Source organism: Nelumbo nucifera, chromosome 6 (genome assembly GCF_055504915.1).
Source record: "Nelumbo nucifera cultivar China Antique chromosome 6, China Antique-T2T, whole genome shotgun sequence".
Taxonomy (NCBI): domain Eukaryota; kingdom Viridiplantae; phylum Streptophyta; class Magnoliopsida; order Proteales; family Nelumbonaceae; genus Nelumbo; species Nelumbo nucifera.
The window spans coordinates 34001842-34117570 of record NC_142654.1 but is presented as its reverse complement, the minus strand read 5'-3'; the positions used below and the strand labels follow the sequence as shown (position 1 = coordinate 34117570).

Sequence of the window (115729 nt, the reverse complement as noted above, 5' to 3'; positions counted from 1 at the left end):
GTATTAACAAACAATGAAGAAAAAACGCGAGGAGGGACGGCAGTTGGGAGGTAACGAGATTTTTTGAACAAATACGACCGACCTTTATCAATAACACGTGGGCGATAACAATATATTTGGCGGAAAAATTAACAATATAGTCCGAATCACCTGTCAACAAAATACATTTCAACGTCTGCCAACATTATCTCACACCACGCATCGGTGAGATGTGTGGTGTTAAATCAAATTGGTAGAGGGTTAAAACAGAACTCTCCACATCCACCTGTCATTCAAAAGACAACTACAACAATAGTTATTAGTTTTAATGTCAGGCGTGAAGCAGGCAATTTGATGGAAGGCTTTGTTTGTTTCCTCTGCAAATCTAAATCAAAAACAAATTTTGTACTTATTTATTCAGCTGTCTGGGCGGTGCAAAGTTTGTATCTACAAATTAGATATCTAGGAAAAACTGATCCAAATTATATATCACTTTCTTCCTATATCAATTCTTTACCATGTCAAGTGGGGACCATATTATCTTCTTTCCAACCTCGCTCCAAAACAAATGATTCGTCTTATCTCCATCATCTTTCATGCAAAGTAAGGACAATGTGTTTTATTTGATTGCTTTTCGTTTTATTTCTCGTGATCAAATAAGACAAGTGTCAAATCTAAAACAAAAGTGAATTAGAATTTATATCCTCCTATCTACATTCTATTTCTTCAAGGCTTAAAAGCATATTTCACTCATTCAAGAAATTAATACAAATACAGAATTGTCAACAAGGCCAATCACAACCTAGATACAATTTCTGAAGAAGAACAAAATATATAAAGGGATGAAAGAGAACATAACGAACTTCAAAGGTAAATTAAATCACCAACAGAAGTAGATAAGTACAACTCCAATCCATTACAAACAGCAAAAGAAATGACAAGAGAGGTTCCCAAAAGATACTACAAAGAGCCGATAATAGGATGGTTGGGGTAGATCCACAACAGGCGGCAAAGCCAAAACATTGCAACCGTTACCAGAGATTGTAACTGCCTTCCATAACTACATCCGCCGAAGAATTGCGAACGGAACTGACCATGAAGTGCATCTACCGAAGAACCGCGAACAGATGTTACCATGGACGAAAAAACGTAAACCAACATTCGAATGTATTTACATTGTTGTAAGTGAAATTTGTGCAAAGGTATATCCTCGAAAAAATGTGCAAAGGTACAAAAAGTGATTTTGATTGAGCAATTTAGCTTACCACATCACAGTTTGCATTAATTGTCCTTCATAGCAGATTTTTTTATATCAACATCAACTTCAATTATAAGAAGAGGGAGAGCAAACTAGGGGTGTCAATCAACCGGTTTGGGTTAGATCCAATCCGATCCAAACCTTATCAAATCGGATTTGGACGGTCCATTGTAATTATTGGATTGGGTCAATCCAAAATAAATTCGTCCATATTCTTTTTACTTTGAATTGAACCTAAACCAAATTTCCAATAATCTCATCATGAGGCCAAACCTTTATCCAATTTGAAACCGGTCAAAACTGAAGCCGGCATAAAATCACTTTTATGAAAACACTTTTACAAAAGTACTTTTATAAAAATAATTTTATGAAGCGTACTTTTACGAAAGCACTTTTATAGAAATACTGTTACAAAAGCAATTGTAGAAAAGTACATTTACGAAAGCACTTTTATGAAATCACTTTTACAAAAGAATTTTTATGGAAGTACTTTTATAAAAGCACTTTTATGGAAGTACTTTTATAAAAGCACTTTTACGGAAGTACTTTTACGAAAGCACTTTTATGGAAGTACTTTTATAAAAGCACTTTTATGAAAAAACTTATACAAAAGCACTTTTATGAAAAAACTTTTACAAAAGCACTTATACGAAATTACTTTTATAAAAGTACTTTTATCAAAGCACTTTTACAAAAAGTGCTTTTTTAATACCAAAATGGTATTTTTTTGTAATTTTCAGATTTTCTTCATTTTAATATATTTTTATAATTTTTTATATGTTCTGTTTTTTATATAATTTTTGATATTTCATTCGATTTGGATTGGACCTAATCCAGTCCATTTACATTTTAATGGATTGGATTGCATTTGGTTTGTATTGGATTTGGACTGGATTGGGTCCAGTCTACTTATAAGTGAACTCACATTGGATTGGATTGGGTTGGACCAAATCCAATCCAATTGACACCTCTAGAGCAAACAAAGTTAAAAAGGGGGGGGGAGATAACCATAGTACCTCCAACACAAAAGATGAGCAAGAGTATTTAGGGTCGGTTTAGGTTGTCATTGAAATCGAAATCCTTCGGAACTAGAATCGGAATGGTCCATTCCCATAATTTGTTTGGTTTAGATAGGAATCAGAATGATTATTAAAATCAGTCAGAATGGGATTTCATTCCCAATGAAGGGGAGGGAATGGCCATACCCTCAAATAGGGGAATGCCATTCCACCAAGAATGGGAATGGGATTCCAATTCCGCCAAACCAAACAACTAGAATCAGAATGGCCTACTTTGATTCCAAACCCTTATTCCCACAAACCAAACGAGATCTTAGATTTCTATGTACATGACTAAAAGAAACAAAACTAAGCTAAGAAGAGAAAAAAGAAATAGTATCCAAAAGAGGAGAGGTAAATCCAAGGGACGGAAGAAGAAAGTCCATTTAAAGCCAATATGGCCTGTAAGAATCAAACTAGATAACTACAAAGGATAAGTTCATATTCACAACATTCTACAAGGCACAAACAATAGCACAAAGTTTGTTCTCCTATAATAAACTAGGGGAAATCTCCTAAACTACCCTAGGTTTTAGGAAATGGACTTATACCACCCATACTATTTGAAAAATCCCTTAAAGTACCCTTAAGTTTTCTGACAATTTACTAACTCTGCCCTACTGTTATAATGTTGTCATATTCTATTCGCAAGTGATTGCACGCGATTATTGTAATTTTTTAAAACCCAATTTTGTCCTTTGATTGTTCACATGCGATTGTATGTTGCCGAAATCTTGGTTATGGCCTCCTTGAGTTGGGACAAACTCAATTGATGGAACTTATAAATTGCATCCTATCAATAAGCACCTCAATTCCTTTTTTTTTCTCCATTCAAACTAGCAAAAGCATAGTAGTATTACTAATAACTACCAAAGGTGCTAATACTTCAACTTTCACCAATTTCAATCCTATAATAGTCGTAACAAGCAAATAGGGTAGTACTATGACAGGAACATTTCCATCATCAAAGGCAACACCATTGTCATCTATTTCACTTTTGCTTTTAGTTGTTTCCTGAAATCTACCTTCCCTTCTCTTTTTTCTTTCCTTGTCCTCCCACTTCTCTACATCCATGCCTTTTCATTCCTATCCTACCCCAATTACAAACTCCATCTTGACAAGGTAAGTTGGATTCTCAAATCAAATAGACATTTTATATAACCAAAAGCATATTAGTTTTCACAATTAGATAGAGTTTTCCTACCTTTCTTTTCTTGTTGTTGTAGGTCTTGCAGACTTACAATTTACCTTTAACGTCACAGAATTCTCAATGGGAAAGAAAATGACTAATCATTGTTAAAGGAGACATGGCCGGCTACTCTTTGTGACTTTTTTGTCTAAAAAATATCAAGTCTTATTAATAGAGTAGGGCACAACCATGGAGCTAAAATGGGTGGAGAATTGTTAAAAGAATGAGAAGCCAAACAACATTAAAATTCATAATAGAAACATTGGTTTGATGATTAATGATCAAGTTAAGGATAGGATGTGGATGTACAAGAAAAATAATTAGGCCCAAGCTAAGTTTCAAAGAATAGACAAAACTCGAGAGTTCAAGAAAGAATCCACAAGGGCTAGACTCATTAATAGAGGCCATGCAATCATTGAACCTATAGGGAAATTTCCAAACAAATTAAAATGAAATGGATGCCAAAGGTGGGTTCAAAAGAATGCAAGGCTATGGATAAAAAACTTAAAGCTATGAGTAAATATGTATTATTAGCAATAGATGGAATGGATGACAAGGAGGGAACTTCAGAAAGAAACAACAAGGTTTAGAGAAGAAGGATAAATTTCTTTAATAGCTTTGAGGATGAAACCGGGGAAGAGAATGACAACATAGTTGGGGATAAGGAGATGATGAGATGGAGGGTAAGTCAAATGATCAAAATCTCCAAGACCTGAAAGCAAACAATATGGATGCAAATGAAGAAATATAGACTATCCTGAACAAAGAACATGGCCAAGGAAAAATTAATGAGAAGGACAACATGGGTCCAAACTACTCAACCATTACAAAAGATGATACTTAGTTGGAATGTGAGGGGGTGGGTATACCCCTTCTCCAGAGGCATGTTTTGGATCTTATTAAAAGTCATAAACCTGCTATATGCTTTCTTATGGAGACTCATGTCAACCCTGACCGATCTAAGAAAATTACTAAGTCTTTTACTTTTGAATTTTGATGACTTTATGATTATTAATTCTATTGGATTTTCAAGAGGGCTTTAGATTTTATGGGACAAAAATGTTTGAAACCTCCAAGTTATTTTGTTTAATGATAGAATAGTTCATGTTTGCATTTATGAAATTGCTTCAAAAAAAATCATGGTTTTGTACTTTTGTTTATGTGCCTCCCAACAAGATTGAACAATGCCTTGATTGGTCTTGGATTAGTGACATTGCAGAAAATACAAGTAGCGCATGGTGTGTAATGGGAGATTTTAACTCTTATAGATGTTTAGAAAATAAAAAAGGAGGAAGAGAAGTTAAACCAAGCCAAACTCGTAATTTTAATAACCTTATTGCAAACTGCACCCTCATTGAAATGGAAATGAATGGCCCTTAACTCACATGGAAAAACAAGACTACTTGGGAGAGCCTAGATTGGGCTTTATTTAATGAAGAGTGGATGGGCATGTTTCCTAATGCTAGTTTATATAATATACCCTTCCTCTCTTTTGATCATTCCTCATTAATTCTTTATATTGACTTCACCACTATTGGGGGTCAGAAACCTTTTAGGTTTGAGGCAATTTGGTGCATTCACATAATAGATGTCTTCTATTCTAACTTTCACTTAAGAGAGATTATAGAGGGAAAAAAAAACCTCTTCGATCAACCCTTTTAGAGTTTTAGTCTTAAGCTCTCAACTCTCACAACATACAGATGGTGGTTGATGGTCTTAAACTCTTAGCTCTCACCTCTCACAACCAACGCTCGATAGATTTTCTTTCTACTAATGGTTTGTATCAATTTCTTTGCAACTAGTCTAACGATTTCTTCTTCTTCTTCTAATATTTCTGATTTGGGGTTCTTGTTTGTCCTTTCTACAATTGGGACTAGGAAGTTGGAAAGACTGATTTGTATTTGGCACCCGTCAACTCCTCTGTAACGACAATGACCATCATTCCCATTAAGGGTGGAAAATCAAAGCCTCACATTCAAATGTAACACCCAAAATGGCCAGCATTTTTTTTTTCAATTTTAATGGTGGACAAAAGAGATGGTGTGTCACATGCAATTTTGATCAATGGCTACACAGAGTTAGGTTTAAATTTCTATAGATTTAGCTCATTCTATCTTTGATTAGATGCTTATTAAAGATCTAGTTTCATGATAACATGCAATTTGTGTATTTGGATGAATCTAGGAGTTACAGAAAACTTGAACGCAATTGGGAATCAAAGAGACAAAAGAACCCAATGATGAAGGACTATTTAAAGAAATGACATGAACAGTTTTTTTTTTTATCCCTACAAATAAAAGAAACTTTAGGTTTTGATCTTGAAGCCACACTCAAGCATCTTTAACCTAAAAATAAATATCTGCGGGCACCTCTACCTTTGGACCAAGAAAGGCAATAATCAAATTCATGCAATCACTTTCAGCATGTTTTACATTTAAGTGTGTTTGGTTCGATGGTGTCTTGGGTTTAAAAAGAAAAGAAAAAAAATCAAACAAAACCATATGTAGGATCCCCTACTATGTCATCTTCCTAAGCCCACCCCATCACAAAATGACACAATTGAATTATTTACTATGCTACCATTACTTGTAAAGCTCATAGAACCAAAAGAATTGGGAAAAACATACTCGTTCATTTCCCTCACAGACGAACACTCATGAAAAGCATCTCTTACATGAAAAACACAGTCATTAACGCCTATGTTTCTTCCTCTAAAAATAAAGTTATTCCTCTCTTTCCGAACAAAATGGCTACCTAACATAAAAAGTTCATTCTATCAACACTAGAATTCAAACTCTAAAGAAGAGAAGACATCAAATCCTAAACAATATTATAAGTAGTATTATTACAAATCCTAAGCCCTTAAGTTGTACTAAACCATATAGATCAAGCAACTGGACGAGAGAAAAACAAATGACAACCATCTTCCTGACCAACATTACAAAAACACACTTAGAATCTAACATAAAACCTGTAGCATTCATACCCAAGAAAAAAGAGACAAAATTCCCAAGAGCCCTCCAAAGAAATTGGATAGGAAGCTTCCAAACCTTATACCATAGGTGGCACTCAGATTGGATCTCAGAGTCTTATTGAAGTTAAGGGAGATGATCCAATGTTGAAGTCAAAGAGACAAAACTTCAAATGTGTGATTGGAATTCAAAGAGGTTAAAATTGCTTATGGAACAAAAAAGGCACATTGTGTCCAATGCTACAAGTCATATATGGGTTGGTATTTAAAAAACATGCATACTAAGAAAATTGGCTCTTAAAGCTAAGAAACAACGTAAACAACAACAATAAATGACCTTGAATTTCCAATCGGTAGATTCCAATGTTAATGCAATAATTGTAGGCCATCCTCTCTTAGATCCTACTATTGCTGCAAAGTATGATCATTCTAAAATGAGAGAAGCAATTGTTCATTGGGTTCTTATGCATGAGCATCCATTTACTGTAATGGAAGATGAGGCTTTATTTTCATGATGAAGATGTGTAATCATGCTTTTGAAAAGATTTATCGGAAGACAATATAGAATAAATGTGTAGTTATGTATAAGGTTCAAAACAAGAGGTTGAAAAATCTTTTAAAGGGTATTTCGAATATAAAATAATCATAGACCTTTGGAAGTCACAAAACCAAAGGATTGAATAATGAGGTGCGTTATAAATTGAATCTTATATTTGGTTTAGTTATATTTTGAGAATTGAATTAAATGTGAAGTTTATTTACATGAATGGAACTAACTCATCATTGCATTTTATACAAAATAACACATGCCTTAAGGAAAGAAAATGGAACTAACTCAGCATTGCACTTTATACAAAATAGTTCTTCCCATAATATGTTTGTTATCTGATCTTGATATCTAATAGTAGTGGATATTTTCAAACATATGACACGGGTTTTCAGTCCTATGTCCACCCTTAATCTCTTATAAAGGAAAAACAAATAGACTATATTTTGAATTTTGATTCTTGGGTTTTGAATGTCATAGTGAATCCATGTCATCTTGAAACTAGGTGTCTATTTGGTGTCTATTAATTTGTTGGTTGTATTTGTCAGTATTCTAAAGCTTTGCCTTGCCTTGTATCTAGATCACACTCTTCTTAATTCAGCCAAGGTACATTAAAATTGATGGTTTGAGTTATTTCTCAAATCCAATAGAGGTTGCCTAAGGAGAAAAATTTGAATCTATTTATTTTGGCATTCACTTTGGTTTATGAGCTGCATCTTTATACAATGGGCAACAAGCTATATGCAATAGAGATGGAAAAAGTGCTTGATTCAATTGGAGTTTTGTTTGTTGGGCAAGTTATTTCATGGGGTGATGATCATGATCCTTTTAATGGTGATGAGAGGCAGCCTAAGAGTAAAGATTTAGATGGGGTTATGGGTATGGAATCAGCTATGGTAATCATAGATGATTTTGTAAGGGTCTAGCCTCATAACAAGCTGAACTTGATAGTTGTCCAGAGGTATAGAAAAGTTATTCTACACATATCTCTTCTTATTGTTTTATTATTGTAAATCTATGTATTTGGATTCTAGTGCACAAAAATATTACTTAACATCAATAAATTATTGTATGAATACCTATTATTTGCCTTTGAAATAGGTGATTGAAAGAATACCTCATAACTTCTTAGGGCTGTCAGTAGGTTGGGTCTACCTGACAGACCTGAATTGTATATAGCAGTTCTGGTTTTGTGATTCATTTTGATTGCTCAGTTTTGGTTTTAGTTTTTGTGTCTCGATTAATATTGATTTGGGACCGGTTTTGGCTATCTTGAACCAATTGTATATGCTATATGTTTTAGAGTTATATATATAGGTACATGTCTAAAATTGTAATTTTACTTTAAAACCTAAAACCCTCAGGCTCAAACCCTTTATCCTTTGGCAATTCTACCTTCTACTCGTCAGTACTCAGTCTTCACTTTCTCTTTCTCTGAGAAAGTTTCTCAGGAAGATAGGAATCACCATCCAGCATCACCGATTCTCAGACCTCACTTGGTCACTCCTTAGTTCCTATTCCTCTTACCCTTTGGCTGTTCTAGCTTCTACTCATCAGTACTAGGGGTGAGCAAAAAACAACCGAAAAATTGAACTGATCGAAACCGAACCAAAAAATCTGTTAGTCGAACCGGTCAGTTCGGTTTCGGTTTGGTATTCTTAAAAAACTGATAGTTTTGGTTCGGTTTCGATTAACCATTTAAAAAAACTGGCGGTTAACCAAACCGATTGATATATACAGTAATATATATTTATATAAATAATATAATATTATATATTATATTTTTTAGTTTTTTTGAAAATCAGTAGTCTTAGCATGCATCATTGCGAATTGTGCTATTCCGCTTTTCAAAAAAAAGGGTGCCTATTGATTTATTCGGTTAAATGCTATTCCACTTTCCAAAAAAAAGTCAATAAGTCTATTCTTAAATCTTAAGTTAAGAATGCTACCGACACAATAAATAATATAATATTGTGTTGTTTGCTTTTCGAGGTAGGGAGTGCAGGACAGAGGACGCAATGACACATACAAAATAGGCCAATAGGGGTGCTCACGGCTTTTCGACCGCCAATCTCCTCTCTTTTGTCTCAGTTTTCTTTTTGTCTCTATTACTCTTTCAGTTCTCTTAGTCTCTAACTTTTCTTCTTCTTCTATTCAGGATTTTAACTCTTCTTATTCCTCATTCCAGACGGCCACGCAGCCCGCACCAACCACCAGCACGACAACACCAAACGGCAATTCCGATTGCCACCTCGCCAGCAAGCAAGCACCAATGGTCCAGTGCCATCTCTTCTCTCTCTCTCACCTCTCCTCTCTACGTCTCTGCTAGGTGCCAGTCATGCCACCTCTCAAGCTCTCACTTTAGGCAACGCTCGACAACAACCACTAGCACCAACCAATCTGGCACCAACAACCACCAACAGTTTCAGATTTTTTTTTTTTGTAAGTGCATAAAAAAACTGAAAAACTGAACCGTGGTTAACCGGTTGCAACAGTTCAGTTTCGGTTTGGATATTTAAAAAACCGATCAAATCAATTCGGTTTAAAAAAATACACCACGATTCGGTTAACCGAACCGTGAGCACCCCTAATCAGTACTCAATCATCACTTTCTCTTTCTTTGAGAAAGTTTCTCATGAAGACGGGAATCACTATATGGTGTCACCATTCTCAAAACTCACTTGGTCACTCTTTAGTTTTTGTTCCACTTATTCTCTATTCGCACTTCGCTACTTTAGACCGGCACGCCGACACTTGAACTTCACCTTGGGCCTTCGGTTGTTCCTCAAATCTTGAAGATTGAACGAAAACGAGAGAGCAAGCAGCATTGATCTCAGCTCGTCACTTTCTCTATTCAAAAAAAGGTGAAGTTTTGGCCCTTGGCTTCTGATTTTTGTTTCATTTTCTCTCATATATATATATATATATATATTTTAAAACTTTTGGTAAAGAATAGATGGATGTATTTCTTATGTTTTTTTTTTCTTGCTTCTGTGCACTTTCAAAATTAACACAAATATAGAGTATCTTATGAAAAAAATATAGGTCTTACCATCTTAAGTATGGGTTTTTATTTAATCGGGTTAGACCCGATTACCCATCAATTTGGTACTGGTTGTGAAATAATAGAACCAATCGGGTTTGGTTTGGTTCCAATACTATCGGTTTTAGCAGTCGATTCAGAATGGTTCTACCCTGTCCTGAACTAGACCCAGACCATTCACAACCCTACTTCTCACACTAGAACTTGAATGATGCAGATGTTAGAAACATCCTTCCTGTAGATCAACAAAAGATATTGTCTGGTTGTCCTATAGTATTCAGCATGGTGTTTCTAGTTGGTGAAGCCAGCTCCCATCTCCTCCCACTTGGGCAAACAACCGAACAGTTTGGTGTTGCACCATTTAGATAGATGAAACAGGTCACTCAAGTGGTTGCCATTTCTCCTGGAGTTGACTAGGTATTATTCTTGTTGCGAAATATAGAGGGAGAAAAGAAGAAGATTTTCTTTATTGACAATGAAAACATATTGAGCATACACCTTAAATAAGAAAATATAGGAAAGACAAACCCCTAGAATTTCTCTCAAAAAGGGATTGACTAAATCTTTCCCTTAATCCTAGGATCTGCTTTCCTAAATTTATTCAAATATAATCTTTCCTAAATTTATTCAAATCTCTTAATCAATCAAATCATATTTTTCTTAATTTTTTGCAAATCCTGCCTTTCTTAATTTGCCGACACTCCCCCTCAAGTTGGTGCAAAGATATCTATCATGCCCAACTTGCTAACTTGAAGTTCAAATGGCTGTCTCAACAAGCCCTTAGTTAAAATATCTGCAACTTGTTGTGTGGTTGGTACAAATGGAGTGTAGATTATTCCTTCTTCAAGCTTCTCCTTTATAAAGTGTCTATCAATCTCAACATGTTTAGTCCTGTCACATAGAACCAGATTATGAGCAATGCTGATAGTTGTCTTGTTATCACAATACAGTTTCATAGGAAAGCTCACTGGTATCTTGAGATCTTCTAGCACCCTCTTTAGCCAAAGAACCTCACACACTCCTTGAGCCATATCTGAATTCAGCCTCAGCACTACTTCTAGCAACTACACTTTGCTTCTTGCTTCTCCAAGTAATTAAATTGCCCCAAAGAAATGTGCAGTACCCCAAAGTTGACCTTCTATCAGTGATCGAACCTGCCCAGTCTGCATCTGTATACACTTCAGCCCCTCTCTTCTCATTTTTCTTGAAGAAGAGTCCTTTTCCTGGTGTGCCTTTTAGGTACTTAAGAATTCGATACACAGCTTCAAGATGTTCTTCGTATGGGGAGTGCATAAATTGACTCACCATGCTCACAACGAAGGCAATATCAGGACGTGTATGTGACAAGTAAATCAATCTTCCTACCAGCCTTTGGTATCTTCCTGTATCTACTGGAACCACATCTTTAACTTCTCCAAGTTTAGTATTAACTTCTATCGGAGTGTCTGAAGGTTTGCATCCACTCATTTCAGTTTCTTTCAAGAGATCTAAAATATATTTTCGTTGCGAAACCACAATGCCCTTCTTTGATCTTGCCACTTTCATTCCAAGAAAGTACCTTAGCTGGCCTAAGTCTTTAATCTTAAATTCCTTGGCTAGGCTCTGCTTTAGTCTGCACATCTCTTCAATATCATCTCCAGTCAAGATTATGTCATCAACATGGACAATCAAAACTGAAACCTTGTCTTTGGTGGATCTTTTTGTGAAAAGAGTATGATCAGATTATCCTTGACTATATCCTTGACTTTTAACGAACCTTGTGAATCTTTCAAACCAGGCTCTGGGAGATTGTTTAAGTCCATATAGAGATTTTTTTAGCTTGCATACCTTAGTTTCAAAGTTCTCAGTGAAACCAGGTGGAGGCTCCATATATACTTCTTCTTCCAAGTCTCCATTCAAAAAGGCATTCTTCACATCCAGTTGATTTAGTGGCCAATCAAGATTAGCTGCAACAGATAAGAGTACTCGAACTGTATTTAGCTTCGCCATTGGAGAAAAGGTCTCAGTGTAGTCTACTCCATATGTCTGAGTAAAGCCTTTAGCTACTAGGCGAGCCTTGTATCTCTCCAAGGATCCATATGAGTTGTACTTCAGAGTGAACACCCATTTACAACCAATAATTGTCTTTCCATCTGACATGTCCACTTTCTCCCAAGTAGCATTCTTATCCAAAACTCTCATCTCCTCAAAAACAGTTTTTTTCCACTCAAGAACATTTAGAGCCTCCTGGACACTGTTAGGAATGGATACACTAGACACTTGTGAAATAAAGACACAATATGAATGTGAAATATTTTTGTAAGATACAAAATTTGACAGGGGATGTTTTGTACAAGACCTAACACCTTTCCTAAGAGCAATGGGAAGATAAAGCTGACTGGAAGAATTAGAATTACTTGGAGGAATATTTTCAGGGATTTTTTGAGAATTATCATGAATTTCATGATCCAACCTTAGATCAGATTCTTGTTGATGCTACAGAATAGTGCCTCTTGTGCTAGATATTCCCTTGAATATGCAAGGCCTTTATACTGTTTCGCACGCATCTCTGTTGTTTTAGCTTTTTCATTTTGATATGGCATCACCAAAGGTTGTTCATTTTCAATATTTAATTCATTTGTTTCCACTAATTTTGTATTTTCTGCCTCACTTTCTTTCGATGACTGGTTGTGAGGAACATCATTATGGATAAATTCAAACATTAAATCAGAACCATATAAAAAACCATCTTCACTAGTGTTGCTCTCCCCTTGAAGATGGGAGTTGTTGTAGTACGAGGTTCCTTCGAAGAATGTGACATCCATAATCACAAACATCCTTTTCAAAACTAGATCAAAGCATTTGTACCCTCTCTGATTAGTGGGATAGCCTACAAAAATACATTTGTGCTTTTGGATCAAGTTTTAAATGTTTAGGATCATGGTTATGAACAAAGGCCACACTTCCAAAAATTTCTAAGGGAATGTTTGTCACTAGCCGAGAATTTGAAAAGCAGTCAATGAAAACCTGTATGGGTGTTTTAAAATCCAAAATTCGTGTAGGCAGAGTTAATCAAATAAGTGGTTGTTAAAATGGCTTCTCCCCAAAGATACTTAGGAACCTTAGTTTGAAAACTTAGGGCTCTAACAACTTTAAGGAGATGTTTGTTTTTCCTTTCAGCCACCCCATTTTGTTGAGGTGTATTATTACACGAACTTTGGTGTACAATTCCTTTCTCAGCAAAAAAATTCCCTAACACATTGTTAAAAAATTCCTTTCCATTATCACTTTGAAAAATTTTAATCTAAGTCTGAAATTGTGTTTGAACCATGTTATAGAAATTTTTCAATACAGTTTCAGCATCAGATTTCTCTTTTAAAAGGAAAACCCAAGTTACCCTAGTATGATCATCAATAAAAGTAATGAACCAACGTTTTCCAGAAAGAGTTGTTACACTAGAAGGGCCCCAAACATCACTGTGAATCATGGTAAATGGTTTTTATTTTTTATATGGTTGAGACTGAAAAACAACACGATGATGTTTGCTAATTCACAAGATTCACACTTGAAAAGTGAATGATTTTTATTCATGAATAAATTGGGAAATAGATGCTTTAAATATTGAAACCTTGGATGTCGTAATCGATAATGCCATAACAAAACTTCACTGTCACTAGAAACAGAGATAGAGCTAAAACAAGTCTGTCGGTCTTGCTTTCTAAAGGTAGATCCTTTATTAAAGAGGTAGAGACCACCATTCTGTTTAGCACCCCCAATCATCTTCCCCGAGGTTAAATCTTGAAATTCACAACAAGAAGACCAAAAATTAACTAGACAAATATGATCAAGGGTAAGTTTTCTGACTGATAAGAGATTGTATGATAGGTTAGGAACATGCAAAACATCTTTGAGGTTTAGAGAAGGAGAAATAGATACAATTCCTTTCCCAGCAACAGTAGCAAAGGAACCATCTGTTAACCTTTTGATTCCCTACATAGGGTATATATGAAGAAAAGAATTGCGAAGTGCCGGTCATATGATTAGTGGCACCTGAATCTAGTATCCAAGAGCCATTAGATTTTGTACAAGCAATGGTTGCAGTGAAGAAACTACCTGACTGAGCTAAAGAACAAGATGGGTTAGAATTTCTTAACGATTGAGATTGAAACATTTTATATAAGTGCTCTATTTGTTCATTTGTGAAGGAAGAGACTTTGAGGATGACTGCTACCCTGGATCCGAGTTGCTTACTTGAAGTGCGCGGACATCTCCCATTGACTTGTTGTCACTGCCTGATTTTTTCTTCCAACCCGTCGGTTTCCCGTGCAGCTTTCAACAGGTTTCCCGAGTATGCCATGGCTTTCTACAATTATCACACCAAGGCCTTTGCTTTCCTCATCGTTTATCAACGTCTAAGTCTGCACCTTGGGCCACAAGAGCGAACCCTTCATTCTCTGTTTTTGTTTCACTAACATTCTTCAACATCACTTGACGCCGTGCTTCTTCGCTACGCACTTCTGAAAAAAACCTCTCTTATAGTAGGCAAGGGCTTTCGTCCTAAGATACGTCCTCGAACCTCATCGAGTTCTTTGTTCAAACCAGCCAAGAAGACAAAAACCTGGCCTCTTTCTATCTTCTTTTTGTACCGAGCACTGTCACTGGGACTTTTCCATTCTTCTTCTTCAAATAAATCCAACTCCTGCCAACCAACCATCATCTCATTATAATAGGTTGTTACTTCACGTTCACCTTATTGTATCTTCCACATCCGGGTATTCAGTTCGAATAGTTGTGAAAGATTGCCCAAATCTGAATAGGTTTCCCTAACAGCTTCCCACACATCGCGAGCCGGTGGCAGAAACATGAATGGTTTTCCAACCACCGGATCCATAGAGTTGATCAACCAGGCGGTAACCATAGAATTTTCAGAACGCCATTGCTTGTACTTTGGATCATCAGTGGCTGGTGGTTTCACTTTGCCATTTAAGAAGCCGAGTTTCCCTTTTCTGTCAATCACCAACCGCACGGACTGAGACCACTCAAGATAATTTTTTCCATTCAATTTGTGAATGGTAATTTGAAGGGAATTCTCAGAAAGAGAAATAGTCGCAGGCTAAATACCTCCCTCTGAAGACATCACACCACTGGTAGCATCCGAAGATGCTAAACCTGAGCCAACCATGGCGGCCTTAAAATTCACGGTCGAACCCTAAGGCTCTGATACCATGTTGTGAAATATAGAGGGAGAAAAGAAGATTTTCTTTATTGACAATGAAAACATATTGAGCATACACCTTAAATAAGAAAAGATAGGAAAGACAAATCCCTAGAATTTCTTTCAATCAGGGATTGACTAAATCTTTCCCTTAATCCTAAGATCTGACTTTCCTAAATTTATTCAAATATAATCTTTCTTAAATTTATTCAAATCTCTTAATCAATCAATTCATATATTTCTTAATTTTCCGCAAATCCTATCTTTCTTAATTTGCCGACATTCTTTCTTAATTTGCCGACAATTCTTTCTTTATTTTTTTTCCTGGAAAATCAAAATTAGGGAAACTTGAGCATGCCTTGATCAAAGCCTTTGAATTTAATGTGTTGTGGTTCATTTATCAAACATTTGTTTTCTAAATTTTAGATTATATGTAGTGATTGACTGATGGATGAAAAAAATTAAGATTCGGGATCTCCATGCTATTTTAGTATGATAACCTGAATTGCTTTGTTCTAGTTCAACCTCATGTCTTTTGTTTTTTTAAATGGTATTTTGTAATTTATTTATTTATTTATTTTTTACCCTTAAAAAATAAACTATTCCCATTCATATGTCGAAAGACCTATAGTAGCATATTTGTGTACCTTATATATAATGGGGGTTCGACTATGATATGGAAAAGATATGATATCGGACAAACAATTGACCAATAAACTGGAATCATAAACGTGGTAATGAATCAAGTGTTATTTATCAAAATTCATGGGTGGGTTTTGAAACTCTTTCCATATCATATCTTTCCCGTATCATAGATTTCTCATTTTCTCATTCTTTTCTATTTTTCTCCACCATCATCTTCAAACTCTCAGCCGAAAAGAGAAATCAGAGATTTTTTTTCCAATTACTCTTTCAAAATTGATGCCAAATTAGGGATTATTTTTTTCTGTGAAGGAAAAATCAGAGAAAATGGAAGAATGAAAGTCATGTTTGGAGGGATTTTGCAAAATGTTTTTAATTGTAGACGCTTCATATTAAATTTCACATGCCTGTTCCTAAAATGAATAATAAATAAAACGGTAACCCTGTTTCATTTAATTTGTTTGGAATTCATGGGTATTGGCGGATTCTGAAGTTATTGATTCATTTGAGACAAAGGAAAGGAAAACATTTTAGGGATGGATGCTGTAGGAAAAACTGAAATTTCATATACAACATTTCTGCTTAGTTTATTGTGTTTGGATTTGGATTTTTTCCCGCTCCTGTTTGAATTATGTCATACCATATTTAGATTTATCCCGTTCAATCTGTTAGCATATAAATCACTTTATTTTGACCTTGTTAATGTAGATTGTACATATGAAGCTTCTCATCAATGTATTGACACTTGTGGTTCGGTCCGGTTTATGCTTTATAAAACAATCGTTTTCTTGGAGTTCAATCTGTTAAAGCGATGCTGCTTTATGTAAGAGTTGCTGTAGGTATATGATATACGTATTCATGCATAGGAAAAAGTTTTTTTATTGGATCAAGAAGGGAGCTTCCCTACATGACTTGCACCATTTCTGCTATGTTGAGAGTTGATAAGGAATATCTGATTATCTGAACCATCCACTAATTAGGGGACATGCTGGAGTGGCTACCTGTTCAATCCTCCAGTCTATGCCGACCCTATACTCCATAGTGGGCTTAGTTGTTCACAACAGTGTTGGTCAGAGTCAGACCAGAAACAAAACCCTTTTAGAACACCCGGTTCAACCATTTGAGTAGTTAAAATAAAAATGAAAAAAAAAAAAGAAAATTTGAAAAAGGAAAAATTCCGGAATGTTTTTAAACCTGTTTTATATCAAATTAAGTTTTAAAACATGGGATATGAGAGGCATTTATACTTGTATTTGTGCTAAGCTTAACCAAGCCAGCATTTTTGGAAACTATGCAACCTAATCACTGTTTTGGCTTCCAATTCCTGGTTCGGATGGTTGGACCTTCCGGTCCATGTTTGACAACATTGGTTCACAAGGAGGGAACATTGCATGATCGGTACATACCCCTAAAATAATAGGGAAAGTTCAAAGTGGATATGATACAAACCATGATTCAAGGATTGGAATGTTGGAAGATGAAAAAGAAACATGCCCATAAACAAATTGTGGCAGGGATGATGATATTGAGTTGAACAAGTGGTAAAACTAGGAAGTGTAAAAGATTTCAAATAAGTGTACTAAAGGGAACCTGGGGTAGGACCGTAGGAACAATTGTGCACAAGATAATAGATTGTTACGGTTTGTTCATGTGAAACAAAGACCACAGGTGCATAAACTAGAAGTGATTTGGTCCAACATGAAGGTTCTGACAAGACCGAGGCTAGATCAAGGAGCACTCAGGTTCAAGTAGTGATGATCTTTGCTCATTTTGTTTTTCTTTTTTTAATTATATTTATAAACTAATTTCATAAGATTTTATGGTGTCCTTGTTTTATGCAGATAAAAGAACATTAATCAATGCAGCAGTTAGATGAGTGAAGGACTATCTTTACAATATAACAGCAATTAGCAATGAAAAAGAGCCTATCTAAATACAGAATGGCAGAGCTTGATTTGTGCAGCCAACCTATTAGTAAGTGCTGAATGAGAAACAGAAACAAAAGGACCTTAGCATTCAATTTTTGGTATTGAAAAACATAATACACATGAATGTACTGCATTGCAAGGCAGTCGGTTCTGTTTTGTATTCAGACTAAAATCTTGTTTGTTCTTCATTTTATCTGGATGCCTGAGAATTCCAGTTTGGTGTCTCAACATTTGATCTCTCTATTGGAATGTTCTCAAAAGTTCCATGGTTCCAAGTATGTCATGGCATTGTATTTTGTACATTCGCTAAGCTGTTGAAACTTTGTGATCTCAAAGAATACTCTTTTATAAGCTTTGAGAAAAATGAATCCTCTCTTTCAAGTAGCTTTGCTGGGGTGTCATACTCCACAACCCTTCCTGTTAACACAATAATAATTTCATCTGTAGCAATAAAACTGTTAAGGACACAATTCTATCTAGTTCTTTCTTATTTCCCCTTTTCTTTATTTTTCTCTGTTTCTTTATACTAAAATTTAAACATAACTTATAGCTTACCTTCACTGAGGACCAGAACAAGATCACTATCTATAACTGTGTGAATTCTGTGAGCTATGGTAACAATTGTGCAGTCTTTAAATTCCTGACTTATGATCTTCTGTATCACACCGTCAGTTGCAGAATCAACAGAGGCTGTGGCTTCATCTAGAACAAGAATGCTGCTTTTCTTTAATAAGGCTCTTCCAAGACAGAATAGCTGTCTCTGACCTACGCTCCAGTTTTCTCCATTCTCAACCACTGTAAGAGCCACATATATCAGGATTTCAAACTTCTCAAGTTAGAAAACTTGACTATGAAGTAGAATTCATATGATCAATCTTACCTGTTGAATCCAATTTATCTTCCTTTCTACGCACTAAATCACCAAGTTGACATTTATCCAGAGCCTGAAAAATGTCAGAATTGCTTCAAATATTTCATTTTTAAATGAAAAAAGTGGATGCTTGCATTTCACAATTCATTCGGGGTAGGTTGTGATTATCTATGACTGGAGAACAATAGTGATATCTGGATGGGAGGAATGCATGTGCCTTGTGTACATTTGCACACATCCAAGGGGAATAGGATTGAGTATTAGGTAAGCTCTGCTCTCCATGGAGATTTCTTTTGCTGAAGTTTGATCCGGTCAGATGATCCAGGGAAACCAATCAGGTTATTACATTCATCTTGATGGCCAACCAATACATAGAAGCTCAGGAAAAGAGTTTACAGATTAGAAGAATATGGTCATCTAATTGGGTCAATTTGGACCTAACTGACAACCAGTGAGTTCCAACACTTGGATGTTGCAACATGTACAGGAAGAGGCATGCAAAATTTCTTGCATCGTCCATCCTAGTTTTATCACTCCTTCAAGATAAATTAAAATGTGTCCTGTAAGGGAATTGACATGGATCCTGCACCCTGTTTTATCTAAAATAAATTGCTCAATTAATGCCTTATTATCAGACAGAAGTATCCACCTCCCATATTTCATTGTCAGAATATTGCTCTAATGGGTCGAGGTTTCCTCTGACTGTTCCTTCAAACATTGTTGGGTCCTGTGGAATGATGCTAAGCCTGGATCTCAAGTCATGAAGTCCTATATTGCAAATGTCCACACCATCAATTTCAATAGTTCCTTCTTTGGGTTCCACAATTCGGAATATGGCTTGAATGAGAGTAGATTTCCCACTGCCTGTTCGTCCCACAACACCAACCTTCTTCTTTCCCGGAAATGTGCAGGTAATATTTTTTAACACAGACGGAAGGTGCTCAGCATATCTGATCTGTAACATTGAGAAATATACTTATAACTATATAAGTAAATAAATTATTAATTCTCTAAAGATGAAAACTTATTTTATGAGTAAGTTAGTACTTGGTCATTAGTATTGCTGGAAACTTGAATGGTTTCTTAGAAATGAACATATACAATAATTGACATTGGGAAATTATCCTAGTTCCATCCTGAATCCCAAGTGGGATTCATCATACTGTGACTGACCACCTTTGTCTAGACATTACATACAGAAACTGTCAGCCTGGGTATGCATATTTGAACTTTTTATTTTCTGGACTAGGTATTCTACATAGGCTAACCAGATAAAAGAGCATTATTGCCCTTCAGAAATAACTTTAGTGGTGAATGGGGGATTAGTGGTTAATGACATATAGTAAAATGATGATTGCAGAAATCATCAATGACTAACATATATCTAGCATTTACCTGATTTACTTTTTCCTTGGTTGACTATACAAGAGGTAAGAAATATAGAAGTCACTAAATAAAATATCATGAACACTAGTCAGCTACAATTTCTTCCACAAGTCAGACATTCAAAACAAATACCTATTTTACATCTTTCCTCATTTTTAATACATATGTCCTATATTATGCTTTCCAGAATGATGAATCAATTATTATCATTCATACTAAAATATTACATTATAAGCTTTACCTGCAAGTTTTTGAAGCAAATTGCTCCAGTTTCTGGCCAGTTGTTTGGTGGCCTACATTCTTCAATTACCAAGGAGGCTTCACTGGTAATTTTTGAATATTGCAGAATTCTCTCTACTGAAATCATTTTATTTTCTGCATTGCACATGTTCCATATAACAGAGGCTTGCAGCACGTTCAGATTCAACCCATATGTCACTGCCAACCCTGCAATACCTGTTAAGATATCCAATTGGGAATAAGCTCTATTTGGTACTTTTGATATGAAAATCAGGAAATGTCTATATTTGTTTTGAGAATGAAAAATCAGATGCGCACTTTGGCTAGACCATAAGGTCATAAAAGACTGATATAAATGGAAAACATGCAGGGTAGTAGGACCCTCCATTTGACAAATCCTACATGGGAAATATCCTGTGGTAATATTTGTATAAAACAATGGTTATGATCATGCAATCATTTTGACTTTTTATGTAGGATATTTCATTAATGGGACAATATTGAGTGGTTGGTCCAAATGACCTACATGTTTGTGGTGTCTACTAGCTTGCGATTTATAGGACCTTATTCCTGGTCTACCTATTTAAGAATTGCCTTAGAACAATGTATGTTCATGATTCTTACTTGGGTTAATAATTCCTTCGGGGAGGCTCACGAGCAAAACCAATGAGAATGCAAAAACAAAATTGGATAGTATATTCAATCTGAAGGAAAGCCATTCCATTGCTGATACATTATGAAACCATGGCCTTGAGTGGTTGTCAATAAGGCTGAGATTTGCCTCAATAAAGCGGTCTTCTTGGTCAAAAGCACGGATTGTTGCAGCTCCTGCAAGTGATTCTGCAAAGTGGTGGAGAATTGGAGCTCTTTGAATCCCATCTAAGCGGGCTAGTTCTCTCGCAGTTGGTGTATAGTATCGCTGCAGTGATCATCTCAACTATTAGATTCAGATTGTAGATGTGCTGACAGCCACAAACTTCAATGTATAAATGCCCTTACCCCAAACACAACAGAGCATGAAATACTTTCTATGACTATCATTCAAGTGAATAATCATTGCAGTTGAAAGAAGCATTTTACCTGGTACCATATGCAGATTGCAGTCACTGGAATAAAGAGGGCAAATACTTGCCATGCCACCTGTGACATGACTGCAATAGTTCCTAGAATTTGTATTATTGAGAAAGCACACCATCCTAATCTTCCTGCCATTTCCAGGTCTAGCACACTTTGGTCTGTAGATGCCTGCAGTCAAGATATTTGTCAGTTAGTACTAAGGGCTTCCAGTTCCTCATGCACGTATGTGGTTCACAATTAAATGTATAAAATAAGTGACCATCAGATGTGCATAATAAGATCCTTGACAGTATCAAACTATCAATTCAAAAGTCCTGAGCTGCATTGATTGAAGTAAAACTGAGATGCCTTGAGAGAGAGAGAGAGAGAGAGAAAGAGGGCCTGCTAATAGCAGTGATTTAAAAGGCACGTCTAGGCGCTCAGGCGAGGCGCATTTTAGGGTAGGCACCTCGCCTAGGTCCTAGGCACAGCCCACTCAAAAGGCGCACGCTTGGTGTGCCTTGCGCCTTAGCCCCGGCGTGCGCCTTTTGAAAATTTGCCGCTTTTTCCCTTTTTTTGAGTCTGGCCGCTGGGCTGGGGGCTCCGCACCCGGACCCCCGTGCCACTCCCCTCGAGGACAGCCCAAACAAGTCCATGTTAGGGTCTTAAATTCTTAGATTTCACACAAAAAATAATAATTTTATAGTTTAATTGCTTTTAAGAAGATATTTTATTAAGATGAATGAATGGACAACATTACCAAATAGGGGGTTCTTGAAGTTTTGGTTATAAAATTATTATTTTTTGTGTGAAATCTAAGAATTTAAGACCCTAACATGGACTTGTTTGGGCTTGCCTCGAGGGGCGTGGCACAAAGGCGGCTCGTAGAATTAGGAATGTAATATATCACATTAGCTACTTGATGCAATTGAGAAAAAAAAAGAGATTGTGGGTTTTATATGCTTGAAAATGTTTTATATGTTTGATTTCATTTTTAAATTCTCATATGAATATGCTTTACATATTATATTTATGTATTTTAATTTTAGATAATAGGTTTTTTAAAACATTTATTTTAAACTTAAGTTAATATTTTTATTAATATTATGTTTTATAATTTTTTGCATTTTTTTCGAATTTTTTGCTTTTTTTTTTAATTGTTCGTCTTGCCTAAAAAAGGCACGCGCCTCACCTTGCGCCTTGCGCCTTGCGCCTGCCTTTTTTGTGCCTTGCGCTTTTAAAACACTGGCTGATAGCCAAATATTACACAGGTTTTTCTAAGTTCCAATGGAAGCATCAGATGCAGAAAATGCGTATATGTATCCATGCATGTATGAATTTGTGTACTGTCTGCATGTATATGTATACTAATGGTTTCCTTTTGTCCTTCTGGTCTTCCTGTTTTGCTTGTATAAACATACTGCTTGATTTGTGGATCTTTGATATAGACATTGATTGATTGGGAGTAGTTAGATTTTTACAATATATTTATTCATTTCCTATATATTAGCAAATCAATTCTGCAAGTAATATCTGAAGTTGTAAGTATAATGTATAATATAACCTTGTCACTTTTTTCCCTATAAAATTTTCTTAGTACCTAATATTTTCCATATAAAAGCACACTGTTTTACTTTTGTGTAAAAAAGATTACAAGACAACCTGCATTAGATACCAAGCTGCGTGTTTTTGGACATCAGGAAAACCTACTTAAGTGATTATATGATACTGACCCGGTTTAAGATCCTTCCGGTTGGTGTTGAATCAAAGAATGACATTGGAGCCCGAAGTACGGCATGGAGCATGTTCTTGAAAAAATTTTCTGATGTTAGAAGGCCAGCAGTTGCTACTAACAAGGCTCGGACCAAAACACAAAGTGAACTTCCAACAGATAGAAGTATATAAACCAGGAACAAAATACTCATCTCTACAACTGGTTTAGTCCCAGCTGTTGGAGGAGAAGCCCATGCCATCCAGTAGTTACTGGCTATCTGCAGTACTTGGAAGGTTGACTGTGCCAATAGTATGATTGGTATCAGGGCCCCACCCCAAACAGCAGTAATGTATGACCAGTAAACTTCTTTCCCAATGCTTCCTTTCTCTCTCTCTTCATCTTGCAGCAATCTTCCTCCTTTATCTGTTATCTCTGGAGAGAGGTTATGGTCAGATTCCTGCCTAGCAATCCCTGCACTTGTGGTGTGTAGGTCTGCCTCGCATTCACTGTCAGATTGCAATGTTCTGCTTGAATTTTCAACAGTGAGGACTGATTCTAAAGCTTGGCTATGTGCACCAACTAACAATTCAAATCCTGTATTCTGTTTTAGAAGTTCTTCAAACCTTCCAGCCTGTGTAATTCTTCCATTTTGCATCACCTGTTGAAGATTCTTTTCAGTTTTGATCTCATACTGTTTGTACAGAGATTGTCAAAAATGGTTGGAAAATTATGCTACATTTTGTATACCAGGATGAGATCTGCTGCTGGAAGAAACTCGACTTGATGGGTGACATAAAGTATTGTCTTATCTTTGAGGATCCCCATCAGGCAGTCCTGCACAGAATAGGCAAAAGAAAGCTTCCAAATCCATCTTACAATTCTGAACCATGAAGAGAATTGATGGCATACTTCAACAATCGTTTAAAATTTAGATGTCATTTGGGAATAACCTGATTAGCTCTAAAGTTTAGTGGAAATGGTTATGATCCAGTTGAATTGAATCTATCTTGCCCATATTAACCATATATCAGGCATGGGTCATGAATGTGGGTTTTATATGTCGGACTTGTATGGGCCTGGAATAGATGCTACTGTTTGCATTTCCATTAACATATCATGTTGGATTAACATAATTATTTTGGATTTTGAATGATTCATATTTAATAGAATCACTGCTGACTGGAGTTTGATCCAATTCTGTTAATTTTTTTATCAACTGAAACCTAGTTGTGATACCTTAAAAGCTTGATTCTAAGACGGTCTAACTAAGACAAACCTGAAAGAGTTTGGTGCCAGTATGAGCATCCACAGCACTGAAAGGATCGTCGAGAAGATATATATCGGCATCCTGGTAGACTGCCCGTGCAATTTGTATTCTTTGCTTTTGTCCTCCACTCATATTAATACCTCTTTCTCCAATCTCTGTAAGGTCACCACAGGAGAAAAGCTCAAAATCCTTCATCAAAGCACATGCTTCAATCGTTCTGTTATACATGGCACTTTCATATGGATTCCCAAAAAGAATATTCTCTCTTACGTTTCCTGTTAATATCCATGGGGATTGAGGGACGTAAGCCTTAGTTCCACTGATCTTCACTGTCCCTGACAGCTTTGGTATTTCTCCAAGTATGCATGAGAGCAAACTAGACTTCCCAGATCCTACAGTCCCACAAATAGCTACTTTCATCCCTCTCTTCACTTTCAGATTTATTCCTTCAAGCGTTGGGCTTTTTGACTCTGGATTCCAACTGAACTTTCCAGTTTTGATTTCTATCTCAAGCCCTGATTCATCTTTTGGAGAAAACACTACCGCATCTGTTTGGATCTCATCTTCCTGGAGGTATGATGCAACTCGATCAACTGAAACTTTGGCTTGTGCAATCACTGACAATAAGTCTGGTAGGTTGAATATAGGGTCCTGTAATATTCGGAAGGTTGCCAATGCAGATAACACTCTCCCTGCTGTGAGTGGAATTCCCAGTAGAATACATGCTCCAAAGGTTGTAACTGAGATGAAAGTGGGGGATCCCCAGAAGATAAAAGCTGTGATTGCTGACAACCTAAGTGACTTCCATAGCCAGTTATACTCGATCTTCCTCAAGCTTTCTAGCTTGTGGAGGTACCGAGTGTCCCAGGCTTGAAGTTTCAAAGTTTTCATATTTCTGAGAACCTCTGACGTGGCTTTCATGCGGTCATCCTTGGAGTCCATTATCTTGGATTGGAACCTTTTCTGGATCCTTGTAATGGGTATGTTGCATGACATCACTATTGCCGTTGCAGCTAGAGCAGCTAGGGATCCAGTACCCAGGTTCATATTTAAAATGTACATTGCAAGGGAAATTTGTATTGGTAACATCCAAATTGTGTTTACATACCAGATGAAGTCAGTTATGCGTTGTATATCCACACTTATATAGTTAATAATCTCTCCACTGGTATGGCTTTGGCGGGATTGGCTTGACAGGTGCAGGCCCTTCTTATATATTTGAGATATCAGTGCAGTTCTCAGGCGAAGACCTAGTTGGCGGGCCCCGAAGATCCACTGTCTCTGGGAAACTGTCTCAACCATTTTGGCACCTAGAAATGCCAATGCTAGAAGGTACCCGTGCCATGGGCTGTGTTGTCCCTTCTCACTTAGAAACTTCACAAAGTCATCAATCAAGTATGGGCCAACATATGATGCTCCAGCACAGATCACTGCAAACATTGCATTGATTGCTGCTTTCTTCCTGATGAAGAGAAAGATTGCTTTGTAGATGGATGGGTTTGTGGTGCTATCCCTTTGCTTAACACAATTTAGACTGTCATCAAAAGAATGTGAGAGGAATCCAGCAGAGTCTTTGGTATCAACATCGGGGATTTCATCTTTTTCGAGGGGTTTCTTGATTCCTACTGCAAACAGTGGGTTTAGCCAAGAGAATGTAATTAGTTGGAAAAGAGTAGCTCTGCCATATGGAGATTTCCTATTTTCTTCTGCATGCTTTTCAGTTTTTCCATCCAGAAGTGGGTCTGTGATGTCATTTTCAAAGAGGTGGATTCCTGTGGTCCCTTTGATTGAAATACCAAAAAGATAGGTGGAGGCAAAGAGACCAACCAAGTCACCATAGTCTCCTATTGTAGGTGACCCTTGATCTGTAAGGATGTAATAAGTATCAAGGGCAATGCAGATAATGGATTGCAAGAAGCTGTACACCCACCAGGCTCGTAGAATGAATGGAAGCTTTAAGGATCTTGCCCTCCATATATTGAACAGTGCAGATAATGTAATCAACCATGATATTATTTGCATGGTTTCTGCCAACAGAGCTGTCATTGTAAATTTGCAATGGATCCCATTCCCTTTCAACAACATTATAAGTATGAGCAAATGACTTCCGAATAGCAAAGTGGAGCAACATATATTGGCCTTGTAAGAGAGGCCAAATCTTATTCCAGAGGAGTATGTTTTTGCCCCTTTCTCTGTGGTTTTTGATCTCCGCGTGCATGATTCCCTCAATATTTTCTGTAGAAGGTAGATTAATAAACTTCCAAGGAACCCAAGTTGAAGAACTATGCTGACATCCTCCCAGAAACAAGGTGAGCTTAACTGTAGCCATGCTCTATAATATTGAAGAAGTTGATAATCTTCTGCACATTGAGTGATGAAGTTAGTCAATGGATAACAAAAGAACGAAAAGTGATTTAATTTCATGTGCCTTTGTTGTCATTGGAAGTTATTATTTTCCATGGTTTATCTGTTTGTCATCCTATCCTAGGTCTTTGAAGATAAACCTCTTCATCTTTTTCATGTCCACAACTGGATTATTAGCTTGCCTAAATAGCTAATATCAATTGAAGTTATTGATTAGGCTCTTGTTGTTTCCTCTGGTAGAACTGTATTTTGCACCAAGTGCCATGTTCTGTAGATTCATACGAATTGACTTGATTTTGATGATAGGGTTTTTGTAATAAGAATACTAGGCCGAGCCAAGTTGGCAATGTTTTACAATGAACTAATAAGCTTTTCCTGTTACACATCTGATACCTCAGCTTGGATCTTGTAACTCCATTTAAAATCTATCTGACAAAAGGATCTATCTGGAAACAGATGACGAAACCTGATAGTTTTATCTTTTTTACTTGTTTAGAACCTTAATCTGCATATTGTTCTTGTTAAAAAGAGTAATAATCAGTCAGAGTCCTTGCAACAATGCCTTGATCTACATATTGTCGCTTAAGTTAGAATTTTGCATTACCGTCCCTATAAGCATAGATTATGCTGTTAAATACTAATTGTGCATATTCATGTTATTGATGAGGTTAAAATTGTGGAAGGATTTGGAAGCGTCTTGGACAAAAACTTGGAAGCACATTTGTGGTACTCTTGTCAGTGGCCTGTATTGGATACTGAGTATTTATATCTGTAGAATCTTTCTTAAGTAATTAAAAAAGAAAGATATTTCCATATGGATTTACCATTTACTTTACAAACTTATCTCTTTCAAGGTTAATTCTTTCCTGCCCATCTAGAACCCAGTCCTTAGAAGCTTAATAAGAATTGAAGTTTTGAGGAATTTACCTATTTTAAAACCCTAAATCTCGGGTCCCATTTTGTGGGAAAGAAACCCTAAATCTCTAGGAGCTCTCCTTTCCTCCCTTTCTCTCAGTCTTCAACCTCCTCTGCCGGAAACCCAGAACCAGTGAACTATGGTGGCCTGGTCCCTCGTTGGAGGGTACATAGACAGCCCTTTGGTGTCCTGAAAATCCCTTCTTTCCCCTTTATCCTCCCCTGCTTTCTTGCTTCAGATCAAAGCCATTTCCTAGATCTTCAGAGATCTGACCATCACCGCCTTACCACACTTCGTGGGCTTACACAATGAAACCATCCCACCATTACATAGAAGGAGCATCAAAAGGGTTTTGTTTAGTGACTTCCCACATTCTACCATTACTTTTCAATGTTCAGTGTCTTTCTATATAAAAGCAAGTTGTAGTTCAAGTCAATAATATAAAAGCAGTTCTGCTCTACAATTCTGAGCACTAAGAAGCAATAGGAGTTTGAAATGTTCAATCACTGATACATATTCCATGAAGAAGCTTAACCATGTTCAATCACTATTTCTTCATCTTCATATGGCAGATTTATTCAGAAACCACTCATGGACTAATTGTAGTTTTACGTCTGTTTTTCTGTTACAGTTTGTTCTTGTAGGTAAATGTGTTGAAAATGTCTACAATACCCATTGGAATATAAGAGGTGGGACAATTCTACGTACTGCCATGATACCCATGCACAGAGACAATTCTACGTAGAGTCCATCATTACATGAACCAACCTAGGATGGTCAGATCCTGTTTGATTTGCATCCCACTCCTTTTGGGTCAATAATGTAGAATGTGGCTATATGGATGGTAAATATCAAAAAATTTGTCATTTTGTAGCTAAGGCTCAGTTTGGAAAGAGTACAAATACAAATATGTACAGTACAAATACATACAAAATACAGGGTTTTGCACCCTGCATATTTGTATTTGTACTCCTTCCAAACTGAGACAATTTTATCTGCATTCCACTCCTTAGTCCTTAAACGTTGAACTGCGTTAAACCATCGTGTTTCTGATCAATTATATGGCAGTTCCTGATTAATACCTTAAATTTCCTCTTTGCTCTTTGCTTCTTTTTTTTTTTTTGATATAATCTTTGCTCTTTGGTTTAAATTGCCATCAAGAGATGATAGAACCTATGAAACTCTGTATGGAAACAATAGTTTGCATATATAGATGCAGTGCAGCTACTAAATTGGTTTTATAGGGCAAGAGAATCACGGAGGTGACAGATATAAGCCTGAAACAGAAGTACATAGCATTTATTCAACTATAGAAATAATATTGATTGAGAGACACATCTATCAGAACTACAAAAGACATCTTAATGCTAGCTCATATTTTTGTCAGCATTTAAAAAACAATCTCATATTTGTTTTCTATCCCCCATCCCAACCATGGATGCCATGGAGACCAGAGGCTTGGACCAAGACTATATGCAAAGCAACAATCTTGGTACTACACAGGTTTGTGAATTGTACTGAAAGTAATCACCCTGCAGCTTGCATATGGTAAAAGAAGCAAAGACATCTTTCTATTAATCTCATTTGTAATCTTTTCATTTGCTTTATGTGTTTCAAACATCATAGCTACAACTTCAAAAAACCAATCAACTTTATTGTAACAAACTAAACAAGTACAAGCAAGTTAAATTCAATGAAGCCAGAACAGATGGCTTGAGAAAAACCAAAAAGATAAAAAAAAGGGGTGCAGTTATACTGTATTTTGATTTCTCATAACAGAGTCACTTTTAAACGGGCAATTCTAACCATTTACATCTATATTTACACTTTTAAACTACATCAACTTCTGCAGGAAACCTACAAGTGAAAGAACTTACTTGACATCCACTATAAGCACCAATCAATTACTAAAAGAACCAAGAATGCAAAACATGAAAGGTATGCATTAGTTTTCAGTTTTAAGCAGCTTTGAGCTCCTAGGACGTATATTATCGTTTTCATAACCATTATTATCAGATAGTCATTCTAAGACCAGCCAGAGCTTACTTGGAGCACTATTTGAGTCGAGCATCTCTGCATAGAATACGCCCCACGACTCCACCTTATTCGAAACACCCCCCTACTTCGACCAGCAAGAAGGAAAAACCTTTCCTGTGAAGCCTAAGAAAAATATTCTGCCAAAAGAGTGAGAGCTCGTGGAGTTTTCGGTATGGAGAGAAGACTAAAAAGTGGGAGGAGAGAGAGAGAGAGAGAGAGGAGCCCAACCCAAGCACAAGAATATTTGAATATAAACAGAGTTTGTATGTTAGTGGCATCTGTCGTGTAGGAAGTTGGGTTTGAGAAGGATGTCACGTGGTGCTTTTGTGAGGGCGGTCTTTTGGCTGGTTGTTTCAACTCACGTTGGCGTTTTGTAGTGTTATGTTTTTGAGGGTGCATGTGAAGCAGGTAGTGCCAAGTGATGGGGGGGTCTAATAAAGTTGAAAAGGTTTAGCAGAGGGAGAGAGACCTAATTCCTGGTTACTATAACTTAACCCTACAAACGTGCGTTGTATTGGAAAAAGTGTAACGCAGTGGTTTGGAAGCTTTTGGTTTCAGAATTTTTGGGATCTCTCGCCTTAGAAATTGAAATAGATTATGCCGCTGAGATAAAACATCGGAGAGTAAGTTATAAGTATTAGTCTTACACCTATCAGAATTAGCCATCTGGGTTTAATCTCGTTTATCAGCCCTGGACCATGTTTATCTCTCTTCAGAATCAAAAAGGTTGAGTATTTTGTAAGACGGAGATGCTACCCACACAAGTTATGCCTCGATACTCATAAATAACCATCATGTATTAGAAATATTCCCCATGAATGACAAAAGAGATATTCTCAATGGACAGTCATAGATAGAGATGTGGGAACATCTCGTGGGTAACAGATTCAAGCTCGTAGAATCTTTGGATTCTAAAAATCCAACCAAGCCACTGTGGGTTTTGAAAAGGATATGAGATGAGAGGCCTAAGAAAACAGGTAGGGTCTAGATTTACACAACTCTCTTCGAACCCATACGTAATGGAGTTCAATTTCGATTTAGCTCTAAACAAAAAGAAATGCAGTAGGTACAAGGGATTCCGATTCAATTACAGGATATTTTGATTCCCATTCCAATTAGGAACCAAAAGACCCTGAATGGCATGGATTTTTAAAATCCAAACATTCTACCTCCTCACATTGGAGGATGGGGTGGATTGGATTGACAGGTTAGGTTTAGAACTTGCATTTAGGCTGTATATAGTTTTCCTTTCCTTTTCCTATTTTTTCCTTCAAACCAAACATAGCCTTAATTTCCGTTATTTTATGTTATATATAAATAATAAACAAGTAAAATAACATAAATAAACATAAAAAAATCAATTATTTGATTAAAACATGCAAAAAAGCACAAACTGTTAATTTTTCTTCATATAAAATTCAAAATATTATTAAATATAACACTTAATACATAAGTTTACATGCCATTCAAGTTCCAACAATATGCAGGTTGGAAAGGGTCGGGGATCGGGTTTAATCTAATATTGTACCCTATCTGTATCTGCACGAGCTGTAAAATCCCAAAACCCGTTTTTGTTCCAAAATCCAATTTTCAAGCAAAAATCTCAATTGATGGAATGGGTAGGGGCGGGTATCTACTAGGTAATCATGTAGGGTAGAAATTGCCATCTCTAGATTCCATAAGATATGGACGACTCCTAAGGAGGGTTGGTGTGAGATAAAGAGAAAGAGTGTTGGCGGTTTAAGTCATTTGTCTTTTCTATTTTGGTTGGTTGGAAGGAGACTTTCATTCCAGGGGAAGGCCGGAATGGACATTCTCTCGCATTCCACCCAACCAATTTTTTTTTTTTTTCCGGAGAAGTACGGACAGGGCCAATGCGAATTTCTGATTTTCATTGCAGAGCTATAAACATTTAAAATGTTAAAAACCCCCACTCTACACACCAATGCCGCCTGTGAATTGGCATCAATTCCAAGCTGGCACCCACTCCAACTGTACTTTGGGCCTAAAAATTCTGACCCTGGGCTGAACCATCAATCTCCCTTTTTTTTGATAAACATTTCACCCAATCAATCTGATTCCAGATCCCTATTCCTACCAACCAGACGACCCTTGGTTCACCATTAAGAAAAGGAAAGAGGAAAGTCTGGTAACTGACATATAGGATGAGATATAGGATCTAGATGTGTACCGTGGGTACCATTCTCATCAACCTCACCATCCAAATGATAGGACTTCTCACATACAAGTTAACAACAATGGAAAAAAAGATGAAAACCCAGAACTCTGTTCTGAGAAGATAATCCAAGCTGTTCTACGGCCAATCAACAATGTGTCCCCACCATTTTTGCCATTCTTAACTTCTTATCATTGATTTGGCCCATAGGCCATATATAGGTTTGACCAATGATTCTACTGATATGATCTTCATCCTTGTTTGTTGCTTTGGGAGCTTTTTTTACAGAATTACAGCCACCATGGAATACAGGGCACAGCGCATCAAGAGGTTTGATATGTGCAGAAGAGTAACTGGTGACCGGATTTACAAGAATTTTCTTGGTTAACCCATTACACTGTTACAGAAAAGGTCCTGATATCCTGATAGTATGAGACAACGTACTTCAAAATGTTGGTATAATATTATCTGCTCTATTCTGACTGTTGATGTACTATGCCTTTGTTTTCTTGGTATGAATGACTGACATGAAGTAAGATAATGGCCTAAACCCAATAGGACTCTGACTCTTAGATGTCAGAAAAACCATTCAATTGATAGACCATTCAGCTTTCTTGGTTGCAGAATTTTTCCTGCTCCAGCCTGTTGCACAGAAGGATGATCGTGTAGATTGATAGTGCTGCAACAAATTAGAGAAGAGTAAATGGAAAACAAACAAATATACAAGAAACACAAGATTGTACATGGTTGAAAAAGAAGTTCTCTTCCCAAAAGCAACGTTCCTCTCCAGTTGCTTTGTTTTTTCTTCTCCAGCCCTTGTCAAATTCCAACGAAAGTTGAAATTAAACAAGAAAAGTTGTACCATTACAAGTCCTAAGAAAACTCAAAAAGATTAAGACTGCATTTGTTGGCGGTGTAAATACCGGACCAGAGGAGTTTCCCACTTTGGCCCGGTTTTGTAGCCGTTTGGATGAAATGTAAATTACCACCGAAAATCGATGTAAAACTCCTCACTGGTCGAGTTTTACATCGATAATCGAGGGAAATTTCATTCTCATAAAAATGATGTAAATATTTACACCGATAAGTGCCACTTTTTTAAACCAATGAGTGCAAAACTCCTCCGGTCTGGTATTTACACTGCATTCAAATGCAGCCTAAGGAACCGCTTTTAAAAGTGCAAATGAAAATGAAATGCCAACAGTCTGTTGTTTCACTCATAATAGAAGGATACCACCACATTATTATAGCAAGAGTTGTAGAAAAGTTATGTAAACCCAGTTCAGTAGGGGTTTGAGTAGTGGTGGTCCTTGAAATCTACTCCAAATAGAAGGACTAAACCCATGACTTATGGTTGCAAAAGCAAGCTAAGAGCCTAAGATTGATTCTCCTTTGGAATAAAATGGTTTTCTATACTGAAAAGGGCTATAGTTCAAAAGTCCTTTTTGTCTAAATATCATAAATAATAATTTTATGACTTAATTTCCAAAGCAAAACTGTACTGCATATAAACAAAAAAATAATAATATTGTTCATATAATAAAAGTGGAGGACACGTCCAATGCACATGGATGATAACATCAACTTGTAACTTGCCTCTGTACTCTGATGATATGATACAGACTCCCAAATCCCAACTTATAGTAGATTGTCTTCTCTTAGAACTATTTTTTTTTTTAACTCTTCTGTTTAGAATCTCTTGGATCTTAATGCTTCTCTCTAACACTAAGGACAAAGTATGGAAGTATATTTGAAAACTCACATCCTTACAAGATTGTACATACGTATCTTTGACATGGCACCACGTAGGGCTATTTTAAAAACAGGTAAATCCATACATACAAATGTCCAACCATTTATTCTATGCACTTATAACACAGTTGTCCACATCAGCTCATTCTCTCTCCTCCTATATTGCTTCCCAACCCCTTAGAATTTTGTGCTTTTTTTGAATTTTACAAAATAAAAAATTCAAACATGGGTATATTTAAGTTCACCCACAACCAATTAGAACATGGGCATCTTTTAACATATCTCTTGTAATACAAAAAATATATATAATATGTGTTGTATCTCTACATATGAATGGTAAGGTTAAGGTGATTTAGATTATAATTTGGACCTTGGAGAATTCATTATAGGGATGAGTTCAAATGCATGTGGAACATCTATCACCCACTTGAGAAAGACTTCCATTTCTCCTAACAAAGGAGAAGTGATGACACTGTTTCACAAGCCAAAGGAATGTCAGAGATGAGATAGTGGTTTAATAAAGTGAAATAATTTGAATAGAATAACTGCATAAGATAACATTGTTCTTCTCACTCTTTCCAAAGAACACGGTGCCTTAGTATTATGCATTGTCCCTACCTAGTGTAGTGGGGGACAAGGGGTGGATTCATCTAAAGACATCCTATTCATAATCCTTGGCATATTCTTTCAAAGAAAGAGTGGGGGAAATGCTTCCAATCAACTTTATCTCCAAGTTTAAGTAGATGCTGGAATGCATGAGAGAAAAGTTCATGTCATGTGGAGCTTTTGAACTGTAAACTTGGTCTATAATCATCAAATTAATGCACCTTACTTAGGTGATCAAGGAAGAACTTCCACCCAGTTATCAACTTATCATCTTAGGTTGATTCCATTTCTAGCTAAGATCTTCTAGATTATCACACAATTTAGATCAATCCCAGCTAGAATTTAGTCTAACTATTTTGGTTGCTTTTCTACATTGGTCATCAGATTGTTTAGTTATTGTTGTTTCACTGTAATGGATACAATTCAGAGTACTGTAGAGGCGGCGATCATAGAACAATACAATAATGTTGTAGATGAGATATATAAAGGGCACCTCCTATTGGCCTTCTGGGTTCTGAGTAATCTTGGTGGGAAATTAGTCAATCTCAGACTTTTCTTTTGCATGTTTGCAGAAAGTTATTTCCTTAGTGCTTTACAGTGAAGGAAAAGACCTCCTGTTTTCTAAAGAAGCATTTGCTTTATTTCTTGGGGACCAAAGCAATTTATCTTATTCTTCATCACCTTCCTCGTAATGGTGACGTTGATAATGACAGCAACAAAAATAATATAACTGTGTTAGTGATGGTAGTATCAGCAATTTTAATAGTAATAAATGAAGAAGATGGTGACAATGATGATGATTTCTTAGGATAAATGGGTTATGCTTTTGTCAGATTGTTGAAACTTGAAGTGGTAGTGATTTCCTACTTAATTAGACATGAGTTCAAAATTAGTCTTTCCCAATGATTTCAAGGATCTTATTTGCCCCGGACTTGAACAACCTTTGACGCTATTGGATTCATTGGTCATTCTTGTTGAAGAACAGTAAAAAATACTGAAAGCAAGATATATTGGTGGAAAATTCATTCTGATGCTTCAATCCCAAGAAGTAAAAAATTTACAGAAAATCATTTTTTTTAATGTTCAACAATATGCATGATTAGTACTGTTTTTTACCTGATTTTCATTTGTTTTGCTGAAAAAGAGGGTAGACAAATGCCAACCATGGCCCTTTTATCTGGTTGAATTGCCTGATCTAAATTACTTATATGGTTTTCCTTTTAGTGTATAATCAATTAAGTAGGATTCATTTCCTGGAGATCAAGACAATACATTTTGTTCTTCATACCTACATCCTAGAAGCTTCCACAACAACAGAAGAAAGAATATACAATAACAACAACAAATAGTAGAATTTGTGATAATAATGATCATGATAATTACTTCCCACCAACTCTTCTGGGAAGTTCCTATCTGGGTATGAGTTGTAAACTAGACCTGTGACCTAAGAAGTATGCTTCAATTCAGTAAACCATGAGCATTTGTCATTCATTAACTTGAACAGAAGTACAGAACAGACAGCTAAAAAGTTGCAATCTTTTTTCTGTTCTCAGTGGATTATCGTTATTATGAAACTAGTCTTCACCAGTGAAATGAAGTGTCTCAGTTTGAACCACCACCTGCAATGATGTTAAATTAATTGGCCCACTCCTGTTTGTGCAGATGAGATGGGATTAATGACTCTCCTGGATCAGTTCACTTCCCCAATCAATGGACTTGATCTTTCACAGATAAAGAACTGAAAAAGAAGTCAAATACATGTGGTTTTGTCCAGAAATGGAGCAAGAAAAGGCTAGAGAGAATAATATTTTAAGAGACCCTGAAAAGATGGGCCACTTGGCACCAGCAAGTAACGGCAACAGAGGCCATTGAACAAGTAAAACTGAATGGGGATTGGCTGAATTGAAATTGCAAACAATGAAACAAAATCTGACTCTGAAATGGTTAACCTAATTATAATTCATGGACGACAATCATTCTTCCATCAGATAAATTTGCAAAGCCACTTTGGGTCTCTGTCATGCCTACATTATTAAGCATGCGAGACCCAGAAGAGCCCACCATGACTTTACCAAAATGAGATTGAGATTACTCAGATTAGCATTTCGAGATTGACTGTGATTTCTGCTGCTTTGGTGTGAAGGTCATGTCGAATCGAGACATTTCTGTTGCTTTGCTTGTTGGGCTGATTGCTACTTGTACTAGAGAACGTGCCCAGTTGTATGTGCAACACTGAGAACTCCATTATGCTCTCTCAACTTTTCTAGCTCTAGTGCTAGCTGACGTGCTATTCCATGTTCCGTCCTCTTGTTCTTCAATGCTATGTCCTTTTGTGGTCCTACTCATCTATCAACCAAAGCCAATTGACTAAGTGAGTGCACTTAGTATTCTCACTCTAGCTCCAAAGAATCTCTCTGTGTCTGTGTGTTGACAGTTTTGGTTTGAGCCAAGATTTCATTTTGCCAGTACAAACCCCTCATGATCTGAATTCTGAATTGTAGTGCAAATTTGTAAAGAGGAAAGCAAGTTCAGCTCTTACTGGGTATTGTCTTTTTGTGCCTCTTTTTTTTTCTTTTTGGGTGGGGTGGAAAGGGGCTTTCACTCATTCTAATTAGTGATGGCAATTTGTGGAAATTTTTGGGTATAACCCTAATAGGACCCATTTATCAAAATCTTATAGGGTTTGGAATGGGTTTGGGTTTTTGACTTTAGGGTATCTAGTATCCGATACCCAGGATGCATAAATATGAACTTATTATATTATATATCATGTACAAATTTATAAATTTTAAGTAGCAAGGTATTCTATTATTTATATTTTATTTGTATAAATTTCTTGGAATTAAAATCATCATTTTATATAAATTTGGATTTGATAGATTGTTTATTTCATTTAGTTATAAAATGCTAATTTTAAATGTTATTTCTTTTAATTTTAGTTGGAATTATTAATCATATATATATATATATATATTGATCAAAGGTTATAAAATGCTAATTTAAGTAGTATTAAGTGATTTGGTGTTATTATTAATTTATTTGGGTTCAAGTCACATTATAAGCATTAAACAATTTTTTTAGCAGAAAACCTTTGATCAAAGGATTTAACATGTGGGACGGGTTTAACGGATTTAAGAAATTGAGAGAAAAAGTTAGACGAACCTGAAATCAGGGATATATAGGTGGGTTCAGACACCCTACCCATTGCTATTCCTAATTCTAATCTAAAACTTCCAAGACCAATTCCCCTTTTGGAGTAGCTATGGAGATTTAATATGAAGGGTACTAGTATTACTATTATCTAGTGCTGTCAAAAGGGTCGGTCTATTCAATGGACCCGAACTGACCCTACCCATTGTATGTCTTGAACCGGTTTAGACTTGAAATCGATTATTTTAGCAAATATATAATATTTTCTTAATTTTTTTATAATTTTTATCATGGTGAATTTGATAAATAATAAATAAAATAATATTAATTTAAAATATTTAATTTATTAACATATAAATAATTTAATATTTTTTTATCAAAACTTAAATTTTAAGTTATTATTTAGTTTGGGAAAATTTATGATGCGGAAATTTGACAAAATCAGTCGTATTCAAAATAATAACAAACAGTGAACGAAAAAAAAATTAATTTTCTAGGACAAAATTGCCCAAGAATAGTCCGAACACTATTCACCTTCTTCTACCTTTCGAAACCGATGAAATCGGCTATTCACTTATGGATTTTGATTATACAGTACAAAAACCTCTTCCCCTTCTTCATTTTTCTTCCATTATCTCTCATAATCCCTCTATTTTCTCCATCCCACCGTTACCCCTCTTTTTCCATTGAGCCAGAACCGAAATCGGAAGAAATCGACTATTCATAATCTGCTTCCTCTCAACAGAGACGGTGGAACAGCGGCACACCCTTCTCCTCTCCAATCTCTCTCTCTTTCTCTCTATCCTAATCATTCTATCTCTCCACCCAATCGCCGAAGACACGGTTCATCTTCTCCATTCGACACAGCGGCGGCAGAGAATAGTTTTCCTCCATTGAGCCCTCCCTCGATCAGATCCCTTCTTCTTTCCCGCTACTGGGCCACTGTTCACGTCTTCTTCCACAAGAACAGGGGAGTGGCAACGGCAACCCTCCCCCTGGTTTTCATCAACTTCAATGTTTTTCTTCGGTGGAAATTGAATCAGCAAGGGGAAAGCAAGTGTTGGTGGGGCGGACGAGCGAGGTAGTGGCCCCCGATTGAGCACCCTACAAAACTGTGATCTGATGATCTGATCGCAGTGCTGGAAAAAGGGAAGGTGGTGGAGAAGGGGACCCACGGGGTGCTAAATACTCTCTCGTGGGTCTGCGAATTCTCACTGTTCCTGTGTTGAGCAAAGGATCCATTTGAATGAACAGTGGCGTTTGAAGGAGGAAGACCATGAACTGTGGCGTTGTGGAATTTTAAGAAATGGCAATTTGGCCCAAAAATAAAGTTAAAATTTTTGTCATTTTCACTCGTTTTGCAATTCTTCTGAAAACATATTTGATTTTGTCAATTCATCAAATTTTATTATTTTTTATAAAAATCCATTTTTAAATAAATAAATATAATTTTCAGTATAATTAGGTATGGATCTGATAAACCCGACTATTAACCAAAACGTAATTCTAGGTCTATGTCCCAATTAATAATCAGTCTGCGAATGATTTTACCTAAACCCCACAAGTTGACAAACCCTACATGAGTTTCAAACAAAGATCCATCACTTTATTGCAAGGGTGTTCACGGTTCGGTTAATTGAATCATTGCATTTTTTGTAAATCAAATTGGTGGTATCGGTTTTTTCAATTCTTTAAATCGAAACTGAATCGATATCACCGATTAACCGGTCCATCGGTTTTGGTTTTTGATCAGTTTAGTTCTTCGGTTTTCGGTTTTTTATATTTATAATATATATTATACAAATATATGTATAACATTATATTATAAATAATAAATGATATATAATATATTATAAATATTTGAAAAATATATAATATATTTATAAATAGATCATTATAAATATAATATAAATATATATTTTTATATATAATGAATATATATATATATATATAATACATAGAAAATATGTGACATATATTAAAAATATATATAAAATATACATAAAAATATATATACCAGTCGATTCGGTTAACCAAAAACCAAACTAGTCCTTCGGTTTTTCAAAAATCCCGAACCGATCAGTTTGGTTAACTGCATTTTGTGATTTGGTTTTCTCGATTCGATTTGGTTTTTCGGTTTTTCATGGACACCCCTACTTTATTGGTAGTAGAAATTCAATAATGAAAATAAAACTAAATAGACAAATACAGGTTGCCCGGGTACTCACTGATCTCAGAAAATAAGGGGCTAATCCATGATCCATCTGAACATAAGGAATTGTTTAACTTTTGAATCTAGATCTCCTACCCACAAAACATTATAGCTGTACATTGGGAACATCTCTCCATGAATGGTAACATGTAATTACAACTGTAGTATCTAGTGGGTAGATGTGTAAATTGAACTGTGCTTAGTATCTAGTGGGTAGATGTGTAAATTGAGCTGTACTGCCTGTGGCATAGCATGATTTTGAGCCACATGCCGGACTGCAGCAGGCATGCCGGACTGCAGCAGGCATGCCATGATCGTATGGGCCATGTTGGGCATGGGGTTTCAAGTTCATGGGCCAGAACAACATGGCATGACTAAGCAGGTCGTGTCACTCGTAGCCCGCATGTTAGCATGGCTCGACCCGGCCCAACACGACCCATATATATAAATAATTTTATTTCAATTTTATTATTGCATATATAAACAATTGTATATATCAAAATTCATATAAAATAAAATTTTAAGATATTTTTTAATTTATGTTAATTTTTTCATTATTTTTTTTTAATTTTTAAAAGACATGGCTTAGCCTGGTTTGCGACGACCCCACTTGGCCTGTGAACCAGCTTGGCCCACAACACAGTATGGGCCCATGTGGACTTGGGCCGTGGGCCATGTCGGGTTGACCCCCCAAAGTTTCCCAAGGGAGAAAGGGACACCCGACTCGGTTTGCGGGCCAGCCTAACACGGCCGTTTTACACCTATACCAATGGGTAGGATTCTTGTGATAGGGTCGTTGTCGGTAGGAGATATGAGCTCTTAACTTTTCAATGTTGGGTTCCATTGGCTTCCGGTATCATATCCAAGGGTGGAGCCAGGAGGGACCCAAGGGAGCCATGGCCCCTTTATGGTTCAGAAAATCTCCACAGCAGCTTAAATTTTCCTCTTCTCCATTCTCCACTTCAATGGTTGGCCCCCCTATCCATACTTCCCGCCCCTGATCATATCTTTGCCGCATCATTTTTCCCATTTTGGATTCATACGCAAAGTGTAATGGGAATCTCATTGGGCCTTAACGGGCTGAGGCCATTCTGTCTCAAAGCCCATTTTTTAAACTTGAATCTTGGGCTAGCATGGGCCCAAACTCAGAAGATGCTTAGCCCGAACCTGGCCCGAACTAATTCTTTCGGCCTGGGACGGGCCAGGCGAGACGTTCATTACTTCATTGAGGCCTGGACCTTTTAGGGCAGCTGTAAACCCTAACACCCATTCTTGAATCTTGATTTTCTGAAATCCAAAACTGTGGTTTGCCATAATCTAGTCTAGACCTCATACCAGAAAAACCAGTCTAATGGGGCCGGGGCCCCAAGATGAAAGTGGGGAGGGCTGGTACGTGGTGCAATATGATTGGTTGAGACCGTAAACATTGGTTGAAGCGTTTCGGTAGAGCATTCGAACGAAAGCCATGACATGCTTCTTCTGGTTCTGGGTCGATAGTCATTACACTACAGAGGCTGACAAACAGTAGAGCTTGCAAATGATGTACTCTCTATTCCTTATTTTTATTTTTTATTTTTTATGCTCGATGATATCTTCTTGTGCTTCTACCCAGATATCAGAAAATTTATGAATTTATTGTTCTCTTTTTCTTTTCTTACTCTTGAATAGTTGAATTTGGACTAGAAGAAAAGTCAAATGATCAAATAATGTCCTCTTAGAAAGAAAATGGAAATTCAAGGAAGAGCAGAACCCATTAATTTGGAGGGCTTCTAGTAAATGGTTTTGGAGTTGTAGACATTATTATATTATAGATTTACATTGGGTCGTTTTTACAAAATATTACAAGGGCAATTTTCTTCTCTTTGAAATTTGTAGGTATTGATAATCGCTTAAGATGCTTATTGATTTGGGTAGGAAAGAAACTATTTAAAGGATTTGGGTTTGGTATGGAGGCTTAAATTTCGAGCATGGGATTTCCATTTCCATAAAGAAGAGAATGGGACTTCAACCATGGCTTAGAATATCTGTGCTGGATTTTCCATGTTTGCTTAGGATTTTCTTTCCTTTCATGTTTGAGTTCTGTCTGTACTACAATTGTATAACTCAAGTGCGGTAAAGTATAGATTACGTTGATAGAATCTTCCTTTTATGGTTATGAAATTTTGGCCCTTTCTGATTTATGCGGGGATAAGGTATTATCTTTATGAATTTCCTATCTGTATGAGAGATTTTTAGAATTTAAACTGTTTCTATTAAACTGTTCTTGTTCCATTCAACTAAATGGAACACAGGAGATAGTAGCTTCATATCTCTATTAGCCATACTTAATAAGTTCTGTTAATCATGAACTATAAGGATCATACAGGAGTGCCTGTTATTATATTGATCAGTTACATTATTATTATTATTTTTGAAAATGATCAGCCACATCATTCATTGTTGTTTTTTATAAATTAGTAGAGCATCATAATGATTTTTTGATGGTTTAAGATGATCTTTTTCTTTGTTGCTTTGTTCATTTCTATGAACTTATTGTATATTGATGATAATTCTATAGAATATTTGCTTTGGGGCCATGGATCAGAATGGTGAGAAATAATCTAAAAGACTGCTAACAATGGATATGTTCTGGATAAATGAAGCGACAGAATTATAAGTGATCAAGCAGAAATAGAAAAAACACAATAACCTATTGCTCTCTTTTTGTCTGGAAGAGGATAAAACAGATAGATATATTACTCCATCCCAGGGCACTCAGTGCTGTTCCCTAATCAGTTTGAGGAATCATTTATTCTTCATTTGTTCTGGATTGTTGCAGCTCTTGAATTATTTTGTAGCATGTAATCTTGATTTTGGAATAACATAAAAAGCTTTATGCTTCACAGATACTATAAAATGCAACGTGCATTCTTTAAGTTTGTTAATCTGTTGAAGTCTTGTGATCTCAAAGAGTATTCCTTAATAAGCTTTGAGAAGAATGAATCCTCTCTTTCCAGTAGCTTAGCTGGGGTGTTGTACTCCACAATTCTTCCTGTTCACAACACAACAATTTTCGTTCCTTGTACTAAACCAGTAAGAAAAAGTAATTGCATGCTTAACTCCTTTATCTTTATCTTTATCTTTTTCTTCTCCTTTTCCTTTTTTAAAATTTAGAAGTAAACAATAGAAAAGAACTTTTCCTTCACTGAGAACCAGAACTAGATCACTATCTATAACTGTGTGAATTCTGTGAGCTATGGTAACAACTAACAACAGTACAATTTTTGAACTCCTGACATATGATCTTCTGTATTACACCATCAGTTGCAGAATCAACAGAGGCTGTGGCTTCATCTAGAATAAGAATTCTGGTTCTCTTTAATAAGGCTCTTCCAAGACAGAATAGTTGCCTCTGGCCCAGACTCCAGTTTTCTCCATTCTCAACCACTGTATTTGCCATGCCTGCAATTCAAATATGAGAATCCAAAACGCTTCACTGTGGGTTTCAGTTCATATTGATTAATCTCACCTGTTGAATCCAACTTTTCTTCCCTTGCACGCACTAAGTCACCAAGTTGACATTTATCCATAGCCTGAAAATAATCAAATATGATAACTTCTTCAGTTGAAATTCTAAATGAAGATCATAAGAGCTTTTTGCGCTTTGGATTCTATCCAGTGTAAGTTTAATGTTATTTTATAATGACAGGAAGTGAATATGTAAGAGCAATACTAATGTCTGACGGTTTAGGATGGAAGAAACACATTTTCATTGCATGTGTGGCTTACATCCAAAGGGGCCTGGAACTAGCATTAGCAAGTTTGACCATGGATTTTTTTTTTCTCTGAGGCTCAACCCAATTGTTGATCCTGAGCTTCAGTTGTTCAATTCTTTTTGAAAGTCAAACAATGAGATGAAGCTTCTAGAAAAAAAGTTATAATGTAGATAGCTAACTGAGTCAATTTTCGACCCAAAGGACATGCTTGATGGGACAAATGAATAATGGGTTCCATTTGGATATGTGCAACACATACAGGAAGGTAGAGAAACAAAGATTCTCTGTACCTTCCATCCTACCTGAGGTATTCCATGAAGAGAAGCTAAAATGTGTCCTATAAGGTGATGGATAAAAAACAAGGATGATTTGTCAAGTGGCAGCACATATTTCAACTTTTCAACCTGACAAGCAATGAGCAAACTAACATGCATTTACCCATAAATAACTCCGCTACCTAACAAGTCTGTAAAGAGTCATGTAAATCGTATCCTTAGCAACTCATGCCAGGGCCAACATGATGATGGAAATCATATACACCCCAACCCCAAACCCACATAATGGAATTGAGCTGTATTTTGCATCTTTTATTCTAGAACTTGTTAGACAGAAGTCACAGAAGTAACCACCTCCCATATTTCACTGTCAGAATATTGCTCTAGTGGGTCCATGTTTCCTCTTACTGTCCCCTCAAACATTGTTGGGTCCTGCGGAATGATGCTAAGTCTGGATCTCAGGTCATGAAGGCCTATCTTGCAGATGTTTATATCATCAATTTCAATACTTCCCTCTCTGGGTTCCACAATACGGAATATTGCCTGTATTAGAGTTGATTTCCCGCTGCCTGTTCGTCCCACAACACCAACCTTTTTCCCTCCTGGAATTGTGCAGCTAATATTTTTTAAGACAGATGGAAGATGCTCAGCGTATCGGATCTATGACAACAAGAAATATATTGTAAGTAAATCTGAGATGTTTGCTTATATAAAGATCATAAATTATGTGCCACTAACATGAAATTAGGCTGTCATATACACCTCATTCTCAAGAGTTGCTGGAACTTGGACAATTATTGAGGAATTCTGTACCGATATCAAGGGGAGAATTTGTCAAGATGGCAATAAACCAATGATTGATATGGGAATACATCCTACTTCCATCTTGATGTACCCAATGAATCATGATCCACTGTTTAATCATGTTTCTTTTAGTCTGTTGTTGGAGCACCCCCTGTTTCTGATCAAAGGAGCACTCCTAACTAAAGATAGTGGAAGATAATAACACCCCTGTAAGGTTATCATGCTTTATTTGACCAAGGTGTTTTGCAGTTATTTTTTCTGTTAATTAAAAGGGAGTGCCCTATTTATAAAAAAAATTGTGTTGTAATCGGTGGTCAACCTCACCTTTACAACTTATCCATGGATGAATTTTCTGTGGCCTCGTATTCATCTCCTTGCGGAACTTGGAGTTCAATAGCATTCTTGTTAAGGACGAAATTGATTGTCATAGAACACCTAATATATATAAATATATAATATATTTATTTATTTTATTTCTCTCTTTGAGTTGGATTACAGGGTATGGACCTGTGATCCTAGTCTCTCATTTTCGTCCAGGTGTTTCTTTTGGTACTTAGCTTCCTGCCTTCCATATACTTCCTCTCTCCCTCCCTACTGGAAATGATTATTTCCCTACTGGCTCTCTGAGGGTAAGAATCTTTGTCTGGGAGGCAAGTAGGCAACTAATGATAAGATTAACACGTGTTATAGCTTTCAAAGAAGGTGGCATGAGAACAAGTGCTTATTTGCACATGCTTGCCTACTGTGTCTACAAAATGAGGAATCCACGTACCACCTTTTTCTGCAATGTGCTTTTGCTGAGCATGTTATGGAACTGTGTTAACAATAAGCTAGATTTGAACTGGGGTCCTCCAAACTTCATCCTTGATCTCCTCAATCAAGGAAAGCCCTTTGGATTAGGTGCAGGTGAAAAGGTTTTCTCAAAAGGGGTAAAGCATACTGTCATGTGGGGATTATGCAATGAAAGGATCAGTAGAACTTTTAGAATAAATTTGCCATTCATGATTCACCTAGCCATTAGTAAGTGAATGTTATTAATGTCTGCATCCTGGAATTTGTGCAATAAGCTTCAGATTTTAGAGCAATAAGCTGTGGTGAGAAATCTCCACTACCCCGTTTTGAGTTGGGATTACCCTTATTAGGAGTGTGCTATCAATCCTACGCACATATTACTTGTCTCTATTGAAGGTTCCGATGGAAGTGGCAAACATGTTAGAGAAGATTCAAAAGGATTTCTTGTGGGAAGGGGCTGGGGAAGCGAAGAAGTTCCATCTCTTTTGCTGGGATAAAGTGTGTAGACCTAAGGAAAGGGGAGGTTTGGGGATATGAAGAGTTAGGACATTTAAAAAGACTTTATTAGGAAAATGGCTGTGGAGGTTTGGGCAGGAAAGGGAGAAGGAAGCACTGTGGAGGAGGGTGGTGGTTGGGAAATATGGGGTCGTGAGGTTTGGGTGGGAGCCTAGAGAAGTTTCAAGGAGCTACGGGGTAAATGTGTGGAAGGATATTATGAGATTCAACCAGGACTTCAGGGTTCTGACCAAATTTAAAGTGGGTAAAGGTTCAAGCATAATATTCTGGGAAGACGAATGGTCTGGAGTGGGGAAACTTTGTGAAATCTGCCCAAGGTTATATAGACTGTCTGAGCATCAGATCACTATTGATCAGTGCTATGAATTGAGGGGGGAGCAACTAGTATGGAGTCCAAGGCTTAGAAGACCCCTGCATGAGCAAGAAGTGGATGAGTGCATCCAGTTGCTGAACAAACTAGAACAGTCCAATGTCTCTCCTACTTTGGAGGATGGTCTCTGGTGGAAAAAGTGTAAGGATGGCAGGTTTTCTGTGAAGTCCTTTTACTTGGCATTGGTCAGAGATAATCAGGTATCTGCTAGCATGAAAGGAGTGTGGGTGAATCCAGTGCCACCAAGAGTGGAGGCATTTGCTTGGCTGGTTGCCCTTGACAGTGTCCTGACCACGGACCACTTGAAGAGAAGAGATTTTTTCCTTCCAAGTTTCTGCTATTTGTGCAAAATTGACGAAGAGCCAGTGCTTCACCTGTTCTATTCATGTAAAGTGGCAAATTTCACCTGAAATTTCTACTATTTTCTTTTTGGCAAGTCAATCTTCCAGCCTCCATCTCCTGCTGAGATTTTCTCTAGATGGCTGAAAATTAGTGGCAGCAAGAAAGCCAGAATTATGTAGAGCTGTATTCCTTTTGCAGTTTTCTGGTCACTGTGGACTGAAAGGAATAGAAGAGTATTTGAAAACAAATGAAAAAAACATTGAGTTAATAGTTTCTTCTGTGGGTAAATTGGTATCAGATTGGGTGCTGGTTCTGCCAGAGTTTGACCAAGTTAGAAGGGAGGATCAGATAGAGAACTTTTGGGGCATTCTGGAATTACAGCCTTGTAATGAAGAATCTTTTCAGATTGTCTAGTTGTCATTCAATCTCGGTTGTCTCCTTGACATCCAATGCTTTGTAACCTTTTTCTTTTTAATAATTTTTTCTTCTATCCTTCAAAGAAAAAAAAGAAAATTTCTGCGATCCTTGAGTTCTTTCATTTTTCACCAGAACCAGCATAGGAGCAACTATCTTAATTGAAGAATCATTAACAGAAGAAGTCCAATTTAGACTTGACCAAATCTCTTCTGGAAACCCAAAGACTGAGAGTATTCATAGTATACCTGATATAGGAGTCAACTTAACCTAGGCTTGTAGTGGCTCATAGGTGAGATGTGGCTAAGGCTATGGTGGACTAAAATAGCTAGACAGTTCTCTCTCACTTTTGATTGAAGGAGACTCCTTTAAAGATATCAGATGGGTAGAAACCTTGGGAAAGGTACTTGAAGTCTCTCCCTCCCTCACCCTCATGTGTTGAGATGGATTCCCAGGGACATTAACAGGACAGCTGATGGCCTTTCTGTCTAGGGTTAGTCAGGAAAATATATATAGAGATTTTGTTGAGATGTTGGGCTGAGAATAGCTCCTTTTTTTTTTTTTTTTTCTTTATGGGTGTTGAGCAAGAGAAGAGAGGAGGAAGAGAGGAAGAGAGAAGAGAAGAGAGGATAGGCGAGAGGACTGAATGCCTCAAAAAAAAAGCTTCAGGCGAGTGAAGCAGTTGTTATTTATACTATACTGGTCGTACAACATGAAGTATGGAAAAAATTACAGAAATACCCCTGCGGTACTAAACCTGTGTACAACAACATCTGTCAACAATGGGATTTGGTTGTGATGGGCCTAAGGCCCCTTTTTATTATTTATTCTTGCAGCTGCCGCATTAGGGGTATTCTTGTAATTCTCTCTTTAATTGTGATTAGATCTAATAAAATTCAATTAGGGGGCTGGGAGACAGCTATGAGTCTTTCCTCTAAACCCTTCTCTTCTTCTTCTTCTTCTTCTTCTTCTTTCTTCTTTCTTCTCTCTTCTTCCTTCCTACTGTTCTAGGCCAGTTTCTCTTAATTTCTTTCATTAAACAGACAGATTTGTGGTTTTGATCAACAACTGATTTATCTTTGCCTTAGGTGGTTATATTGCTGTGAGCTTGTATGGTATGTGATGGTCCCTTTATTTTTATGTTGAAATTCATCCTAGCATCATATCTTTATTAATCACCTTTTTTTCTGTGCCCCACTTTAAATGAAATTTGATAGCAATTTTTTTTTTGATAAGTCTTCCAAACTGTAATTTACTACATGAATCCTTATATATATGTGGGTGCTATGTTTTGATAATTCATTCTATAAAAAACCTGTGAATGCTAGAAGTTTCATTAGATTTGGTTTATACAAACACTAAAAAGGATATTTAGCTTAAGGAAACTAATAGTAGAAACACATGGTGTTAGCATATTTGTAAGATCTCATATTCCATCGTTGTATCCTGATTTTGATGACAAGTAGTCATAACCCTATTTCCTGCATTGACGTTCATATTGGTGTTTGGGCATTTTATCTGGGTTATTACAATATCGTTCACATAATTAAGATAAAAAACACAGGTGTCTGTTATATCTTCCTTGATTTTTATTATATGTCCAATAACATGCCTCATGAATGCTCAGCCAATTATGTTTGGTTTGGTTATTACAGAATATTACATGTTAGAGGTCTTACCTGCAAGTTAATGAAGCAAATTTTTCCAAGATGTGGCCAGTTATTTGGTGGCTTGTGATCTTCAACTACCAATGGGGCTTCACTAGCAATGTTTGAATATTGTAGAATTCTTTCTACTGAGATCATTTTATTTCCTGCATTGCATATTGTGGACACCATATTGGCTAGCTGTGAGTTAAGATTCAATCCATATGTTACTGCCAATCCTGCAATTCCTGTAAAGATATAGAATTCCAAATAAACTCCTTGTAGATCTTCTCATGTAGAAAGAACTGTTCTTAATTATATGCAGAATAGAAAATTAAATATCTTTGCTAGGGAGACCATAAGGATGTAGGTTGTTAATACAAATGGCACACCTGCAAGAAAAGTTTAAAATATCTATACACCCCAATACACCGGCAGGGGTGTATTGATACTTTTTACCCCACGGTTTTTTATTTATTTTAGTTTTTTTTTTCAAAATCTCAGTTTTTTTTTTGTATTGTTTAATCAATAAAAACACTGGTTTCCTAAAAACACCTTTAAATAGGTGTATCAGAAAACTAAAGATATAATACAATATGCCTGATATGGGGTGTATTGTATTGATACTTTGAACCTGCCTGCAAGTGAGTGAGTGTCTAGCACCAACCATATGTTGGATCCAACCTAGGAAATATACTGTGACAATATCTTTATATTATTTGATTACACAAATCTAATTGTTTATTCTTTATGCAGGAGTTTTTTTTTTTTTTTTTTTTGGGGGGGGGACAATTGATGGATGAAATGTGAAAGCCCTACATATTTTCGATGTTCACTGGTGTGCCATTTGTGGACCATCTTTACGGTCTACCTGCTGATAAGCATCTTGTGAAAATGCATGCTCATGATTCTCACTTGGGTTAATAATTCCATGAGGGAGGCTCACGAGCAAAACCACTGAGAATGCAAACACAAAATTGGACAGTATGTGCAATCTAAAAGAAATCCACTCCGTTGCCGACATGTTATGAAACCATGGCCTTGAGTACTTGTCAATGAGGATGAGATTTGTCTCAATAAAGCGGTTTTCTTGGTTGAAGGCACGGATTGTTGCAGATCCACAAAATGGTGGAGAATTGGAGCTGTTTGAATCCCAGTTAACCGGGCCAATTCTTTTGCAGTTGATGTATAGTATTGCTGCAGTGATCACATATTATTAGATTCATATTGTGTATTGTTGTTGACCCAAAAACCTAAATCGTAAAGATTCTCTTCTAAATAAAACTATAGGGGTAAAACTGTCACAGTTGAAGTGTCTTACTTGGTACCATATGCAGATTGCAGTCACTGGAATGAAGATTACAAATACTTGCCATGCTACCTGTGACATGACGATAATAGTCCCTAGAACCTGTATACATGTGAAAACACACCAACCTAATCTGCCTGCCATTTCCTTGTCAAGCACAATTTGGTCTTCAGATGCCTGTAATTTATATATACAAAATTATTTAGTACCTGGAACTTCTAGATTCTCATGTTATCCATCTTCTAGGTCTCTGAACCATATGCCACACCACACATTCATTATGCATCATTGTGGTTGCTACCCCATTTTCCTCATAGGCAGACTTGCTATCTGTTCCAACTGTTAGAGTTCAGGGACAAGTTTAGGGATGGTCTTTCTATTATAGAGGGAGGAGTTGGTGGAAGTGGTGTCTAAGGATGCCAATACCAGCATAATATCCTGTTAGTGTAGGCCTGGTTGGGAGAATTTTGTTGATCAAGTGTGACATGGGTGGGTTACGGTAACATGTTAGAAACTTTCAAAAAAAAAAATCTGATGAAAAGAGGGTGTTTGGGGGGACGTGCTTATGAGGTATAGCTGTTAAGAAATAAGTGTTTAGGAGTTTGGGAGGAATTGGGATCTGCTCCTCACAGAGCGCACACCTCACATGGACCTCACAGCCCCATCCTACTGTGTATTGGAAACATCTCCCCATCAATAACAACACAAAGGACGGATACACGGTGGGATGAGGCTGTGAGGTCTGTGTGAGGTGCACTTTGTGAGGATCAAATCCGGTCTCATTTGGGAGGTGGGGATGTGGTTTTGGTTGTGTTTTTGGGGCTTTGTATGGGGAAGCTACTTTTGTAGATGATGTTGTTGTTGGTCGTTAATTGTGTATGTTTTTTTTTTTTTTTTTCTGAATTCCTGTCTCCCTGGTTGTTTGTTGGATGTTTTTCTCTATGGTCTTTTGGGTTGCTGGGAACTTAAGTTTGTCTTTTTTCTTTTTCTTTTTTTTTTGTATTTTTCTTTCTTTAAATCTTTTGTATTTCTTTCTGTTGCCTCTGGTAGTTTATGAATTTAGCAATAATAATAACAATAAACAAAAAATAACAATAGCAATGAAGAAAAGAAAATTTGACACAGGTTTGCATCATTCAATCAAAGCAGTAGAGAGTTGAAAATGTGATTCGGAGTCTATTCCATATTCTGGTTTTAGTAATGAATTGAGAGCTGAAGTCAAGACCAATTTTTGGCATTCTTCCATTCCATGATTATTTTGGTATATATCTAATGATCTTCTTGTTATTAGCTGCATTTTTTTTTGTTTATTGGTTATCCTTTTTCAATCCCACAAAACTTAATGAGTTTGGATGATCTGCTTGATTTAAGGATTTCAACATAGAACTTGATTCTTTGGTGTGATAAGCTGTACTTGATTTTCTTGTTTGCTTTTTATGGGAGTTCTGCTTTTTCCCAATTTTCACCTGAATACTGTTACCTGATTCTCCAATTATTTGGTGTTGCTTTTATATTTTCTTTAAATAAAGAAAGAAAAGGAATCTCTCAGACAAACTGTTCTCATTTTGTTAAGCTTGCTTCATCGAAATCTCTCAGACTTATATAATTGCTGAAACAAAGGCATATATATACTTTTCATTTGGAGTCTTCAAATGCATCCATCCTGATACCCTGATACCTGTACATGGGTGCTCTATCATGTTGGATACTTGTATGTTTTATCATAAAAAATATGATACCTGTACATGGAGTCTTCAAATGCATCCATCCCGAGCTTTTGGCTTTTATAATTCTTAATTTTTTAAATATCAAATAAAAAATATTTTTATATATAATTTTTTTTATAAAACATTTTGTCTCAAAATTGATCTCGAGCCGAGACGAGCTCAAGCTTATGAATTTTTGACTCGAGCCGAACTTGAGCTCAAGGTTCTAGCTCGAACCGAGCTCGAGCTCGAGCTTGAGCCTTGTAGAATAGTCTTGAGCTGAGCTCAAGCCTCGTACTATTCAGCTCGGCTTGGCTCGAATCCACCTCTAATGGCGCTGAGGTGTAAAAAAATCGTACAAAACGTTTATAGCAGATTTTATCTTGTTTTTCAAGACAAAATCATACAAAACGTTTATCTTATAAACGCCATCGATACCAAACAACCATTTGGTTTATTTACCATTGGAGGAAGTTTCATTTTAATGATTCCCCCCCCCCCCCCCCACCAACAGAAGAGTCTAGATCTCCTCCCCACACAAACTCTTCCCACGTCTACCCATATAACATCGCAACTATACATGGGGAATGTCTCATCCTCCTAAATGGTATTATACAGGGGGAGATAATCCCAATTCACGGGGGTAGTGTGTTGTGTGTAGACGTAGGCAGAGTTCTTGTGGGTAGGTGATCCAGAGTCCCAACACAAAGGTGTTTATTTATTGTTCCACTTATGTGATGCCTAATGGCGTCTAGTGGCATCTAGCTGTCAACAAATATCAAAAAAACATTTATCAACCACTTTTTCTCGGTTTTGAGGACAAATCAAGTACAAACGTTTATTTAATAAACAAAAGCCATAATCTAATACATGTTTGGCATGGTTTTCGTTTATTAAATAACCGTTCGTACTTGATTTGTCTTCAAAACCAAGAAAAAGTGGTTGGTAAATGTTTTTTTTTTGGGATTTGTTAACAACTAGATACCATTGAGCATCACATCAACAAAACAGTAAATAAACGCTTCCCACAATGATTGGCACACACATAAATCAAGACCAACTTTTATCCATATCTATATGTAAGAATCGGCATGGTGGGACAAATGCTGATTTGGTGATGACATGGCATCGTTTATGAAATAAACGAAAGCCATACCAAACACCACCCTAATCAAAGACCTCATACCATAAAAACCAGTCTAATGGGGCCGGGGCCCCAAGATTAAAGTGGGGAGGGCCGGTTGATCTACTACCCGGCTTTGTATTGAAAAACTTTGAATGGAAACGTGGTGCAATACGATTGATTGAGACCGTAAAAATTGGTTGAAACGTTTCTGCAGAGGGTAGAGCATTCGAATGAAAGCCAGGAAAGAAATGCTTCTTCTGGGTCAATACACTACAGAGGCTGACAAACAGTAGAGCTTGCAAATGAGGTACTCTCTTTTCGTTTTTTTTTTTTTTTTTTTCTTTTTCTTTTTGTACTCGATGATATCTTCTTGTGCTTCTATCTTACCCAGATATTAGAAATTTATGAATTTATTGTTTTTTCTTGTCTTTCTCTTGAATAGTTGAATTTGGACTAGAAGAAAAGTCAAATGATCAAATAATGACCTGTTAGAAGGAAAATGGAAATTCAATGAAGAGTAGAACCCAATAATTTGGAGGGCTTCTAGGAAATAGTTTTGGAGTCTGTACCTTATTATATTTTAGTTTTACAAAATAATACAAGGGCAATTTTCTTCTCATTGAAATTCGTGGGTATTAATAATCGCTTAGGATGCTTATTGATTTGGGTAGGAAAGAAACTATTTAAAGGATTTGGGTTTGGTATGGAGGCTTAAATTTCGAACATGGGATTTCCATTTCCAAAAAAAAGAGAATGGGACTTCAACCATGGCTTAGAATATCTGTGCTGGATTTTCCATGTTTGCTTAGGATTTTTTTTTTTCTTTTCATGTTTGAGTTCTGTTTCTACTACAATTGTATAACTAAAGTGCGGTAAAGTATAGATTACATTGATGGAATCTTCCATTTATGGCTACGAAAATTTGGCCCTTTCCGATTTATGCGGGGATAAGGTATTATCTTTATGAATTTCCTATTTGTATGAAAGCTTTTTAGAATTTAAACTGTTCTTGTTCCATTCAACTAGATGGAACAGAATACAGGAGAGTAGCAGCTCCGTATCTCTATTTGCCATACTGAATAAGTTCTGTTAATTATGAAACTATAAGGATCATACAAGAGTGTCAGTTATTATCGTGATCAGTTGCATTAGTATTGTTATTTTTGAAAATGATCAATCACATTATTCATTGTTGTTTTTTATAAATAAGTAGAACATCAAATGGTTTTTTGATGGTTTAAAATGATCTTTTTCTTTGTTGTTCTTGTTGTTTTTCTATGAACTTGTTGTATATTGATGAAACTTCTATTGAATCTTGTATAAGATCATTGCAAAAGTGTTGTCTTTGAGGCTGAAGAAGGTTTTGCCAGATATCATTGCACACTACCAAGGAGCTTTTGTAAATGGAAGACAAATTACTGATCAGATTTTAATTGCTAATGAGAGTTTGGAGAACTTTAAGAGGGATAAGAAGAAGGGAGTGGTCTGTAAGTTGGATTTGGAAAAGGCTTATGACTTAGTGGACTGGGAATTTTTGAGGAAAGTTTTGACTAAATTTGGGTTCGGGGATAGGTGGTGTAAGTGGATTATGGGTTGTGTCCGGAATTGTCATTACTCAGTGCTAGTGAATGGGACAGTGGTAGATTTCTTTCCAGCCAATAGGAATATAAGACAAGGAGACCCCCTTTCTCCTTTCTTGTTCATTCTAATTGCGGAGGTTTTGGGGAAACTGATTCACAGAGCAGATTCTACGGGGCTTATTAGAGGTTGGAGAGTTGGGAGGGTAGAAACCCCCCTTACTCACTTGCAGTTTGCTGATGACACGATTCTGTTTTGTGAAGGCGGTAATGTGAGCTTTATCAGGAATTTGAAGTCAGTGATACAATTGTTTGAACAAATATCCAACTTGAAGGTTAACATTGGGAAAAACTGTGTTGTGGGGGTGAATTTGGAGGAGGGAGAGATCAGGGAGAGTGCTGAAGTGCTGGGGTGTGAAGTCTCAGGGTGGCCTTTGAACTACTTAGGGTTGCCTTTAGGTGATAATCCTATGAGAGAGAGCTTTTGGAACCTGGTGGTGGAAAGGTTTGAAAAAATACCGGTGTCATGGAAAAAGAACTATCTCTCTCTTGGTGGGAGAATTACTCTTATTAAGGCCACGCTTGCTAATTTACCTATCTTTTTCCTGTCGGTGTTTAAAATCCCAGTGAAGGTTGCTAATAGATTGGAGAAGTAAATGAGAGATTTCTTGTGGGAACCGGGAGAGGAAAAGAGGGATCGTAGAGTTAGCTGGGAGATAGTTTGTAGGAGTAAGACATGTGGTGGTTTGGGGCTTGGGAATATTAGGAGAAGGAATATAACTCTGTTGGGAAAGTGGTTGTGGAGATTCCCCTTGGAGAAGGAGAAGCTATGGGCTAGAATAGTGGCAAGTATTCATGGGTTGGAGCATAATGGATGGGACGCTGGAATCAGAGCTAGGACCACAAGCAATTCTCCTTGGAAAGCCATTCATGACCTGCTACAAATTTTCTCCCCTAATATCAGGTATGATTTGAATTCCAGTAATTCCATAAAATTCTAGGAACAAACCTGGGTGGGGAGTGCCCCTCTAAAGGATCAATTTCCTTCTTTGTTTGCTCTTTCTGATCTGAAAAATGAACCAATCTCGTCTTTTACCACCCCGTCCTCTTCCACTTCTTTCATCAAAGTCTTAAGTCAGTCCACCAGTCACACCTTCCCTCCTTTTCCTGTCGATGAGGTTTGGTGCAGAGCAATACCTCCTAGGGTTGGTAGTTTTTGTTGGGAAGCCTATCTGTAAAGAATTAACATTGGTGATCTACTCCAAAAGAAGAGACCCAATACTTGTTTGTCACCTCAGTGGTGTGTTCTTTGTAAAGCGGATGGGGAGACTGGTTTTCACCTACTGGTGTCTTGCCATTTTGCGCGGTCAATTTTGGGAATGGGCTTTGTCCCTATTTGGATGTAGTTGGAATACCCCATCAGACTTGCAAGGCCTTTTTTCCCCTTCTCTTTTCAGGTGGCGGATAAAAAGGGGAAGGACAATGTGGAGAGGACTAAGGGCTGCAGTATGTTGGACATTTTGGGAAGAAAGAAACTCCAGGATATTCTTAGAAGCTCAGAGAGGAGCAGCAGATTTGAGGGCTATCATTCATATTAGGGCGGTACAGTGGCTGAAATCTTTGGAGCTTTTCACAGATTACACTGTGGATGACATGGAGGAAGTGGGGTGAAATTACAAATTGCACACAGACTAAGTCAGTAACGAGTGTGGCTTGGACCCCTCCACCTAGTGGATTCGTGAAACTAAACTTTGATGGGTGTAGCAGGGGAAATCCGGGACAATCGGGGATTGGGGGTGTTTTTAAGGATGAAAATGGGGTCATTTTTGCTATGTTCTCAGGCCCAATTGGAGTGGGTGACTCCCTTAGAGCTGAGATATTTGCAGTTATGGAAGGAGTACAGAAAGCTAAGGAGTTGAATATCAGGAAACTCTTAATTGAAGGGGATTCAGAGGTGGTGATAGGGTGACTGATTAAAGATCACAATGGCTTATGGAAGTACAATAATGAGAGGAGGAAATTCAAGTGGCTGGTGCGGGAGATGGAAGTTAAGATACTTTGGGTTAAAAGATCGGCTAATTCCCTAGCTAACGGTTTAGCTAAACAAGGGGCAGAAAGGGATTCACTTTTTTGGGCTAAGCTGTAATTATAGTGTGTTTTCTTTATTTTTTTCTTTTTTTGAGGTTCTTTGTTGCCCTTGGAAGATAAGCGTGTTTGTCTTCCTATTGTAAATCTTCTTTTGATGAGTTAATGAAAGTGTTATTGATAAAAAAAAAGTGCTCAAGCCGAAATAGAAACAAGCACAATAACCTATTGCTCTATTTTTGTCTGGAAGAGGATAAAACAGATAGATATATTTTTCCATCCCAGAGCACTCAGTGCTGTTCCCTAATCAGTATGAGGAATCATTTATTCCTCATTTGTTCTAGGTTGTTGTAGTTCTCAATATTGTTTCGTAGCATGTAATCTTGATTTCGGAATAATATAAAAAGCTCTATGCTTCACAGATATTATAAAATGCAATGTTCATTCTTTAAGTTTGTTAAGCTGTTGAAGTCTTGTGATCTCAAAGAGTATTCCTTAATAAGCTTTGAGAAGAATGAATCCTCTCTTTCCAGTAGCTTAGCTGGGGTGTTGTACTCCACAATCCTTCCTGTTCACAAATCACAACACAACAATTTTAGTTCCTTGTACTAAACCAGTAAGAAAATGTAATTGCATGCTTAGCTCTGTTATCTTTTTTTTTTCCCTTTTCCTTTTTAATATTTAGAAGTAACTTCAATTCTACCTTAAACAATAGAAAAGAACTATACCTTCACTGAGAACCAGAACTAGATCACTGTCTATAACTGTGTGGATTCTGTGAGCTATGGTAACAACAGTACAATTTTTGAACTCCTGACTTATGATCTTCTGTATCACACCATCAGTTGCAGAATCAACAGAGGCTGTGGCTTCATCTAGAATAAGAATTCTGGTTCTCTTTAATAAGGCTCTTCCAAGACAGAATAGTTGCCTCTGGCCCAGACTCCAGTTTTCTCCATTCTCAACCACTGTATTAGCCATGCAAGCAATTCAAATATGAGAATCCAAAACGCTTCACTGTGGATTTCAGTTCATATTGGTTAAGCTCACCTGTTGAATCCAACTTTTCTTCCCTTGCACGCACCAAGTCACCAAGTTGACATTTATCCATAGCCTGAAAATAATCAAATATGATAACTTCTTCAGTTGAAATTCTCAATGAAGATCATAAGAGCTTTTTGCGCTTTGGATTCTAGCCAGTGTAAGTTTAATGTTATTTTATAATGACAGGAAGTGCATATGTAAGAGCAATACTAATGTCTGACGGTTTAGGATGGAAGAAACACATTTTCATTGCATGTGGCTTACATCCAAAGGGGCCTGGAACTAGCATCAGCAAGTTTGACCAAGGAAATTTTTTTTCTCTGAGGCTCAACTCAATTGTTGATCCTGAGCTTCAGTTGTTCAATTCTTTTTGAAAGTCAAACAATGAGATGAAGCTTCTAGCAAAAAAAGTAATAATGTAGATAACTAACTGAGTCAACTTTTGACCTAAAAGACATGCTTGATGGGACAAATGAATAATGGGTTCCATTTGGGTGTGTGCAACACACACAGGAGGGTAGAGCAAGGAAGATTCTATGTACCTTCCATCCTACCTGAGGTATTCCATGAAGAGAAACTAAAATGTGTCCTATAAGGTGATGGATCAAAAATAAGTTCCATATAGGGTGTATATGATGATTTGTCAAGTGGAAGCAGATATTTCAACTTTTCAACCTGACAAGCCATGGGAAAACTAACATGCATTTACCCATAAATACCTCTGCTACCCGACAAGTCTCTAAAGAGTATCTTGTAAATCATATCCTTAGCAACTCATGCCAGGGCCAACATAATTATGGGAATCATATACACCCCAATCCGAAACCCACATAATGGAATTGAGTTGTATTTTGCATCTTTTAATCTAGAACTTGTTAGACAGAAGTAACCACCTCCCATATTTCACTGTCAGAATATTGCTCTAGTGGGTCCATGTTTCCTCTTACTGTCCCCTCAAACATTGTTGGGTCCTGTGGAATGATGCTAAGTCTGGATCTCAGGTCATGAAGGCCAATCTTGCAGATGTTTATATCATCAATTTCAATACTTCCCTCTCTGGGTTCCACAATACGGAATATCGCCTGTATTAGAGTTGATTTCCCGCTGCCTGTTCGTCCCACAACACCGACCTTTTTCCCTCCTGGAATTGTGCAGCTAATATTTTTTAAGACAGATGGAAGATGCTCTGCATATCGGATCTATGACAACAAGAAATAAATTGTAAGTAAATCTGAGATGTTTGCTTATATAAAGATTAGAAATTGTGTACAACTAACATGAAATTAGGCTGTCATATACAACTAACATGAAATTATGTACAAGTAACATGAACTTGGACAATTATTGAGGAATTCTGTACCAACTATCAAGGGGAGCATTTGTCAAGATGGCAATAAACCAATGATTGATATGGGAATACATCCTACTTCCATCTTGATGTACCCAATGAATCATGATCCACTATTTAATCATGTTTCTTTTAGCCTGTTGTTGGAGCACCCCCTATTTCTGATGAAAGGAGCACTCCTAGCTGAAGGTAGTGAAAGATAATAACACCCCTGTAAGGTTATCATGCTTTATTTGACCAAGGTGTTGTTGCACTTATTTTTTCTGTTAATTAAAAGGGAGTGCCCTATTTATGAAAAAAGTTGTGTTGTAATCGGTGGTCAACCTTGCCTTTACAACTTATCCATGAATGAATTTTCTGTGGTCTGGTATTCATCTCCTTGTGGAATTTGGAGTTCAATAACATTCATCTCCTTGAGAGAGGTACTTGAAGTCTCTCCCTCACTCTCCCTCTTGTTGAGTGAGATGAGAGGGTATGCTCTCATGTGTTGAGATGGATTTTTTTCATACATCCAATAAGATGCCTCATGAATGCTCAGCCAATTATGTTTGGTTTGGTTATTACAGAAGATTACATGTTAGAGGTCTTACCTGCAAATTAATGATGCAAATTTTTCCAACATGTGGCCAGTTATTTGGTGGCTTATAATCTTCAACTACCAAGGGGGCTTCGCTAGCAATGTTTGAATATTGTAGAATTCTTTCTACTGAGATCATTTTATTTCCTGCATTGCATATTGTGGACACCATATTGGCTAGCTGTGTGTTAAGATTCAAACCATACGTTACTGCCAATCCTGCAATTCCTGTAAAGATATAGAATTCCAAATAAGCTCCTTGTAGATCTTCTCATGTAAAAAGATCTGCTCTTAGTTATATGCAGAATGGAAAATTAAATATCTTTACTGGGGAGACCATAAGGATGTAGGTTGTTAATACAAATGGCACACCGGCAGGGGTGTATTGATACTTATTTCCGCATGCTTTTTATTGTTTTTTAGATTTTTTTTTCAAAATTTCAGCTTTGTACATATTTTTATATTGTTTAAACAATAAAAAATTTGGTTTCCTAAAAACACGTTTAAATAGGTGTATTGGAAACCTAAAGATACAATACGATACGCCTGATATGGGGTTTATCATATTGATACTTTGAATCTTGCCTGCAAGTGAGTGAGTGACTGGCACCAACCATATGTTGGATCCAACCTAGGAAATATACTGTAACAATATTTTTTATTAGTTGATTACACACATCTAATTGTTTATTCTTTATGCAGGAGATTTTTTTGGGGGACAAGTGATGGATGAATCTGAAAGCCCTACATATTTGTGATGTCCACTGGTGTGCCATTTGTGGTCCATCTTTACGGTCTACCTGCTGATAAGCATCTTATGAAAATGCATGCTCATGATTCTCACTTGGGTTAATAATCCCATGAGGGAGGCTCACAAGAAAAACCACCGAGAATGCAAACACAAAATTGGACAGTATGTTCAATCTGAAAGAAATCCACTCTGTTGCTGACATGTTATGAAACCATGGCCTTGAGTAATTGTCAATGAGGATGAGATTTGTCTCAGTAAAGCGGTTTTCTTGGTTGAAGGCACGGATTGCTGCAGCTCCAGAAAGTGACTCTACAAAATGGTGGAGAATTGGAGCTGTTTGAATCCCTGTTAACCGGGTCAATTCTCTTGCAGTTGATGTATAGTATTGCTGCAGTGATCACATATATTTAGATTCATGTTGTGTACTATTGATGTTGACCTACAAACCTAAATTGTAAAGGTGCCCTTATAAATAAAACTATAGGGGTAAAACTATGACAGTTGAAGTGTCTTACTTGGTACCATATGCAGATTGCAGTCACTGGAATGAAGATTACAAATACTTGCCATGCTACCTGTGACATGACGATAATAGTCCCTAGAACCTGTATACATGTGAAAACACACCAACCTAATCTGCCTGCCATTTCCTTGTCAAGCACAATTTGGTCTTCGGATGCCTGCAATTAATATATACAAAATTATTTAGTACCTGGAACTTCTTGATTCTCATGTTATCTATCTTCTAAGTCTCTGAACCATATGCCACACCACACATTCATATGCATCATTGTGGTTGCTACCTCATTTTCTTCATAGGCAGACTTGCTATCTGTTGATAAGTTTAGGGATGGGCTTTCTGTTATTAGAGGGAAGGGTTGGTGGAATGGAGGAAGTGGTGTCTAAGGATGGTTGGGAGAATTTTGTTGTACAAGTGTGACATGGGTGGGTTACTGTAACATGTAAGAAACTTTCAATGGAAACCTGATGAAAAGAGGGTGTTTGGGTTGGGAAAGTGCACTAGGTTAGGGAAGAGTAATAGATGCTAGTTTAGGTTAGAGGTTTAATGGACTGATTTAGAAGAAAAAATAGGGTCAATTTCTTTGTTATGCAGAAATTTTTAGAGAAAGAAAGTCGAACTTCTAGAACTATAGAAATAGGAGGAATTCTTCAAAGTGACTCAAGATGAGTATTGGGGGTCAAATTTAAGGAAGCTAAAAGGTTCGGTGGGAGTTTACCACCTGAAACTAGGGTTTTTATGAGGTGCAGTTTCTAGGGGAATTTTTTTCTCTCTAAGACAAAGCAACAAGAAACTATGGCTTTGTATGAGAAGAATTAAAATCTTACTATAAATCAATGTACTGGTACTCAATGAGTAAATTGGTTGCTACTTCTAGTCTGTTGATGCCTGATGGCTTTCAAATTTCAAAGGTTGAAATAGAAAATCAAGAGAACAAAAGGAAATGGAGAGAGTCCTGGAATGTTATAGGGTTTCTCAAAAATCACTCTAGAGGTTTAGGAATCACTCCTAGATGTGGGTGCATTTTGGAATTCAAGATTTAATAAGATCTTTGAAACTTCATTCATTTCTTCATTTCAAAAGAGTGAAGAATATTTATAGTTGAACAAGTGAAGGGCAGGCGTGGTAGGTAGAGTTAGCACGGGGAGGGGGAGGTTCTTATGAGGTAGAGCTGTTAAGAAAGAAGTGCATAGGAGTTTGGGAGGTGGGGATGTGGTTTTGGTTATGTGTATTTAGGGCTTTGTGTGGGGGAAGCTCCTTTTTTAGGTGACTTTGTTGTTGGTTGTTAATTGTGTATGTTTTATTTTTTGAATTCCAGGCTCACTGGTTGTTTGTTTGATGTTTTTTATCTTTGGTCTTTTGGGTTGCTGGGAACTTAAAATTTGTCTTTTTCTTTTTTTTTTGTCTATTTCTTTCTTTCAATCTTTCAATCTTTTTGTCTTTTTTTTGTTGCCTCTGGTAGTTTATGAATTTAACAATAACAATAAAGAAATGAAAATTTAACACAGGTTTGCATCATTCAATCAAAGCAGCAGAGTGTTGAAAATGTGATTCGGAGTCTATTCCATATTGTGGTTTTAGTAATGAATTAAAAGCTGAAGTCAAGACCAATTTCTGGCATTCTTCCATTCCCTGTTTATTTTGGAACAAATCTAATGATCTTCTAGTTAGCAGCTGCATATCTTTTTTGTTTTTTGGTTATCCCTTTTCAACCTCACAAAACTTAATGAGTTTAGATAATCTAATTGATTTATGGATTTTCAACATAGAACTTGATTACTTGGTGTGAGAAGTTGTACTTCATTTTCTTGTTTGCTTTTTATAGGAGTTCTGTTTTTGCCCAATTTTTGCCTGAATACTGTTACCTGATTCTCCAATTCTTTGGTGTTGCTTTTATATTTTCTTTAAAAAAAGAAAGAAAAGGAACCTCTCAGACAAACTGTTCTCGTTTTGTTAAGTTTGCTTCATTGAAAGCTCTCAGAGTTATATAATTGCTGAAACAAAGGCATTTATATACTTTTCATTTGGAGTCTTCAAATGCATCCATCCTGATACCCTGATACCTGTACATGGGTGCTCTATCATGTTGGATACTTGTATGTTTTATCATAACTTTTGTATCCAATGCCTTGTATCTGTATCTGGGTATCATAGCATCCAGACATAAGTTATTGTATGTTACCAACCCGATTCAGGATTCTCCCAGTTGAGGTTGAATCAAAGAAAGCCATCGGAGCCCGGAGTACACTATGTAGCATGTTGATGAAAAGTTTCTGTGATGTTAGAAGGCCGGCGGTTGTTACTAGCATGGCTCGAACGAATGCAAAAACTGAACTGCCGACTGAGAGAAGTATATACCCAAATAATAGAAAGGTTATCTCCATAGCTGGCTCAGTCCCAGATGTAAGAGGGGAAGCCCATGTTATCCAATAATTACTTGCTATCTGTAGTACTAGGAAGAGCAACTGTGCCAAGATTATGAGTGGGACAAAGGCCCCTGCCCACACTGTGGTCAAATAAGACCAGTAAACTTCTTTCCGAATGCTTCCTTTCTCTCTCTCTTCATCCTGTGTCAGTCTTCCTCCTTTTCTGGTTATGTCATTTGAAAGGTTATGTCTAGGATCATGCTTACCATTTAGCTGAAGCTCTGGATTTATTGTGGATTCTGTATCAGCTTCACCATCGGATAGAGGTTTTTCAGATGTTCTACTTGACTTTTGGAATGTGAAGATTGATTCCAGAGCTTGGTTGTGTGCACCTACTAATGCATCAAATCCTGTATTCTGTCTTAGAAGTTCATCAAACGTTCCAGCTTGTGTGATCCTTCCATCTTGCAGAACCTGTTAAAGACTCTATTAATTTCTGATTTAACACTTTTTTCATTAAAGCTAGAAAATGGATGGGAAGTTGTGGTGCCTCTTGTATACCAGAATGAGGTCTGCTGTTGGTAGAAACTCGACTTGGTGGGTGACATAAAGTATTGTCTTTTCTTTGAGGATCCTCATCAGGCATTCCTGCATGGGATAGGCAAAGCTCAATGGTAAGCTCTTGTCTGATCTAAATTTGTAAACAAAATCAGGAGAATAGATGGCATCTTTCTAAATCCAAATCAAGATTTGAAGATTCATCTTTGGATTACAGGGAAATCATCTTTGAACCCCATTTATAAGCGTATGATTGGTTAGATATTTATGAACTATATTACCCAGGCTTTAGGCATGGCTACAGATTTACTTATTGAACTTGCATGGCCCCCCAAAATAGGTTTTCCCATGTCATTTCCATGTATTTTTATATGCCCAGGTATTCTTGAAATTTGAAGGATTTGTTACATTTTTTTTTGAGAACTTTGTTGTTTGAGTTGAATGTAATTTTGTTAAGAAATCTCTACCCCAATTGAATCAGAATCTACTGTTCAGCGACTGTAACAGTTCAATTAGGACTTACCTTAAAGAGTTGAGTCCCTGTATGAGCATCCACAGCACTGAAAGGGTCATCAAGAAGATATATGTCAGCATCCTGGTAGGCTGCACGTGCAATTTGTATTCTTTGCTTCTGGCCACCACTCATATTGATACCTCTTTCTCCGATTTCTGTTAAGTCACCACAGGGAAAGAGCTGGAAATCCTTCATCAAAGCACATGCTTTAACTGTTCTGTCATACCTGACACTGTCAAATGGATTTCCAAAAAGGATATTCTCTCTGACCGTTCCTGACAATATCCAGGGAGACTGAGGAACGTAAGCCTTTGTCCCACTGATCTTCACTGTTCCTGACAACTTCATTATATCTCCAAGTATGCTTGAGAGAAGACTAGATTTCCCTGATCCTACAGTTCCACAGATTGCTACTTTCATCCCTCTTTTCACTTTCAACTCTATTCCGTCTAGAGTTGGGATTCTTGACTCTGGATTCCAGCTGAACTTTCCAGCGCTAATCTCGATATCGAATTCTGACTCATCTTTTGGAGCAAACAAGACTGCATCCATTTGAACTTCACCTTGCTGGAGGTATGAAGTGACTCTGTCGATTGAAACTTTGGCTTTTGCAGCTGCTGATAGCAAATCGGATAAATTGAACAATGGGTACTGTAACATCCGGAAGGTTGCCAGCACAGATAAAACCTTCCCAACTGTGAATGGGATCCCCATTGGTATACTTGTCCCAAAGGCCATTATTGAGATGAAGGAAGGGGATCCCCAGAAGAGAAAAGATGAGATTGCTGCCAAACTGCGTGCTTTCCATATCCATATGTACTCGATCTTTCTCAAGCTTTCAAGCTTGTGGAGGAATCGAGTTTCCCAGGCTTGAAGTTTCACAGTCCTCATATTTCGAAGAACCTCAGCTGTGGCTTTCATTCTGCTGTCCTTGGCGCCCATCATCTTTGACTGGAACCTCCTTTGGATCTTTGTATTGGGTATGTTAATGGCTAATATAATCACCATTGCTGCTAATGACACCAGAGAGCCAAGAAGACCCAGGTTGTTGCTTAAAATATAAATTGCCAGGGAAATTTGTATGGGCAACATCCAGATTATGTTCATGAAATACATGATGTCCACAATACGTTGGAGATCAACACTCATATAGTTGATGATTTCTCCACTGGCATGGCTTTGGCGGGATTCACTTGATAGATACAGGCCTTTTTTATAGATTTGGGATATCAGAGCCACTCTCAGGCGAAGGCCTAGCTGGTAGGCCCCAAAGATCCATTGTCTCTGAGCCACTGTCTCGATGACTTTGGAACTCAGAAAGGCTAATGCAAGAAGGTACCCACTCAAGCTGTGTTGCTGCTTCTTTCCACTCAGGAACTTCACAAGGTCGTCAATCAAGTATGGCCCGATACATGATGCTACAGCACCAATCATTGCAAACAATGCATTGGTTGCTGCTTTTTTCCAGATAAATAGAAAGATTGCTTTGTATATAGATGGGTTTGTTGTAGCATCCATATTTTTGACACAATTTAGACTGTCATTGAACAAGCAGGAGAGGAATCCGGCCGAGTCTCTGATATCTATGTCAGGGATCTCTTCTTGTTCAAGGGGTCTCTTGTTCCCGACTTCAAACAGTGGATTGAGCCATGAGAAGGTGATACGTTGGAGAGGTGTAGCTTTTCCATATGGAGATTCCCTATTTTCTTCTGCATGCTTTTCAGTTTTAACATTGAGAAGTGGGTTTGTAATGCCAGTTTCAAAGAATGAGATGCCTGTGGCCCCTCTGATCGATATCCCTAACAGGCAGGTGGAGGCTGGGAGATCAAGGAAGGCAATGTAGTCTCCGATTCCCGGAGACCCATGGTTCCTAAGAATGTAATATATATCAAGAGCAGTGCAGATAATGGAGTGCAAGAAGCTATAAATCCACCAGATTCTTACATTCCAGGGAAGCATCATGGATCTTGCTTTCTGTGTATTGAATAGCACGACTAATGCCATTGACCATGATACCACTTGCATGATTTCTCCCAGAAGGACTAAGTTTGTAAATCTGCAATGGGTTCCATTTCCATTCAGTAGCATCAGAAGCAAGAGGCAATGGCTTACTAATAGCAAACTGGAGCAACCAATGCTTGCTTTGTAGGAGAGGCCAAGTTTTACACCAATCTGAAGTTGACTTGTGAAGTCATCTTCTTTGCTGTTTGATCTCCTTGTGCGTGACAGAGTGAACTTTTTCCATAGGAAATGGACTAATATGCTTCCAATGAACCCCAGTTGGAGAGCTATGCTGATTTCCTCCCAGAAACAAGGTGATCTCATGTGAGGCCATGCTTTTATATATTGAAGAAGCTCGAGATCTGATACACATCAAGAAATGGCACAAGTGGATTAGCAAATGACTTGAGAAATGAAATTCATGTACTGTTTTTGTTATTGACAGTTATAGCAGGTAGGGATTTATGTTTCTTTCCCTATTTTAGGCTTTTGAGTTAAGAATTTCACAACAGGTTAAGACTTAAATGGAGGGAATTGATTGAGAATTTTCCTTTTTTCAGTGAGAATCTTGTTCTATTTGTTATAGGAAATAAGGAATCCCTCATGGGAGATCCCAATGTTGGAGCATGTATGGTTGCGTCTGTAGGCATCTCTTATGAAATAGAGTATCAATATAAATCAGACTCCCGTTAGGCTGTTTGACTAGGGCTCTGTTTGCAGTTTCAAAAAAAATAAAAAGAAACACAAAAGTCTAGAGCTCTGTATAATTGTATGTCAAAAGAGGAAAATGAATGATTTTCTTGGAAAATGATGCTCAATAGGGAAATGGATTAGGGTTAGGGAGAATGACAGTTCAGCCCAGGGTCAGAATTTTTAGGCCTAAAGTACAGTTGGGATAGGTGCCAACTCGGAATTGATGGGCGGGCATTGGTGTATAGAGTGGGGGTATTTGACATTTTGAATGTTTATAGATCTGCAGTGAATCTCAAAAATCTGCATTGGGCCTGTCTGTACTTTTTCATTAAGCTCCCGTTAGGGAGTTTGACTAGGGCTCTGTTTAATTGTACGTCGAATGAGGAAAATGAATGATTTGCTTGGAAAATGATGCTCAATAGGAAAATGAATTATAGTGAAGCTGTGTTTGGTTGAAAAAAAAGGTATGGAATCCCTTCCTTTTCCTACCTTTTCTTTCAAACCAGACACAACCTTATAGTTTTCCAGGTATTTGTTTTAACTTGGAATTAGTTGAGGCTGGACTGTTCATGGGCTGAGCTGGGCTAGCTTTGCGCCACGCTCTGCCTCTTTATTAACAGAACACATTCAAGCCCGAGCCTGAGCTCGGCCTAGAAATTGGGCAAGAAGATTTTTGTTTTTTTTACTCAACAACAAAACTGATTTGTTTGTATTAAAAACAAGCTCAAAACCAAAAAACACTATAAGAACGAACTCAATATGGCTTGAGAAAAGAGAAGAAGAATAAACAAAAAATATTATATATATTATAATATAAAATATTATTGGGTCAGGCTTGGATGTCCAAGCCTATAAGCTGTCGAACTACCCAGCCTATGAACAGGTCTAGTTGAGACATAGACAAGTGTTACAATCTAGAAATTGAGAGGACCAACTTTCCTACAATTAAAACTCCTTTTTTGGAAAATGTTTCTTCCACATCCATTTTATGTTCAACTAAACATTGTAAAGAAGCAACTTTCCGGAACGAGTGAATGAACTTTCTCAAGATCTTCTGCCACTACTGTAATTCCTTCTGAGGTTAAATATCAGTTAGCACATGAATGTTGCAAATAAAATCACACTCTTCAAATTCTTGTACAATTCCAAGAGCTATTAAATAACTGGAAATTGAAATAGTTCACCACTCGTGTATTAATTGTAGTTGTAGGCCTGTCTTAAGCTGTTAAGATTTTTCTACTGGGAACTGCCACTAGAAACGTGATTTTCTAAGAACCCATACATTTCGTAATGATCATATTACCGTTCTTGACGAGTCGGGTTTCTTCTTTACTGTTTAGGTTAAATGTTTCATCAATGGATCTCTAAATGAAATAAAGTTAATAGCTCCCATCTGGGTATCCCTACTACTATATATGAAGTAATCAATTACTTGGCCATATACCAAAGATGTCCATTTGAAAATTTGAATATAGCATGTGCATATAGCTTGCATACAACTAATTTATGTTTGGATTGACAGAAAATAAAAGAGAAATAGAAGGCTGAGGGAAAGTTTCTTAACTAATTTTTTGAAATTTCTCAAGAAATTTCCCTCAACTTTCTGCTCTCTTATTTTCTATCAAACTAAATGTAGCCCTAGAAGATCAGAAATATGAATCCTTAAGAGATGTGTAGAACATTCATCTAACTATTCAATAATAATTATATTGCATAGAACTAGAAAGATCTCTCAATCTGGCAGCTGAAATGTGCAAATTTCTGGTTCATGTTCTTACTCATATTCCTTTATTTTCCAGTTTCCAGAATTACCAGTCTGAAGACTTGGAAGAAGACTACTTCATACAAGCAGCAATACTCTCGGTTTCTACACCACTTTGAGTACTTGCTGAATTATACCCTTGATGAGCAGGATTTTTTCCTTCAGATACATCATATATACAAGAAGAAAATATGTCTTCTTTCTAAAGTGTAGTATCTATTTCTTCTATGAGCTTTAGATGTTTAGCATCAGAAATTGCAACTTTTATCAGTTGTAACATAACAAACTAAACAAATTTAAATTGATCTCCCTGGAATCAAGATAAAAATGTTTTTCATAACAAACTAAACAGATTTAAGTAGTCCGTTCTCTTTATTTCATTTTTATGCAGAAATGATTATCCTAAGACCAGTCAGAGCTTACCTTGCATACTGTTTGAATCAGGGATCTTTACCTAGGGTCCTAGACTACGCTCCTCCACTCCGAATTTGAAGTCCTTTTGGTTTAGATCAGTAATAAGGATGGCGTGCCTCTATCAAAACCCAAGAAGGTTTTCTTAGCAAATGATAGCCCACACAGTTTTAGAGAGAGAGAGAGAGAGAGAGAGAGAGAGAGAGGTGAAGATTGTTTCAGACTTACAGTATTCAGTAAAGATCGAACTTATTATCATTGTGGTGATGAAGTTGGGAGTTGGGTTTGAGAAGGATACCATTTAATTCTTCTTCTTCTGCTGCTGAAGGGTCTTCTGGCTAGTTATTTGAACTCAGCTTGGTGAGCATTTGTATTTTTTTTTTGTTTATAGCAAGTGAGAGAGATGTATCATTACTATGACGAGTGAAAGAGATATTGATGTCTTGATGATTTTGACTGTTCGAATATCTGCTGCGTTTTTTCTTTGCGCTGCACCTGTTCTGTATTTTTTATGTATTACTTGTGTACTTACATTCCGTCTATGACGTGTAATAGGACACTGTTACTTATATTAAGGTGTAGAGTATCCAATGCAAATTCATCAAAATTCATGGGGTGATTTTGATAGGCCAAACTCTCAAATGAAATGTGAGATCTTCTCTTGTAAGTGTGTTTGAAGTAGTCAATGGATGGTGGGAGGTGTGTCAACAATTATATTATCAAATTATTGTTGTATCAAAAGAAAGAACTCAACTAACAGATATTTGTTTTATTAGAATACATGATAGACCAAATTTGCTTCAGTCTAATATTCTATAAGCACTATATTGGGGCACGGAACTTGGAATTCAAAGAATGGAACCCTCTTCAATTCCTGTGCTTTATTTTTGTTGTTAATTGCATATAATAATGTGTGGCTGGCTGGCTGTTTTTATTTGTTTCCTCATTTGTATTACGACTGGTGGTTATTTGCTTGCGATATCTAAGCTAGGCCCCAGTAGTTTCAGTGGAAATTTCGTCACTCCTGTGCTTTAACTTTTCCATATCAATGCCACATTAATTAATTTACAAGCAGAAGGTTGAGCTTTCTCTTCTTTAGATTATTATATAGTTAATTTGCTTTCTTGGGGATGAAGATAACACCCAACCCAATAGGCCACTATATACTTCTCAGTCGCCACTAGCTTCATCTTAATTAACATTAATTAACCACAACACAACAGAAGCAATAACTGTGATAATCTTTATCTGTTTGGGTTTTTCAGTGGTGAGTTCGTAGGCAGCCCATCCATTTTTTATTATGAAAGAAAATGAGAAACAATATAGGTATCTTATGGTTTGTAATTCAAACCAACCTTTAACCCTTATACACATTCTCCCTTTACTCTTTTAACCCAAATAACAAAAATAAGAGAAAAACCCCACTCTTACGCCAAGAAAATACTCTTTCTATCTCTCTTTTTTCATTTGTCTAAATTCTACATACAAAAGACCTTTTATATGTAAAACCCTCCTTAACTGAAAGATGGACCACACCAATTGTTAAGCTAAAAACACATAATCCAAAGGTGAAAAATAAGGCACAACCCTAATAATCTCCATCTTAAGCTTATTTTTCAACAACTCGGAGATCTACTGTTTGTGCCTCCACTTGTTCGTAAATACCATAAATATTTATTGGCCTTGATAAAACACTATTAGCTACACATAGCCTGAATCGCTTAGTCCTAACTCCAATTGATTCAAACAAACAGTCAATGTACCTCTGTAATTACACCCGAGCTAACAATCCTAATTAACTTTAGAGAGGGACCTCGATCTTTTCTCTCTCCCAATAAGAATATTCCACTCACCAACAGTTGTACCCTAGAAAGTTGTAGCATTTGCCTCCGTTCTATCTATGAAATAGACTTTGTGTGGCCATATTACCTTGTGCACTTTGTTTCCAACATCCCATCAAGGTTGTGGGAACCACTGTACTCCCATTCAAATGATACAAGCTCCTTCATTTCTCTCTTCATTAGAACCATATCACCACATATGGTTTTCATGACTCTATTTGCAGCAAAGATCTTGCAACCCTTAGAATCCAATGGGCTAAGTGATATTAAATTTCTATACATTTTTGGAACATAAGCCACACCATCCAAAGTGAGAACTACTCCATCAAACATTTTGATTTTCATTGTACCAATACCCATGATGTCACACATAGATTTAACACCCAAGGAGACAATACCTTTCTTCTCTTGGAACATGTCAAAATATTCTCTCATTGAATAAATATGTATAGAACAACCAGAATCTAAAATCCACTCATTTGGAGAAAATTTGCATATATTGGATACTGTGAAAACATCTTCATTATCATCCGATGCAATTGCTATGCTTCCAAATTCATCACCACCATTTTCTTTTTCTGTAGTAATATATGGATATTTGAATGGTGAAATGATGCCTAGTATTACTATTATCTAGGGCTGTCAAATGGGTTGGGCCTACTCATAGATCTGAACTGACCCAACCAATTATAATGGTTCTGGTTCAATGATTTTGTCCTGGTTAATAATTGGGTTGATTCTGGTTCTTGCATGTCTCAGACCAATTCAGACCCATAATTCTCTTATAATTTTTATCATATATTTTATGTTTGAAATGGTAAATTTGATAAATAATAAATAAGATAATATTAATTAAAAATGTTTAATTTATTAACATATAAATTGTATAGCATTTTTATAATTTTTATTAAGATTATATTATCAAAATTTGAATAATAAGTTATTGTCTAAATAAACAAATATAGTATTATGTATAATTGGGTCTGAACCCAATAGACCCGATTATTAACCAAAACCTGGTTTTGTCTCAATTAATAATCAGTTTGAGAGTAATTCTACCTAGACTCGATCTATTGACAACCCTTCTATTATCAGATGAGAATAAGCCCTAAATGAATCAACCTACATGAGTTTCAAAGAAAAGCACTTTATTGTCATAAAAAAACGAAAGCACTTTATTCCCAGTAGAAATTCAACAATGCAAATAAAACAAAATAGACAGATACAGGTTGCCCTAGGTACTCACTGAACTCAAATGACAGGGGAATCATCCACCTGAACATAGGAATCGTTTAACTTTTCAATCCTGGGTCTCAATTCATTGCCTTCCGGTATCATATCTTTCCGGCATCACTTTTCCCATTTTAGATACATACGCAACGTGCCAACGTGTAATGGAAATCTCATTGGGCCTAACGAGCTGAGGTCATTCTGTCTCAGAGCCCATTTTTAACTTCAATTCTTGGGGTAGTCTGGGCCCAAACTTAGAAGATGCTTAGCCTGAGCCTAGTCCGAAATATCACTTTGGGCCTCGGGCGGGCCAGTTGAGAAGTTCATTGAGGTATGGACCTTTTAGGGCTTCTATAAACCTTAACACGCATTCTTAAATCTTGATTTTCAGAAATTTGAGACTCAATCACATTTGCAGAGTGTTTGGTATGGTCTCCATTTATTTAATAAACGGTGCCAGGTCATCTCCTTGTAAGTATTTGTTCTGTCATGCTATTTCGTACGTCTATTTTATGTTATAAATATTTGTCTTGAATGGTGTTTGGTATCGATTGATGTAGCTTTTGGAAGAAACGGTGCCAACTCAGCATTGGAGATGTATTTAATAGAAAAATGCCTAAAAAGTTATTTGGTTGAGCCGTTTATCTGATAAATGGCTCTCTTGAAAATCATGTGAACTGTTTATTAAAAAACACCAATTTTGACATTTTTCATTTTCAAGACCGATTTTTCACCATTTGGCTTTTATGGTGCCTGGGGGTGGCAATGAGCCGAGCTTTTCACGAGCTGCTCAAGCTCGACACATGAAAAGCTCATCTCGGCTTGGTTTCTATCGAGCTCGAGCCTACTAGAGCTCAGCTCATGAGGCTCGCGAGCCAGCTCGAATATATATATAATAAAATTATAGAAAATAATATATGATAAAAATATTATAATTATTAATTATTATAATTCTTAATTTTTTAAATATCAAATAAAACATATTTTTAAACTACTTCACAACATACCACTGCCACACTTGCCCAATCAGGTATTGCTTGCTTGTCATCTAAAACTCCTTCCTGGATTATTGACTCTGGAGCCTCAGATCATATGACCGGGACTCCAGGTGTGTTCTCTTCTCTTTCTAAAACCTCCACATCACAAACTGTTACACTTGCCAATGGATCCTCATCTCCCATCTGTGGTGTTGGTAATGTTGACATGGCTTCTGTCCCCTTATCATCTGTTTTATATGTACCTAAGTTTCCATTCAATCTTATGTCTGTTAGTAAAATAACCAAAGATCTTAACTGTTTTGTTACCTTCTTTCCTTTTACTTGTGTTTTTCAGGATCTCAAGACGGGGAAGAAGATTGGTGGGGGGCATGAAGCTGGTGGATTGTATTACCTTGACGGTGGTGGATCTTCAATTGCACTTCAGACTTCCCTTACTCCTCTACAATGGCATTACCAATTGGGACATCCATCTCTCAAGGTTCTCAAGATGTTGGTTCCGTCATTGAGTCAGTTGTCAGTTTTACAATGTGAGTCATGTCAGTTTGGTAAACACTGTCGTGTGTCATTCAGTCCAAGAGTTGAGAGTTGTATGTTGAGTCATTTTTCTTTGGTTCATTCAGATGTTTGGGGTCCAATCAAAATTGAGTCTTATAATGGGTACAAGTATTTTGTCTCCTTTATTGATGATTGTTCAAGAATGACATGGATTTACTTAATGAAAGAAAAAAGTGAATTATTTTCCATTTTTCAAAAATTCCATACTGAAATACGCACACAATTTGGTGTTCCAATCAAAGTTCTCCGTTCAGATAATGGTCGTGAATACTTTCTTACTTCATTTCAACAGTATTTAGAACAGCATGGCATTATTCATCAGATCTCGTGTGCTTTCACCCCTCAACAAAATGGGGTGGCTGAACGGAAGAATCGTCAGCTTCTTGAAATTGCTCGGTCTATGCTTCACAACATGAATGTTCCTAAACGGTTTTGGAGTGATGCTGTACTCACTACATGTTTTCTCATTAATCGGATGCCCTCTTTTATTCTTCATGGTCAGTCCCCCTTCTCCATCTTGTTTCCCACTTTATCTCCGTTTCCATTAACTCCTCGTGTCTTTGGTTATGTGTGCTTTGTTCATAAGCTGAGTCCTGGAATAGACAAGCTAGATGCACGCTCAATTAAATGTGTCTTCCTTGGCTACTCTCAAACTCAAAAAGGGTACAAGTGTTATAATCCCATTGCCCGAAAGTGCTATGTCTGCCCTGATGTCACCTTTTTTGAGTCTGTACCCTTCTTCTCCAGTCATGAAGCACCCTTGTCCTCACCCTTACCTCCTCTTCCTCTTCCTGTCAGTGATTCAGTTCCAGAGGCTGTTGTTGGAGTAGACTCATCACCTCATCTAGTGCAGGTCACCACTGAACGACCACCGATCCAACAAGTGTATACACGTTGAACGACACCGGCCCCTCCTCCTGCTTCTACCTCATCTACGGATCCTCTCATGGCCCCTATTGCTGAACCTTCGGACCTTGACCTTCCCATTGCCTTATGGAAAGGTAAACGCAGTTCTACACTCCATCCCATTTCCAATTTTGTTTCATTATCTCGTCTTTCTACCTCACATCGCCAGTTTGTTTCACTTTTATCTTCTATTTCCATACCTAACAATGTTCGAGAAGCTCTTAGTTCACCTGGATGGCGGTGGGCAATGGAGGAGGAATTTTCTGCTCTTCAACATACTCAAACGTGGGAACTTACTACTCTTCCACCTGGTAAGCATGCTGTGGGCTGTAAATGGGTGTATACTGTGAAATACTTGCTAGATGATAGTGTGGAGCGTCTGAAGGCCAGACTTGTTGCTAAAGGTTACTCACAGTTGTATGGTGTGGACTACATGGAGACATTCTCTCCGGTGGCTAAAATTGGTTCCGTTCGTGTCCTAATTTCCTTGGCAGTTATGTATGATTGGCCTCTCTTTCAACTTGACATAAAGAATGCCTTCCTCCATGGTGATCTAGTGGAGGAGGTATATATGGAGCAACCACCTAGGTTTGTTGCTCAGGGGGAGGTTGGTAAGGTGTGCAAGCTGAAGAAAGCAATTTATGGGTTGAAGCAATCTCCACGTGCTTGGTTTGGGAAGTTCAGCGAAGTGGTGAAGAGTTTTGGAATGAAGCAATGCCAGGTTGATCACTCAGTGTTCAGCTATGACTCAGAAGCTGGGAAGATATTGTCATCACTGGTAGTGATAAATTGGGGATTGGCAAACTAAAGGTATTTCTGCAAAATCATTTTCAAACAAAAGACCTTGGAACATTAAAGTATTTCTTGGGAATAGAGGTTGCCAGATCAAAACAAGGTGTGAATCTGTGCCAAAGGAAATATGTCCTTGATCTATTGGAAGAAACAGGACTGTTAGGTGCAAAACCGGCTGAGACCCCTATGGAACCAAATGTTAAGTTGAGCAGTGATACAGGAGAAGTATTTGAAGATCCTGGAAGGTATAGACGACTAGTGGGAAAGCTGAACTATCTGACTATCACGAGACCCCACATCTCCTTTGCAGTCGGTGTGGTGAGCCAATTCATGCAGAACCCTCGTATACCTCACTGGGATGCAGTTCTTAGAATTGTGAGGTATCTGAAAGGAGCTCCAGGCCGTGGGCTATTGTATAAACCAGGAGGAAAACTTGAAGTAGTTGGGTATACAGATGCAGACTGGACAGGCTCAGTGAATGACAGAAGATCTACTACAGGCTATTGCACATTTCTTGGAGGAAATCTTGTGACATGGAAGAGTAAAAAGCAGACGGTTGTGGCCAGAAGCAGTGCTGAAGCCGAATATAGGGCCATGGCTCACACTACCTATGAATTAGTGTGGCTGAGGAATCTCCTACAAGAAATTGGGTTTCACATGGATAAATCTATGAGATTGTACTGTGACAACCAAGCTGCACTCCATATCTCATCCAATCCTGTCTTTCATGAGAGAACAAAGCACATAGAGGTTGATTGCCACTTTGTGAGAGAGAAGGTTCTTGCTGGAGAGATAAATACAGAACATGTGGGCTCGAATGACTAGTGGGCAGATTTGTTTACAAAATCTCTAAGCTCAGGGAAAGTGAACTATCTATGTAACAAGCTGGGATTATATGACATATATTCTCCAGCTTGAGGGGGAGTGTTAAGATGTGCCGAATAGGGGTAGTTTAGTCTTCTTCTGTTTGTTAAGTAACTTGCTTATGTGGCAGTGTTATTAGAGTTACTCTGCCCCACACTTAAGTAAGGGCATTTCTGTCCTTGTAAACATTATTAGAATCTAATATAGATTAAGGGGGTCGACGGGATGGGTTAACCATCAGATTTTCGACAGACCCTTCTTCTTCTTCTCTTCTTCTTCTTCTTCTTCTTCTTCTTCTTCTTCTTCTTCCTGTTCGGACTACTGTAGCAGCAGTCGAAACAGTACGAAAGCATTTTAGAATTTAAACTGTTCTTGTTCCATTCAACTAGATGGAACAGAAGGAGAGTAGCAGCTCCGTATCTCTATTGGCCATACTGAATAAGTTTTGTTAATTATGAAACTATAAGGATCATACAAGAGTGTCTGTTATTATCGTGATCAGTTACATTAGTATTGTTATTTTTGAAAATGATCAATCACATTATTCATTGTTGTTTTTTATAAATAAGTAGAACATCAAATGATATTTTGATGGTTTAAAATGATCTTTTTCTTTGTTGTTCTTGTTGTTTTCTATGAACTTGTTGTATATTGATGAAACTTCTATAGAATCTTTGCTTTGGGGGCATGGATCAGAGTGGTGAGAAATAATCTAATAGACTACTAACAATGGATATGTTCTGGATAAATGAAATGACGGAATTATAAGTGCTCAAGCCGAAATAGAAACAAGCATAATAACCTATTGCTCTATTTTTGTCTGGAAAAGGATAAAACGGATAGATATATTTCTCCATCCCAGGGCACTCAGTTCTGTTCCCTAATCAGTATGAGGAATAATTTATTCTTCATTTGTTCTAGGTTGTTGTAGTTCTCAATATTGTTTTGTAGCATATAATCTTGATTTTGGAATAATATAAAAAGCTATATGCTTCACAGATACTATAAAATGCAATGTTCATTCTTTAATTTTGTTATGCTGTTGAAGTCTTGTGATCTCAAAGAGTATTCCTTAATAAGCTTTGAGAAGAATGAATCCTCTCTTTCCAGTAGCTTAGCTGGGGTGTTGTACTCCACAATCCTTCCTGTTCAAAATCACAACACAACAATTTTAGTTCCTTGTACTAAACCAGTAAGAAAATGTAATTGCATGCTTAGCTCTGTTATCTTTTTTTTTTCCCTTTTCCTTTTTAATATTTAGAAGTAACTTCAATTCTACCTTAAACAATAGAAAAGAACTTTACCTTCACTGAGAACCAGAACTAGATCACTGTCTATAACTGTGTGGATTCTGTGAGCTATGGTAACAACAGTACAATTTTTGAACTCCTGACTTATGATCTTCTGTATCACACCATCAGTTGCAGAATCAACAGAGGCTGTGGCTTCATCTAGAATAAGAATTCTGGTTGTCTTTAATAAGGCTCTTCCAAGACAGAATAGTTGCCTCTGGCCCAGACTCCAGTTTTCTCCATTCTCAACCACTGTATTAGCCATGCAAGCAATTCAAATATGAGAATCCAAAACGCTTCACTGTGGATTTCAGTTCATATTGGTTAAGCTCACCTGTTGAATCCAACTTTTCTTCCCTTGCACGCACCAAGTCACCAAGTTGACATTTATCCATAGCCTGAAAATAATCAAATATGATAACTTCTTCAGTTGAAATTCTCAATGAAGATCATAAGAGCTTTTTGCGCTTTGGATTCTAGCCAGTGTAAGTTTAATGTTATTTTATAATGACAGGAAGTGCACATGTAAGAGCAATACTAATGTCTGACGGTTTAGGATGGAAGAAACACATTTTCATTGCATGTGTGGCTTACATCCAAAGGGGCCTGGAACTAGCATCAGCAAGTTTGACCAAGGAAATTTTTTTTCTCTGAGGCTCAACTCAATTGTTGATCCTGAGCTTCAGTTGTTCAATTCTTTTTGAAAGTCAAACAATGAGATGAGGCTTCTAGCAAAAAAAGTAATAATGTAGATAACTAACTGAGTCAACTTTCGACTTAAAAGACATGCTTGATGGGACAAATGAATAATGGGTTCCATTTGGGTGTGTGCAACACACACAGGAGGGTAGAGCAAGGAAGATTCTATGTACCTTCCATCCTACCTGAGGTATTCCATGAAGAGAAACTAAAATGTGTCCTATAAGGTGATGGATCAAAAATAAGTTCCACATAGGGTGTATATGATGATTTGTCAAGTGGAAGCAGATATTTCAACTTTTCAACCTGACAAGCCATGGGAAAACTAACATGCATTTACCCATAAATACCTCTGCTACCCGACAAGTCTCTAAAGAGTATCTTGTAAATCATATCCTTAGCAACTCATGCCAGGGCCAACATAATTATGGGAATCATATACACCCCAATCCGAAACCCACATAATGGAATTGAGTTGTATTTTGCATCTTTTAATCTAGAACTTGTTAGACAGAAGTAACCACCTCCCATATTTCACTGTCAGAATATTGCTCTAGTGGGTCCATGTTTCCTCTTACTGTCCCCTCAAACATTGTTGGGTCCTGTGGAATGATGCTAAGTCTGGATCTCAGGTCATGAAGGCCAATCTTGCAGATGTTTATATCATCAATTTCAATACTTCCCTCTCTGGGTTCCACAATACGGAATATCGCCTGTATTAGAGTTGATTTCCCGCTGCCTGTTCGTCCCACAACACCGACCTTTTTCCCTCCTGGAATTGTGCAGCTAATATTTTTTAAGACAGATGGAAGATGCTCTGCATATCGGATCTATGACAAGAAATAAATTGTAAGTAAATCTGAGATGTTTGCTTATATAAAGATTAGAAATTGTGTACAACTAACATGAAATTAGGCTGTCATATACAACTAACATGAAATTATGTACAAGTAACATGAACTTGGACAATTATTGAGGAATTCTGTACCAACTATCAAGGGGAGCATTTGTCAAGATGGCAATAAACCAATGATTGATATGGGAATACATCCTACTTCCATCTTGATGTACCCAATGAATCATGATCCACTATTTAATCATGTTTCTTTTAGCCTGTTGTTGGAGCACCCCCTATTTCTGATGAAAGGAGCACTCCTAGCTGAAGGTAGTGAAAGATAATAACACCCCTGTAAGGTTATCATGCTTTATTTGACCAAGGTGTTGTTGCACTTATTTTTTCTGTTAATTAAAAGGGAGTGCCCTATTTATGAAAAAAGTTGTGTTGTAATCGGTGGTCAACCTTGCCTTTACAACTTATCCATGAATGAATTTTCTGTGGTCTGGTATTCATCTCCTTGTGGAATTTGGAGTTCAATAACATTCATCTCCTTGAGAGAGGTACTTGAAGTCTCTCCCTCACTCTCCCTCTTGTTGAGTGAGATGAGAGGGTATGCTCTCATGTGTTGAGATGGATTTTTTTCATACATCCAATAAGATGCCTCATGAATGCTCAGCCAATTATGTTTGGTTTGGTTATTACAGAAGATTACATGTTAGAGGTCTTACCTGCAAATTAATGATGCAAATTTTTCCAACATGTGGCCAGTTATTTGGTGGCTTATAATCTTCAACTACCAAGGGGGCTTCGCTAGCAATGTTTGAATATTGTAGAATTCTTTCTACTGAGATCATTTTATTTCCTGCATTGCATATTGTGGACACCATATTGGCTAGCTGTGTGTTAAGATTCAAACCATACGTTACTGCCAATCCTGCAATTCCTGTAAAGATATAGAATTCCAAATAAGCTCCTTGTAGATCTTCTCATGTAAAAAGATCTGCTCTTAGTTATATGCAGAATGGAAAATTAAATATCTTTACTGGGGAGACCATAAGGATGTAGGTTGTTAATACAAATGGCACACCGGCAGGGGTGTATTGATACTTATTTCCGCATGCTTTTTATTGTTTTTTAGATTTTTTTTTCAAAATTTCAGCTTTGTACATATTTTTATATTGTTTAAACAATAAAAACTTTGGTTTCCTAAAAACACGTTTAAATAGGTGTATTGGAAACCTAAAGATACAATACGATATGCCTGATATGGGGTTTATCATATTGATACTTTGAATCTTGCCTGCAAGTGAGTGAGTGACTGGCACCAACCATATGTTGGATCCAACCTAGGAAATATACTGTAACAATATTTTTTATTAGTTGATTACACACATCTAATTGTTTATTCTTTATGCACGAGATTTTTTTGGGGGACAAGTGATGGATGAATCTGAAAGCCCTACATATTTGTGATGTCCACTGGTGTGCCATTTGTGGTCCATCTTTACGGTCTACCTGCTGATAAGCATCTTATGAAAATGCATGCTCATGATTCTCACTTGGGTTAATAATCCCATGAGGGAGGCTCACAAGAAAAACCACCGAGAATGCAAACACAAAATTGGACAGTATGTTCAATCTGAAAGAAATCCACTCTGTTGCTGACATGTTATGAAACCATGGCCTTGAGTAATTGTCAATGAGGATGAGATTTGTCTCAGTAAAGCGGTTTTCTTGGTTGAAGGCACGGATTGCTGCAGCTCCAGAAAGTGACTCTACAAAATGGTGGAGAATTGGAGCTGTTTGAATCCCTGTTAACCGGGTCAATTCTCTTGCAGTTGATGTATAGTATTGCTGCAGTGATCACATATATTTAGATTCATGTTGTGTACTATTGATGTTGACCTACAAACCTAAATTGTAAAGGTGCCCTTATAAATAAAACTATAGGGGTAAAACTATGACAGTTGAAGTGTCTTACTTGGTACCATATGCAGATTGCAGTCACTGGAATGAAGATTACAAATACTTGCCATGCTACCTGTGACATGACGATAATAGTCCCTAGAACCTGTATAAATGTGAAAACACACCAACCTAATCTGCCTGCCATTTCTATGTCAAGCACACTTTGGTCTTCAGATACCTGCAATTAATATATACAAAATTATTTAGTACCTGGAACTTCTTGATTCTCATGTTATCCATCTTCTAAGTCTCTGAACCATATGCCACACCACACATTCATATGCATCATTGTGGTTGCTACCTCATTTTCTTCATAGGCAGACTTGCTATCTGTTCCAACTGTTAGAGTTCAGGGGATAAGTTTAGGGATGGTCTTTCTGTTATTAGAGGGAGGGGTTGGTGGAATGGAGGAAGTGGTGTCTAAGGATGGTTGGGAGAATTTTGTTGTACAAGTGTGACATGGGTGGGTTACTGTAACATGTAAGAAACTTTCAATGGAAACCTGACGAAAAGAGGGTGTTTGGGTTGGGAAAGTGCACTAGGTTAGGGAAGAGTAATAAATGTTAGTTTAGGTTAGAGGTTTAACGGACTGTTTTAGAAGAAAAAATAGAGTAAATTTCTAGAACTTTAGAAATAGGAGGAATTCTTCAAAGTGCTCAAGATGAGTATTGGGGGTCAAATTTAAGGAAGCTAAAAGGTTCGGTGGGAGTTTACCACCTGAAACTAGGGTTTTTATGAGGTGCAGTTTCTAGGGGAATTTTTTTGTCTCTCTAAGACGAAGCAACAAGATACTATGGCTTTGTATGAGAAGAATTAAAATCTTACTATAAATCAATGCACTGGTAGTCAATGAGTAAATTGGTTGCTACTTCTAGTCTGTTGATGCCTGATGGCTTTCAAATTTCAAAGGTTGAAATAGAAAATCAAGAGAGAACAAAAGGAAATGGAGATAGTCCTGGAGTGTGTATAGGGTTTCTCAAAAATCACTCTAGAGGTTTAGGAATCACTCCTAGATGTGGGTGCATTTTGGAATTCAAGATTTAATAAGATCTTTGAAACTTCATTTATTTCTTCATTTCAAAAGAGTGAAGAATATTTATAGTTGAACAAGTGAAGGGCAGGCGTGGTAGGTAGAGTTAGCACGGGGAGGGGGAGGTTCTTACGAGGTAGAGCTGCTAAGAAATAAGTGCATAGGAGTTTGGGAGGTGGGGATGTGGTTTTGGTTATGTGTATTTGGGGCTTTGTGTGGGGGAAGCTCCTTTTTTAGATGACTTTGTTGTTGGTCGTTAATTGTGTATGTTTTATTTTTTGAATTCCAGGCTCACTGGTTGTGTGTTTGATGTTTTTTTCTATGGTCTTTTGGGTTGCTGGGAACTTAAAATATGTCGTTTTCTTTTTTTTTTGTGTTTTTTTTCTTTCAATCTTTTTGTCATTTTTTTTTGTTGCCTCTGGTAGTTTATGAATTTAACAATAAAAATAAAGAAATGAAAATTTAACACAAGTTTGCATCCTTCAATCAAAGCAGCAGAGTGTTGAAAATGTGATTCGGAGTCTATTCCATATTGTGGTTTTAGTAGTGAATTAATAGCTGAAGTCAAGACCAATTTCTGGCATTCTTCCATTCCCTGTTTATTTTTGAACAAATCTAATGATCTTCTAGTTTGCAGCTGCATATCTTTTTTGTTTTTTGGTTATCCTTTTTCAACCTCACAAAACTTAATGAGTTTGGATAATCTATTGATTTATGGATTTTCAACATAGAACTTGATTCCTTGGTGTGAGAAGTTGTACTTCATTTTCTTGTTTGCTTTTTATAGGAGTTCTGTTTTTGCCCAAATTTTGCCTGAATACTGTTACCTGATTCTCCAATTCTTTGGTGTTGCTTTTATTTTTTCTTTAAATAAAGAAAGAAAAGGAATCTCTCAGACAGACTGTTCTCGTTTTGTTAAGTTTGCTTCATTGAAAGCTCTCAGACTTATATAATTGCTGAAACAAAGGCATTTATATACTTTTCATTTGGAGTCTTCAAATGCATCAATCCTGATACCCTGATACCTGTACATGGGTGCTCTATCATGTTGGATACTTGTATGTTTTATCATAACTTTTGTATCCAATGCCTTGTATCTGTATCTGGGTATCATAGCATCCAGACATAAGTTATTGTATGTTACCAACCCGATTCAGGATTCTCCCAGTTGAGGTTGAATCAAAGAATGCCATTGGAGCCCGGAGTACACTATGTAGCATGTTGATGAAAAGTTTCTGTGATGTTAGAAGGCCGGCGGTTGTTACTAGCATGGCTCGAACGAATGCAAAAACTGAACTGCCGACTGAGAGAAGTATATACCCAAAAAATAGAAAGGTTATCTCCATAGCTGGCTCAGTCCCAGATGTAAGAGGGGAAGCCCATGTTATCCAATAATTACTTGCTATCTGTAGTACTAGGAAGAGCAACTGTGCCAAGATTATGAGTGGGACAAAGGCCCCTGCCCACACTGTGGTCAAATAAGACCAGTAAACTTCTTTCCGAATGCTTCCTTTCTCTCTCTCTTCATCCTGTGTCAGTCTTCCTCCTTTTCTGGTTATGTCATTTGAAAGGTTATGTCTAGGATCATGCTTACCATTTAGTTGAAGCTCTGGATTTATTCTGGATTCTGTATCAGCTTCACCATCGGATAGAGGTTTTTCACATGTTCTACTTGACTTTTGGACTGTGAAGATTGATTCCAGAGCTTGGTTGTGTGCACCTACTAATGCATCAAATCCTGTATTCTGTCTTAGAAGTTCATCAAAAGTTCCAGCTTGTGTGATCCTTCCATCTTGCAGAACCTGTTAAAGACTCTATTAATTTCTGATCTAACACTTTTTTCATTAAAGCTAGAAAATGGATGGGAAGTTATGGTGCCTCTTGTATACCAGAATGAGGTCTGCTGCAGGTAGAAACTCGACTTGGTGGGTGACATAAAGTATTGTCTTTTCTTTGAGGATCCCCATCAGGCATTCCTGCATGGGATAGGCAAAGCTCAATGGTAAGCTCTTGTCTGATCTGAATTTGTAAATGAAATCAGAAGAATAGTTGGCATCTTTCTAAATCAAAATCAAGATTTGAAGCTCGTCTTTGGATTACAGGGAAATCATCTTTGAACCCCATTTATAAGCATATGATTGGTTAGATATTTATGAACTATATTACCCAGGCTTTAGACATGGCTACAGATTTACTTGTTGAACTTGCATGGCCCCCCAAAATAGGTTTTCCCTCGTCATTTCCATGTATTTTTATATGCCCAGGTATTCTTGAAATTTGAAGGATTTGTTACATTTTTTTTGAGAACTTTGTTGTTTGAGTTGAATGTAATTTTGTTAAGAAATCTCTACACCAATTGAATCAGAATCTACTGTTCAGCGACAGTAACAGTTCAATTAGGATTTACCTGAAAGAGTTGAGTCCCTGTATGAGCATCCACAGCACTGAAAGGGTCATCAAGAAGATATATGTCAGCATCCTGGTAGGCTGCACGTGCAATTTGTATTCTTTGCTTCTGGCCACCACTCATGTTGATACCTCTTTCTCCGATTTCTGTCAAGTCACCACAGGGAAAGAGCTGGAAATCCTTCATCAAAGCACATGCTTTAACTGTTCTGTCATACCTGACACTGTCAAATGGATTTCCAAAAAGGATATTCTCTCTGATCGTTCCTGTCAATATCCATGGAGACTGAGGAACGTAAGCCTTTGTCCCACTGATCTTCACTGTTCCTGACAACTTCATTATATCTCCAAGTATGCTTGAGAGAAGACTAGATTTCCCTGATCCTACAGTTCCACAGATTGCTACTTTCATCCCTCCCTTCACTTTCAACTCTATTCCGTCAAGAGTTGGGATTCTTGACTCTGGATTCCAGCTGAACTTTCCAGCGCTAATCTCGATATCGAACTCTGACTCATCTTTTGGAGCAAACAAGACTGCATCCATTTGAACTTCACCTTGCTGGAGGTACGAAGTGACTCTGTCGATTGAAACTTTGGCTTGTGCAGCTGCTGATAGCAAATCGGATAAATTGAACAATGGGTACTGTAACATCCGGAAGGTTGCCAGCGCAGATAAAACTTTCCCAGCTGTGAATGGGATCCCCATTGGTATACATGTCCCAAAGGCCATTATTGAGATGAAGGAAGGGGATCCCCAGAAGAGAAAAGATGAGATTGCTGCCGAACTGCGTGCTTTCCATATCAATATGTACTCGATCTTTCTCAAGCTTTCAAGATTGTGAAGGAATCGAGTTTCCCAGGCTTGAAGTTTCAGAGTCCTCATATTTCGAAGAACCTCAGCTGTGGCTTTCATTCTGCTGTCCTTGGCCTCCATCATCTTTGACTGTAACCTCCTTTGGATCTTTGTATTGGGTATGTTAATGGCTAATATAATCACCATTGCTGCTAATGCCGCCAGAGAGCCAAGAAGACCCAGGTTGTTGCTTAAAATGTAAATTGCCAGAGAAATTTGTATGGGCAACATCCAGATTATGTTCATTAAATACATGACGTCCACAATACGTTGGAGATCAACACTCATATAGTTGATGATCTCTCCACTGGCATGGCTTTGGCGGGATTCACTTGATAGATACAGGCCCTTTTTATAAATTTGTGATATCAGAGCCACTCTCAGGCGAAGGCCTAGCTGGTAGGCCCCAAAGATCCATTGTCTCTGAGCCACTGTCTCGATGACTTTGGAACTCAGGAAGGCTAATGCAAGAAGGTACCCACTCAAGCTGTGTTGCTGCTTCTTTCCACTCAGGAACTTCACAAGGTCGTCAATCAAGTACGGCCCGATACATGATGCTACCGCACCAATCATTGCAAACAATGCATTGGTTGCTGCTTTTTTCCAGATAAATAGAAAGATTGCTTTGTATATAGATGGGTTTGTTGTAGCATCCATATTTTTGACACAATTTAGACTGTCATTGAACAAGCAGGAGAGGAATCCGGCCGAGTCTCTGATATCTATGTCAGGGATCTCTTCTTGTTCAAGGGGTCTCTTGTTCCCGACTTCAAACAGTGGATTGAGCCATGAGAAGGTGATACGTTGGAGAGGTGTAGCTTTTCCATATGGAGATTCCCTATTTTCTTCTGCATGCTTTTCAGTTTTAACATTGAGAAGTGGGTTTGTAATGCCAGTTTCAAAGAATGAGATGCCTGTGGCCCCTCTGATCGATATCCCTAACAGGCAGGTGGAGGCAGGGAGATCAAGGAAGGCAATGTAGTCTCCGATTCCTGGAGACCCATGGTTCCTAAGAATGTAATATATATCAAGAGCAGTGCAGATAATGGAGTGCAAGAAGCTATAAATCCACCAGATTCTTACATTCCAGGGAAGCATCATGGATCTTGCTTTCTGTGTATTGAATACCACAACTAATGCCGTTGACCATGATACCACTTGCATGATTTCTCCCAGAAGGACTAAGTTTGTAAATCTGCAATGGGTTCCATTTCCATTCAGTAGCATCAGAAGCAAGAGGCAATGGCTTACTAATAGCAAACTGGAGCAACCAATGCTTGCTTTGTAGGAGAGGCCAAGTTTTACACCAATCTGAAGTTGACTTGTGAAGTCATCTTCTTTGCTGTTTGATCTCCTTGTGCGTGACAGAGTGAACTTTTTCCATAGGAAATGGACTAATATGCTTCCAATGAACCCCAGTTGGAGAGCTATGCTGATTTCCTCCCAGAAACATGGTGATCTCAGGTAATGCCATGCTTTTATATATTGAAGAAGCTCGGGATCTGATACACATCAGGAAATGGTACAATTGGATTACCAAATGACTTGAGAAATGAAATTCGTGTACTGTTTTTGTTATTGACAGTTATAGTATGTAGGGATTTATGTTTCTTTCCCTATCTTAGGCTTTTGAGTTAAGAATTTCACAACAGATTAAGACTTAATGGGGGAAATTGATTGAGAATTTTCCTTTTTTCAGTTAGAATCTTGTTCTATCTGTTATAATAATTAAGAAATCCCTCATCTTAACAAAAGTCTAGAGCTCTGTTTAATTGTATGTCAAAAGAGGAAAATGATGCTCAATAGGGAAATGGATTATGGTTAGGGAGAATGACAGTTCAGCCCAGGGTCAGAATTTTTAGGCCTAAAGTACAGTTGGGATAGGTGCTAACTCGGAATTGATGCCAATTCATGGGCAGGCATTGGTGTATAGAGTGGGGGTATTTGACATTTTGAATGTTTATAGATCTGCAGTGAAATTCAAAAATCTGCATTGGGCCTGTCTGTACTTTTTCATTAAGCTCCTGTTAGGGTGTTTGACTAGGGCTCTGTTTAATTGTACGTCAAATGAGGAAAATGAATGATTTGCTTGGAAAACGATGCTCAATAGGAAAATGAATTATAGTGAAGCTGTGTTTGGTTGAAAAAAAAGGTATGGAATCCCTTCCTTTTCCTACCTTTTCTTTCAAACCAGACACAACCTTATAGTTTTCCAGGTATTTGTTTTCACTTGGAATTAGTTGAGGTTGGACTGTTCATGGGCTGAGCTGGGCTAGCTTTGCGCCACGCTCTGCCTCTTTATTAACAGAACACATTCAAGCCCGAGCCTGAGCTCGGCCTAGAAATTGGGCAAGAAGATTTTTGTTTTTTTTACTCAACAACAAAACTGATTTGTTTGTATTAAAAACAAGCTCAAAACCAAAAAACACTATAAGAACGAACTCAATATGGCTTGAGAAAAGAGAAGAAGAATAAACAAAAAATATTATATATATTATAATATAAAATATTATTGGGTCAGGCTTGGATGTCCAAGCCTATAAGCTGTCGAACTACCCAGCCTATGAACAGGTCTAGTTGAGACATAGACAAGTGTTACAATCTAGAAATTGAGAGGACCAACTTTCCTACAATTAAAACTCCTTTTTTGGAAAATGTTTCTTCCACATCCATTTTATGTTCAACTAAACATTGTAAAGAAGCAACTTTCCGGAACGAGTGAATGAACTTTCTCAAGATCTTCTGCCACTACTGTAATTCCTTCTGAGGTTAAATATCAGTTAGCACATGAATGTTGCAAATAAAATCACACTCTTCAAACTCTTGTACAATTCCAAGAGCTATTAAATAACTGGAAATTGAAATAGTTCACCACTCGTGTATTAATTGTAGTTGTAGGCCTGTCTTAAGCTGTTAAGATTTTTCTACTGGGAACTGCCACTAGAAACGTGATTTTCTAAGAACCCATACATTTCGTAATGATCATATTACCGTTCTTGACGAGTCGGGTTTCTTCTTTACTGTTTAGGTTAAATGTTTCATCAATGGATCTCTAAATGAAATAAAGTTAATAGCTCCCATCTGGGTATCCCTACTACTATATATGAAGTAATCAATTACTTGGCCATATACCAAAGATGTCCATTTGAAAATTTGAATATAGCATGTGCATATAGCTTGCATACAACTAATTTATGTTTGGATTGACAGAAAATAAAAGAGAAATAGAAGGCTGAGGGAAAGTTTCTTAACTAATTTTTTGAAATTTCTCAAGAAATTTCCCTCAACTTTCTGCTCTCTTATTTTCTATCAAACTAAATGTAGCCCTAGAAGATCAGAAATATGAATCCTTAAGAGATGTGTAGAACATTCATCTAACTATTCAATAATAATTATATTGCATAGAACTAGAAAGATCTCTCAATCTGGCAGCTGAAATGTGCAAATTTCTGGTTCATGTTCTTACTCATATTCCTTTATTTTCCAGTTTCCAGAATTACCAGTCTGAAGACTTGGAAGAAGACTACTTCATACAAGCAGCAATACTCTCGGTTTCTACCCCACTTTGAGTACTTGCTGAATTATACCCTTGATGAGCAGGATTTTTTCCTTCAGATACATCATATATACAAGAAGAAAATATGTCTTCTTTCTAAAGTGTAGTATCTATTTCTTCTATGAGCTTTAGATGTTTAGCATCAGAAATTGCAACTTTTATCAGTTGTAACATAACAAACTAAACAAATTTAAATTGATCTCCCTGAAATCAAGATAAAAATGTTTTTCATTTTTATGCAGAATTGATTATCCTATGACCAGTCAGAGCTTACCTTGCATACTGTAATTCGAAGTCCTTTTGGTTTCGATCAGTAATAAGGATGGCGTGCCTATCCTATCAAAAGCCAAGAAGGTTTTCTTAGCAAATGATAATCCATACAGATTGAGAGAGAGTGAGAGAGAGGTGAAGAACTGAAGATTGTTTCAGACTTACAGTATTCAGTATAGGCCAAGTTTATATCATTGTGGTGAAGTTGGGTTTGAGAAGGATACCATTTAATTCTTCTTCTTCTGTTGAAGGGTCTTCTCTCTAGTTGTTTGAACTCAGGTTGGTGAGCATTTGTATGTATTTGTTTATGGCCAAGTGAGAGAGATGTATCGTTACTATAATGAGTAGTGAATAAACCGTGAGATCTTCTCTTGTAAGTGTGTTTGAACTAGTCATTGAGTGGATGGGTGCATGGGAGGTGGTTTACTACTGTCAGCACACTGACTTTGTGCTTACTTTGTGCATGCAACTATGTTATCTACCTATTGTTGTATCAAAGAAAGAACTCAACTAACAGATATTTGTTTTATTAGAATACATGATATACCATGTTCGCTTCAGTCTAATATTCTATAAGCAATATATTGGGGCACGGAACTTAGAATTCAAAGAATGGAGGACTCTCTCCAATTATATATCTATTTATGCCTAGCACCCATGCGCTTTATTTTTGTTGTTAATTGCTTATAATAATGTGTGGCTGGCTGGCTGGCTCTATTTAGGAAGTATCGACGATGGGATGGAGCTTAGTTTTGTATGTATAATTGTTTTCGTCATTTGTATGACGACGACAACTGGTTAGTTTCAGTGGAAATTTCATCACTCCTCTCAAGGGATAAAATATTTTGCAGAAATTGTTGAACTTTTCCATATCGATGTCACATTAATTAATTGATTAACAAACAGAAGGAGAGATTCTCTTTTCTAAATTATTAGTTAATTTTGTTTTCTTGGGGTCGAAGGCAACACCCAACCCAACACTTTTCAGTCGCCACTAGCTTCATCTTAACAATAATTAACTACAACATAACAAAAGCAATAACTATTTACATGTTTGGGGTTTTCAGTGGGAGCTTAGTAGGCAGCCCACCCATGCAGCCACGAGGAAGATTCATGGGGGGTTTTAGGCTTTTGCTGTCCAATAGTCCAATTGACCCACCCAGCAAAACCAATCTCTTTTTGTATAAACCGAGTCTTTGTTTAATGAATAAATAGTAGTGTTTTCCAACCGTGGTTTATCAGGAGAGTTAGACCGTTTGGCTCGGGAATCGTTTAGGCAATCGGTTCTATTTTATCTTTGACCTGTTTTAACTGGGTCAAAAATCGTTGATTTGGTCAAAGAACCATGAATTTAGGTGATCAAACTGTCGGCCCGTTTGACCCGGACAACAGTTTGCCATTTAATAAGGAAATAGAGGATCTTAGATCAGAGATCACCGAGATCTTAGAGAGAGAGAGAGATGACAGAAGCAAGATTGGAACAGAGTCTCAGATCTGAGATCTAAAACGAGAGAGAGAGAGATACGAATGGATGTGCCAACTTGCTGTTGCGTTTCTGTTGCCGTCGCCACCATTGCTGTTACTGACGGTGAACACAAAATGCTCCTCCTCCTTCCCTCATTCCTTTCTTTCTTTTCTCTCTTTCCTTTTTTCTTTTTCTTCTCTCCTTCCTTTTTCTTTTCTTTCTTTCTTCTTTCTTAGCTGACAACCACCTATGTCTCAGCCTCTCCTCAGAAAAGAAAGACAACCACATAAACATTTGCCCTAATCTAATCAAACCATCTAAACCATTCAACTCAAATGGTTGAACTGTTGATCCAGAAACCGGTGGCTACAGTGACTCCATTTCCAGGTGGTTTTTAAAACCTTGATAAATAGTGTAGGTTTTTTTTTTTTTTTTTTTTTTTTTTTGCAGAAGAAATGAGTTATACAACCCTCTTTTTTTTTGGCACAACGAACAATAATTTCATTGATCACATAAAAACCTTACAAATATGCTTCAGGACTGGGTGGTTACAAAGTAGACCTCTTGGCCAATTAGGAGCATCTTCATTGTATTCAATTCTCTTTTTCTCTATTCTAGCCTTCAATGCCCATGTTATGCTAAAACGTCATGAAACATATACTAACTGGTAGTATTCAAGAAGATTCAAGAGGTCGCCAAAGTGCATGAACTTTACATATCCATGAAGTGACATCTTGATAGGGCCATTGGAGCTGAGGTCAATATAAAGTGGGACTTGGGGGTGTTGTTTTTTTGGATTTTGAGATGGGAAAAGTTGGTTTGGTTCTTTGATCAAGAACCCCATATTTTTTTTTTAGATTTATGTGGGGACCAGGGAAAGTTTATTTTTGTGGGAGTGATATCCATTTCCTAAGTGGGTAAATAACTTTCCCACCTAGGGTGAAAATTGGCAACACTTGAATGGGACAAAAATATTCTTTTTAATAATGAATTTTTATGGTTAAAATGGTCATTACATTATTTACCTGGGAAATAAAAGAACATGGGTAAATGCAGTTACCTTGGTAAGTGATTCCCAAAAAAAAACTTACCTAGATAATTGCATTTATCCCAATAATTAATGTACCGAAAAGCAAACAAGTCTTGGAGTCATAAAGTAGTAGTACGTATGCCGATGTGAGGGGATTTGTGGGGTTACAATTTGATTCTCATAACATTCCCAATATTTGTTTTTATGTGGTAGCATTTGTCAAATCTATTGTAGTACCATGTCTTTCTGTATCATAGATTTTCCCTTACTATAATATATTTGTGCCATCTGAATACATGGTAACCATGGCCTTAGCAATCCCTCTGCCATTATATGGAAAAATAGAATGGCTTTGTTGAAAGCCTAAACAGAAAATCATATTAGATAGTGGAGAGCCAAGAATTTTCTTTTTCTGCTTTTCCACATTAATCATTCTTTTTTTTGCGGAGCATAAATGCAGGTGCATGACCATAATTTTTGGGCTTCACAGTCATAAACTAAGTGGTGGATCATTCTATCATTTGAGTAGATGGTATCTACATTACGAAGACTGCTTTTCCACATTAATCATATGCCACCAGAGTAGCCAACATGCTTTACATTAAACCACTATTCACAAGATAGTTTACTAGAAAATTTACTAACATCAAAAGGCTGAATTCTAGTTTCAAGTAATGCAGCAATAGCAATTTGATTATATCGAACTAGGTCCCTAACTTGTCGTTGGAGTGTCATTCTCCCAGCACCCCTGACCTTCCATGCTAGCATCTTTATTCGTGATTCCATTGTTGGAGAAATCAGTTGGACACATTTCCTCCGTTGGGTGTAATTTCTTTTTTCCTTTGTCACAACTATCTAATGCAGAGGCTCGCGGGAATGTAGAAACAAGAGCATCTATTTTGTTTTACTCATCTTCCTGTATTTCTGATAGTTTGTCCATCGTGATTGCATTAGCGTCATGGTCCATGTCTAGATCATCATCTTCACCCTCAATATCCTCCAATTCCTCATCTTCTTCATTGTCATTCTGCCTTTCCTGAGTTATCGAGACTGGGGGCAGAGCAACTAGCTGAGTGGTTGCTTGTAGTTTTTTTTAACCCATAGGAGCTCATTTTGAATGGGCACCAACAATGTACAACCATGCCTAATCATTTAGATTTTGGATAAAGCTTTGGCTTTGGAAACTATATTATTCTTTGTTCCATTGAACCATGAAGCTTTATGGCATTTACTATTGATTCGGGTGTCTACATTTCTTCCAAATTTCGGTCTTTTTGTTGAGAATTTCTTACATATTTTTTGCCTCGGTCCCACCATCCCCTATAATCTTAGGGTAGTTATAGGACTAACGGCCCCTATAGTAGCAAGAATCTCAAGGACTAACGGCCTCCTAAGATTAACGTTACCCAAACTCTAGGAAATAGAGTTCGAAATTTCTTCTCATTATTTTATCCAATTTTACAACTGGACCCACTTGTCTAACTACATTACTCAGATGTTTCTTTGTCCAACATTCCATAGGGAGTCCCAATAGGTACACCCAAATGTTGGCTTCATCTATAATAACTGTGAGGAGGTTGAACCCCATTCTCCATTTCATAAGAACTAGGTAATTATAATAAACCAAGGTGGTGAGGAAGAATCCATTACCTATACTTTGGATTGGATGTCCACCCATTTTTGTAGCTTCCACAATGTGGTTACTTTGGTTGTTATGGCTTCCACTGATACTGGCTCTCCCAGAACTTTAGCATGCATGCAACATTCCCATTCAGTGTTCTCTTCATTCTCATCCTCCTTTTCGCTTAAGAGGTCCAAATTCATGCTCTCAACCCTTTTGCATGAGTCTTTATTGATTACTTGTTAATCTTATCTTCTACCTTATTTCTTTCAGCTTCCTTGAGGAATAGGCTACCCAGATCTATCCTCGCCTTACTTGAGTTGCTTGACTTAGCCATGTTAAGCTTTAAGATTTCACAATAAGTTTTTGGATAGAACTCACCACTTTGAGCACTTGGATTTACATAGTCCATTGTATTGCACTCTTCACTTTTTATAATCTCTATTGATGAATCAATTTTTGGCTAATGTATTGATTTTTTGGTTAAGTACCTCGTCATTTGGTCTGCTTCCAAGTGGCCGATGGCTCAGAGGCCGAAGTGGAGCTGCCTAGGTGCCGAGTTGCCTGTGAGGCACTGGGCTGACTAGGTGCAGGGCTGCCTGTGAGGTGCCGAGCTGCCTGCGAGGTAATGGGCTGACCAGGTGCCGAGCTTCTTGGTGGTGAGATGAATTGATGAACTTCGTTGCTCTTTAGAGACCTGCAAGGAACCAAATGTCAGAGGACCCGGGGTGGCTAACCCGGCAATGTCGCTCCGATGCTTAAGTCAGTACTCTCATAGTAGACTGCGAGCTAAAAATCACAAAGTCTGAGAGCTAGAACTTGCTTACTTGCTTGCTTGTCCCTTGTCATTGGGGTTGGTGCCTTTATATAGGCCTTGCTCATGTACCGCCCCCGAGATCTCTGGGAGGTCGTGTCTAACTGGTTCCAGATTCCTAGAGGTAACCGCCATGCACGTTGACCACCCTCCAGATCGTTCGGCACGTGGGCCAACTTCCAAGGATCGTGGGAGTGTTTGGATATGCATGTCGAATTCGTCGGCGAGAACGTCTTGCAAGTCGCCAGGTCACGCCTGTGCCAGGCTGCCAGGTCGATGCTTGTGCTAGGCTGCCAGGTCATGCCTGTGCCAGGCTGCCAGCTTGCGCTAGGGCCAGGTCGCGCCTGGGCCGCCAGGTGGGACACAATCAACTTGGCTAAGGCAAGTTGTTGCCAAAGTGGTTTCGGGTGTCATGTAGTTGTTTCGAGGTGCCATGTGCCACAACATCATTGGAGGGCCAAATCCGCCCACATCATTTGCCCCCCCACTCCTGAGTCGAAAGTAACTCGGCGAAGGGAGTAGATTTCTCCTTTTCGCCCGTAATGAATAATTCGATGAGCTCGTAAGCGTTGATTCAATTCCTTAGGCTCTGGGAGCGATTCGCAGTCTGCTCCTTGATTTTGCCCATGCCAAAGAGGCGATTGGATCTTATATGGTGAGGAGGTCTTTGCTAGTTCGGTATTTTGGCTCTTAGGCTTTGAGAGCGACTCATAGTCCACTCTCCTTGACCTTGCCCATGCCGAAGAGGCGACTGGGTCTTATGCAGTGTTTTAGCCCTTAGGCTCTGGGAGCAACTCGTAGTCCACTCTCCTTGATTTTTTATTTTGCCCATGCCGAAGAGGCAACTAGGTCTTATGTGGAGACAAAGTTTTTTATCAGCTCGCCAGTTCGCGCCTAGGTCAGGTCACCAGGTTGGCGCCCGTGCCAGGCCGCCAGTTCACGCTTGGGCCAGGCTGCTAGGTCGCGCCTGGGTCAGGCTGCCAGGTCGGATCCTTAGAGCTACGGCTGCGCTGCATCAGCCTCGTTAGTGATGTCGGTTACCCACTCCTACAAGAAGCTACTAGGAGCTCGACCTACGGGGGCAACACTACTGACTTTAAGTCACCAACTCGCACGGGAGCCTTGGAAGGCTCGATCGGCAGGGGCGTCCATGCAATCTGTTGGCCACCTATTCCCGCAGAAGCCACGAAGAGCTCATCTTTGTAGAGGGTACCTTGTGAAGAGGACTGATGAGGCTTTATCCGAGTTGAAATAAAGTTGGTAGAGCTGCTTAGTCTATTAGCCATCAACTTCTTGCATAGTCTTTGAGTTCATAAAAAATGGAAACTAGAAAGTGAGAGCTTTTAATTTTTAAAAGGTGAGAACTTCTAGAAGAAGAGGACTTAGCCTTTCGGATGATGAGAACCTAGCTTTTTGTAGTGTTTCCCACAGACTACGCCAACTGATGAATCAATTTTTGGTTAATGTATCAATTTTTTTTGGCTAAGTACCTCGTCATTTGATCTGCTTCCAGGTGGCTGATGACTCAGAGGCTGAAGTGGAGCTACCTAGGTGCCGAGCTGCCTGTGAGGCACCAGGCTAACCAGGTGCAGGGCTGCCTGTGAGGTGTCGAGCTGCCTGTGAGGTGCTGAGTTGCCTGCGAGGTGCTGGGCTGACCAGGTGCCGAGTTGCCTGGTGGCGAGCTGAATTGATGAGCTTCATTGCTCTTTAGAGACCTGCAAGGAACCAAATGTCGGAGGATCCGGGGTGGCTAACCCGGTGAGGTCGCTCCGATGCTTAAGTCAGTACTCTCATAGTAAACTGTGAGCTAAAAATCACAAAGTCTGAGAGTTAGAACTTGCTTACATGCTTGCTTGCCCCTTGTCATTGGGGTTGGTGCCTTTATATAGGCCTTGCTCATGTACCGCCCCTGAGATCTCCGGAAGGTCGTGTCTAACTGGTCTGAGATTCCTGGAGGTAACCGTCATGCACGTTAACCACCCTCCAGATTGTTCAGCATGTGAGTCAACTTCCAAGGATCGTGGGAGTGTTTGGATATGCATGCCGAATTCGTCGGCGAGCATGTCTTGCAAGTCACTAGGTCGCGCCTAGGCCAGGCCGCCAAGTCGGTGCCTGTTCCAGGCCGCCAGGTCGCACCTATGCCAGGCTGCCAGGTCACGCCTGAGCCAGGCCGCAAAGTCGGTGCCTGTGCCAGGCCACCAGGTCGTGCCTGTGCTAGGCTGCCAAATCGCGCATGGGTCAAGCCGCCAGGTCGCGCATGTGCCAGGCTGCGCCAGGGCCAGGCCACACTTGTGCCAGGTCACGCCTGGGCCGCCAGGTGGGACACCATCAACTTGACTAAGGCAAATTGTTGCCAAAGTGGTTCCAGGTGTTACCTAGTTGTTCCGAGGCGCCATGTGTCACAACATAATTGGAGTTCCAAATCCGCCCTCATCATCTACTTTGGCTTCATTTAATATTGGTGGTTGAACATTATCAAACTCATCAGTCCTATAATTAACTTGTATTGATTGATTACCTGTAATGGGAGATTTCCTAACTGGCTCAATATTGAATGCTAAGTAAAAGGATATTTTCTTTACTAGTAATGAAGCACAATACCATGATAATCCTCCTCGATCACTGCAGTCTCTTTAACTTTCAAGATTCATTTTTATATCCATACCACCAGTCTCTTGATCCTTCCATTCAATTGAGCCCTCCCTATTTTTAAATTTCTGATTTTTCCTGTATGGTCCATTATGTCTCATGGTAGAGTTGTTTTGGAGACCATGGTTTTCCTTCTGTGAATCAATCTTTCTGATATTAATGTTCTTCTTTACAACTGGGTTATCTTCTTTGGGAATGCTTCCAAATTTCTCTTTTCTAGCTCGAGTTACTACTCCATGCAAATACGTTCCCATTAGGTTTTCATTTACTGTGGATGGTGTTTCATTTCATCCTTTTATGTGAGCGAAAATTTTGGCCCATCCCTTTCCATAAAATGCATTAGATTCATCTTGAATTCCGGCGATTATCAAGTCCTTGCAGTGGTCTATTTCCAACCACTTATCCTGTAGAGTGGTCAAGTCTCTGGGTTTGCTTATTTCACTAGTCTTCTCAACTTTAGTGATCATTAGGTTCTTCTCTATTGGCTTTATGAGATTACCACCAATTCTTATGCTTCCTCCTTGTGTATTCACTTCATGCCCTTTCATACTTGAATTATCATTATTTCCAAGGGTCATAGCCTCCTTGTATCCTTTATTATATACCTATCTTGTCTCCCTATTTACGAGCTCCTTAAGATTTATCTTATCATCCATCTCGTTCAACGAGATAAACCTGACGTTTTTATCCTCTTCTAGCCTACAAGGATCTGTAGGAGGTGTATTATCCATTTGATCCTTTCTGATCCCACCTTTCATCTTCATTTTATTATCTTCCTTATTATCCTTTTTCCAGGTATAGTCTTCCCATGGTTTTTGCATGGGTTTATCACCCATTGGGCTCCCTGCATGGCTTATCATGGTTATGTGGTTGTCCACGGTTTTTTAAGCCGCTCTCTACATGGTGAACACATGCATTGATGGGGCCGTCCTCTTGTTTTATTTTTATTTTCATTGAGGTTGGCTGGCCGACACAATTGCCCTCCAACCAAGAGTCATTATTTTGATTCATTAATGAGGGATTGTTTATATTAAAATTATTTTTGAAAATTTTGGGGTTATTGTCGATAAGGGAAAACTCAGCTTGGTAGGAGTAAAAATACAAATGTGTACTGTGCAAACATACAAAATAAAATAAAATACAAGGTTTTGCATTTGTACTTCTTCCAAACTAAGCCTTAATATCAATAAAAATAATTATTTTAATATAATATTTAGAAAAGATTAAATTTTTTGAAAAAATATAAAAAAAGCACAGATATACTATTCACCTTCTTCCTCGGCACAGTGAATGGTGAGATCCCTCTCCACTTCTCTCTCTCTCTCTCTCTCTCTCTCTTCATCTTCTTCTTCTTCTTCTTCTGAGTTCTAACCACAACCTATTCGTTCTGTCAAACTTAAGTCGTTGTAGATGGGAAGCCAGCAAACCCAGCACACTCAGGTGCGGCAAATGTTCTTCAACAAACCTAGTGAGTTGTTTGTTTGTACTTCCCCTCTCTCTTTCTCTTTCTTTCTTTCTTTCTCATCATTTGCATCATAGAAAAGTGGATAGGGATCTCACCATTTTATTCTGTTCTGAGTTTGGAAGAACTCATATGTGAGAAAAGAAGAAGAAGAAGAAGAGAGAGAAAGAGGGAGAGAGGAGGTGGGGGAGATTTACCGCCCGTTGTTCACCATTCAAAGGAAGAAGGTGAATAGTATATCTTTCCTACTTTGATATTTTTTCAAAAAAGTTAACATTTTCCAACGATTATATTAAAATAATTATTTTTATTGATATTAGGGGTCAAAAGTTGTCCTTATCAGCAATAATCCCTTGAATTTTCCCTCTATTGTTTTACCCATGTAGCTAGTAGCTTTCATTTGAAATTCGAACTGACCGATTTCCAGTTGTCCCTGTTAATATGCTACACACTGAAATGTCCATTTTGCCCTCGTTCTACATATCAATTTTCATAATGCTACCCTTTGGGACAGTGGCTTCGTATTTTTTCTTATCCTGATGTTCCTTACATACTTTTCTGTTTTTGTTAGGAAATATCCGATTTTGTTGATCCAATACATACTTTGGGGATATTTCCAAATGGTACTGTTTCATACTTTTTTTGTGGTCATATTTTTGCTAGTATTTCTTAACTACCGCTGGACATGGCGTTATTCCCCTTTTCTTTTCTACCACCTTGTTTTCACAACCAATTTTGTTGTTCAGAATTTTCTCATAAGGATTGTTTCCCTTTATTCTAGTAATTTTTTCTGATTTTTTATGTCTTGGCCTTTTTTCTACCAAATTTAAATGCCCCTTATTCACTGTATTCTTTCGGTAGATCTTGGTCCGAGGGGCCATACAATCCATTGAGTGGAGATCCTGCACTCATTTAGTGATTTTCTCTTGAGAGATGACATTCAAACCTGCAAGAGGAAGAGAGAAAGAAGCAAAAGAGACTAGTCTGCTAAAATCTATTGTAACCTAAACAACTTCAGAAGAGGACGTGGTAGACGTTGGATTTGATGGGTCTCCACCGAGATCCGTGCCATGGAGAGGCTTAGATGTCCCATCTCCGGGTCTGGTAGAGTTGGTGGTTGAGGTATATAGGATGAGCTGGAGGGTTTGTCTGGTGGACACTCAAGACCGAGGGCATGCTCGAGCAGTTCGCTAGGGGCATCTTGCTGCCTAGCATCCGAAGAGAGACTAGCGACTACACGAGCGGGGTACTAGAGAGCATGGCTATCCAGGAGTACATTGCGGTGAGATATTAGGGTTGTCTCCTTAGTTTTTTGATTTATTTGGCCATGCTCCCTAACTTTGTGTTTTTTAGGCTGTTTGCAAAGTGATGATGCTGGTCGATAGGATGCATGTCCTTCGTTAAATGGCCAAGGCTTGGGAGGGCGAGTTCTTTCGTCTACAAGTAGAGGTGGCTGCGATGATCGAGACAAACAATGGTGGCCAAGGACAAAGAGCTACGACATTTTAAGAGCTGTGCTCATGAGCTGAAGGGGGACTGCGATAAGGTGAGGAAAGCGGCTAAGGCGAAGCTACTACGCGTTGAGGAGGAGGCGGTCGCTAAGTCCAAGGAGTCCGAGGAGTTCTAGATTGCCCTCGATGATTATGCTACGGACTCCTAGCAGACCAACTTTGCTCGCTATCAGAGGAGGGTCATACGTGAGCATCCCAAGATTGTCGCAGCTGTGGAGCAATATGGTCCCTTCGATACTGAGGTGTCTAAGCAATCTGCCTCGAATGATGGCACAGTTACCCCCGAGGAAGTGAACCCTATAGATGACACGACCAGCTTGGATTGATTTCCTTATATATTTTCTCTTCTTTTCTGTTGTGCATAGCTCGGTATGTCGAGCTTACAATCGTTGTATCATCTTTTGCCATTAATGGAAATTTGGTCATTTTGCCACGCACCTTCTATGTTATTTTTCCTTCTTTTTTTTCTATGTCATTATGCTTCAGAGTTAGGTTGGTCATTGGGGACCATAGGCCATGTTTCTGTATTTGCACTTAGGCTAGTTGGGTTTCGAACATGACACTGAGGCTGGAGTCTTTTGGTCAACGGCCTCAATCTTATGCCAGTCAAGTTCTTTAGCTCTAATTCTCACTGGCTAAGGTTTCTGGCCTAGTGGCCTTAGTCTTATGCCGACTGAGGTCTTGGTCCTGACATTGGATGGCTGGGGTCTTTGACTTTGTGGCCCTGGTCTTATGTTGGCTGAGGTGCTTCCGAGCACCTAGTCTTGGGGAGCTTTACACTCTTTGAGTGGGCTAGTTGTGGTCCTCGATTGGCTCTGTTCCGATCATTAGTCAGCTAGGTGTGCAGAGTTTAGTGCTCATCCTCTTGCCATTGTGGTAGGTACGTTGTTCCTGCGGTGCCTGATGGGGCTCATTTGGCTTTAGGTCTTGTCCGCTTCAATTTGGTCAGGTCTATCAATTGCTCCAAAATGAAACTTGTACATTTGTACATTGAACACAAAATGAAACTTTATTTCTTGAACTGCATACAACTAATGCTCGTCTTTAATCATTGGTAGTACATCCATAGATACCCGGTGTTCTAGCTCCTCAGCACCAGTTTCCCATCAAGGTCTTCTAGTTTGTAGGTGCTCGGGCCGAGGACTCTGGTCACTCTATACGGTCCTTCCCTGTTAAGTCCAAGTTTTCCTTCTCCTAGTTTGGGCACTATGACTTTAAAGAGGATGAGGTCTCCTGTTTTGAATTCCCTCCTCCAGACTTTGGAGTCATAGCGCATGGCCATCCTTTGCTATTGTGCTGCCATCTTGATGTGTGCTCTGCCCGACTACATATTTCTCCACCCAACTGACTTGAACATTGGAATACCTACCTGGGGATTAACTCCTCGAGCCTTTGACCTTTCTCTTGGTTGCATATCTCAGTGCACGACTTTGTCCTTCCACATCAGCCTTGTCTAGTTGGCAAGATTATCTAATTGTGTCATCGGTTCGAACAACATCAAGTTGACTTGAGTGTCAAAGTACCTACCTGGGGATTAATTCCCCGGGCCTCTGACCTTTCTCCTGGTTGCAGATCTTAGTGTGAGTTTCTCCTTCCACCTCAGCCTTATCTAGTTGGTAGGATTATCTAATTGTGTCATTGGTTCGAAACACCTCAGATCGGACAACATCACTAATTAATACCACTATTTTACATAAAATTGAACTGATACCATCACTTTCCATGTTCCTTTATATTGTTTGGTTGTTAGCCATCGTTCTTGTTAACACACCAAAATCACCATGATAAATTTAACAATCTCCTGTACCATGAAGAAGATGAAGAACAAATTTTTCTTTGCTTGAAACTAGGAAATTAGGATATTAGGCTTCCCTTGAAACTCAATAGGAACTAACAGAGAAAATTCTAATAAAAGTCATATGGTGTTGGTTTTATTTGATGCTAATGAATCATAACGACTATTGAACCCAATGGTTGTACTATATTACAATGGCTCGACACCCCACTGAGAGGACCTCTCTAACTGCAAAATCTTTACTCACCAATTCCTCAAGCACCAACCACATGGGAACAAGTTCACGACCAGTTCCAGCTGCAATAAAGATGCATCCAAAACTTTGATTGCTAGTAAAATCTCTTTGCCTCCGAGATGCCTTGATAAAGAATCTTTTACTTGTATAATTTCTTCAAAATTTGCTCGCCACTAAGGCCTGTTTCGAATCAATTCTAAAAATTTTCATTCTTAGAATCCTTTCATAGAAGAATGGATTTTGAAAATTTTCATTCAAAAAATTTACAATGTGTTTGGCATGGTCATGTCATTTTGTTTCTCAGAATCAGAATCATGTTTGGCATCACCGTATTTTTCAAATCAATTCCCTTACATAAAATCATGACAATTCTAATAAATATAAGTCTACTTCAAAGTACATTATACTCTATTATGTTTAAATCATTTTCAAATACATAAAAAAAGAGAGGAATCACACATGTTTATTTTAAAATTAGTATGATACATATGACTAATAAGAAAAATGCCTAACAAGTTGTAACCATACAACAACTGCACATAGTGATTGCAAAAATTGGATCCCTTATTTTTTTATTGAATCCTATATACTTGTGTGATAAATAATATGCATTTGGCACATCTCTCTCTCTCTCTCTCTCTCTCTCTCTCTATATATATATATATAGTAAAGAAAAATGTGTGATAAATAATAATTACTCTTATTCATGTTGGAATGAAATATAAATTTAAAACCAATCCAAAATAAAAATTATTTTTGTGGTGGTGGGTCAACAATTCAACCTTTTGAATCAAATGTATCAACCCTTGATATCATAATTAAATAAAAAATATAAAAATATAAAAATACACAAACATTATGTAATTATATGAAGTTTTGTAAATAACATTTAGACACCTGTATAATATTTTATATGAATCGTGTAAAAAAACAAGTATGATAAATAATAATTGCTTTATTGATGTTAAAAATAAAATTTAAAATGAACCAAAAAAATGAAATTTTTTTCCTAGTAGCGGATCATCAATTCAACCTTTTGGGTCATATGTGTCAACAATTGATTTCATAATTAATTAAATAATAAAAATTAAAAAGATAAAAATACAAAAATATGAAAAGAATAAAAACTATATAAAAAACATTTGGACACATCTCTAACATTTTATATTAATTATATCAAAAATTAGTCATGATAGACAAGAATTGTTTTTAAGATTTTATTTATGATATAAATAAAATACAAAATTCAAAACCAACCCAAAAGTAAAATGTTTTCCAGCTTTGTGGTAAATGTCTCAAGCGTTTTGAAAAGTTAAAAGTAAGCTTCACTAAGATTGGTTCAAGCACCAATAGAAAAATCTGGAGGTATTTAAAACTTACAAATTTAGAAAGATTTTTAGACGATTTTACCAAGAGGAAGGATGGCTGTTGGAAAATTTTTAAACCTCCCCTCAAGTTTCTAAGCACTACCAAAATCTGTTTAATCCTTGAACATATAAGACTGCATTGGTAGCTTTAATACCAAAAATTTTCTAAAATGTCTTTATGGGGTTCTAGATGTTTGAATCTGATACTAAAAATGCTCCTCGATACAAAGAGGGAAAGAAATGAAAGACTTTTGTAAGCCCATCAAAGACTATGTGTAAGGGAAAATCTATCAGTTTGACAAAAGAGATACTTTTTTGGGGGCTGGTCAGATTGAATCATTGAATTTATATTTGTCTTAATTTAAAATGGATAGGATTTGATTCTTATGAATTGGATTCAGGTAGGATTGATCCAAAAATCCATTCCATTCCTAACTGCAGGTGAGTCAGCCGATTCTTTTATGTGGGCTAAATTAATGGGTTTCTTTTTTGGTTGGGGCCCATTCCCCTAGACATAATCCCCAACCCTGGGTTGCAATGGGGTTTGATCACAAGTCTTCACTACAACTAGCCAGGTAATTTATCAATTAAGCCACCATCAGTTGGTAATTTAATGGCTTCCTCGTATTACACCTTATTCTCTAAATATGCCACCTGTCAAATTTGGGCCTAATCAGAGGTTGGCATGTAATCCAAAACTGCATTGACAGAGCCACTTTTCCTGAAAACTAGCTTCATCAGAAAATCGATTTATTAATTTTAATTAAAGCATATTCTGGTTTTTTGGGCTGTTCACCAAACATATCTTTTGAACTTTTATGTGTGAGGTCCACCTTGCAATGCTTGTCACTAGAAACCTTTGCACGAAAGCTCTCTCAAATGGCACTAAATGCTAATGTTAACAGGAGACAATAGTGAAAACCCAGAAGAGGGATGGCAATGGGGCAGGTTCGGGGAGGGTTTTATAAATTTTAGACTTTACCTGCCTCCCTAAAATCTTTCAATTCATACCCGCCCCAAAACCCATAGTAGGTCAGATTTTGAGGATCCAAACCTTCTCCATACATGAAAATGCAAAACCCTCATGAACCTATTCTCCTTGCATTTAGGGGTGCAAAATGGATAGGATCATAATCCGATTGGATCTGAGATCCGATCCTATTTGGTCGAATTCAGATCACCCCTATCTGATCCGAGAAAATCCGATCCGATGTATATTATATATTTATTATAAATATATATAATACATATATATATATATATATATATATATATATGTTACTTATTTATTTATAAGTATATTTTTTATATTATATTTTTATAAATTTATTATATTATATATTTTTTTATAAAAAACATGTATATATATGATGAAAATAATTAAAAAATACTTGTATTTTTTGTTTTTACTTTATTTGAATTAGTATATTTTATTTTTCTTTTAATAATTTATTAATTTTTAAAGGAAACAAGTCAGATTGGTTAGATCCAAAGGTCTGACTTACCGATAGGATTCGAATTCAAATAGAGTCCTATCATATCCGACTAGATCGGATTGGATCCAACATAAACAATGTCAGATTGGATTCGGATATACCCCGACTCAAATCCAATCCAATTTGTTTGCATCCCTAGTAGGGTGGATTGAGTTTAGAACTTGGATCTAATTTCTTATTATTTCTTGATATATATAAGCAATAAATAAGTAACATAACATGAACAAAAGCAAAATTACCAATTATTTCATTAAGACATATAAAAAACACAAATTACTAATTATCCTTAACATAAAATTCAATATATTATTAAATTCAACATCTAATACATAAAATTTATATGCTTCCCAATAATTTGAAGGTCAATGAGGGTTGAATTTAGCCTAATACCATATTTTACACGTACCCGTAGACGTTGTAAAATCCTAAAACCCATCTTCACCCCAAAATCCATATTAAGTAAAAAAAAAAAAAAAAATCAAGGCGGGTAGGTATGAACAGGTAATTAGAAATTACCATCCTTTAGAAATGGAAGAAAATCAGATTAAGACCAAGCACATTTTTCTTTTATTTTCTCTACCCAAAATGGAATGGGCTGGGCCCTACTAGTAGTTTAGCCTTTATCCATGCCAAAAAAGAAAAAAAAAATCAGCACATCAGATGATTTATGATTATAACCATGTAATTTTTAACGTTTTGGTTGGGATCCAATCAATGATGGACAAGGAAAAAAGGACACGTGGCAAGTTATAGGCGCTTTGTCACATATATCGTGTCCCCACTAGCATCTATCTGCAAATCCGAACATTTCTCAAGAGAAATAGCCCATATAAATGGATAAATTGATTTCAAAGTCAAAAATCAAAATCAGTTCTAACTTTATTCACAACTCATTCTCTACAGAAATAGCCACGGCAGCATCAGTTGAGTACTGAGTAGTGTCCCTTCTCTTGTTTATAACATGTCTATGGCCCCACTGAGGGATTCAGATTTCAGAGAGATCCGTCCGCTTGATTGCACAAATTGAAACTGCAGGCCCCACCCCCCAGACCAGATCTATCACCGTCTCATGATGTCAAGATAGAAAAACAAACAACTCCAACGTTCCCTTCTGCATTTGCTTTGTTCCATCAAGTTTGTTAATCTATCCTTTTCTGTTCCTTCTTACTATTGAACATTTGAACCATCCTCTATTCACAGCCACAACTTTCTTCTGCATTGCCAACCATACACGTGGCCCATTCTCCACCGTCCAAATCATCTCAACTAATAGACAGTCCACCTACTCTTGTCAGGAGCGGTGGAAAGGATCAGAGACTTTTCTGTCTTTGTCGTTAATGCAAGATGTTTCTGGCGCCATGTCAGCAGGAGGAATTCGTGTTCTTGTAAGGAGGGATACAGGAGATGCCTTGTCTATGGAGCTCGGAAAGAACACTTTCTGTTGATGGAGGCTTGAGGCCTAAGGGCAATGGCAGCCATGGCTTGCTTATTGCTTCCTTCACAACTTTGTCTATTACCTCCTCTGCCTGCATAAAACAAGATGGCATTTCATCAACTAACAGGGGCATCTTAGTATATGAACTTCAACCAACCATCACATTCATAGACATTATTAGTGCATGCATATGGGTGCTGTAAATGATGAGATAGGTCCACCACTATGGTACCAAACTATTAATGTACACGGCCCAATTTCTAAATTCTTTTGAACCCCCGGTCTACGTTACCCAAATCCGGCGACGATATGGCCGGATACGGTATCGGATATGGAATTTACACTTGAAATTGAAATATCTGACACAATGTGGCACCCTTGTGCAGGTATCCAGGTATCATAGGTCCCCCATTCAATGGAGCCACATTGAGATTGGATGTTTACATGGTTCAGAGATTAACCTATTGGGTGTCTTCTTGCTCTCTTTTTGTGTGGGAGTGTGGACTCAAAACTTCTAATCACAATCATTTCCTGGCTGGTTCATCCAAGATGATATACTTGCACTCTCATGGCAAGAGAACTACAAATTAGCCTAAAAATGACAAGATGGCAAATAGTGACCCCAGTGCCAACTTACCAAACCCAGTCGGACCATCATACTCAGGCTATGATATGAACACTAAAAATCTGGTTCCACAAGCCAAACCTGACCCGATTTTGAGAATCATCACAGATTGCAGTCCTTAGTCTACCATTTCGTATTTATTTATTTCAGTTCTATCCATAAAGGGGTCATAATGGAGTAAACCAAGTAAGCCCACTTTTACACCACTTACTGCAGAGATATATTAAGGTAGAAACAAACACGTAATTCCAAGTTCTAGTTACCGGATGAAGGTCAATGTAATTCCCCAGTAAGTTGCCTTTGTCTTCAAAACTCTGAAATCCCAAGGAGTTCTGTAATCAAACAACCGTCAATGGTAATATATAAAAACCTTACACGGGCATTTGTACATATATATTCATACAATGCAAAAATGAATATATATATCAGCATACTTACTTGAGGAAAGGTAGAATATGGACCTTGAGGCATTGGCATCACAGGGCAACCCCATGCATCAGCATGCATCTGAACATGATGATGTTAACAGTAAAGGACAGTCATTAATGTGTACAAGATTATAATCAACCAAATAAAAAAATATATATTATCAATAGAACTAATTTTTTGACAGTGCTGGACCAACATTGGCCATACTTCTGTTTTATATTATGTTTGTATACGAGGCAATTCCTGTGAAGGTGAATATTGCTAAATCAAGAAGCTGCAATAAAAGATAAAAGTGCACTCTAACAATGGGAAGTATAGCCTAACACTTAGAATGATGTTCTAGGGTTACTTAAATATTTGAAGATGGATCTAACCACTTGAAGTACTTGGGAAGTTTAAGATTTCAACATTACCCCTGGATAAGTCTTCCATGGACAACTTTCTGGAGACTGCCACGTGGGATAGCTGGGGTGACCCCAAACTTGAACACTGGAAGGGTGACTGCTAGGATGGCCCCATGCAGGGTAGTGTTGACTGGGTGAGAAACCATGACCAAAATGGTAAGGAGGGAAGGCCATGACAGGTTTCTGAGGATAAACCCTTGGGGTGGTGTCTCTAGGAAGCTGCCATCTCCGATCATCTTCCCTTGGTATAATGTGTCTTCGATGCATTCGATACTTCTGCAGGGATAAGAAATAATCACTCAGATAATTGTATCAGGGGCCAATGGTGTTCCTACAACTATAGCATAAAGATTGTTTAAATTGGCAAACCACTTCATGGATAATTGTAACTCAAAATCATATCAATCAGTGACAATCATCCATCTAATAATTAACATTTTGCAAAACTGTTAAACCACATTTTTTTAGCGCATCATACTCAGATATTTTTCTACATTGATCTAGATTATAAACTAAGAAAGAAAATAAAGAACAATTATATTATGCATGGCAAAAAACGGGAATGATCAATTGGTTATAATCACTGAAGGAATTCACGTTTTGAATTTCTATGTTCAAATACCATGAAAAATTCTTGAGAAGAACTCAAAATAAAAAGAATTGACAACCCCTGAAATGTGAATAGCTAAAGGAATATGATACTACTGTTTGTATTTAATGTTGTTAATACAAATAACTTTTTTTTTATAATTTTGTTAATACAAGTTATATTGACACCGAAGAAAATATAAAATCTGCATTTCCTACACTGACCTGGAGGTGGCTTGCCACATTATGCCTTGTCAAACCCTCCACTTTCATTAACTCCAAGATTTGAGAAGGGATGGCTTGGTCGACACCTAGATGCTCAATTGCCTGCACAAACCGTTTATGCAGTTCGGGTGTCCAGTCTACCTGAAATCCCAAAAAAAAAACAAATAAAATTGGTGCAAATTTTCATTCTTTAAAATCTATTAGTCATAGCTGGAAGTTAAAAAAATGTACTTGTTTTTGGCAGGGTTAAGTAATTCTTATGCCTTTCAAGTCAAATTGTTAGACAACCTGGATATGCATGAATTACCTTCATCTTCTTCTTGTTAATATTGGTCCTACATGAATTAGGAATAAGAGATGCCTTCTTTGAGTTTCCAGCATCAATTCTAGAATCCTCTGCACTTCCTTTGTCCTGTGGAGGAGAAGATATTCTATTTCCAGTCTTAGAACCATCAGTTGAGTCATCCTCTTCCATAATCCCACCCTCTTCACATCTTGGTGATGGCTCTGCCTTAACAGTAATCTCCACAACTGTGTTGTTGCAAGTAGTTTCAACAAATTTGGGATCTCCTTGGTCCTCAATCTCTTTTTCTAATAAAAAGTTAGACTGATCATGACACTCCCCATCATCCAAAAGTCTTTCCCCTTGTTTCAACTGTGGGGTTGAAGGTGCTGGGAACCTATCTGTGGCTACTGACTGCTCATGACCCTTTTTGTGGACCTGAATCTCATTTTCTGCTTCTAAAATGTTTTTCTGCTCCACTTTGGTGGTTTCCAGTTGGAGTTGAATCATTGAAGATACAGTTTCTCTGATGGGTTTCAATGGTTTGGAGACAGCATTCTCCCCTGCATTGAAGGCCTGTTCAGGATAGACTCAGAAATTTTTCCAATATTTAGTTTATGGCATTAGCAGTGCATTTGAGGAGAAATAAAAGATCAAAATTTCCCAAACCCAGGAATTATTCTGTATGATCTTACTTTATGGACCACATGCTGCCATATGTTCCTAAGTTTATCTTCAGATAATGGTTTCTGAAGGAACTCTGCTGCACCAAGCTGAAAATATTATGCAATTAGAGATTTTGATGAGAATAGATAAAATATGTGTAAAATATTCCAAAGAACGTTTTTGAGAATTAGGAGACTTGATTAGAGAACTTACAGCAATGCACTTCATCATAGTGCTTAGACAATGAATATTTGAAGTCACTGCAGCAGAAATTATCCATACATCAGCTGTAAAATATGCTTACATGATGAGAAAGATAACTCCGAATCATCTGTATTCCACCTCATTCTTGTAGTTTCTTATGCAACATTAACATTCTCTAGTTTCCCATTGACTAAGAATAGTGGCTTGATAATTAGAAATAGTCAATGGTTCCAAACTTGAAAGAGAAGAAAAAAAGAGGAAAAAAGGCATAAAGAAGAAAAAACCAGGAAAAAAAGCAAGACAAAATATTCAAATATTAAAGAAAAATAGGATTGTGCTAACTCTATAATAACCAGAATAGAAAAAGAAAATTTAAGCCAATGTCAAAACATAATATCTAAAATGGAATAGCTATAGGAATTGATTAAACTTACTGACAGTTGGCAAGTCTTTAGCTGTCTCAAGGAACCTGAAACTCCCATAGCTTTTGCCCACACTCACCTGTAACCACAAATGCAAGATGGGCATATATGTGAGATACCATAACATATATTATTTTTATGTCTATAATGCACAAGAATATTAATTCAGATGTTTTAGAACCCTGATTACAATTAAACTTCTTTACCTCTACTATTGCAACATGGAAGTTCTCAGGTTTGTTTGCAAGTTCTGTCAAAGCATCACTCTCATTGGAGAATGTAGAAACTGAAAACAGCAAACACAATGTTACAATAAAGGAAAATGAGATCTGAGATCAAATCAATTTCTTTTGTCCCTCCAAATGCATTGGACTGAGTATTATCTTTAGTTCTTTTCTTTTCTTTTTGGGTGGGGGTGGTTATGGGGTTAGGAACTGACATCAGTTAAACACCTTCAGAGATTTAAACACGAGTTTATCGTGTGGAGATGGATAATTTAGGAATTGTAGCAGAGGAATGCATTGATATAGGTAAGTAGCAAATATAGAAGTTTTAAGGTAGAGATAAATCTATGGATATGGAGAACAAATAGGAAAGTGGAAACAGAGATAAGAGATTTATATTCCCAAATCCTAAGAGATGTACTCCTAGCTAGTTTCAACTATCCACACACACACACACAACTATTAAGATCACAGAACAACCCAGCAGAACAAATATAAGAAAAAGCATGAGTAGTATTTCTCAAACGAGTATTCAACATCTCATAACAAAATTTGGGTTGAAACTGGCTAAAAAGAGAGATTTTTAAAAGGTTAATAAAAAAAGGAAAAACTGTCTGGAATTCTTCCTAACAATTCCATTTATTTTAACATTATTGGTGCTAAAAATCTAATTATCAGTCTTTTTAGCATTAAAAAAAGATATTCCCCTGCGTACCATCACAGTTTATTCTAAGATGCATAAACCAAATAAAACCTGAAACCATGTTGGACAATGGCACACACCAATTGCAGCCAAAAAAAAAATGAAAAAGGAAAGCTAAGACATGCAGAAGAGAGAAACACCAAGTTGCTAGTTTAGGAGAGGTGAATTTTTTAATATAAAGCTTAAAAGAACAAAAGAGAAAATCAAATGCCTAACCAATATAGTGCATTTCTTCGAGCTTCGATTTTGTCTGAGCCACGGAAATGCTGTCTTCGTCAAGTAAAAGCACTCTGAGGCCCTTAGGAAAATCCTTCCAGCGCAGCAGATCATCGGCAGTGAAAACCATAGCTCTCTTGGCATCCTTTCTCGGGTCAGCTAAGAATGTCCAGGATCAGCAATTGTCAGCATCCCAGTAATTATGCAGGACCCAGATCATAACCCTGCTCGACAAAAAAAGAAGACCACATCAAATCCTCAGTCCTCAATCTAAAACTTTATCTTACGAAGAAGAATGAGGAAAATAATAACTAAGAAAAACACATTACAGTTCCTAAGAACTGGAGATACATTTGAATGCTAAAAACTGTACAAGATAACGTCTGAGAGAACTTCAATATGTCGAACCAACTTCCCAAGAAAATTCAAGATAAATCCAGGGGAAAAAATCAGTCAAGTTCTTAAAAGACAGCCTTAGACCGGCCCGGAAACAGAACAGTTTCAAGCACGAGATAACAATTCAGCAGGACCCATATGATGAACCCGACAAATATTCAGGGATCAGTCTAGAAGTTTATGGAAGAAGAACCCACCAAATTCTAAGATCCTATTAGTGAATGCCCAGTTCTAAAACCAAGAATTTAAAAGATAAACCCATTTTAAATATTCCGGAATAAACAAAGAAGCAAACAAAATTCCAAAATTACTGAAATAGTACAACTTGTTGATTGAAAGATAGTCAACAAATACCTCCAAACTCATTCACAAATGAAAATTGAAAGAAAAGTATTTACGCAATTCTAAAAACAGAATTCAGAAAGCATTAATAAAGAAAATGCCCACAAATCTCAAGAAAAATAGGAAGAGACAGATCAAGCCAAAAGTGGAGAATCAAGCAAAGCAAACTAGAAATAGAAAAAAACAGTCATTACAGAATCCAGACACTGTAAATGCAAACCCATACGTTATAAGGAGACAAACAAACTCTTCACATTTGCTGGTATCACTCTTCTTCACTCGTAAACAGAAACATGCAGAGAGAGAGAGAGAAAATGCTAAATTACACCTGATAGTGTAATAGTGCGCTTTATGGTGGCGTCTATGTACAGCTGCTGTCGGTTGCTCCAGGCCACAGAATATGCAGTCTTCCCGCAAAAGGTCAAAAATTACTTCACACTTTCACCTAGATTCTTAACGACACCAAATTCGGCTCTCCTCTCGTTAATTGCATGATCCAACAAAATTACATATCTACCCTTGACTTTTTTATCCTTTTCTTTTCTACTCTCGTGATTCCATGGTTTTACCTTTGACCTCGATCCAATGGGAGCGGCCCTCCTAACACGTAGTCACACTTCTTCCCATTGGTTTCATAGATAATTCAGCCTGCACTTGCGCTGAAACAACTAAAAATCTAAGCCTTTGATTTATTGTCGTGGCCTCACCTTTAATGAAGAACTTCACTAAGACTGTGTTTGATTCGAAGGAAAAAGTAGGGAAAGGTAGGGAAATCATTACAAACTTTGTATAGATTTCCTACCTTTTCCTTCAAACCAAATATAGCCTAAATTTAAGGATTTTAGGGTTTGTTCTATTGTATGGTTAGAAAAGTTGTGCTTCATGGCCTTCATCCCATAACACACTACACCAACGTGATGTATTTCTGAATCATAGTTTTCAGTATGCTATATTCTGATCCGTTATAAGATGAGATCTAATAAAGATATGTTTTTGCATTATAGTGTTTTTTAATAAAATTAGTAATTAAGTACGTGCATTGCATGTATAAAGTTTTTTTCGTATTAATTATTTGAATTTTAAATATATCATAATAAAAATAGAAATTAAAAATTAATAAAAGTATAAATTTAAATATTTGTATTAAATGTCTACTTGCAGAAATTTTAAATAACAATAATAATAATAATAATAACAATAATAATAATAATAATAATAATAATAATAATAATAATAATAGGAATAATAATACTGTTGTTGTTGCTGCTGCTACTACTGTTGATGTTGTTACCGTTACTACTATTATTAAATTGTGTATTTCATTTCTGTCTTAAATAAAAATAATTTTTATTTTAGGGGAGGTTTCAGCCTTCCGATTATATTTCCCCTTCTTTCAAGAAATTGGACTTGAAGAGAGAGAAGCCGAAGTTCTCTTCCACAAAATTCCACTTTTGAGGTCTGCATCTTTGGAATTCCTTCGCACCCAACTTCTTTCCCTGTGTTCCGTTGGGATTGATGGCTTTTCTCTCTACCGCTTAATTACCAAACATCCTAAGTGTACCAACGGCAGAAGAAATTGGTCCGCTACTCTGTTTTGTTCGGGATGAATTGGAAGGTCAGATCGGACCCTTAAAGCTCAAATGTCTTTTAATTGTTATAGATCCCCAATTCTTCGTTGGTTTTCCCGGGAAGGTTACTTTGTTGCTTGATCATGGAATTCCCCGCCGAGAGATAGCTCATGTTATGTCAATCTAACCAAGGTGTTCTGCCATAAACCAGCCAAAGAGATTGAAAGAACTATCTTTTCCTGGAGTGGTTTGGTGGTGTCAATTTGATCATTCGACGACCTGGGTGTTCTTCTCCTTTGAATTTTCTGATTTCAAGTGAATTTACTATAATAAACCTCTTCTCATGTGGAACATATAGATACGAGTACTTTATTTCAAAGGGGAGAGAAATGAATGAGATTTTGAGAAATGAAACCACCAAATGCCATTCTCATCTAGATGATCGTGAGAATTAGGGGCATTCTTTTTTCCGATTTTGAGAAGGGAGAAAGTTTTGGTTTCCATTGACTAAGATTCTCATGTTCTTTTTTCATATTTATGTGAGGACCAGGGAAAGTTGATTTTCCTGGGTATCACTTGCCCAGATAGGTGGGTAAATAACTTTCCCACCTATGGCGAAAGTTGCCAACACTTGAATGGGACAAAAATGCCCTTTTTAATAATGAATTTTTATGGTTAAAATGGCCATTGCCTTATTTACAAAAGAAATAAAAGAATATGGGTAAATGCACTTACTCGGGTAAGTGTTTCTTAGGAAAAGCTTACCTAGGTAATCGTTGCCGCGCGGATTGGCCGAAAATAACGAGGTAAATTCACTCTTCAGGTTCCGAGGGTTGGCCGAGGACTCCAAGGCTTCGGAAAGTGTTGCCCGAAGACGAGGACTGTAAGCCAAGGTGAGGTGCTCCTTCCGAGGACTATGGTGGTCGAGGACCACAAGCCGAGGCAAAGTTCCTGGTGACCAAAGTTACTACAAGACAAGGAGTGTCAGAGGCCTCGGGGTGGATACCCGAGGCAGAGGCTCCGACGCTCAAGTTAGTACGATGTGTAAAGTAGGGGAGAGTGCAAAAGTGCTCCTGGAGAGAGTTCTCGGATGCACCAGATCTCCCTGAATTAATGATAGGAAGACAATGTAGGTGCAAGAAGTAAATGAGTGAGTGATGTTAGAGTTACTCTATTCCAGCCCCTTTTAAGGGGCAGTTACCTCTTATTTATACTTGAGCGTGCTGGTGGTAGGTGAAGATGAACGCCCCGGATGAAATCCGTACGAGGTCAGCCTACAGGCCCTGGCGGGTACACCAAACAGCTATGTGATTGGCTTCGTACGGTGGTAGTAGGGCTCCCTGATTGCTGCTGACGCTAACAGGCGTTAGTGGGTTGGGCCAAGCTAACCCACATCACTTGCCCCCCTAGTCCCAAGACTGAGGCGAGGCCTCGACTTCTGCCGTAATGAGGGTAGTAACCGAAGTAAGGCTTCAATTTCGGTCGGAAGCGCGAATGATGTTGATGCCTCGGCTTGGCGGGGGTGTCTCGTATCATGCACGAGCAAGTCACGTTAGCAGGGCTACCATGCAGGGGATGACCGTCCCAGGGGTCCTGTGTTTGCCGGGTTGAACGGTTCGCCCAGTGGTCCGTCATGAGCGGGCCTTCTGGTTCGCTCGGCAGGTTGCCAAGGGCGATCTTCGTGGTCCACCCGGCATCGTTTCGCCTTACGAAGGCATGCGCTAGGAGGTGCAATGAGACTGGTTCGCAGGAGCAAGGGGCTCCTGCATCCGTTGGATCTGTGTCGATCTGAACCGTTGCTTTGGGCGTCGTTTCGTCTTCCGAGGGCCTGCGCTAGGGGGCTCTCGCCTCCGTTGGACCTACGTTGATCTAAACCGTTGCTTTAGCCGTCATTTCGTCTTCCAAGGGTTTGCGCTAGGTGGCGCACCACAGTTGGATGGTGGTAGCAGATTGGTTTTACCCATCGGATTTAGAGAAATCCAGGCCGTTCATTTTCCTTTAAATAGGGGCCTTGGTAGTGACTTTCTTCTCCATTTGAACCTAGACGCCCTTGTTCTCAAGTGAACACAACTTCCTAACTCTTAATTCTCCCCAACTTTTCTACTTCTTCCCTTCTTCGATACATTTCACCCTCTCTTAGGTAATCAAGACATGTCGTTTTTAGACTCTGGTACTGAGTGCCATGAACTCCCAAACATCTCAGGAGGGAGCTCTCCCACAACCCCCTCTCCCCTATCTTCTCTAGGTTCTCTAGTCGTGCCCCCCTTCAACGGGAAGTGGTCGTTTTGAGGGAGAGGTTAACCTCAGGGGGTGTTGAGGGCAGTCATCGAGGAAAGGACTCTCCCCATGAAAGCACAGCCTCGACATCGTCGAGGGAGCCTGAGGGATCTCCTTTCTCCGAGGACGATGTCGTGGAAATCGTCGCCGGACCAGTGGGAGGGAGTGTTGCCCGAAGGGTGGCTGACGCTGGTGTCCCGCGTTCGGAGTTTGACAGCTCCTTAGATGTGTGCCAGGTCAAATCCTTGGCGAAGAGGTTCCACATACCCCGGTCTTATAACCTGAGGGTCCCCGATGTGAGCTTTAGGCCATAGGCCCTCGAGGAGGGGGAAATTTGTATCTACCAGCACTTTTTAGAGTC

General features: G+C 37.7%; 5 protein-coding genes and 3 long non-coding RNA genes across 32 annotated transcripts; 3 read left to right on the top strand and 5 right to left on the bottom strand.

The window, feature by feature from the left end:
* Positions 1-17754: 17754 nt before the first annotated feature.
* Positions 17755-29896, bottom strand: LOC104606441 (putative ABC transporter C family member 15). Of its 4 annotated transcripts, none has more exons than XM_088890866.1 (11): positions 29670-29896; positions 24353-26703; positions 23824-23910; positions 23096-23734; positions 21387-21551; positions 20931-21225; positions 20308-20522; positions 19330-19635; positions 18690-18753; positions 18365-18604; positions 17755-18250 (listed from the first exon to the last, which is right to left on the bottom strand). In XM_088890866.1, the coding sequence occupies exons 1-11, from the start codon at positions 29692-29694 to the stop codon at positions 18090-18092; spliced, it is 4548 nt and encodes a 1515-aa protein (XP_088746992.1). In that variant the 5' UTR covers positions 29695-29896; the 3' UTR covers positions 17755-18089. The 4 variants fall into 4 exon arrangements, with proteins under 4 accessions (XP_088746992.1, XP_010269958.1, XP_088746993.1 ...); XM_010271656.3 differs by having other exon boundaries at positions 17755-18226; XM_088890867.1 differs by having other exon boundaries at positions 24353-26700; positions 29670-29889.
* A 10877-nt stretch (positions 29897-40773) lies between these two features.
* Positions 40774-60082, top strand: LOC148790753 (uncharacterized). The gene is made up of 3 exons (XR_016077541.1): positions 40774-41098; positions 52826-52918; positions 59945-60082. It is a non-coding gene; the product is annotated as an uncharacterized LOC148790753 (long non-coding RNA).
* LOC109115354 (putative ABC transporter C family member 15) lies at positions 41147-52827 on the bottom strand. Of its 2 annotated transcripts, none has more exons than XM_088890127.1 (6): positions 49792-52827; positions 49386-49667; positions 48504-48718; positions 43941-44246; positions 43065-43128; positions 41147-42997 (listed from the first exon to the last, which is right to left on the bottom strand). In XM_088890127.1, exons 1-6 carry the CDS (start codon positions 49889-49891, stop codon positions 42762-42764), a joined length of 1203 nt encoding a protein of 400 aa, XP_088746253.1. In that variant the 5' UTR covers positions 49892-52827; the 3' UTR covers positions 41147-42761. The 2 variants fall into 2 exon arrangements, with proteins under 2 accessions (XP_088746253.1, XP_088746254.1); XM_088890128.1 differs by having other exon boundaries at positions 41149-42982.
* On the bottom strand, positions 56510-69345 carry LOC148790752 (putative ABC transporter C family member 15). Of its 4 annotated transcripts, none has more exons than XM_088890123.1 (12): positions 69047-69325; positions 68831-68939; positions 63961-66314; positions 63441-63527; positions 62700-63353; positions 60509-60673; positions 60087-60381; positions 59256-59470; positions 58211-58516; positions 57324-57387; positions 57002-57241; positions 56510-56841 (listed from the first exon to the last, which is right to left on the bottom strand). In XM_088890123.1, the coding sequence occupies exons 2-12, from the start codon at positions 68835-68837 to the stop codon at positions 56699-56701; spliced, it is 4530 nt and encodes a 1509-aa protein (XP_088746249.1). In that variant the 5' UTR covers positions 68838-68939; positions 69047-69325; the 3' UTR covers positions 56510-56698. The 4 variants fall into 4 exon arrangements, with proteins under 4 accessions (XP_088746249.1, XP_088746250.1, XP_088746251.1 ...); XM_088890124.1 differs by having other exon boundaries at positions 69117-69325; XM_088890125.1 differs by lacking the exons at positions 59256-59470; positions 60087-60381 and having other exon boundaries at positions 69047-69345.
* Positions 69346-76878: 7533 nt separating this feature from the next.
* LOC104606440 (putative ABC transporter C family member 15) lies at positions 76879-89384 on the bottom strand. 2 transcript variants are annotated; one of them, XM_088890607.1, is made up of 12 exons: positions 89082-89384; positions 88921-88982; positions 84239-86592; positions 83721-83807; positions 82980-83633; positions 80815-80979; positions 80393-80687; positions 79562-79776; positions 78520-78825; positions 77631-77694; positions 77309-77548; positions 76879-77149 (listed from the first exon to the last, which is right to left on the bottom strand). In XM_088890607.1, the coding sequence occupies exons 2-12, from the start codon at positions 88925-88927 to the stop codon at positions 77007-77009; spliced, it is 4530 nt and encodes a 1509-aa protein (XP_088746733.1). In that variant the 5' UTR covers positions 88928-88982; positions 89082-89384; the 3' UTR covers positions 76879-77006. The 2 variants fall into 2 exon arrangements, with proteins under 2 accessions (XP_088746733.1, XP_088746732.1); XM_088890606.1 differs by having other exon boundaries at positions 88921-89384.
* LOC148790751 (uncharacterized) lies at positions 86417-88902 on the top strand. Its single transcript, XR_016077800.1, has 2 exons — positions 86417-86554; positions 88578-88902. It is a non-coding gene; the product is annotated as an uncharacterized LOC148790751 (long non-coding RNA).
* Positions 89385-90347: 963 nt separating the features above from the next.
* LOC148790750 (uncharacterized) lies at positions 90348-99905 on the top strand. Of its 2 annotated transcripts, XR_016077903.1 has the most exons (4): positions 90369-90768; positions 98529-98580; positions 98819-99239; positions 99311-99905. It is a non-coding gene; the product is annotated as an uncharacterized LOC148790750 (long non-coding RNA). The 2 variants fall into 2 exon arrangements; XR_016077902.1 differs by lacking the exon at positions 98529-98580 and having other exon boundaries at positions 90348-90768.
* Positions 99906-105168: 5263 nt separating this feature from the next.
* On the bottom strand, positions 105169-111887 carry LOC104606438 (two-component response regulator-like APRR2). 16 transcript variants are annotated; one of them, XM_010271647.3, is made up of 12 exons: positions 111750-111887; positions 110786-111009; positions 109849-109928; positions 109655-109721; positions 109230-109303; positions 109046-109123; positions 108375-108926; positions 108068-108208; positions 107264-107530; positions 106860-106928; positions 106685-106753; positions 105169-105887 (listed from the first exon to the last, which is right to left on the bottom strand). In XM_010271647.3, the coding sequence occupies exons 2-12, from the start codon at positions 110913-110915 to the stop codon at positions 105723-105725; spliced, it is 1692 nt and encodes a 563-aa protein (XP_010269949.1). In that variant the 5' UTR covers positions 110916-111009; positions 111750-111887; the 3' UTR covers positions 105169-105722. The 16 variants fall into 16 exon arrangements, with proteins under 16 accessions (XP_010269949.1, XP_088746104.1, XP_010269950.1 ...); XM_088889978.1 differs by having other exon boundaries at positions 109230-109276; XM_010271648.3 differs by having other exon boundaries at positions 111852-111869.
* Positions 111888-115729: the final 3842 nt, after the last annotated feature.

What these genes read in the sequence shown, in the direction of transcription:
- LOC104606441 (XM_088890866.1), bottom strand. Translation starts at nt 29,694, where the DNA reads ATGCTCGACTCAAATAGTGCTCCAA. An exon ending in CAATCTGCATATGGTACCAG is followed by an intron (nt 21,226 to 21,386) that starts GTAAAATGCTTC and finishes TGATCACTGCAG; the next exon opens with CGATACTATACACCAACTGC. An exon ending in CGAAGGAATTATTAACCCAA is followed by an intron (nt 20,523 to 20,930) that starts GTAAGAATCATG and finishes ATATCTTAACAG; the next exon opens with GTATTGCAGGGTTGGCAGTG.
- LOC109115354 (XM_088890127.1), bottom strand. Translation starts at nt 49,891, where the DNA reads ATGTATACAGGTTCTAGGGACTATTATCGTCATGTCACAGGTAGCATG. An exon ending in TCATGGAATTATTAACCCAA is followed by an intron (nt 48,719 to 49,385) that starts GTGAGAATCATG and finishes ATATCTTTACAG; the next exon opens with GAATTGCAGGATTGGCAGTA. An exon ending in TTTGCTTCATTAACTTGCAG is followed by an intron (nt 44,247 to 48,503) that starts GTAAGACCTCTA and finishes TTGTTGTCATAG; the next exon opens with ATCCGATACGCTGAGCATCT.
- LOC148790752 (XM_088890123.1), bottom strand. An exon ending in AGAAAAGTTGGATTCAACAG is followed by an intron (nt 57,242 to 57,323) that starts GTGAGCTTAACC and finishes TGGCTAATACAG; the next exon opens with TGGTTGAGAATGGAGAAAAC. An exon ending in AGTTCTGGTTCTCAGTGAAG is followed by an intron (nt 56,842 to 57,001) that starts GTATAGTTCTTT and finishes ATTTGTGAACAG; the next exon opens with GAAGGATTGTGGAGTACAAC.
- LOC104606440 (XM_088890606.1), bottom strand. An exon ending in CAGGGACTCAACTCTTTCAG is followed by an intron (nt 83,808 to 84,238) that starts GTAAATCCTAAT and finishes TATCCCATGCAG; the next exon opens with GAATGCCTGATGGGGATCCT. An exon ending in CTGCAGCAGACCTCATTCTG is followed by an intron (nt 83,634 to 83,720) that starts GTATACAAGAGG and finishes AGTCTTTAACAG; the next exon opens with GTTCTGCAAGATGGAAGGAT.
- LOC104606438 (XM_010271647.3), bottom strand. Translation starts at nt 110,915, where the DNA reads ATGGTTTTCACTGCCGATGATCTGCTGCGCTGGAAGGATTTTCCTAAG. An exon ending in TCCATGTTGCAATAGTAGAG is followed by an intron (nt 109,722 to 109,848) that starts GTAAAGAAGTTT and finishes TTGTGGTTACAG; the next exon opens with GTGAGTGTGGGCAAAAGCTA. An exon ending in GGCAGCATGTGGTCCATAAA is followed by an intron (nt 108,927 to 109,045) that starts GTAAGATCATAC and finishes TATCCTGAACAG; the next exon opens with GCCTTCAATGCAGGGGAGAA.